General features: G+C 38.8%; 2 protein-coding genes and 1 long non-coding RNA gene across 9 annotated transcripts; 2 read left to right on the top strand and 1 right to left on the bottom strand.

The window, feature by feature from the left end:
- Positions 1 to 673: 673 nt before the first annotated feature.
- lmo3 (LIM domain only 3) lies at positions 674 to 43,016 on the bottom strand. 6 transcript variants are annotated; one of them, XM_079869745.1, is made up of 5 exons: positions 38,009 to 38,479; positions 35,069 to 35,292; positions 34,403 to 34,616; positions 10,033 to 10,158; positions 674 to 2,201 (listed from the first exon to the last, which is right to left on the bottom strand). In XM_079869745.1, exons 2-5 carry the CDS (start codon positions 35,094 to 35,096, stop codon positions 2,096 to 2,098), a joined length of 474 nt encoding a protein of 157 aa, XP_079725871.1. In that variant the 5' UTR covers positions 35,097 to 35,292; positions 38,009 to 38,479; the 3' UTR covers positions 674 to 2,095. The 6 variants fall into 6 exon arrangements, with proteins under 6 accessions (XP_079725871.1, XP_079725872.1, XP_079725873.1 ...); XM_079869746.1 differs by lacking the exon at positions 38,009 to 38,479 and adding an exon at positions 39,163 to 39,582 and having other exon boundaries at positions 679 to 2,201; XM_079869747.1 differs by lacking the exons at positions 35,069 to 35,292; positions 38,009 to 38,479 and adding an exon at positions 42,073 to 43,016 and having other exon boundaries at positions 679 to 2,201.
- LOC307157797 (uncharacterized protein) lies at positions 34,594 to 101,322 on the top strand. Of its 2 annotated transcripts, XM_079869750.1 has the most exons (6): positions 37,360 to 37,444; positions 41,881 to 41,958; positions 59,746 to 59,819; positions 59,912 to 60,002; positions 75,982 to 76,089; positions 79,003 to 79,206. In XM_079869750.1, the coding sequence occupies exons 1-5, from the start codon at positions 37,423 to 37,425 to the stop codon at positions 76,068 to 76,070; spliced, it is 354 nt and encodes a 117-aa protein (XP_079725876.1). In that variant the 5' UTR covers positions 37,360 to 37,422; the 3' UTR covers positions 76,071 to 76,089; positions 79,003 to 79,206. The 2 variants fall into 2 exon arrangements, 1 of the variants encoding a protein (XP_079725876.1); XR_013821076.1 differs by lacking the exons at positions 37,360 to 37,444; positions 59,746 to 59,819; positions 59,912 to 60,002; positions 79,003 to 79,206 and adding exons at positions 34,594 to 34,649; positions 101,236 to 101,322.
- A 2,502-nt stretch (positions 101,323 to 103,824) lies between these two features.
- On the top strand, positions 103,825 to 104,521 carry LOC307156954. Its single transcript, XR_013820843.1, has 3 exons — positions 103,825 to 103,901; positions 104,183 to 104,289; positions 104,378 to 104,521. It is a non-coding gene; the product is annotated as an uncharacterized lncRNA (long non-coding RNA).
- Positions 104,522 to 117,245: the final 12,724 nt, after the last annotated feature.

The raw sequence follows: 117,245 nt of genomic DNA on the forward strand, positions 1-117,245 counted from the left end.
GTGGATAGGCTAATGGAGTAGAGACCTGAAGGTTCACCACTGGCTGTTCGGCATCTACAGTTGTGCCCTTGAGAGAGGCACTTAACCCAAATTGCTTCAGTAAACACTCCGTCTTAGAAATGACAGTGTATGCAAACTGGCCCACTGAAAGAGAGAGATGGCATCCTCTAAAAATGGCATTCTCGTTTTCCGTAGGTTTTGGTGCACCATGACATTTTTAATGGCACAAATGCACCATGCTTTTTTTTTTTTTTTTGTGAGAGAACTAGATATATTTGGTAAACCATTAATATTTGATGAATAATATGTCTGCATACAGTACTCTCCTTAAAATGGGGATTTTTTTTTTAACAGTTCCATCTTACTGGCTGCATCCAACAATTAAAATCAGTTAATAACAATATAATTTGGACAATTTCAGTTTAACCATTCAATCCTATTATCCAAGTTATATAAATAAATACAAATCAAACAAATATTTTTCTTTAATTACTTTTAATAAAATATGTACTGTATATATTTAAATGTAATTAAATGTTTTAATAAAAAATTTTGGCAAAAACTAAAAAAAAAATCTTTACTTAAGCGCTTCACGTTCTATTTTGTACCATTTGTGGAAAGTGCCAAATGCTTTTTGTGAAAAAACAAAAGACACAAAGAAAGCCACCACACAGTGCTAACACAATAAAACTGTATTACATTTGTGCTTAAAATGATTACAGTACAGTATGTACACGTCCTAAAAATAAACATCTCATGCTGAATAACACATAAAAAGAAAATCCATATACAATAGCAAGCAAAAAGGATTTTTTTTTTTTAAATATGTACAACCACCATATACAAATTAAGTTTGTCTTCATATTTTCTCTAGACTATGCCCTCGGTTTCCAAAGGTAATCATAGCCCATAAAAAGATTATCAACATTGTAGGCTTCAGTAGTGATCTGCGCTTGAGTGTCGCCTTGAATCGATAGTAAACAAACAAACATCCTCCGACCAGGTATTCACGTGCTCCTAAATTATGCGACCTGATTATGTTTAAAGAGGATTATGTCAGCTGATGGGCCGCACAAAAAAATACGATGTGACGTTCGTCATGTCTGGAGGAGATGCTTGGTGACTAAGCTGTCTTTCAGTTCAAGTATAAACATGTCAGTGGACAGAGCCTTGAATTACGCGCAATGATGAAAAGCCTATTAAATAAATACAGTGAAGACAGTAACAAACCCATCGTTTCCCAACCCACAAAACCACATTACATATGTGCCAAAACCAAATGTTCCTAGAGTTCGCATTTTGAGGTATAAAACAGGGTAATTTTTTTTTTCAAAATGTCACTAATGAAAGTTGAAGATGTCGAAGCCCAAAGATTGGTAGTAAAGCGAACACCGTGTTTTAACCAGGTGCGATTTTGTGAAGCTTTCGCCAAGCTGTCCTAAACAGCCAGGACATTTAGTTTATATCTGTGCCATTGTGCTCGGTAGCACTGTGAAACCTCATTGGTTCCCAGACCTGTACGCTTAAACATCAAATTTCTTCTGATTGGCTGATTGTGTTTATTCCAAATAGCTTGTCGCTGGTTAAGACGCAATGTAAACGAAAAATAAATTGTAATTGAAAGGACAGTGAGGAAACTCATTCAACCTGAGTAATTATGTTGACATGGCTCCTTTTCTTCTCGCAAACTTGTTCGCCAATAAATACAGATTTTTTACATATATTTTTAAACTATGTGGTCTTCACCCTGTAAAGCAATTGAAATGGCATCATTGTGTTTCGGACAGAGGTCTTGCAGTGGATTGTATGTTTGTGTTCACAAAAGTCGGGCCATTGAGACATTGAGCCGTCAGGCAGCGTCATTATAACAGAACCACAGTCTTGGTCCGTCTTCAAATGCTCTCCCACATACAAAAAAACGTCTCTATGGCTAATCTGTACAGTACACCATCCCTTATTTGGGCTCTTCGTATATACAATGTGATGGGGACATGGGCTGGAGAGGACACTAGTGCTTTTGTGTCTGATTGTATGTCCCCTTCAGGTCCTCTCGCAGCTCTTTCCCCAACTGCAAACGGCGGGGTAGTGGAGGTGGTCAGCGGACCTGCGGCGCATAACCCTCCTTCATCAGTCCTTCTTCGTAGTCTGTCTGGCACAGGATCATGTTGTTCTTCAGGAAGAACTTGTCTCCGACGCAGAACCTGCATGGAGGCGAGAAACAGAAACATGGTGTTTACGTAACTCGAAAGGGACGCAGAAGGACTCATTACTAGCAAAAGTTGCAGGCTTCCCCACAGAGCCGCATTCCGCCCCCTCAAATATTAGCGTACGTTATCCTGCGGACACATCGGCTGGTCTGGAAAGAGTATCTCCAGAGTGCACCTAGCATCTTCTCTACCTGCAGCTGTTTCATAAATATACCCCACAGACGGAGTGCAGGCTTTAGCACTGCCTGATGGGCCGCTGTCTCACTTGACCTTTTGGAAAGAAGATTATGTTGGTCAGGCAGAAGAGAGAGACAAAGAAGGCGGCAGAGGGAACGAGAGCGAGAGCGAGTAGCTCTGTGTGTTTAGCCGTCCTGAGGGCCGCTTATCTTGCTCACAGCGAGAGTTCGACAAGGTCGGAGTGCCAACGAACGCTCGTGTCTACTGGCCAGTGTTGCCTACAGAACCCTCCTGCCTGTGGACGAGGAGGAATACAATGCGTTTGAGTGTCTTCTGGTACCATTTTAATGATTAAAAGTTTGTATTGGGAATGCAACGTTTGGTGAACATTAGACGCTGTATTAAAGGAATTGTAAGAGGGGTTCATTACAAGTCGGCATGAAATGTAAAATCGATTTTCTAAATGAACGTTATTGATCTTATTGTGAATGATTCATCTATGCATGCTTTATTTTTTTTAATTAGTTTTGAGTGTCATGACTCGAGAGACTTCTCCAATCATTTTGTCTGCATAAACCCCACCCATTTCTTACAAACATCTGCAAGCTCTGATTCATATCTGCCTCCTACTAATCAACAACGAGTGGACTGAACCAAGTTCCCACCCTACTTATTTTTTTCAATAATCGATAATTCACTCAGATGAACTTGACGTTATAAATATATGGAAGAAAGGATCTGTTGCTACTTCCATTCGCGGCTTTAAGCTTGAAGCTTTGAGGCATAACTGTTAGTTACCAGATAAAATAATTTTGGCTCGTCCCTCGTTTTCTTTAAAGAAAAAAGAAGCAAAGATCAAGGTTACAGTGATGCACTAACCATGAAAGTGAATGGGGACATTTTTGAAGGCTTTTAAAGCAGAAATGTGAAGCTCATTTTATAAAGGCAAATATTCTGTTAAAATGCGTGTATTATTTGAGCTGTTAAATAATTTTTACAGTCATTTTAGGTTCTACATGGTCATGGAATCAAAGTTAGTAGTTAGTAAACAGGTTAGTAGCGATTTCTTTTCACACTAAAATCATATTGTTTATATGTTATTGTACACCATTAAAACTGTGAATTTTAACATTTACGAATTGTCCCTATTTACTTCCGTTGTTAACCCAGATTTTTTTTTTTTTTAGAGGTAATCAGAATTATGCCACAAGTGAGGCTCTTAACTTGTGTTGAACCCGCAATATTCCTTGAAACCAGATCTGAGAGCCATTACTCTTTCCGCCATTGTTGAATATAATGAGCGAGCGCCAGGTTACTTTGTAAACGGCTCCCTCCCTCCCTTGCATGCACTCCGGAAAACTTTTTTTTATTCGTTATGCATGGCAGTGTCAAGCAGGAAGGTGCAGCCATTAGTTTGGACCAAGTATCAACAAGTAATATCCATTAATCGTGCTTGTTGACACGGTGATTAACACAAAGCAGAGGTGTGCTTAATGTAATGGTGTCATTCACTCCAATAAAAACGTCCTGTTTAAATGACACATTCTTGCCAGGAATCCATTAGTGTCTGTCTTCTCTGACATCCTGGCCCTCTCCACCTCCTCTTCTGAGCACCTCCATCTCGCTCGTTCGTTCTCTCGCTTTCTCGACTAATAGGATCTCTCTGTGTTTATTTACAGCCTGTGTTTTCTGTTCCCTCTTAGCCTCGTCGCCGCCCCGTTTCGCAGCGCCAAATTGTTTCTGCTTGGTGAAATGTCAACAGCGTTTGTGACATCTGTGTGCCAATTATGACGAGGATATTGCAGTCAGCCCATCAGAGGTAGCGGTAATAAATGCCCTTGTGCTGCCCTCCGTTTTTCTACTCGTGCAGTCATTACCGATCGCCACATGTTTCCGAGCACCTACATTACCCTTAGCTTGATGCGCCCCCCTCGCCCTCCCCTTTCAATCTCTCCTCCCAGATGAGTTCAACTTCAGATTGCTTTAATTGCTTTTTAGTATTTCCCATCAAGTGGAGGAGAAAAAAGTAAATGCATTTGATATAGTGTTTGCTCAGGTATGACCGTAAATTCTGGGCTTTTTATGTGTTTTCTAAGGCTGTCATTTTAACACATTAATTAAGCGTGATTTAATTATAAAGAAAATAACGTGATGAAAGCATGAACACGGTTACCTCCCCCCGACCTATATGCAAATTATGCATTTTAAGATATTATTTTAAATCATTTTTGGTAAAATGTGCCTACCCTTTATGACAAGGTTCAATTTGTTAGCTTTAGTTAGGCTAACAAATCATTAAGGATCATGAACTAACAATGAAAAATACTTTTACTGCATTTATTAAAATTGGTTGAATTCTACACGTACATTTTTAACATTTCAAGTGAATGAACATGAATTTGACATTAACCTACATTAATAAATGCTGTAAAAACATGATTTGTTATTAGTTCATGATACTTAATGCATTAACTAATGTTAACAAATTTAACCTCATTATAAAGAAAAAAACCTCATTTTTTCCCTACCATCAGATCCATTTAAGTACCACCTTAATATTTGTGTAAATTTTGCATCCCATATTTTGTAATTTTGTAGCTGACCACATGCAAAATAGTGCGAATGGCCCTTTAATTTGCATCAGATTGAAAAACTAAACTGAAAAAATGTCTTTTGAATGTTTTTGTCTGCCAAAATAATGATTTTCATAAACTGATTATTCATTATAAGTTGTTACTGTTAACATTGAGAAAATAAATTATTATTAAAAGAAAGTCGTTGAATGCTCTTAATTTTCTCAACAAATATTTATATTTGCAATTAAATGCAATTTGATTTGATGAACTAAATCAATTAAATTAATAACATTTCAATTGATTGACAGAGCTAGTTAGTTTTTTTTATCAACAATATCTTTACATTCTCCCCATCTTTCCCTTATATTCTCTTTCCTTCATTTCTACATCATTCCCTCCCTCCGCCTCTCTTCTTTTCCTCAGGTGTGACAGTAATGATGAATATGTCTATTGAGACCCATCTTGTTAAAGAAAAGATGGCTTCCAAGGCAGTGGACTTAATGATGTATGGCTTCGTCAGCTATTTGCCTCTGAGGTCTGTGTTAACTAGAGTAGTAACATTCCTCTTCTGTGAAATAACATGCTGGAGCTGAGTGGAGGAGAGAGGACTTGAAAGAGTGAGGGAAAAGGGAGAGGAAATGAATCACAGAGGGAGGTCTATGGATGGAGAAAAAGAACGTCTACGTCATTGGATGTGAACAAGACATTATCCGACAGAATAGAGTGGATTTGCCGCAGTGTCTGCAATGCAACCACATGGTTTCTTCTAACGACTGATGGCAAGAACTGAGGTTTGCAGATATCTCTGAGGGGATGAGACTGTTGTCTGTGGTGTCGTTTAGTTACTGCAGTCCCAGAGCACGTGCAGCCCAATTTGGCTCAGCCTTTTCAGACTTTCCGTCAAGGACGGTGACCCGTGCCGGTGAACTCCCTGCCCTGCTGCCCAGGCCTCGGCCTTCTCCCAATCCCATGGGGCCTCGGAGCGCCGCGTCCCGGGCTCATCACCGGGAACTGGGACTCCTGAGGCTGGCTGATGAGGTCTGAGCGGACGACAGGCTCATCGATTAGCTGTCCCTTCAGGGCTGATCTGTGGCTAACGGCCGGCTAGAGTCTCGAAACCACACAAACACACTGCGTTCGCGCTCACCGCTGTGACTGTCACCCCAATCCCTGTTAACCAAGCTGAGGATATATCCTCAAGCCAGGTGAGCAGATTCATATCCTACCCATGAATAATCATGCCAGATTAAGTCCGGCTGCATGGGATGATGGCATACTCTATGGATGACACTCAGTGTCAGTGATTGGAAGTGTTGTTATTGTTAACTAAAACTGTTAACAACAAATTTTGTTAATTCCATTCCAAAATATAATAGAAATATTATCAGGTGGAAAAACAAACTAAATATAAATGTTGTTTGATAGGCAGACTCAAAACACTGACTCGTTCAGTGAAGGGGGGCGTAATGATTCAACTGATGAATCAAAATTAGAATCAAATTTTCTTGTGTTTTAATTAGTGTTTGAAGGCAAGAAAAGCCAAGCAGTCATATGCTTAAAAAGAGAGAGATTTGAACAGAAAATATGAGATGTGCATGGAAGTGAAGAAGAATAACTTGTTCACTTAAAAGATTCATTACAATATTATATGGAAGTTTCTGGTTTTCAGAGGTGTTATATGTGAGCCAGACAGACATAGTTCAGCACTCTCTTTGTGGAAATCAAGCTAATCACGGGCAGTATTTAATGGTGCTTTTGTGTGGCCTGACTAATGAAACGACTCTGTAGGAGATGATGGCCTTGCTGATGTGTGTGGGGAAAAGGAGGGGTGGCCCAGCTGTATTAAAAGCTTGATTGTAATCATTTAAGCATCAAACGCTAATGTCGGGACATTTCTTATCCTCATGGAGGAGCATAATTATACGGCGTGACCTCTACTGACCCGTTAGCCTGCTCCCAGCATCAGAATGCCTGTCCCACGTCACTGATGGCGAAGAGAGCATTTTGTAAGATGGATTAGATGGCTCTTTTAAAGGCCATGGCCTCTTTAATATTGTTTGAGGAGGGAAAATGAGAAGGGAGAGAGCAGGGTGGGATGTATATGAAAGTAGACAGAAAGGGGATAGATGAAAAAGATGAAAATGGAAAAGCTAAATGCAAGGCAATCGACGAAACAAAACACCCCTTTTTAAAGAAGGGGGGGGGGGGCGAGGCATTCTCATTCTTGAGAGCATTTAATTGGACACAAATATCAGGGCCATAAAACTCTTTTTGATTTCCTTGAACTATGAAAATTAGTACTTTTACCTCTGATTTATTCATCATTTTCATTCAAGCACTAAGAGCATAGAACAAAAACCAATGGGAAAATTGAAATCAGGCCCAATTGGCTAGTCAAAACAATAATGTGCCGTGCGATTCTCTAAAGGATCTCCTTCCATCAACGTCTCGCTGTTTGTGTTGATGTTTATCAAAGAGCATCACTGGACTGAGCCTGTACTCGGGTAATGTGCCGAGCTGTCACAATGACGGACGCATCATGAAAAGCCCTGCCGTCCTTTTCTCTTTTGGAGGAGTCCATCAAAATTTGCGAGGCTTTCTCGAAAGGCACTGACAGAACAACAAAGTGTCTGAGACATGTCGGGTGGCGGGTGTCTGTGGAGATAATGTCTCGTCAGCTTGTTGACAAATGAATTTTCTCTCGGTCAAATGGGGGGTATTTGCATATCAGGCTGTTGATGCGGTGCTCTCAGACTGTAGGAGATCTGATGCAGGTAGTTCTTTCTGATCTGTGTAAATTAAATTCTTGTGTTTGGTCAGGATAAAAAGAAGTTTAAGTGGTTTGTATATGTACAGTGGAAAACATGATACAGGATTCTTTGACGGAAAAAGTGCATAATTTTTTTGATACAGAAAACTTCTGTAACATTATAAATGTATTTACAGTCACTTTAATGCGCCCTTGCAGAATAAAATGATTATACTTCTTTTTTTCTTTTTTTTTTTAATCATACTGACCCCAAACTTACAACGGAATTATAATTATAAATATTTTTTGTGTAATGCAATACATTTTTAAGCATGGAGTAAGTATCCAAATACTTTTTAATGTTTGTTGTGAAGGACACCTATGCAGGCTACATCTATCTCTCCAGCAAAACATCCAATAGTGTGAATAAACTGACAGGAAATTCAGGTTCCGGTCTGAAATATGGGCAATTAGCACCAGCTCCATGCTATAAATCTTGTGGTGAACACCAGTGAAATTGTGATGGGCGAACGAAAGATGCATAGAGGCCTCATCAGAGCGTGCAAAGCAGACTGACACAGATTTTATTAAACAGTTGATCGGCTGGCCTAATGTAAAAAGAAAGATTTGCCTGGCTCTAAATGGGCTGTAATGCCAGGCAAGCGGGTGGACCTGTCTGTGGCTCTGCTGATGAAGATTAGCTGACTTCTTAGATTAGGTGAGCGTGGTTCGTGCAGTCAACTGAAGTGGCAAGACAATAACCCGGTGTTAATTGAGCGTAACCGGATCCTGCAATTGGCCCCCACTTGTGTGTACTTCTCTCTGGCACCTGTGTGTTTGTATGAAGCAGGTATCTAATGAACAGCCCATGCATGAGTTTTTTTTCTTTATTTGACCACATTCTAAGACAAATGGCCTCTTTTTCTTAGAGTGAATGAAGACAAACAACACAATTTGCCCAAAGTAATGAAGAAAACTGCAGCCCACAGAATATTTAAGTGTTATATTGCTGTCTGTTTTTGATGTTGAACCACAGCAACAAGCAATTTATTTTGACATAAAAAGATAATTTAAAATTATTCTTGTTTTAACATCCATAGGACAATTACTGTAAAAACATGATGTGTAGCATATGATGGACCTCAACACAAAGGGTATAATATATGATATATATATATATATAGGGAAATATTCAAGATTAGGGGCAACAGAACGTAAAAAAAAAAAATACATGTAACCACGTAACACCTACAAAGAAATAAATGCAATAAAATTAAATGTAGTAGAAAAGCCTTAAGGTAGTTCAGATAAAGGCCAAATTCATTTTTACTTGTGGTAACCTCTTTCTTTTTGAGCCTAAAATGATGTATCAAAGCTGTGGTTGCAGTTCAGTGGTTAAACCATCCAAACTGTCTAAAGCAGGGTTCACCATTCTCAGTCCTGGAGGGCCGCTGTCCTGCAGAGTTTAGCTCCAACCCCAATTAAACACACCTGAACCAGCTAATCAAGGTCTCACTAGGCATACTAGAAACTTTCAAACAGGTGTGTTAGAGCTGGTTGGAGCTAAACTCTGCAGGACAGCGGCCCTCCAGGACCGAGATTGGTGAACCCTGGTCTAAAGTCATCAGTTCAAACCCCAGAAGAGGCGATTTGTGATTTTTGAGGGTTATTTTGTTACTGATCATCACTACCCTTGAGCAAGGCATGAAGAGATGTACTATGAGCTACTTTGGATACAAAAGTGTCTTATGCCAGTTTTTGTGGTAGGGTGATAGTTACATAAATGGGCTTGTGGTTCAGAGGTTGTTGTTTAGAATCACTATAAATTGCATCTGATGGGGGTTTAATATGTCAATTCAACTGTGCTAGCAATCGGAAGGTTGCCAGTTCAGACCCCTGAAGAATGTTTCATGGGCTGGAGAGTTTTTTGTCTATATCACTGTTTTGCCCTTGAGCAATGTACTTCTTGCTCCAGGGAGACGGTACCTGTGGTAAACATATTGATGTAATTTGGATAAGAAAACATCTGCCCAAACCATCTTTCAGTGGTAGAGTGGTGGGTTTTTAACCGAAGGTCATTTTTCAAACCCCAGTAGTCTTGATTCATGAACCAGAGAGTTGCTGGGATTCCCTATCGCCATTGTGCCCTTGAGCAAGACATGATAGTGGGGTTAAGCGGGACCGTCCTTGTAGTAAATGTACTGTAAGATGATTTGGATTCAAGACAAACTTTGAGTTTTAAGGGGCTTAACACATCTGCAAAGAGATACATACATTTAAGTACTGTGAAATGTTTAAGAAAACTGAATATAAATGAACTAACCTCTGGTTGCACAGCTGGCAGGCAAAGCAGTCCAGGTGATAGACGTTCTCCTTGGCTCTCATGACCATCTCAAATGCTGGGATGAGTTTACTGCAAGCCGCACAGTTCCCTGTCACACCGAACAACCTGACAGATTGAAAAAGATGTAAAGTTTTAGGGTCAGAATCATTTGATCAACCATATCAATGCTCAGATTGAAATGGGATTGTAAAGAGTGATTTATAAATAAATCACTCGGTTGATTTTAGTTATTCAAAAACATACAGAGCAACCAGTGTAGTTGGATTCACAAACAAATGACTCATGAACCGATTTGTTTTATTGAATTAAAAACATAAAAGCAGTCATTAACAAACAAATGACTCAAACTATAGCTTTCCTGTAGCTCAAACAGTAGACCGTTGGCGTTTGCAACGCCAAGGTCATGGGTTCGGTTCCCGGGGAAAGCAAGAACTGATAAGAATGTAAATGTGTACCTTGAAATGCAATGTAAGTTGCTTTGGATAAAAGCGTCTGCCAAATGCATAAATGTAAATGTCAAACTCTTTAATGAATCATCCAAAAAGACAAACCTTTTATTCTCTTTCCTGGGAGTTTATATAATACTTTTACAAATTATTAGTGTTCACACAAGAGATTTGAACTTAGTATTAACTGGGCCACGTTCACACAGCAACAGAATATGGTTGTCAGAACCTCTGTGTGAACGGAACCGGACTGGACAACTAGTTGTCGCATCATACAAAGCGAGAGAGCCGCTCTGCACTGCACAAACGTGTGTCTACCTTGTGTTGCGGGTTTTCATGTGTGGTTTACTGTAACTTACAGCGACAGAGATATGAACTGTGTGTCATCTGAAGGGTTAGAAGCAGTCACTGTTCTCCACCGGAGCTGCTTGTCAGTTTCGTGTTCTACGCTCGACTCAAATGTTGCGCTCTCCACCCAGATATAAAAACTGCTGTCGGTTAATAAAGATTTGACAGATGAACTCCTTGACTCGATTGGACTCTTGTTGTGCCAAAAGTTATAAGACTTTTCAGTTTTATGGACATTGCAAACTTTAATATTACTGGTCATTGTCCTGGTAAGAGAATACAGGCTTGACTCCCGTTGCACGTTCATACAGACACTACTGTAAGTTGCTGTGTGAACTGGATATTTCGAGACTCACACCTGAGTCTAAGTACATGCGGTTGTCAATCCCAAAAAATTACAGTGTGAATGTAGTAAAAAGTGTTTGTGGTGATTTAATATATCTGCAACTTTTTGCTGTACATTTTTTAAATTAATATTTTTTGTCACCACGTTAGAAGGTTCACCTTGTAATTCATGGCATTAGCTGAAAAACTTATTTCATTTGAATACATATGAAATTGACATTATAGCTGAAATGTGCCCAGTTGAACAAAGTGAATCGAGCTGAATCAAGAGCTTGTGAATAGAAATGGAAAACTGTATCGATACCAAGTCCTACTCCAATTTTCCCATTTCCGATGATGGCGCCTTTTATGATATTTTGGCTTGAAAAAGACTTTGCAATGGATAAAAGCACAAAAGCAGAGTGTGATGTGACCATCATGGAGATGGCCGGGCCGGGTGAGGTTAACGCCACAGAGCGGCTGCCCAGGGATGAGCCTATTATCTTCTTGCCTGCTCGCGGGACATTACGGAGAGGATTCATTAGGGATTCATGGCTGTTACTCTACTGCGACCTAGACCGAGTAAAGGGGGGTAGGGGGAAAAGAAATATCTGATAACGAAATCATATAACAAAATAACCTATTAGGCGGACTTCTTCAGGCACTTTTAGCCGTCGTTGTTAAAATGATAAAACTGCATGCCACTCTCCGGCTCTGTAAGAGATCGCAATCTGATAAATGATCTTGGGGCCTGGGATATGCAGGGTTGTTTATTAACCTTCAGAAACTATGTTTCCCACAGGCAAATAAAAAAGAGCTGAGCAGATAGATTGTACTCTCATGAATACCTACAAAATTAAGGGCTACTGTGAACGCACCTTGAGACGATGAAGGATATCTCCAATAGCATTCCAGGTAAGAGGAGAAAGGAAACGAGACTTCGTCCTGTGGATTGGTGCCGATTTAATTAAAGGAATTATGTCTTTCCCTTTGAGCTGTCTAAATATAGACACGTTCATGTTATCACGTCTCCACTATTTTCAAAAAAGTGCATAGCCAGAAGGCCTGCGCTTGAAACCGATGAAATGATGAGGCATATTTTTTCCACTCCCATCTTGCAATTAAATATATCATAGATCTGCACGTAAATAGAAAAAGGATGATAGATTCACTGTGTTCAACTCACTTATATAAAAAAAAATGTTTATGCCGCATGTATTTAATGCATGTTCTGGAAAGAAAAGATGCACTAATGAATGTGCTGGATTTCAGCTGATGAATGATAGATGATATCCATATGAAAAAATGATGCTTGAAGGTCTTTTTGTCATCAGGTTGAATCAAACCAGTATTAGGTTTGCCACTCTAGCAAGCTGTGAGCTCAAAACGTCTCATCTTGTGCAATTTTAAAGTAACCAATACCTTTCCTGGAATAGGACAGTCATGCCTTTTTGCTTTGAGAATTTGAGGTATGTGCTTTGCAAATACACTAGGCATTGAGTGAAAACGGGTGCTCTCACCTGAGAATCTGGCTGTGTAATACATGCGCTGCACAGAGAAATCAATAGGTGTTTTTATTTAAAGAACCAACTGTATTTTTTTTTTCTATAAAATGGATTGTAATCCATCAGAAAGTAGCTGAGAGTATCTTGACATACAATGGGGGATTTGCTTTCTTCCTTTTGACTGCTGTTTTTAGCTATTCTCTTGTTTTAAAAATGACATGCGTACCCTTGGCTCATATTTACATTCACATACTCCTTTATTTTTAAGTTTCTAATTGAGTTAGATCATGTGAAAAGGGAGACTCTTGAGTTTTGGTGAAAGTGAACTTTTCTTTGGAATATAAATGCTGGATCAGATAAAACAGTAGATTAAAAATGTTTGAAGTTCATCTCTATTTACAGCGTTTGTGGCATAATGTTTATTAGCAAAGAACATTTAACTGACTAAAAAAACAGCATGTATTTGTAGATATTTTTTGTAACATTATGCATATATTTACAGTAACTTTTTAATAATTTAATCCATCCTTTCTGAATAAAAGTATTAATTTTTGAATGGCAGTGTAGATAAATAATATACCTATTATGTTCTCTAGATATTGGTCGACCAATAGTGAAGAACTTCCATAGAATTATAATTACAATTTTTTAAAAATAATTTACAAAATTATAAAGACCCACTGCTCTCAATATTTGGGAACTGTGCGGTAACCATCCCTCTGTACAGGAGACTCTCAGAGAGCTCTGTTTCTCAGCCCAACAGGAAAAGGGGAGGGGCGGTAAGACGGATGAAGCCCTACCTGCCACTTGTCTTTCACCGGTCTGCCAGTTTGATGCCACAGACGCTAATGGCTCTCAAGGGAGGCGGCAAATTAAGCGTGCTTGGCTTGTAATGAATTCAGAGGTGCATGTTCTCTAAATGCAGTCTGTAAGAGAAGGAACTGAGTGTCCAGAGACAAATGCAGACCGGCCTTCCCATTTATGTTCTGTAGGGTGAAGAAAACGTACCATGGTTCAACTGAGTTTATCGCTCAGTCCAGTTTTCCATCAATGGTCAGTGGCTGTGTAATATTTTAATAGTATTATGGAGGAAATCAAACTCACTTGGACATAAATGCTTACAAAATAGCATTTATATTTTATTTCATAAGAGGCAGCTTGAAATTAAAATTCATAGCGGCTCTGGATTCATAAGTTAAAAGAGAATGCGCAATCAGTACCACCTGATTGGACACAAAAGGTGTTGGAGGTGCACAGCGGCTTTTCACAGTTGAATGGCACCTATTTGATGAGAGGAAAACAGACACCAATTAAATTATTCCACAAGGCTTTATCCTAGTGGTCGCAGCAGCGAGGCTCAAGCGTGCAGCTTTACTGTAATCATTAGACAGTGCCCCAATGGAAAATGCATGAGCGATGTCACCTCAATATCCTCATCCAGCTACACAAAATCCTTGTAAATTACTCTCTATCAAACGAGACCCCTCTGGGACTCTAATATGCAAGTGATTCAAATAACACAAAGAAATGAGACGCACTGATATGGTCCAAACTATGCCATTTTGGGAGAAGTCCATTTCCATGGAGAAGATAATTACATTTTTCATGAAATTTCTAACTATTAAGTAATTACTTCTGTAAGTAATGATCCAGTGCAATCAGGGTTATGATCAATTCACAATTGAATTAGTATTATTAAATTCCAAATCAGTTTCATTTGAATTGAACATGAATTAAGGTAGCAAACATGATGCAGCACTGAAATTCGAGTTTTAACTGTTTTGAATACCTGCGATGTACGAAATGCCACCTATAGAAATTTGTATTTAGTTTAATACATTAACTTTTGAGGGCCAGTGTGGAAGAACACTTAATGTTAGGAAATACATTGCCTGTGTTGAATCTACAATTCAGTAAATTACGCTTCCTGCCAATTCAATTCAAATTTAATTCAACTTCCTGTCGGGTGTGGCCAATCCAGTTCAATTCAAATCCACACTCTTGAATTGAAACAGAGCTCAAATTCTGTACAACCCCGGTAGATAATGTTTTTAATGAAATATATTATGGAGAAAATATAGCTTTTTTTTTTTTTACTAGGGTTCCTGGCTCAGAGTCTGGGCAGGGGGTCCCGGAGCCTGTAAAGATTGAAAAAAAAAGTAAATGGGATTTTGAACAAAGCAAAGCATAATGTTTATCTTAAACGTCAGGCCTGTATTATTTTCGCTTCATTTGTTTGGGTATTTTCTGAACATCAAGGGCAACAAATAAAGCATTGCTTTTTCCTTTCTGCACCTTTTTTCAGGGAAAAGAGAAAGCATGATAACGCCACCACCTCCAGAAGCATTTGAAATTCTGACAGTGGCTCCCTCTCTCCATCTTGCTCCTCTCTCCCGCCGCCACCCCCGCGACTTCAATCGCTCTGGCCTCAGCGTGCATTCATCAGCTGCCGAATTAGAATTTGTTTCCTCACAAACCATTGATCATCGGCCTATTACCAGGCAAATGACAGTTAATTACCCACTACATTAACCACCGGGACCCGGGGACCGGCCGCCTGTGCCATCAGTCACAGTGATGAATGTGGCAAGTTCAGTAATGCGCGGCCGTTCTCGCGTCCGCCTGCCACGCTGAGAGCAACCCCTGGATCTCACTTCTCGGCACCCAGGGAAAATCTATGGCAATCTGCATAATTACAGGCTCAGGGTTAATAACAGACAAATGATTTGTTGCGTCTCGAGCAGCAGGCTCTCTTGCTGCTACCGTGAGGCGCTGTGTCTGCGGTTAGCATCGGCGCTAACTTTTAACGTCAATGTTTGGGGTGCTGTGAGTTAAAAAAAAGTTAGATTAATCTTGAAATATTGATGCTCATGTTACTGATGTTGTCGAGATGATTGATCCTCACGTAAAAATTTCGACTGTAAGTGTTTTGGATCCTGAGTTAAAAACTTGATAGTGATTTTATTATTTATTAGCATAAAATGTATGCATATCATTAGCGTCTATGTGGAAAAAAACCTGCCCGACAGTAAAAAGAAGCATACTTCAGTTATTTCGCTACATAAGCTAAATGTTACTTTTTAATAGGAAAATTGATTTTATAATATAACTTTTAAAAATTGCTTAATTATTGCAGTTTTCTGTCCTATGTTGATATTTCCTATTGAATCAAAGTTTTTTTGGGCCTTTTTTGTTGTTGTTGTTGTTGTTGTTGTTATTTTTAAAAAGCCAATGGGCTTCAGTTTTGTCAAAGTCATGATTTTCTACTTGCTTGTCAATTTTAGTTGTGTTTAGGAGAAGGGACATTCTCATTTTAGACAGCATTTGATTGGACAGAAATCTGCGTGGTACAGGATGAGTCATCTGTCATTTTGCCGTATTTTCCCGATAGAGAATTTAGAGTTTTGTTCTGCTAAAAAAATTTTTTGACAGCATTTAGAAGTACACTAGCATTTACAGTAGATAACCTCAAAAGCTAGTACACATGGACTAAGGGCCCTTTCACACCTACCTTGTTTGGTCCGGATTATCTGACTTTTCAGTTTGATCCGAATCAAAATTACAGGTGTGAAACCTCCCCCGGACCACGGTCCGGACCAAACAGATGAAATTTGGTCAGACGAAAAGAGGTAGTCTCGGTCCGGATCAAACTGAACAAAGGTTTGGTTCGTTTCTAGTGTGAAAGCATTTTCTGTATGGTTCGGACTTTCAGACCATTTACAGGAAGTCTCAGTGGTTCTCGCAGGATTGCTTGCAGTCTTCTCCTCCTTTCCTGCCGGCGACGATAAAATGTTTGCACAACGAGGATGTTCATTTGGCGAATTTGAACTAGACTCGAGTATAGTTGGTGCTGCAGGTAGAAATGGCGTAATAATAACAGTATAGTGGCAACGATATGCGTCTGTTCATTCATTCTTGTCAAAGTTACCCGCCGAATTGACAACACGCTGATGTCAGACGCACGTCCGTTTACAAACCAATCAATGTCGAGATGCAGCCCACATAGATGATGACAACAGGACGCAAGTATGTCATGTAAAGTTCTTTAGTGTGCTCGCGTAAATGCAATGTGAATTCAAACCAAAACTTACTGAATGTATAAAATCTATCAAAACATGAACTTTGGTTCGGACCTTGGTGCAGACTTTCAGGTGTGAAAACGCCCTAAAAGGCTGAAACACCAATTTAGATTTAAAGTGGTCTTTAAATGATTGATCATGCACTATAATTATTGTTAATAAAGGTAAAACTAAAAAAAGAACCTGATAATCTGCAGATTAGACCAATTTAATTATGATTTTTAAAGGTAAATAGTTGTCATTACCCATTTTATCCTCAGAAATCACCAAATCACCTAAAGGTATTGGTTTTGATAGTATTTGGATTGAAAAGAAAAGATGCCTGACCAGTTAGAACGAGTTGGCAGATGCTATCAGACGTGTACTTTCTTCAATCTAGCGCCTACACGTGTGATTTTCGAAGATTAAACAACTCTTGGGGCAAAATTATTTCAATTACAGCGGGCGTGACCTGGGAATTGTCTGTGGGATAAGATTTTCCTCCTTGAGTGCCCTGACTTTGCCTGGCTGCTGGCTCAATCAGTTCTAATCTGCACCTGGACTCTGATATCCTAATGATGAATTATGGGCCTCTTAGCTTTCCACTGCAGGGCAGATAGAACAGCTCTCCACTGACCTGTCAGCTCGCTTAGGCTGAGGCAGAGACCCACGATAATTGCCCAGAAAGACCATGTGCGTGTTTAAAACTCATGAGCATCACATGAACATCCTTCACTCATTAGGCCCTTCACTCTCTTCCTCTCTCTCTCTTCTCGGTAAAAGCACAGTGAAGACAGCTTTTACAACCCGGGCGTGAGATCGAGCACAGAAATTCTTCCTGAAAGTAAAGGGTAATTGTTTTCTGACATCGAAAGTTACTGCCTCAACAGGGTAATTACTGTAAACAGCCTTCTAAGAAGACAACAACTTGAGGAATTGACTTGAAAAACTGCTATTATGAGATAATAACGTAGATGTTCTTATCAGGAGATAAAACACAGACTTTAATGGACTCCAGAAAAACAATGGCAGTCAAATATTTTCACGCATCTGTGTATTCAATAAACAACCAAGATGAAAGGTGCGAAACCTCTTTCAAGTGAAAATCACAGTGAAACCAAAATAATTATGCCCTCACCACACAAAAAGCATCCAAAAGCATTGGAGCGCTTTTCAGCAAGAAAATCTGGCAGGGGTGTGCGGGGATTCGGAGGGGTATTTTGAAGAGGGGTGTAATGAAAGTTTTCAACCCCCGCAGGGCCCAGATGTGCACTTTGATAGGCACTTCTCGGTGCCAACCCACCTGCAGTTGCAAGCTGGGCACCGGGGTGTGCCACGCTAGCCCTGCAATTATCTGCACCAAACATGCTCAGTCCCACGAGTCATTGCTCTTCACAGCTAATTAAGCTAATCTCAACTGGAGGGGACCATCCAAAAACATAATGTGTCCAGGCGAATGATCACAAAAGCGTTTAGCGCGAATGGAAATGCCAGCGTTGTGAGCTTTACGTTCCTCAATGCAAACAAAATGGCGGCTGATGCAGAGACTGCATTCACAGAGTCAATGTTTGGAATTGTATTTGCTAACAGGTGTAAATCTTGAATTGTCTTGTTCATACAACAGCAGTCAGATGCTCATCGAATACGAATAAATCTATATGAAGGAATAACTGAAGTCAAGCACCTGTTCTATTCTTGCGATATCCGTGAAAAATGATAGAGAATAAATGATGAAGATGCCAAAAAAACAGCGAAATTTGCAATTGACAAATTTATCAAATCTTAAATTATCATACTAAAAAAATATAAAAGTTATTTTAAAAAATGTTAAGCTTCTGTCATTCTGGCTAAACAATCCTCTCTGATTTACTTGACAATTTCAGGCAGTTATTTTTGTTTTATAACAAAACTGTGAGTGAACTTTTGTATTTAGCACTTTAAACCAGGGCTGACAACCTTATTCTGCTGCTTTGTTGATCGAGAAAAGGGTTCCTGAAAGAGCGTCCTACAGTTGTTTATGGCATTGCAGAGTAAATGTGTTGAGCTGTCGCGTTAGGGCATTGTGTAGGTGTCGGCAAATGGATCATTCTAAAGGTCTAACTTCATAGAAAAATGTTGGAAAGATGCATGGCAGCATATGTGGCCTTTGGTGAAGGATAGTTATGGCTACATGAAATGCTTCAGAGCATACATCACCTAGGAGTGAATGTCACTTTTAGAGCGTGAGCTACTTTTCGATACTAAAATTCATAATCTACTTGAGAGATGGTGACTTTTGCTCTTAAGAAGTTAAAAGGTCTGTCAAAAAAATAAGTGTTTGTTGTCTGTTCTTCTATTTTTTGCACAACTCGTATTCTGCCAAAGATTGAAAAGAGGGAGAAAACAATACCGTCCAACCCCTGACCCCACAGCTGAATCCCTGACCTTCCCAACAGGACAATTTAGCACGGAAGAAAAATAGAAGATTAAGTATTTGCACCTCTACTTCAAATTCGATCAATGGTGATTACAAGTGCCCATTTTGACCTCTCTGCGATTTCAGGTTACATGTGAAAAGCCCAATTTAATTACAGGAAGTCAAGAACACACACATTTGCAAGAATGGAGCATTATTGGCCACGTAATTGCCAGACATGTGAAGTGAATTGTATTGAGGAGAGGTTAATGGTGGCAAAGCTTTTTTCCAAGCACAACATAGCAATTACAGGACGCCTTCAGAGCTTTTAACATCTCCACGCCATCTCATTTAACACAAAATAGAGGCGAGAGGGGACTCTGGATTTCTTTGTTCTGTAGCTTTATCTGTTAATTTATTTCCTGAGGACGCAAGACTTAAACCATCTGTTCCTGAGATGAAAATTTGTTCACAATATGGAGGCCTCCTGCTTAGAGCCGCTGTTTGAAATGTCACAAGACACGAGAAACTGTGAGAATGGGAGAATGAGATGAAAGAAAAATCATCTTGTGCCTTATTAAAGGATCATAATCATTCGTTTGAGGCCAGAAACTGGACACTGTCAGAAGTACACAAGGTTGTATTTAAAGTTTGCATAAAACAGAAGTTGTGATCCTTTTTCTCCCCTATAGTTTTGTATATCTGAGTGAAACAGCTTCTTGAATGAGAAAAAAATATAGGGTGGGACTTGATTTTGTCGAGAATTGATTGGATCGTTGTGGTTTGCTTTTGGAGTGATCTCATGTGAGTGACAGGTTGTTTCAGGGATTTTGATTAAAGATTACGAGGGCACATGAATTAAAAAAAAAAAAAGATGTGCACAGATAAATCATTTATAATAAATACGGTAATATGATATTTAGTCCTAATAAAGCTGGTAGCCTATCATGTACTGTATGCAGTGCATATGTTTATGATTGCAGGATATTTGATGCCAGCTATGTCTAAAATTTCTGTTTATTTATATTTTTAATTAATGGAATCCGTTTAGATCTTTATAGTCATTTTGCAAAATAATGTTTTTTTGGTACATTTTTCCTGCATGCATTGCAAGCTTCAAGACTGTCAGTACAATTGAAGCAACAAATGCTTTTTGTGCATTTTCAAGGGTTCTTTTTTTGTACTGTACAAAGTTTACGGAATTTTAATAGATTTTTTGTTGTAGATGAAGGATGGACAATGGATTCGTTTTTGTTTGTTTTTTTTTCCAACTTACTTTCAGAGAAATTTAATTTAATTAAAGTAACAAAGCAAATTTCCTAAATATATAACTGAACAATTAAGGATTTAAAATCAGTGATGTGTAAATCTGAAAAATCGGATTTTTAACTAAGTAGAGTTTTGACTGTAGGAAACGGGTAAACCAACAGCGTCATATTGTTGTAGCTCTAGATTTGCAGATTTCATCTGTGGAAAGGTCTTCAAAACCATCCTGATTAATTTTCCTTTCCTTTCTTTAACTGAAAAAGATAATTAAGAAATATTTAATGTAGGATTTTAATTAGACAGAATCCTGAATGCCGCCCCACATTGAGCTTGAGGGGTGTTTTTGTGGGCCCAATGATTGAAATGTTTTAATCACTGATAAAATAGATTGGATGTATTTTTTTCTCTCTCAGGAATTCCCACTGGCAGTTAAAATGAAAACCACCTTGATATTATTCAGAGTAAAGTAATTAGTCGAATGAAGATAAAGCCAAATGAACTCTTGATCAATACATTAACCGGCACCCCTCTCTCTCCACCCACCTCAATGTTTTCAAAATCAAATTAATTATACGCACTCCTCTCAGTATCAAAACCCTCTGTCGCTTTGTGCCAGGGACATATGGGTATCAGAGTAATGCGTTACGGACAGCAGCACCTACACTTCCCGCGGTGTGATGATTCTTTTTTATGCAGATTTGTGGTAGAGAGAAGCGAATCAGTGCAAATGATCTTGCTATCCAAGCCTGACAATGGAGAGGTCTCTAATGAACAGACCAAGAGCAGACTGCTTTTTTAAAATGAGAGCTTACAAAGGCCATGGGTCTGATCAAATCCAAATAGCTGGAATGAATAGTGTGCAGGGATGACACAGTAACTTTGATTGCAGGGAAGATGCTTAGCTATTTTACGACAGCATGCTTTGCCAGTTATGTTCTCTTTTTTTTGTCCGTGTTAATGTATCATCTCACTTTAGAATACAATGTTAGTTCTTGTGACCCTGCTTATACTTAATTGGTCAGTGCTATACAGCAACAACACCAGCAACAAAAAAAAGTTTTGTTCTGTCTCTGTCTTTGCATTTAAATAGCCAGCCGTGATAGCGTTTAGCATGCAATATGCACAGCAATATGCACAGAGTGCTAATCACAGTACAACAGTTTAACACACTCCATAAAGGAACAAACCAGTGTGTACGATTGATCAGGATGTACATGGCTAATGCAGAGGAGCTAGGCTGAGAAAACACAGGGCCTGTGAAGTGCACAGACACCAGGACTTTGACGCAAACGCTAATGCAGACTTGAGGTGATGATACATGGGGCAACTTTTTGCTTGGGCACTTTCCCATTGAGAATGGGCAACAAATTTCTATCTGGATAATTTAGATCGTTCGTGGGCCCTGTGTCTCACCTGGTTGCCCTTTGATGGCAACATTGCCCGGCAACATTGCTCAAAAAGCTGTCCTGTGTATCATCATGCAGATTCAGCACAATCAATGTGGTGGTGACAGCGCTGAATACATATTTGCTTTTTTCTTTTCTCTCTCCCTCTCTTTTTACACGTTGAGCAATCCTATGTGTGTAAGCTCAGATTTACATGTAGTGAATAGGCTGGTTGTGATTTTAGAAATGCATTGATTATATCAGTATTATAAGGAAGGAAGAGAGATAAAGAGATAAGGTAAAAAGGTGAGGAAAGAAAGAAAAAAAAGAAAGTCATAATATGTAAGAAAACAAAATTGAAGATCTAATCATCTTTGTAATAAGAACATTCAAGTCAAGTGAGGTGGATATCATCTCTAGAGCATTAAATGTTGAAATAGAGTTACACAGGAAGTATCCGACACATTTACATGAGCTCTTGTCAGATAATTTAATAAAGTTGTTCATTCTTTTGGTGAGATGGACTTGTTTGTGGATGTGTCCGGTTCAAGGGCAAACTTGAGCGCCTCATTTGCATTCTTCTCTTTCTTTTGGCTCTCTCATGAATAAAGTAGGGCGTTAAAACGGCTGCATTTACATCTCATTTTACACAAGCACAGTTGAGCAACTAGGTCTGACTGGTCTCACCCACACCATTAACATAAAGAAAAATATACTTTATTTACAACTTAAATATAGGGGGGAACGCAGCATTTTGTTTATAGTCAGAATACTCAAACAATTTTGAGACGAGAAAGCATTTAAAGTCTTGCAAGCAGTGCTCTTTAGCGAATGCATCTGTGTTTACCAATACCGAAAAAATTGTGTGCCTTCTGCACTTTTCAGTCAGGCTACGCTTTGGTCTGCTGCTCTCGATAGAAGCATGTGTATTGATGTAACATCCACAGCAAAATAAGCCTGACCATGTGATCATATGAGATATTTTGGCAGATGCTGTGTGCCTGGAGCTGAGGGGCTGAGGTGAGGAGCATCCAGCAGCGTCTCACAGTTCCGCTAGGCAGCACACTAATTGAGAAGTCGCTCAGGGGTTGAGCACAGGGGGCTCGCTGCACTGTGCTCCCTATCCAAATCAAGCCCCTGTAAGTGGGGCTGACATGGACCAATCACCATCTGGAGGTTCCTCCACTAAACCCCCACCACCTCCAGACTACCATGAAAGGATCTTCTGTTATCTTCCCCCTTCTTCATCTCCATAAAAGGCTCATTACTAAGGTGCTGCAATTGAGGGTCTGAGGCCAAGCATGTACTCACGAACTGCAGTGTAACTCTCGGTGAGTGGAGTTGACTGCCTTGTGTAGGTCCGTAGAGCTGCCAGTCACACATAGACGAAGATAGTGATGTATTCCAGAGTGAGCTTTGTTATGTGAGGGTAACACATACATAGCATTGCAGAGCCCTAAAGCAAGCATTTCAGAGAAGGTCAGAGGTTTGAGTTGGGGCTGGGGTGCTTTGTTCTGTTTGGTTGTTAAACTTGCATGTGAAAGAGACAGCCGTTGATGCTCCAGTTAGATACTAAGAGGCATTGTGGTCTCTTGAAAACTGCAAACTTATCACAGTAAAAAGGACTCATGCCATCAGCGGCTTTTCAGACTAAGGGTGTAAGCATAGCAGACAGGTCTGGAGAGAGGGAACTTGCCTGGACCAATGACCCACCAAGCTGTACTAAATAATTGGATGTTCAGAAAGTGCGAATGCAAGGAGTGAGAACGCCTTAAACAATAAGCCTGAGATCTTCCATTTTAGCCCTTGGTGTGTTTCTCAGCCAAACAGCAGGGATTTTTTTAAAGAGCTTGCGGATTTACAGACTACGACACATGCACTTGAAGAGAAAACCGTAAACTGGGGGTGTAGGTTTTATGAGATTGTGATGCAGCCCAAATCGGGTTTACACCTAATGGCAAAGGGCTAGCCAAAATAACTTTTTTTGTGCTTGCGTCTGATCCTACAACATCATGGTTGTCTTTGTTACTCTGCACAATACGCTATGAATAGTTTAAAAGCTACCAGGCCATGCAAGATAATGCTTCAGAAGAGTAGGGTTTATTTATTCGGCCTTACTCTCAGGGCAGGGAATCCATTCCTGTCTTGTTTGCTGGATTGGGTCTGTTGCTTTATCACAGGTAAAAGAGGAGTTGGTTTCGGAGGGATTGTTCTAGGAGGTTGGAGAATGAGCTGCAAGGTTTACAAATGGCTGTGTCGTGAGCCAAGATGGCGGATGGCTTCCAAGCTCGCAACCCAGAAACAAAAGCCGATCAGTGTCTGCCAAAGCTCTGGGGGCAGCAGAGGGGCTTGCATATCTCGGCGTGTCAAGCGACAAGGCTGGTTATCACACTCTCACATGCCGGCAGAGAAGAGATGCCAGCCAAGGATGCAGTGGCACCACATCCCCGACCACAGCTGTGCCAGGCAAGGCAATGCTGCTTCTTGTATAAGAACACTGAATTTCAAATTAAAATTGAAAATTAGAAAGAAAAACATGCTTGACAGTTACAGAACATACAGACCTATTAAAGTCTTCACAAATCTCTCGCTTACTAATGCTCAGTCAGGCCTCCCTAAAATGATATACTTGATCTTCAATATTTTCCCCCCAACAGCAGATATAATATGTGGCCGATATTCTTCAGCCGCACCTCTGCCTAATCTTTAAATCCAAGCGGATCATGGACTCACTAGAAGCAGAGAAGAGCTCAAATGAGGTAATATATGCATGGAAATGACCTATGGCAATCCTCACAAAGAGGGGGCTGAGAAAGGTCAAATAGCCTCAAAACTGTGCTCAAGTTTAATTAAAAAGACAAAGAGGAGCGGTAAGTTCCATACGCTCTGCCCAGATTATGGCTTCTCGCTTAGGAGAGCCAGGGCCTGGGTTCTTTGAGGAAGCTCCCGGACTTCTTCCCAGAAGGCCTTGCGCCATTTTCCCCGTTCCTTTGATGTCAATATAGAGCATTTATCAAGGGCATAAAGGTTAATCTCTGAGGAGTAAGGATATCAAATGGTTGGGAGCAGAGGAAAAAGAAATCCACATAAATGTCTGCTGTAGAAAGTTAAGTTCAGGGTACAGGAGTGATCGCCCCATTGAGTCCAGTCAGCAGGTGCAGGATTTAATTTTGGCATTAAGCGACGGCTACAGTTTCTGAAAATTAATGTAATGACAAGAGTGCTGGGAAAAATGAAGCGCCCATATGGTCATAATGCCTGTGGAGGCTTTTTCGACAACGAGATGTATCACGACAACTATTTTGGGAAAGTCATCTCATCAAAAATGAAGCCTCACAAGGTAATAGTTGACTCAAGCTTAATATAACCTCGTTCAACGGCTTTAGGGACTCAAACAGACAAGGGAATAATGAGGGTAAGAACATATTTAGGTGCGTACGCACCTATTCATCCAGTGGAAACTTAACATTAAAACCTTTACTTTCAATGTCACTATACATTATTGAGGCCTATTGTCATTGATGCATGTACACAATGTCATGAATGTCTTGGCAGCCTTGCTTTCTACTGTGTTAAAATCTGTGGGTATACACAAAGAAAAAGCAAAAAAACAAACAGAAGAAGTCAATACAGCAGAATACGCTGAAAGGTACTATGAGCAGCAAAAAAACAGTTCCTCCAGCGTTACTATAACAGATAATGTCACACCCAGCAGGTAGTCGTGTTTTAGAGCATGTGTTCCTAAGCTAGCAAGGTGTTTTTCCACAGCCGACAATTTTAACTGTAGCAATCCTACACGGTATCACCTGCTACCGTCAGGCATCATGAATACAAAATGATGGCTTTCTGCAAACAGAGTATTTCAAAGCCATTTGTCTAATGCTTTGTGATTGTCCATCTTTTGCACGACTGTCCGGCCAATTTCACTCTTGGGACAAAGTAAACACATTAATTTGGCAGGTGCAAGCTGAGATATACAGTAGTACAACAACTCTAATAAAAACTCCAGTGAAGCGAAACACATTAAAATAAAATTACATTTAGAGGTATAAAGCAATACAATGAGGCAAATGATGGACATTTAACTTCAGTGAAAAAGGCTCTCGCTTTCGTTGTTTCGTGGGGAAACGGTGGCAGTCCAAGGCAATAAATCCACAGGGGTTCCTATGGGGCTCTGGACCAAATCAAACCCATCTGAAGCCCCTGGGTGGCCCTTTACTATCAGCAAGCAGGGTCAAAGTTGACAGTTAATCTAGCCTTGGCCTCATGGAGTCTGTCTACTCGTGGCACAGTTGAAGCCATCCAACATTTTGCATGCCATAAATCCACAAAACAAATAGGACTTGAAAAACAGTCATCCCTCTTTCCCCTCCTTCCTCTCTCGGCTTATTACAAGGTTCCCATACGCTGGCTCAAGAGTGCAGCATCGCCTGGAAAAGGTAGGGCGGATTAGGTCTTTATAGTCCTCTCCCAGATTAGATGGAAATCATAACACAGACCAGTGCACTGAACTCTGACCCCTCCAAAACCAATTTCATTTGAAGAGATTGGAGTGATGTAGCTGGATGTCTATGTGGTACAGTGGAGAAAATTAAAGCAGGATTTGTAATGCATTCAAAGTGAGAGTGCACGGGAGAGGAGGTGAGCACAAATAAATTGCTGTCACTACCCTCCCACACACATCTCCGGCACCCTGTTTCAGTTATAACATTCATTTTAATGGAAACTTGTTGGATTAGAGGTGGTGTGTAGGGAGATTGGAGGAACACTTATTTGGAATTGCTCTGACCACAGGAATGGAACTATGCAGAGAACAACAAAAGCCGCTATTTTTAAAAGAGAGATTCAGTGCAAAGACAAAAAATTGTTCAGAGCCAAGTTAATTTTATACATGCCTTGAGCTGTAGACTAATATATTGTGCCTCAGTGTAGGAAGTGAATACAGTAATAAAACAATTTACAAAATTTGTTTAAAGGGATTGCTCACAAATACTAAACATGTATTATATTCTTTCAAATCATTTTTAAAAATATTTAATAATTTATAGTATTATATTATAGTAATAGTTATATTATTAAATTGTATTATATAGGCACAGTTGAGTAAATGGTAATACATTTGAATTATTTGTTTTCAATACAACAAATCTATAATAAATAAAAAATGTATAAATGATTATAATTTTATAAATAATTAAAAATGTACATTATATTATTAACGTTGTATAGGCACAGTAAATTTAAATTAATACATTTTTTGTTTAAGTAGATGGTATATATTTTTATGTTATTTTATACTATAATAAATATAATTACATTTTATAAATTATTATAATTTTTAAACTTCTTTATATTATATTATATTATATTGTATTGCATTACATTACATTACATTACATTACATTACATTACATTATATTATATTATATTATAAAAAGTAAATCATGGATTTTCCTATTCTTTATTTTATTTATTTATTTATTTTTAAAGTTTAGGCCACAGAATCTGGTGGGACGACAGGGGAAAATGTGACTGGAGGTGGAAGTGGGGAGTGAGACATTCAAACACTCTGTCTTTGCCCTGTCCTGTTCTAATAGATAGCTTCGTGCTCTGGCAAAAGGTATGCTTAACAGTGCCAGGTGGTGACATCTTAATTTTTCACGGCTGGAAACATGGCCGTGCCCTACTCCCCAATCGCTCCCATGCATTATTCCTGCCTTAAGCACTCATCCTCTGGGGAAGCAGGGAGGGGGGGGTGGGGTATTGTTTTACAAGGCGCCCAGCTGCGGCCTAGTTGCCTTGCCCTGGGTTCTTTTCAAGGAGTTGTCGTGGGTGACCCCCTCTGGCTGACAGTTATTAATAATAACGCACAGTGGGGAATAGTTCACCTTGTGGCGGTGGAGCGGCCGTTGCTGTTTAGAGGCTCGCTGTGCAGCCTCCAGGGGCACGAATCATACAGGACGCTACGGGGAATCAAATAAACAAACAGTGGGCAAGCGCGTAAAAACGGTAAAATTCGTACCTTTTAAACTTTTTTGGGGGTCATTATTGTAGCTGTTGCGGTAGATTTATAGCTTGTGCTATGTTATATTAGCTTGTATATAGCTTGTACTTTGTTATAATACTTTTCACGAACTCTCGGTGGCTACATAGGTGTTTGAAAACTACATTTTATATTTGAATTTGCATTTATCTCATCAGTGCGGCTTAATTTGAAAGTGTCCCAAATTCAGGAGCAAATGATAAAGAAATAATACACCAGTCGGAGCATTCAATCTTCAAGAAAAATGCAAAAGCATTAAACCTTAAGTTTCTGTTCATTGTAATTGGATGTAAAAAGGCAACTTGACCGTTCTTCATAATTTCTCCTCGTGTTCCACAGATGAAGGAACATCATACAAGTTTAAAACAACACGCAAATGATTCATTTTTAGGTGAACAAATGTACTACTGAGTTAAAATGAAAACCTGGCTTGCATGAAAACTGGTCATCACAAGGTTTCATTTGCGGTATCAAAGCAGAAAGAAACACAAGACGGTGAGGGGCTGTCTAATGAGACGGGGGGGATAAGGAGGTAAAGTGTCCAGAGCCGCAACACCATTAAAACCTTCACCAGGAAGAAGCCCTTTTGTACACGCTGAGTGCTCTGTTGTAACGAGTGCCGTTGAGACTGAGCGCTATCCGCTGCTGTGAGAGACGGCACACCCGCTGAATCCACACCTCAAGTGCCTGTGATCCCGCAACACTAAAGCCCACTCCTATTGGAGCCCATCTCTTTGAGGATTTACCTCCTTAAAGTCATCAGAGTTCATAAGGCCAAAATGAAGGTTGGATAAATCAAACTCTCCAGTGAGCTATGGTTTGGACATTAAATAAATACTTTCGGAAAGTTGATGTCTAAAACTTTTTTAACCAACACTTTGCTAATTGTTTTTAATTATTATGGATGTTGTGACCAGTCACAGTACCTAAATTATACATTTTCCCTTAGACATTAATTAAAAATGTAATGCTGATTTAAAAAAAAAAAAAGGTTAATGCACATATTATGCATCAACTTCCCACATACTAGAGATTTAGACAATTGTTTTGTTGGCTAATTATACTGTGTTGTACAAATAAAGATGGAAAAAAAAAAATCATGCACAAGACTTTAAAACTAATTAATACATTATGTTTCACAACACAAGGCTGTAATTATAAATGACAATAATACTTTCTTTTCTTTCATTTAATACTTTAATACTAGTCTTTCATTAGCTTTAAGAAAAAGCCATTGTTTAAAAGACAGGAAAGGGAAAAAACAATTACAGCACAGGTGCACCCACAGAAAACAGCTTTATGCAGGGTGCAGAGTGTTTTCAAAAGCAGACCTTGCAAACACGTCCCCCAGGGCCTAGAAATTTGTCAGCTAGAGATGGCGCTGCCAACAAAAGTAACACAGGATGCTCATAAAGATTCTTAATGTTTTAAAACCAAACAACATGCGTTTGAAGTGTTGTGTAGCATTGTAATCGCACTGAAACATCTCAACGTGAATGGTAAATTGTTCTTCTGTCAACTGTTTTGTTTTATGTGTCATTAAAGGATTTTATTTAATAGTCTTTATTCAAAGAGCATATTTCACCTCAGTTTTATGGCAGTCATTTTGCTGTAGACTAGAAATGGTCTGGGCACGGATTGTATCTCAAAACAATATTTATAATATTAAACTGAAAAATATACTTGCTGATAGTAAAGTGTCTCACCATCTCACTATGTAGGTACATAAACATTAACATTACTTCAAATATTATCAGTTTATCCTAATTTTTAAACTTAGCTTTCAAAGCATACTCTAAATTTAAAGTTGGTAAATTAAAGATAATTAAAAACTAAAAGTAAACAATTCCATTGAAGCCATTTAAACTCTCCGATCATTTATTTTTCAGAGTACTATTTACTGGGTTAGGTATTAAACTTGACAACAAATGCCCCTAAAATACACTAATCTATACAGTACGAGTCAAAAGAGTGACAAACAGCAGAACTGAACTAGATATTTCTTTACAAAAATTTAAAATGCTTCTGCAACTTTTTTGTTTCATTTACACTTACCACCCAAACAAGCTTTTTAACTAAAATTAGGCTAATCCGAACTCAAGTCAGAATTTTTTTTTTTAACCAAATGAACAATGCAATTCATATCAAAGTTCGTATGAGACAGAGGTCCGTCTGTTTGTCTCTCTCTAGTGTGTGTGTATGACAAAAACCAGCAATGTGCCATTTTATCATGGTACTGTACATGGCTACTGGTGTAAAAGTTCCTGGAAAAGCTTGAGTATTTTGACAACAGCGAAACCATTGTCACGTTAGTAACACCTCAATATCGATTCTGCCAGTAAAACACAAAGTAAAATGCTAGAAATGCTCTGTTTTAGCACTCTGTGTTTGCTATAACCGAAGTCCTGCTTAAAGCCCTTCAGAGACCGAGAGCACTGCTCTGTTTGTGAACATCTGCACTGGTCATTAGAACGAGAGATGGCCTCAATCTTTCAGCTAGCTTCAAAACAACTGAAGAAAACACAAGACAAACTACACCGGGCTGCACTGCGCTAGTCCCGCCGGAGAGACCAGGCTAACCTTTGACAGACAACACAGCAACGACTTTGTTACTTTAGTGTCATGTCAGCTAACAATAAATGTGTTTATATTTGAGAATTATTGCTCTTATCAGCTGAGGGCGTAAACTAGAGCACAGGAGAACTAGAGAACTTCTGAACCAAGAAGTTATGCATCTGTGACCTTTTCAAAATTACAAGGAGAGTGTTAGCAGGTTAGCCGAGGGAAAAAAAAATGAGTATTGCACACCTGCACAGCATCCAAAACATAGATTAAACTAAAATAGCTGATTGGACACAGTTTGTGTTGAGGTTCACATACTGCGATTTTTCAAATAATTTGTCTCTGTCTCCTTAGGTGGTGACTCTTTGGACTTGCTCAATGGCACAAACCCAAGTATGATGCTTCTTATGTTTTCAAGGGCGATAGTAGCCGAACATCACTTTGCATGGATGCGGAGAGCAACGACTGCATCCAAGGTACACCATTTTTTCTTTTATAAAGTATGTAAGCCACCTGCAGTTTTTAATCCAACTACTTTATCTTGGCAAACTGTCGTTTAAAATGTACATCCTGAAATCATCATTTCATGATCAAACAACAAAGTAATTATATCTTTATCTGTAAGTGTGCAACCAAAATGAATCATTCTGTTCAGCATAAGTTCCTGACTTTAAAGATTGCTCTCATTTTGTTGACCTACAGATAAACATATAGCACATACATAAATGCATACAATCTACACGTGACTCCAGATGCAAATACTGTATGAAAAAGTGAAAGATACATTTTTATGGTTCATTTCCAAAAGTTTACACAGCACAAGGTAGATGCGGACCACAGAGTGGTTCCTGAATGAGGGGCGAGAGGGGAAAAAAATACAAGTTATTACAACCAAACCATGCTTTACATGTTGGTTATCTTTCACCGATAGCCAGCTTTCCATAACGGTAATAAATCCAGTCATGTTGACTGGTCTGTGAGTTTGCTTGCATTTACAATCTTAGTAAAACCACTGTAGAGGAAAATTGAAGTTGGATTTAAAAAAAATGAATGAATAGATAGATAAATAAATAAGTGGTCACCCAGCGCTGTCTTTAAAATGGATGCCTGAAATTTACAGTTTTCCATTAACTGATGCCTAACAGCTTCCCTCTCCCTGCTTGCATCATGGGCTTTCCTGTCTGTAACTACTTTCTGACAGGGTTCATTTCTGCCCGTTTCTCAACTTAAATGTGTCCGTCGCTTTTTTGTCTGTGCCTTTTAACTTTATCTCTCCCCGTTATAAAAATGTAACCGCATCAGCATAAACACTGGCACGGCAGTTATTACTTTTATCATCAATGGAGATGTCCGCACGGTATCAAAAGAATCATTTGTTGTTGATATGACAGGCCTATACCATTTACCCATATTTTGAGAGCAACACGAGCATAGAGTCGGACACGATAATGCTTTCCATCAATAATTACCTTCTTGATGCTTTGAATATGAATCGAATGATATTCTATCCCCAGACCAAAACGATTTCAGCCTCTCCCTTCGACTACAAAAAAATCCCACATCATATTTGATAATACGTACTAAGGGAGACAGGTCCGGGAAGGCATAAATCTTTTTTTTCTTTTTTTTCTTATTTAATTTGTTTTTGTGTGTGTTGCGATAGGGATTATTATTTCTCAGCTGGTGGGATCACATCGCTCATGGTTGTAGACCCCTGAAGAATTCTATTAACCCTGGTTATGTCAGCCTTAATAACATGCCACACTGCTAAACAGGACTGGATTGATTCTGTGCAGACGTGGGGGTGGGGAATCTTGTATAATAAATCCAAGCATAATTTACTTGGAATAAGAACGAGCAAAATAGAACACAGAACAAAGAGGAAGGGATTAAGTCTATCTCTTATCTCGTCGGCACTAACTTAGGAAAATAAATAAGGAAACGATCCAATCGAGGGGAGTACGTTGGAGCGCTCTGTAGAACTGCCGATTGATTGGCTCGTCAATGAAGGCTGCTTTTCTTTTGTTGTGTTGCAGATGTGATTTGAGGAACTGGGACCGTGCCACACTCGCCCCTAATTTGCTGCTGGCGAGGAGACGGCGAGCTGGAGATGCTGGAAGACCACTCATGTGATAGCCAGAGTCAAATCAATTCAGTCACCTTGAACTTTGAAGATGAAAGAATCACATGGGCGCAGTTGGCCTCTCTCCTCCCTCGCTATCGGTGAGGTGTGTTGTCAAATTATTAAGAGAGATATTACAGAACATACACATGCACAAGAACCTTATCAGGTGCATCTATTTCAAACCGTCACCTCAACGCTAAGACTGATCTACACGTCTCCTAATGACACATATGGAGCCATCTATCTCGTCGCCGTTGTTGTTTGAGGCACAAACTTGTGAGCGTCGTCGTGAATAAAGATGCAGTTTAGCAGGGCACAGTCAATGAGGCTTACTGCAAGATGGTAATCTCAGCCTGCCTCTGGCCCTCTGGCGATGCTTTACAGTCGCGTTTCCCCAAAGCCTGCTTGTGTACCGCGCCTAATGGAGACTCTCTCATCGCCCATGCCAAAATTAAATGAACTGTGCCATTTCAAAGCGCCTCCTGCCTACTGTAGCTTCTAGCACGCTCACAAAGCTGTGACTCCCTGGAGCGTCCCGTTGAGCATTTACATCACTTTATATACATACAGTAGCACACACGTGTACGCGAGTTTACTAACATGAGCGTGTGTAACTATTAGGTAGAGACACTAAGTGAGAACAAAATGCTGCTTTGTAGACCTACAGTACAGCTGCATGAGTTAATTTTTTATTTTTTTTAAATACTGCAAAATGAACAACGTAATAATGGTGTGGTAGCTAAATGATTTGAATGCATTCATTCCTAAAGTTTAAGGAGATGCAGAGAATATCCTGTCATTGTCTTAGGTTAAGTGTGAGCACTTGTGACATATATGTAGTGTAAACAAGTAGTAGCAATGCCAATGTGAGATGAAAAAATATATATATAATTTGAAAAAAATATATTCATATTATGTATTAATATTAATAATGATACATTTAAAATAATGACAGTAATTAAAAAAAAACTATTTGTAAGTTGCGTGTGGCCAATCAAAGGTAAAATACCACAAACCTCTTCAGTCATGTAAAGTCAATGAAAGACAAGCTATCAGATTATTAGATTTCAATTTGATTGTCATGAATTCTGGAGGATGCTTTTTGTAGAATATTACTATTTTCTGGTCACTTTGAGAAGTTTGGGTGATGCTTTCTTTGCACATAGAATGTGTCATTATTTTCTGGCTTTAAATATATTGAAAATAATTGAAATTGATTTGATTGCTTCAAAAGTTAACTGCATATCATATTTTTCCTATATATCTTACACCCCTACAAGAAAGTAGCTTATGCACTCTTTCCTTTTTACTCATTAGGAAAGAATGACCAGACACTAAAGATGTTAGAGTCTATGTTTATCTGTTGGCCAAATATTTATAAACTAGAAGACTTGTTGCTTTAAAACTAATACATGTTGGGGACATTAGATAGAGAAAAGTATGGAATTGAGAGGTTGGGTTTCTAAGAGAAACCTTCCATCAGTGGACAAAGGTAAGCTGATTGAACAAGAACCAGGGTGGTCTTTTGCTAAACAATGTCCTTCTATCAAGCCTCAGTGTGTTGATTGAATCCAACAAGTGAATCCATTGAAAACTCACAGAAATGGGAGCAGTTTATAGGCTCATAAAGATCCCCTTTGAGCTCCTTTTCTATTATGAAGAGCAAAGGATATCTAACAGCATGGGAGAACTCTGGGCGTTAAGGGCGGCCATTAAAGCCAGTGTTAACAGCAATATGGCTTTTTGTGGCACTTGCTTTGTTTGGAATTTGACATAAGGCCCTGAGAGGTCTCTTTTGAATGTGGTACAGATTCAGCTGTTTTCAGTGACATTTTGTGCGTGTAGTGTCTAGAGTGCGTGTTATGATACAAATATTGAGATTTTCCTCTTACCGTAGGTAGTCCCTCCGACAGAGGATGAGGTTGGCTTTGGTGTACAGCGTGGAGCCCACCTCTCCAAGACGGCAGTCGCAGCAGGCGCACTTCAGGCAGTCTTCGTGCCAGTACTTGTCCAGGGCCTTCAGCAGGTAGCGGTCCTTGATTTTCCGGTTGCAGCCGGCACAGCCCTTTGGCTTGGTGTCCGGCTGGACGGAGAGCATTTGTATACCTGCGGAGAAAGACAACAAGGGGCGACACGAAGGTGAGAACATGGTTCCTGGTTACTTTTGAAGGTAAAATCATGTGCTCTGCATTTCAGTCAAGAGATGAACACACACTTTTTAGTCAACAATAACAAGAAGCCAATGTAGCTAACATCCTCCTCTCCCCCCTCTTTAGGGGAGGGGCCAAAGCTTGCCCCCAGAGCAGGCATTGTGTAGCCCTTTACAGGGCGTGAAAGGGCTTTGTTGGGTAGAGAGGGAACAATGTGGGCTCATGCTGAAGGCCTGTAATTAGTATTCTCCTTCCATACAGAGGGAAGTAAGCTGTACCCCACTCCCCCCACACCACCACTCCAGGCCCTCTTTTTGTCCTGGCCCAAAAAGTTTCTGTCCTACATTTTTACAAGTATGTTTGATTCTGAACCGTTGTCCTGCCACGGAGACGGTCCCCATTTCTCACCTTGTGCAGGAGAAGCTGTCAGAGCCATAGATTCCACCTAATGTATATGCTGCTCTTGGAGGGGGGTGAGAGCGCGAGCAGTGAGAAATTGCGAACTTTGAGTGAGAGGGTCACCGAGAGATTTCTCAGCTGTGGTAAATTGAGTGTCTCTGTCTGAATTGAGGACCTCCCTCGGGATAGTTATAATGCGCTCTTCGCCGCGATGCGTTGTCCGGGCAATCTCGCTGAAATACATTCATAGAGGAATATGAGATTAAAAAGCCTTGTTTGGAATTCATGAATCTCTCTTGACAAGTAAAGTTTGTGAAACATTTGGTGTAACATTTTAGGGTGTTTTTGGTAGATTTCCCAAAAATGAAATTTCTGACATCATTTACTCACCCTCATGTCATTACAAACTTGTTTGATAGCTTCATGGAATAGATAAAACCTACGCAATGAACGTGAATCAAGGCTTTCAATCCCTAACATCATCTTTTGCGTTCTGCAGAAGAAAGAAAGTCATATGGGTTTGGAATGACACGAGGGTGAGTACATGTTGAAATTTATTTTTGGATGCATGTCAACACATTTGGAGACCATTAAGACTCTGCCCTGCCTAACAGAGAGAGAGTTTGCCGCTCTCCTTTTTTTCTTTTTTTTTTTTTTTACATGTGGCCTTGACGATAATTACTTTCAAAAATGATTTGCCAAAAGCGTGGCAGTTGGCCCTCATAGAAAATAAACAAGACAGTGCACCAATTAGTAAGACTGAGGACAGGTGTGAAATTGTTTCAATTCAACTGAGCATTACAATGCAGGGAAAGGAACAGCAGGTAGCCGATCCCTCTAGGGTCATAATTATAGCCTAGAGCAAATATCTGATGCAGTACCATAGGCTTAGACTGTGAACAACTTCTTTCTGCTGTAGGACCATGCTCGTTAAGATGTAGGAACATTCAATGAAAATGAGGCAAGGGATAATGATGATTCCTTCGACATCGCTGGTGTTTTTATGTTGCTTTATTTTGAGTTTATTCAAAGGAGAGGGCTTGATGAGGGGAAAACAGCAAGGAGGCACATCAGACAGGTAGCACGGCCACGCTGTTTGTCCCATTGTGTTTAAGCTGTTGAGCTTTTAATTGGCTGGATTGGATTGTAAGAGGAGCACACGGCTGATTTCCTCTGCTATGCATCCTTGTTCTGTCCCACTCATCCGCACCGTCCCTGGTTAACACAACAAAGTCACCGCCTCTCATTACCAAGCCAAAGAAGTTAGTTTCAACTCCCCTCTGTCCACAATCATGGTTGGTCCCAAATGAATCGATTGTGAGACAAACTAACTAACCCTTCTATTCAAAAGCCTGGATGTCCAATTTCATTTTATCTAATGGGAGTGTGGGATGTTCGGGGCCTCATTGATTTTCCTATATCAAACGGTGAACAAAAGATTCATCTAACACACTGGAATTGGGCCTAGGTAGCCATTTTAAAAAATGCAGTAACCAAATTAATTTTCCACCGATGCAGAACAGTGAACAAAACTACTTTGATAGTGCACTAATGTTCTATCCCCAACGTAACCGATTCCTGAACGCATGACTCTTATGGACCGGTTCTTTTTAGTGAATTGGAATCATACATCGTGACCAGTGTAGTTCGATTCCTTGCCGAATGTCTGTTATGAGTCGGTTCTTTTTAGTGACTCAAAAATTTAGTCTATAGGGCGACCAGCATAGCCCCAACCCGGAACGAATGACTCTTATGAGTCGGTTCTTTTTAGTGAATCAAAATCATGCAGCGCAACCAGTGTAGTCCGAGTCCTAAATGACTCTTATGAGCCGGTTCTTTTAGCGATTCTAACACACTTTTGAATCAGTACGAGCTGTTACTGAAATGATCCTGACGCTTGATTGAACAGCAATTATTACTTTCGTCATGTTCGACTCGAAATGAACCAAGCTGTTACTGTGGTATGTGTAAGGCTCGTGAGACTTAAAACATTGTTTTTACTGACTGAATGTCATGTAGGCTACAGATACGCATTATGAGTTATTGTGGTAGGCTATGGCTATTTCATAAAAACAAAAACAAAAATCAATAGCCTACTTAATGAAATGTCACCACATGCCGCTTCTGAGAAGTCTATGAAAAGTGTAGCCTGTGTAAACCCATCTTTTGGAAGAACTGAAATAAATGTATTTTATTTGTTATATCGGTCTGCTGAAATCTGAAACTCGTGGTTTGGCAATAGATTGCTAAGGGCAGTAAATGCAAAACGAATCGCAGTTCCTTACGAAATATTTCTTCCTCAAGAGTAGGCTACACAAAGAATCATTAATGGAACCGTTAAGGATTCGGAATCGTTACGCGCAATGGACTTCGCAACTAAAATCGGTAAATGCTCATCCCTTATAGGTGTGGGACATGAGTGTCTTTTTTTGTCTTTGCTCGCTCACTCAGAGCTTTCATTATGTCCCGTTCGCATAGTGATACGATGCTCTTTGTGCGCTTCACTGTTCGCAGATACTGAAGGGGAAATTTCAGGCTAGACTTGGCAAACACCGAGAGCAAAGTACCAATTTGATTTCACATCACAGCTGCGCGAGCCGGAGATGCTGACATTTCACCCTCTTATCAGTTTAATTACTGTTGCCATGGCAGCGTAGTGCACGGAAAAGGCCAATAAGATTTGCAGCTTGCAAAATGACGAAATGAAACCGTTAACGTGTTAGACACAATGATACGAAACGGCACACCATATTAACGCTATACAATTGTTTAAGCAAACCACGAAAATTCACACACGGGGAAAATGACGAAAATGCCTGGCTTCGGTAAAATGCAGCTGTATGGGGTTAGACAAAACTGCTGCAATACGCATAGAAACATCCCAACTACTCAGCCACACATTTAAACACATCACACTCACGTTGATATAATGCAAAACAGAGCTCTTACCGAAACTTTTCTCCCTTTTCTGCATTGGTTGACCCGCTTCGGCTCCCAGAAACACCATGCAACAAGACGAGGCGCGAGCCAAAGATGCGCGTGAAGTGAGCAGCTGTATGCGCGCGAGGGTGCTTCGCTTTTGTTACAAGTAACAATCCACCTCGCTTCGCCAGAAAAGAGTGAAAACGTCGAAAACACCAATCAACAAAACACGGGAGGGGAGAAAAAAAGAAAGAGCGAGCCGCTATCGCTCAGCGCCACACGCTGTTAAGACTCCGTTTGTCACAACAGTGCTCGACTATGAAATTAGATCGACCAGCAGCCGTGGCGAGGCAAGTGGCGGCGAACAAATGACAGCGGATGACAAAGGCATATGCTTTACCCCTTCGCGCGCGCCGTAATCTTATAATCCTATCGTGCCTCTCGCTATTCGCCTATTTCAGTGCGCGTACAGTAAAAGGCACGAAGTTGAATGTAAACAAGGGACAACAAACAGGAACTCGCATTGCCTATGCTAAAACGAAATCATATTTTGTCCAGCATTTACGAACTACATTTGTTCAGAAGCATGCAATATTTTTTTAGACTGTAAACACGAATTCAGCCTTGACTACATTACCAACACCTTTTCAAATGCTTTCAAGCTTTAAAAAGAGCACTGAACCCCCCGACTTAGTCGTTATTTTTAATTTACAAACTTTAATGCAAATAAAGTGCGTAGCCTACATTAAAATGCTTATAATGCTCATGCACATCCTATACGTATATGCTATATATCCAGTGCTGTCTTATTGAGTTAATACTGTCTATCTATTGTTTGTCATTTATATTTGATAAATTGCAGATAGCTTTGATGTATGTTAAGCGTTGCAATGTAGTAAAAGAAACATCATTTCTTTTTGTCCATTGCTCTACAATGTGCAAAAATGACAACACACCTAACTTCGACTTTGCTGGATCAGTTTATCTGAAATAATTTGAATCACATGCGCAAATGATCCGATGCATCTACGTGAGGCACACACTGCATTTTGTATTAAACACCAAATACCACTTAAAGCAACCTCGGCTGATTAGGCAATTAGTTTCGCAGTGTATGTGTAGGAGCAAAAGAATGAGAACAAGTCCGTTCGGAAAAGACAATTAATGCACAACACACTCACCTTCTTGACCAAGTTATGCAGAAGGTTAACTTAGGATAGAGCACCGACTCCAACTCAATATTCCTCGGAGCAAAAGTTCACGAATCTGACATTGCACCGCGGATAAGAGTGATCTTCAGGTTGTAAATAATGAGGTCCACATGGATCATCTACGAGTAGTTGTTCGCACCAAAAGCTACAGGTGTTCTCGCGCGAGCCGTCATATATTGAGTATTCTGAGAAAGCTCACAACAACTTGCCCATCAGTGAGTGAGGAACGAGCAATAGTGAAGCCTAGCTTTATTATCTTCAAACCCAATCCCTCACCAGTGAGACATTACACGAGGAGGAAAAGGTCATTCGGTTATTACAGACAGCCGGAGTAACGGAGCGCGCGCTCGCTAACACAAACTTAATGCTCACCTCTCTGAGACGCGCGCGCAAACATGCTATGAGCTCTGTTCTACACGTTTACACGCTCTCTCTCTCTCTTTGTTTTAGAAGCTCGGCAACAAATTCGCAGTGCTAGTGTTTTATAGCAGAACCGGTCTAATTCATAAAACACATAAATTAATGTATGCATAGACGTGTCTGTCATTTTAACGACAGCTTTTTGTGCACGCGCAACTGTTTAACTAGTAGCCTAATTGTCTGCCTCTAAATGCAGGCAAATACACTATATGTAAGAACCTTAAGTTTCACAAATTACTTTTTATTCTGATTCTTTAGGAAACCATCTGATGCTTTAAAGGAACCAGAAGCCAGTATGCTGCTGACATGAAGAACCTATAATTTAATTAAAAAAACTTTTCAATAAAAAAAAATCATATAAATAAATCAAGAATCCTTTAAAACAAAAATGGTTCTTGATAATGACAAACATGTATTTTACTGATCACAAAGAGATGCAGTAAACCACCAAGGAACATTTAATTTTGAAAGTGTAGGAAAAATGTAGACTATATTACAATTATGACATTGGACTTGCACCCCGCTGAGCACGCCAGGTGCAGGTCAGTTTTCAAATCCAGGGATATTTTTGGTCTTATATGAAATCAACACACCTAATTCATTCAATATTTAAGTGATTAATTTCATAATTGTTTATAGGCTATGTTGGTTCAGACCATATTTATTCAGAGCTGTCTTGATTGATTTTGAAAAACAATTGATGTAATCTAAAGCAGTGCCCTTTTTTCTCCTATTTATCCTTAAAGTCCCATCAGTAAGTACACCTTTACTTGCACCAAACCATAAATGTGTTATTCTGATTCATGGTGGATATCATTTAGCATCAAAGTCTCATAAAAAACAAACAATACTGTTGGTGTAACACAGACACACCAAGTAGTGCCTTATAAAACTTGTACTCATTACGCACATTATTTAGTTTTCTGTCATTAAGCCAAAATCTTTCCAGCTTTGTCATATCAGCTTTCCGACAGATTTAATCACTAATCACACATTTAAAAATACCCTTTTTAGTTAAAAAAAAGAAAAGAAAAAAAAATCTGATGACTTGAATAAGCCTAACGATATCTTGCACTTTGTGTGTGATCTCTTGTCTGAAAGTGTTAAGTGTTTGTCTGCCTCCACTTATAGGCCCAAATCAAGCTGTATTACCCCAGGCCAAACAATGAACATTTTCCCTTATTGAACTTTCATGCTATGTGATCACTGTGCACCTGCAAGATCAAAGTCCATGAATATCTGGACAAAATTTTTAGCTGTGTATGTAGGTGAGAGAGAGCGCACGCAATACATTTCGCTGTTTTTCACAGTTGCTTTTTCAGCCTGTGTTTCTAAAGCTATTCCTCGCCCATTGGTTACACCTGTTCACTCTAATTAGCACTGCTTGATGCCCATGTTACCGAGGTAGGATGAATCACAGGCCTTCAGTGCCACCTACCCTCCCTCCCCACACACATACACACGCAGAGAGAGAGAGAAAAGGAAACATAATCACACTCTCACTGTAGAGTTTATTTTCTGTCATGGCCAAAAAGAAGTCATTTATCGTCAGCCCAGTTTGGAAGTGACTAAACTGAGAATGTGGAGACAGAGAACTGATGGTAACAGAGCTGAGTAGTGGTAAGATTGTGGGCCCATGCCAATCACTCTCTGCCTAAAATACAGCAGTAATGAGATGGGTCATAAAATGCTCCTCGCTTCCATTATGAGTGATGAGATGCATTAAAGCTGACAGGGTATTACCTGCCAGTAATTAGGTTTTGTCATGGATTGAATTATTTCAAAGCGGGCTATCTTGGTAATCATGCAATTTGCGGGGGAGACGGTTTAAGCTGAGTAAAAGGGAGCGAGTGTGTGTGTGTGTGTGTGTGTGTGTGTGAGAGTGAGAGAGAGAGTGAGAGAGAGAGAGAGAGAGAGAGAGAGAGAGTGAGAGAGAGAGAGAGAGAGAGAGAGAGAGAGTAGGGGACGCTGTAACCCCTTCTTCTTACTCTACCCTCCCGCCACCACTTCATCTCACGCATTATCACGTCAATTATTCACCGAAGATATCTGAATTATTGGGGGTGATGAGCTAGAGAGTGCCATCATCAGACTGTGCCGCGCGAGGTGAACACAGCCGTCCGTCACGTTACGTGACGCTCGCGCGGAACAGTCCAGCCCGCGTGGAGGGAAGCGCGCGCAGTCTTGACGAACGGACGTCGTTAAAATGAAGAGCAGCTTATTATTTCACCTCACTCTCCCCTCTTTCTCTCTCTCTTTCACACACAGACTTGCAATATAACGTCAGCAAAGAGAGGGATATCCGACAGACGACCACCCCACTTCATCCGAGCACGAGGAATGCAGGTTCGTTTTTGTGGTAGAAATGAAAGCGGGAGTTTAATTACAGGGCTTCACAAGGGAGGAAAATCTTTCTCGGGGAGGATTGGAGTAAAAAAATATATTTCCTGGTACTCTTACCCTGGTTTAAGCCTCCTTTGAGCATCTCCAGCGACCATTCATTTCACGGAAGCTTCAACTTAATCCCAGTTTTAAACCGCTGCTAGTAACGTACAGAGAATCTAATGCTCTCGCGCACCCACCACAGCCACTCACAATGTAATAGACGCAACCTACTCTAACTCTTCGCTTCCTTATTGAGGAGAGAAAACAAAGTAGTTGGAAATTATCCCCAGATCCTTTATCCTAACAACCTTAATTAGAACAAAAGATCATCACCAATTAGTTCCGGTTTAGGGTCAAATTAAAACACTGCACGAATAAAGAGCTTCCAAGCTGCTTAATGATGCTGCAGATCAGACTATGTTTTGAAGAGGAAAAAATCTGATTGAAAGATACTGTACCGAGGAAAAGTTGCCGATTAAGACGAGATGGTAGTTCAAATATAGCCGGTTCCCTTGTCAAGTTCCAGACGAGCGGGTTAAAAACGTGCAGCCCGCCTCAGTGCAACTCCTCCTCGCTCCCGCACTAAAAAGACTCCCCTCCTTCTCCCCACGACGGCTGTTTCTTCGCTCGTGGTCTCGTTCCCTCCCTGGCAGCAAAGCAAAACAGACCTGAGCCGGCCCGCACGTCTCCTCGCCTATTTAAGCACCTTCACCAGGTCCCTAGTTAGCAGCACACTCCAGCTCATCCAAGAAGCTGACAAGCACCGTTAGGGAAGGCAGCGCATGTTGCTCTAATGGACCTCATTAAGTTCTACTTACAGATGTTCTCTTAACATAATTGATCTGCAGCGAGTTGAGAGGACGGCAACCTATTCCCTAGCCCCCAATTATGGCCCGGTAATTAGATCCCCAACCTCCAGTTCTCCACATTCACCCTTCTAACATTCCGAAATATCAAAGTATCTCTTTCTCTCAAAGCAAACCTTCCTGCCTCCCCCACCACCTAACCTTCGTGTCTCCACCTCCTTTGCTCCCTCCCCTCCCTAAGACTCCATTCCTCTGACAGTATTGACAGTCAGATCTGCTAACCTTTGTAGTGAAGCCAGACTTAGTAGTGCACTCACTCCAATTGACAGAGCTCAGTCTAGCTTTTTTCCCCTCTCGTTTTTTGCTCTCTCTCTCTCTCTCTCTCTCTCTCTCTCTCTCTCTCTCTCTCTGGTTCTCCTTTTCTCTCCCTGCTGAAATACCCAGGGAAAGAGTGAAGGATGAAGCCTGAGACGCATATGGAGGGGGGAGACGGATGGATAAAAAACAAGTTTGCACTTTTTGATAAAAGGTTGTAATGATAATATCTGTCAGGGGAGGATCTCTTTTTTTGCACAATGCCTTTTTATCTTTAATAATTCCACTGATGGTGAATGCGAGTGTAGAAGGGAGAGGCAGGTGGTGTGAACTGTGAGCAGAGATGGTGCAGCGTTTATAATGCCAATCAGAGCCACTCCCTCCACCCGCTTAATTATCCGCCGTGCTAAAGCACAGAGCACTTTAGGGAAATGAGAATGTCATGCTTACGCACTTAAAAGAGGAGACTGTTTTGTCACACAGAGAGAGGAGGAAGCAGGGCTGGGTGCGCCTGGTGCCAATCATCTGTGTAAATTTTTCTACATCATGTACAGTTCGTGATGTGAACTTGACATGACCGCGTTGGAAGCGGAGCTTTGCGAGAGCGCAAACATGGCAATAATACGTGATTTTTGTTTTCTTTTGATGCCTTACAGGTGTTTGATTAATGTTCAAAGAGGTCCAGTCTGTAAATTTACTTCCATAACTTGAACTGTTTCAAGAGCCGATATAATGCATAAGCAATGTGCATTTTATTGCTGGAATGATTAGGCTATGCACATTCTTTGATTATAGGAAGTATTCATTCAAAGTGTGGTCACTTTAGTGAAACTTTGAGGGCAAAGTAGATCCATTGTACATTGTCAATAGGCTAGCGATGCATGAAGCACCACTTACTCAGAGTTCACTTTCAAACCAAGCATCTTAATATTGGTAAATGCGGAGAATTCACTTGTTAAAAGTTCAGCCAACCCGAATCCAAATAAAAAAAATCCAGTCAGTATCATTGATTAGACTAACACAGCACATGACCTTTTGTGTATCATTTTGGCTTATTTACTCCCAAATGTAGTGTCCAGTTTTTCCTGTAGACTTCTATATGTCTCTTCTCTACAATTATCCTGTTTTCTGTTACTGGTTGATATATTGATTTCCCCCACTTCAAACTGAAACAAGATTCAACGAAAAATTCAGTTTCTGTGACAGTACAAAGCACATGCATGTTTAATAAAGCAAGCACTGTTCAGTTATAATTGGTTGTTTTTTGCTAAACAACTGGCCTCTACATTCTAAAACCGCATTGTTTCAGACTGTATATCAGAAGCAGGGTTTCATAACCCAGACTTAAAAGTGGTGGTAACCAAATTTCAAATTTACAAGAGTAAAACTTAGCTTTACCCAGGGTTTAAAAATTGGTTATATAAAGAGAGATGATCTTGATCGGATGGAACCAATCAGGGTTTTTTAGTATGCATTGCCTGCAGTTGTAATATAGCATGTATTAACGTCCAGGCTCCTTGCCATTTGTTGTTTTATATCCTTCTTTTTAGTGGCTTAGCTGTTGCCCCATTGAGATTGTAAAGCGTGCACCTTTATATTCATCCAGCACATCTCATCATCTTTTCCAAGCTAAGTTACCCACACTATACTTCCACAATCTAGTAAGCACCCCCTGACTCTGGTACAGATTTACCCTCAATCTAATTCCACATACTTTCCTAGAGTTCTCTGCTCCCAGTGGACACAAAGGGACACATGTGACTTTTCACTAATGACCACAAGAGCCTCTCCTTAAAGAGATACCCAATAATTGCTTCAGATAGGTGACCCTCAAACTAGGGTCAAGGGATGTCTAGTTTTTAATGACAACTTTCGTACTCCCAACCTCACTTTCTCTGCCCTGTAGACCAATTTTAGTTTTTGGCCGAGAGACAACTAAAGCGAAAAATAGAGACTCCTTAGCAAAGTCTGAAGAATCACCTTTAGTAATGGGCCTAAGAGGACCCCTTTGAAGTTAAAGAATACCCAAACCATGAGATACTGTCGCAGTGGGAATCAATGGAGATTACTTAATTCAACCAGCAATTAATTTGTTAAGGCCAGTCTGAGAGCTAGAATATCCAACTGCAACATGACTCCATTGCAGAAGGAGGGTGTTCCTGGACTGCCTGAAGGCTGGTTGGAAGTAGGTATGCAGTGAGATCAGATCATTTTAAGGTGCAACTATACCTTTCACATTCAGGATGATTTTATGGACTTTGAGGTGCCTGCCTTACTGATTTTTGATGGGGGGGGGGTGGATGCATACATTTTCAGACAAAATAAACCCTTAAATTAATTAATTAATCCATATATAATTGCTTTGAGATACATAAAATATTTGCAGCTAATAAAGTGCTTTGTTTTTATATATAAAGTTGTAAAGCAATTGGATTTTTTGCATCAAACAAAAATTATTGCACTGTTTCAGTTAAAGGTGCATTGTGTAATATTTAGGAGGATCTGTTGACAGAAATACAATATCATATACATAACTATGTATAGAGATCCTATTTTCAGTGGTGTATAAAGACTTAATGAACCGTTATGTTTTTTACCTTAGAATGAGCCATTTCTATCTACATACACCGCGGGTCCCCTTACATTGAAATGCGCCGACATGAAATGTTTCTACAGTAGCCCTAAACGGACAAACGCGTTTCGTTACTATGTTGTTCTTCGTGCAAGGAAGCTAGCTACAGTCAGCGAATAAAACACTGACACAAGGATGAACAAGTAACAATAATTTTCGTAATATCGTTTTACTGAATAATAAAGTAAACCTAATTTCTTAATGTATCTTTGTAAAGAAACCTCATTGCTTAACTGGCTACTCTCTGCTGTCTCAGACGACGACATCTTTTCCTGTTGGCCACCGTAACTTTTGTTGGTTGCAATTCGCAACCTCACCACTAGATGCAGCTAAAAATCACACACTGCACCTTTAAGCAAAGTATGCTACATTTTTTACACGTTATGCTACAAGTTGCTGCAAGTTATTTGTTAGGGTTTGTTCATTTTTAAATTGAACTTTGTATGTGTATGTTTTAACCCTTGTATGGTGTTCAGGTTTGTAGGACCTGTTTTCATTTTTTATCAAGAGAAAAATGATACGATTAATTATTTCTTCAAACTCAGACTCATTGGCCTTGGCTCATTTTCTGTGAAGAATATATATCTGAACACATTTTCAATGACCACACACTGTACACCCCACACACACATTTATATTACACACAGGATGTTCGGGTCCACTGGACCCGGGGCTAATAAAAGTGTGGAAATTGTAGGTCCTGTGTACCTTTACTCTGTCCTCCTCCTGTCAGGGCCCCGTTATAGTGAGTGAGTGAGAGAGAGAGAGAGAGAGAGAGAGAGAGAGAGAGAGAGAGAGAGAGAGAGTGAGTGAGTGTGTGTGTGTTGCGTGAGTGTGTGCGTGCGTGTGAAAGTGTGAGAGAGTGTGAGTGCAAGAGTGAGTTTTGTTTCTACCCCTGCCGTTCCCGCACAGGGTTGCAATTCTTAAATGTGGTCTAACAAAGGTAAAGAGAAAATATTAACCATATATGCAGTTTATATTGCTTGTAATTGGGATGAAGTAAACATCTGTTGAGTATTTTAACATAAAATTGAATTAAAATCCCAAACATGCAGTGGGTCCACCAGACCCACGAACACTGGCTGAATAACAAAAATATGAACACCACACAAGGGTTAAAAAGACCAGTTGCCTGCCCTTGCACAGAATGGGCTTTAGTTATTTCATAAGAATCCAAGTAACATAGAAGCCACAATTTGACACTTGAGCTTCTGGAGTTTTGGAGGTCACTTTTATGCTTTCCAATTAAATCTTCCGTCACAATGGAGCCTTTACACTCAATAAACCAGTCAGTGCCTTTTGAGTGTTAGGCCGACACAAACATTTTTAAAAGCCATTGAATAATATTTCTACAAGCCTTTAATGGTAACCTTGAGCAATACTGGTACCTGCTACATAATATCTATTGATTCTATCCAGCATGATTTCCTTGAGTAGCTTGGTTGAAATGACTTGTGTGTTTGGAACTACGCATTTCAAACAGACTGCTGTATACCTCTGCGGCAATCAATCAGCCTTAATCCAAAACCAATTTACTTCGCCTGAAGAGGAAAATATCTTTTAATCTCTTGCCGACAATCCCTGATTGCAGTGCTGAGCATCAGTTGACAGTAAAATGGAGGCTTGCTTGTGATGGAACCTTTAGTTTATGTACTACACAAAACAGTCTTTAACAAGACTTTTTATATTCACACTATAGCAAAGAGTGGCCATGAGTTGCAGTATAAATATATTTTCATTCTATTCAGAAAAAGTGCAGTTATTGGTGTATATGTGTTAGGGTCAGTTTTTTTATGCAGTCCAAGGTTTATCTTTGAAAACTCATAAATAAATATATATATAGATATTTCATTTTGAGCACAACCACTAGTGCAAAATGAACAAAACTACATTTGTTTCATCTCCTACTCAGTCAAATCCATTAAACATTTGTGGACAACAACTAACTATTAATCCACTTTGTCTGGGCGTCCTTTTTTGTCACAGACCTACATTTAAAATTGCAATCTCTTAAAAAATATATCAACTAGCACCAAGCCATCTGTCATGTATAAAGTTCATGTATCCGATGTCTATTGAGAGGGTAGATCGATATATGTTTAATTTTTTAAATCTTACTACAACTAAAAGCTTACTTTAACTATTGAGTGCGCTTAACCTCACCTTCTGTTTCCTTGTGATTGTGACACAGCAGTTACTGCCATGACTGTTTTCGTTTACTGACAGTAAACTGTCAAAATCTTCATGTATGCATGACAATAGGTAGCTTGTCAAATAAAATTAGTTGTTGTATCAAAGCCCACAATAGCACAAAACAGAGGCTACAGTGCAGTTTGTCCCTTTTTTGACAAAGTGTCTTAATCACATATGCTTTGTCTTGATTGTAAATAAAATGAGGGGGAAAAAAATGCAAGCAACTTTGTCTTGCTGAAGAATGACTCCAGAGGCCCAGGAACAAAACCAGACACCTCGTTGTGAAGTTTTGGTGTTGCTGATGCTGTTTTAGAGGCTGGGGGGTTGATCTCAGAGTCTGTCAGCCAGTTAGATGAGGCTCTGATTTTCATCTGCATGTATATCTGGGAGCACTAATTGGCAAGATGAAGCAATGATTGATGTCACTGATGTTCTCCTGCGCTCTTGCTGCAATTTTCCCACCCACACGCGTCAGTCAGTGTAATGACATGGTGTTGCTACCGTAAAAGTTGCCCTTTTACATTGATCTGAGATCAGCGCTGTGCCATTTCTTAAAATAATTAATCCTGCGATTGGAGGAGGGGGAGATAAACCTTGATCAGCACACGTGAGGCAATGACACGACGATACCATCCTCCATCTGCTTTGACGTTGTACAGTCTCTCCCTTTATTCGAAACATTGAAGGACATCACCTCTCTGTTCAGTGACATTAGCCTCTAGCTCATTCTCTTCCCCACTGCTAATTGACTCAAAAACACACAAGGTGAGGTCCGCGGGATGAACTAAAGCGTGCACAGACGGGCCTTATAATAGCCTCATTACAGAAATGAGATGGAATATAGTGCAGAAGCTTTGGTGAGCTTTTCAAAACATACTTATCATGAAATTAATTTTCTGCACATCAATAGGTGGCATTCTAAGCACCAACACTTCTGTTGTTTGAATGAGAAGCATTAACCTTCACTTCAGCAAGAACTACGAATCCAAAGTTCCAAAACTCATAGGCTTTAAACACGAGAGAGATAGTCAAAGCATTACACTTATTTCCATGCTATTTAGTGTTGTCAAGGTAAGGCCATGTGAGTAAGATTGAAAGGAAAATCAGCTGAAGTGGCTTTTATATGTCATTATTTGACTATTATTTTGGACCACTATGGCGAATCTCTCTCGTACAGCCTTGACTAAGCTTGCAACCTATTTTCTAATATGTAAGTTGGAGGAGTATAAAGGAGTTAAAGACGATTGTCTCCGCTTTGCTATGATCGATCCTTGGAGAACAACGTTCCATCATGCAGAGGGGGGCTTGAGCTGGAGACGACAGCTAATTAAGATGGCTAATCGCCACATTTCACAGTGGCTAGAGCAACTGTCACTCTTTACGATCCACTCGATGGCTGTTACACAAGCGCGTGACATCATTAAACTGCGCCAAATATCCACCGAAGGTCCAGAGTCAAGTCATGTGTGTGAATGTGTACTTCCCTGGAATGCAGTATGCAGAAGTGCTAACGCAGTATTCCATAATCCCACGGGAGGTGAGGAACCATCAGATCCAAAGTGATAAAAAAGGTGACTCTTATCATCATTATCCTGTGCAGACCCTAGTACGGAAGGCAAAGGATATTATAAACATCCGGCAGACTCGCATGACGCACCCGTTCCCCCCTTTTTTAGAATTTGGTTTCTTATGTCACAACCCCTGTGAGCTTGATGGGAATATGTTCTGGCATAAAGCTGCAAATTAGGTGTGTAGTTCAAGCTTCTTTTGGTGGTTCAAAGCCACCCAGGATTGAGGCTTTTTTCCCTGATTCATATGGTACACAGCGACAAAAACGGGGTTGATGTACAAGCAAACTGAGAATCTTTACATCTCACTCCTGTCTCTACGTCTCTCGCTCTTTCCCTTTTTTCATTTATTTCCGTGTTTTTGTGTAGGAACGTGCGAGTCCCCTCCTTCATGTTTTAATTGGCCGCTCTCTTTGCATGTCAGGGGACCCGGTGGAATAGTTACTAATCCTCCAGCGTCGATCAGACCGGATCCCGTTCTCAGGAGGGCGCAGGAAGGCGTTTCAAACTCCCTCCTCTCGCATCGCGCCCCATTGTAGTTCAGATTGCTCTGACGCCATCTTCACAGTATCCCAATCTAAGGTGCACCTTCTTCAAATGTGCTGAATTATCACATGTAAAAACAAGTGGAGTGAATGTATCTTTGGTTCTGTCAAGTAATGCAAAGACTTTAATGGCAGATGAACAGAAAGAAACACCAAAAACAGAACAGTACAGAAAGAAACACCAAAAACAGAACAGTAGTTTAGTCTAGTGAGACTGTACAGCCCAGGTAGTTCAAGGCCCATTATTTTCCAATATGAGGCTGTCTGTCTTTGCTGAGACTCTTTCGCCATGATAGGAGAAGCAATATTGAAAATGGAAGTGGATGCGCAACTGAGCTGAGGCATTGGGCCCACCAAATTGAAGGCAGGAGACAGAGGCCTATGAGCCTGCGTCTCATCAAATGGCTCATGAGGCCTTGCATTTTTTTTTTTTTTACTAAAGCGATTTGCGCATCCTCTGTGCGGAGATGAACACCACCCTGGCTAAGCCCTGACGAGTGCTTATAAGAGAAAACTGTTTGGGAGTGATTTCCCATCTGGATTCAGCTCGGATAAGCAGTTTTAAATTGCAGTAGGACTTATACCATTGACTACATTACTGAGTCCGCCAGGCCACGATATTGCATCACTTGCTCATTGTCTGATCTCAGAATACAGCTAAGGTTAAAAAAAAAAATAAGGCTGCCAAGAAACGGATGTACCTATTTCAAAGGAGTACAAAAGTATATCACAAACTCGCGGTTCTTGTGGGTGAGGTTAGAGCAGAGGTTGTCTATATTTGGTAGATTGAAACATTCAATGAAAGTGGCATAATCATAAAAGATCTGATTGATCTTCTTACTTTGGGAATGTCATGTATTGAAGGCACTGCAATGTTCTTTCAGTTTTTGGTTCTTTCATATCTTGCAGAATGAGTGATATTCTCAAATGCGGTCATGAGGGAGGGAGAAAGAGACGTTTATGATCAGCTAGGGACTAAGTGTTCTTTCTGGCAATGTTTTAAAAGTCGAGTGTCGATCTGTTGAGATTCTGAATGTGTTGTAAAAAGGAAAAGCTCCTGGAACTCACAACATGCCAAATGAGCTTTTGTTTCACTCCTCGAATCATAGTCCCTCACATTTTTGTAAAAAAATCTATTTGTAAATATTCAAAACATGTTTTACATTGAAAACATTTTTTTTTTTTCAATCTAATTTGATTTATTTTCATATTATTACTTTCTTTCTGCTAGGCCTTATGGGTTTGGTACTTCTGCAGACACTGTAGTGACCTTAACTGACAGATCTCTGTATTCATCCTCAGAGGATAGTGCTGTTGAATGTGTAGCTAAAATGAAATATGTTTAAATAAATAAACAAATAAATAATCAATCAACCCTGAAAAAATTCCAAGAAAATACTCCAACTCCAAAACTTGGCACAGTGATTACAGCAAAATCTTGTGTAATGGTTAACAGTAGAGAGCTGTACAGTATAATGTATAGAATTATGCATTTTTATGTATTTTTATCTTGTGCATTGTTCACAGCTATTTTTGGTGGTTATCAACCGCAATTGTTTATATTAAGAATTTATATCAATATATTTTACACAAAATGGATGGCATAGTGTGTATTGTATATACTTCAGAAAAAAAATGTTCTCATGAATGGAGCATTTGCCCTAGAATTGCCCCCTGCAGAGGGGCTTTTTTATTTGATATTTTTAGCTCCTTAATACAATGTTATAAACAATATAATCTAAAATCTGAAAGATATTTAAAATGTATCCATTGCAAGAGTTTCCCCTCTGGTGTGTAAACATAACTGGAGTCAGAACTGGCCATAGACTTGGGACATCCAACGTATTAATGCCTTTGTACAGTAGAAGACATATGATAGGCGTCTTTGAGTTCTTCAATCTCCATTTTGATGTGAAGGCCTGGCCCACTGTAAAGGCAATGCTGCTGACTCAGTTCCCTCCTTTTCAAGATTGTTTTTCTTTTTAGCTATTGCAATGTTCTGTTAAAAACTGAGTGATTCAAACCTGTGCTTCTGAATACTGAAAACTGAGTTGACATCAGGGTACATCGAGTGCTTGTTTGTGGGTCTCCAGTCTGTTTCCATGAAATGAGTTCCATCCTTCTCCTCCACTTCCTTGTGTCCTTCAGTCAAATGCATTCTCCTCCAAACACGGCATAATCTTCCTGTTTGTGAGGGCAATGCTCAACTCCAAAAAGGGGTCGCCTCAAAATAATTGCTTCAAATAAATGAGCTCTTAAAGGTCCATTAGCCCAGCCTCTTCCTCAGCTAATAGCATTCAGTGATATCAAAGATTGCTGGAAGGGGCCTTGCCACAGAACAGATGGGACCTTCCTCTCCTAGCTGTAAATGAGAATTCTGAAAGGATCCCAGGCCTTCATCATTACCTGGGCCTCCTGATAAAAAGAAATCTAAACCTCTCCGATTATGTCACGCTTCACAAAAAGTAAATGCCCTTCACATGGTTCAGTCAATCGTTTTAGTGCATTTAGGTGTAATTGCATGCACAAGTGGTTGGAGGGGGAGGGGTGGACTAGAACTGTGTCTATGAGAGCACAGGTGAAAGTTCTGCGATCACATTCAAAGAGATGCAAATTCTTTCATCGTTCACTTGTCGCTCTGTCTTAAATTAAAAAAAAAAGTACAAATACATTTTTCCATACACTTACAAAGAACTGGTGTGGAGCTTCCAAGCTTTAAAAAGGATACCAAAGCACCATAAATGTATCAAATAGGTTGTATTTGTTTTTTAATTTGTTATTTAATTGACATTAATTAACACTGAATATATATATATATGGAAAATGTATATAATTATATATTTCATTTTTCATTTATAATTTAATTTACATAAATTAATGTAATATTTATATTTATATGATATAAGTAATTTAATGTAACAATGACGATTCTTGAACAAATTGTTCTTTGATCTGAATAATTTATTCACAAATCAGACTCATCCGGTTCTTGAATTCAATGGTCTGGCTATTTAACAGGCCTCTGGAGTTATCAGTGAATGATGAAATGGTTACATTTTAGTCTAAGAAATATATTTTTTAGGATTTTGTGTCCATTTTGAAATTACTATTCATTGCTTTAGAAAGAAAGTCTTTTGAGTGTGGAATGACATGAGGCTGAGTAAATAATGACAAAATGTTCATTAAAGGAATAGTTCACTTAAAAATGAAAATTCTGTCATCATTTACTCGCCCTCAAGTTGTTTCAAACCTGTATGAGTTTCTTTCTTCTGCTGAGAACAAAAGAAGGTATTTTGAAGAATGTCGGTAATCAGACAGTTGATGGACCCCACTGACTTCCATAGTAGGAAAAAAAAAATACAATGGAAGTCATTGGGGCCCATAAACTGTTTGGTTACCGACTTTCTTCAAAATATCTTCTTTTGTGTTCAGCAGAAGAAAGAAATTCAAGAAGTTTGAAACAACTTTAGGGCGAATAAATGATGACAGAATTTTCATTTTTAAGTAAACTATTCCTTTAAGTGAACTACCCCTTTAACAAGTTTTTGTTTGCAAATGTACTTTTACAGGATAGATATAAAATACAGAACATAAGGTAAAACCTTAAAAAATCCATTCCTTTCCTGAGAGGATGTAATTTATTACACCTCTGACAGATTTGGATCACTTTAGAACAGAACTAGGGGGAAAAAATCTTTCTTGTGAGGGAATGCATTTTTCATTTGCCACATTTGTGTTGCATTTATAAATGCAACAGTGTCATTAGCATGTTCAAGCAGATGTCAGACTGGTAGAACATCACTCAGCCTCTCAAGTGACCAATAAATTCCTCTGGGCTTCTTCTCCCTAATCAGAATTTAATCTGTTAGCTGCCTCCTCCTCCCTCTTAGGTGAGTTATGTTTTTTGGGGTGGTGTATTGGTCTCCAGGGGTCAACACCCACTTTTCCTTCCGGTAACCAATCTGGTTCTGATCTAAATATCCTGAGGCTCTCTGTCATCTTCATCTCAGTCCTCCTGTAGTAATAGCACATTAATTTGGGCCCAAAATATTTCACAACGTGTCCTCAGACAGATACCAAGCAGCAGTTTGTTGGCAACAGGGCCAAAATGCATTGGAATGAGAAATGTGACGTGCACGAGAGAGACATATATAAAATTTGCTTTTAATGAGAAAAACAAATAGCATTTCAAGAGAGCATCACAAGAGAGCAGAGGTGGGATGACAGCAGCGTGTGTGGCTGCAAGCATGTGTGTTTGTGGTGATGGGAGGGGTAATGATTTTTGAGAATTTCCCAGGGTGTAGTTAGAGAGGCAACAGAAGGCGGCCCTGGCAGAGTTCTCGCCTTCGATTATGTATACTCTTTTATTCAATCATTGCATCTCTCTGCGCCTGACATTTGGTCAATAGTGCAATCTTCTAGTGATCAGAAAACGGCAGACAGCCCACCACACAGAATTCCATTAGTTTTGCTTTCAGTGGATGCACTTGAACAAGATAGAATATAGCGACACATGGATTTATTCTGTTTTCTCACTTATTGAATAGTGAACATCATATAAACCAGATTTTTTTTAATTGTTACTTCTTATTCTTTCTCTATCTTTTCATCAGTTCATCCATCTATCTATCTATCTATCTATCTATCTATCTATCTATCTATCTATCTATCTATCTATGTCTATCATTCCATCCATCCATCAGTGTGTCTATCCGTCCGTCCGTCCGTCTATAATTCCATCCATCCATCCATCCATGCATCTGTGTGTCTGTCTATCATTCCATCCATTCATTATCCATCCATCCGTGTGTCTGTCTATCATTCCATCCATTCATTATCCATCCATCCGTGTGTCTGTCTATCATTCTATTGATCCATCTGTGTGTCTGTCTATCGTTCCATTCATCCATCTGTCTGTGTGTCTGTCTATCGTTCCATTCATCCATCTGTCTGTGTGTCTGTCTATCATTTCATCCATCATCCATCATTCCATCATCCATTCATCTGTGTGTCTGTCTATCGTTCCATCCATCCATCCATCCATCCATCCATCCATCCATCCATCCATCCATCTGTCTATCCGTCAGAACATGTCTATCCTTCTGCCCAAATCCATCTATCCATCTGTGTGTCTGTCTATCGTTCCATCCATCCATCCATCATCCATCCATCCTCGTGTCTGTCTAACGTTTCATTGATCCATCTGTGTGTCTGTCTCGTTCCATCCATCCATCCATCCATCCATCATCCATCCATCCTCGTGTCTGTCTAACGTTTCATCGATCCATCTGTGTGTCTGTCTCGTTCCATCCATCCATCCATCCATCCATCCATCCATCCATCCATCCATCCATCCATCCATCCATCCATCCATCCATCCATCCATCCATCCATCCATCCATCCATCCATCCATCCATCCATCCATCCATCTATCATTCCATCCATCCATCTGTCCGTGTGTCTGTCTATCTTTCCATCCATCCATCTGTCCATGTGTCTGTCTATCATTTCATCTATCCATCCATCCATCCATCCATCATCCATTCATCCATCCATCTGTGTGTCTGTCTATCCTTCTACCCACATTCATCCATCCATCCAAACTGTAAATCATTGAGCAATCAGCAAAAAAAAAAATAAAAAAAATAATTGTATACAGAAAGCAAATAAATGTGTACAAAAGGCTACACAGGACAAAAAAGCTTAACAAAACCCCCTGACTAAAGCCTAAAATGAGAGACACAATCATGTCATTAAATAAGCTCCTATGGCATTTAAAGGAGATATGAAGTGCTTTCATTAAAAAGCAGCCCATGGTGGAGGGTTTTATTAAGATTCCATACATCCTTTCCAATTCAAGCACTATGACAGCCTTGATTCAAATGAGGCCACCTTGAAGCATCTCACGCACAAAGCAGCGAAAATAGAGGTGAAAGTAGTTTTCAGTTACAACATATGTCGGTAGGATGGAGGTCATGTTTTAACCGTCATTTATTGAGCCCCTCTGTAGCAGCTTACAAAACCATTCCTCACTGCATCTGCGAGAGTTTTTGTTGCATTGCTATTAGTGGCTCCCATATTGCGCCTTTGACCTTCTGAATAGAATCCAGATATTCGCTACAGGTTTGATGACAGTGGTGGTTTGCAGGGAGTAAGTGATTATTTTTGACATTTTTAATAATTAACTGCCGTCTGTCCCTTTCTCTCTCTTCTCTGCATCGCTCCGGCCAGTGCTCAGGAGACAGCCAATGAGTCTTAACAGATTGTCACTGTGTGAATATTTAAAGGAAAAAAACATGAATAAATAAATGCCCCACAGCTACTGTAAACGGCTTGCGAACTTCGACAACAAAAAAGTACTGTGATGTAAAAATGCTCTTTAGCGCTGTTCTAGACATTAAATACTGAAATGAGAATGAGATCATCATATTTTGTGCAATCTGCCATTGGATGTTAAAACATTGTAATTGCATTTATTGCATTTGCTCTTTCTATATTTCTTCCTATATCTTTTAAATGAAAAAGTTGTGAAAACACAGATACACTGTAGTGTTATGGACTGCTTTTATGGTGTCTTTTTGTCATTTTTGGAGTTAGACAGCCCTATTTACTTTAATTTTATGGGCAATTTTCCCTTTAGTGTACCTCAGAAGAAAGAAAATAATACAGATTAGGAGCGACATGTGGGTGATCAAATGATGTCAGAATTTTCATTTTTGGTTAAACAGTCCCTGTAACATTTACACCTCTCTAATGTGCTATTTGACTTTTGAATGAATGGTATCTCGTTTGTGTCCATTGGAATCTGAGAACAAATTTCAGCGAGGCACAAGACATGGCCATGCACCTTGACTCTGAATTAACTGGCATTTACTGGTTACACAGAACATACATGCTTAATATTATAACATCTAGTTCTCACTCAAACGGTTTAACCTTTATATTTTAAGCTTACACTGCCATTCACAGACACATGCATGCAGGCACATATAGAATTACATCGGAAATCCCATCCAATCAGATTTGTTCCTAGCAGTGGGAACATCCTCTTCAGTGTCCTCTAAGACTGATGGCAAGTTTGATCAGTCCTGGGGTCAAAAGTCAACAGGGTAAACCTTCCTGAGCGGTTGACTACGAATACAATGTATTTCGTTGGTTTGTGTCTCATCTACCAATAATTCGCTGCTCACAGATAGGGATAAAAGTTTTAATCTACTGTATAATCATAATCCCTCTAGGAGGCCTGCAGGGAAATATAAGCCCTAGTTACAATAAGAGAACCGCTGACACCCGAATTCTTTTATCATCTCATTTCAAAGTTGTGGAAACTTAACTTTACGTCAAACAAAGAGCGAGCATGAGTCAGATTCAAGCTTCATAAAAGAAGCGCACTGCTACCTATGAAAACAGACCTAGCTTTGATGGTTCACCAAGGCCCTTGTGCATTATCATCCATATTAAACTATAACCCAGTGGCACTTATTTTCCTGACACAATCTCGCTGGTCAATCAATAATGCATCCCAGAGTTCAATTCGAAATGGATGGATATGCTTCATCCTGCACATAATATTGCGGGCAATCTTACAGCGCAGTCGTTGGTGGAGATAGAATTACTGGGCGCTAATCAGATGCTAAAGAGCGAGCGGCGTCTGTTCGTGTGCATGGAAGATGGCTTAATATTAGAGGGAACATTAATGGAAGAGGAAAGGTAAGCAAATATCTGGCGAGATACCTGCTATCAAGCAGTTAAACAATTTCCGAACAGCCCGCATGTCAATAATGCGACTGCCCTCAGCAGTTAGGAAAGTTCTGCTTTATTGCCGATTTACATAGAAATTGCCTTATTTTAGACTCGATAGGCTTTTTTTTTTTAGTGCATTATCTGCTACTCTGTCTTATCTATAAGATGGCGAGGTTCTGATTAGAATTATACACAATCAGGGCTGGAGAGCGCCTTTAGACTGTGAAGCATACTGAAGTTGTCATAGGGTTCAGTTCTACTATTAAGAATTCTGCATCTATGATTTTTCTAATTAAAATGCAAGGTGATATTGGTGAAAAAATCAGAGCAGCAAAGTGCATCGAGTGCAAAAATAGTGATGTATAAAGAAAGCTTGGCCGCATTGCTGTAGAAATGATTATTGATAAGATTTGTTTTGCTCCCTTAGTGTTAAAGTGTTTGCACACAAGTCCATAAGAGTAATTATTATTTCAGGAGAACAAATATCACCCCTTGGGCTCCAATTATTTTCATGCATTGTCTCCCTTAGCTTCTGACTAGGTCTGGTTGTTTTGCCTTTGTTCTTTATTTATTTTTTATCCATCTTTTGTATTTTTGTTCTTTTTCTTGGAGGGTTTGCGCTGTACAACTTTAACCCTTTGTGTTGTTGCAAGTGGAATCGTTTTTCTAGCATGCTGTGAATTCCTATCCACTTATTAATGTTTGATAAGCTGTCTAATCTCATAAAAGAGTGACAAATACCCGAACATATTGAATCACCAAGGGCCGCAACTGTGGATCCCAAATGCACATGATGCTGAATAACATCTGAGCAGCTATCAGTGTATTAAACAAGATGAGTAGACCATAGTTTCACACTAGATATGATTCAGTGAACGCTATAGTCAGCTCCTTTTGGTGCAATTGATATTTTATATTTATTTTGTATCTAATAAAAGAATGCAGTCTCTTGTATTGTTACAATGTCGGTAGTATGTGTAAATGACCAATGTTTACTCGTTCTCCGACTTTTGACAGGGCTTTCGTAAAAACTACCGATTATACTTCAACTTTAAGAGATGCGCAGATCTTCCATCTTTATTTTCCTTCGTGTTGTCCTGTAGCAGATCCGCCATCGTACAGGCATTGGCTATGCAAAAATCATCATTGTCAAAGGCAACTTAAAGTTTACACCAACTAATTGGCAGCAACATAAAAGGGGAATTGAAAAATGACAGAAGACACCCTGCCTCCAACCCCCCTTTTGAAATTTGTCAAAATGTTTTCTCTTATAACGGGAAAACAAAGCATTCGCTCGTTAACGATGAAAGAGTTGCCTAAGTCCCCTGTTGATTGACGATCACTGAGATGTATGACACCTCTCAACTTGTCATGGAGGAGTTATTTGTACTCGGCTGCGATCCGTTCTGTGAGGAGAGACCAGATGTCCCGTCTTAATTAGGCCTGCAGTGATGTTTTTAATGACTTCTACCCCATTACGGGCAGAGCGTGCGCTAGTGAGAACGAGAGAGGAGTCTCAAATCTTCCTCCCTGTCACCCTCATCTGAATGCGTGCGAGCTCCAGCAAATGTGCTGCTTTTTGTCGAATTGCGGTGTGTGATTTGAGAGATGCTAAAACCCTCTGAAGAGCCGGGGAGGAACTTTGGGGGGTTGGAGGGAGAGAAGTCAATGGAGAACAAATGCAACTTTTCCGCCTAATCTCCTCTCTGAATTGTTTTTGTATTGCATGCTTCATTTATATCTATGAGGGTGCACATTGTGTAATATATTTAATTAATGGTGTCTGTTATGGGAAACTAGGCCAGACTAGTTGATGGGAGATGTCTAGTGCACAAAGACTGATATAAAACACTCATACGGAACTTAGTTATGCACTCCCGAAAGGTTTATGCACTATTCTACTGTTTTATTTCACCTCGGATCTCTAATTCTGATTCCCCTCTAGACGACCACGAAGAAAAGGAATTGTCTCGTACCCGGATTTGCCGTTCGCACTTGGAGATTCATGACGGCCCGCCGGTACATGGAGTATTAGAGCTCTCACTTACAATGCACAGATCAAATATGAATTTGGCCTATATTAAATTATATCCCTTCTTCTGATGTGTCAGTGCGGTACATTTGGAGAATGGCGCAGAAGACTGTTCGGAGGGCTGAGGGTGGCATTACCTGCGTGCGAATCACCTCAAGGTAGAATCAAAAGTAAGTTTCTGAATAAATGTAATTGCTTTGCCATAATGAGGGTATAAAATGTTATTAATATTTTAGAACAAGTCCTATTTTTCATTTCTGAAAACCACTACGGGGCTCCTTTTCAAAGGGTTTCAGTCAAAACCCAATGGGAGATTCAATTGACTTTAATCTTGCATTCGTTTGAAAATTTGAGCCCATTAGTTAACTTTGCCTTTTCTGTGCAGTTTTCATTGCATTTCAATGAAGCCGCTTTCCTATGGTGTTAAAATACTAATAGTTGCTTCAAATAGTAAATGAGGAAAGGATATAGAGAATGAGAGAAAGTGGGGAAGAGAAGAGTTGATGACCTAAAATATTTATATAAAACATCTGTGTTTTTATGGAGGTTGGAATAATAATAAAAAAAGATCCAATACACAGCTACAGGGTACAGGAATCAAATATTTATATGCTTTAGTGAATAATTTGGGGATTGAGATGCAACTATTAAGCATTCTACACTGAGTGCAGTAAGCTGACAACATATCAATTGTGGCCAGGTGCACCAGCTAATTGGTGAAATGCATTGTGGTTGCTGGCAGGGGAAAGTCAGGGGACCGGCCGTAATCAAATAAAGGGAAGGCCTGAATAATTCTTTTTGAAGTTCTATGGACCTCATGAGCACAACACGACTCTAATTGCAAACGCTCGGCACGTACCCACCCTCTGAATTTGTGAAGATCCTCCTCCCCCCCCCCCCCCCCCCCCACACCTGCTCAACCCACTGGGGACCAACAATATGAAGGAACCGTATTTAAACCAGTTAATTTTGACTCGTTTCAACTAATTTTGATTCGCTAGTGACCAACTCTCCAAAGAACAATCTCAGAAAGTGCCAGTGCTTCATCGCATCTCCACCATTAACCATTTTCTCAACACCTTTCCTTATAAATCACGTAGGATGATTAAAAAGCGAGCAAAATAAGCCTTATGAAATGCTAATGCATAAAAAGCACTTTTCAACATTTATTTGACATCTCTACCTTGAGGCTGACCACCAGCCCCCCCTTAAGGGTCAGCATTTTCAATCCTGGCTGCTCAGCTTTGAATAAATAAATTGTGTCATTATGCTTTTCATCGTCTGATAAACAGCTCTTTTTCGCACTCAGAATCTCCATTAAAGAAAAGTAGGTCAAGAGCAGAGGCTTTAAACGGCAAGCCAATATACTTCTCCTCTCCTTACTTCTCTCTTTAAAAAACCTGCAGACTAGCAAACCACCCCAGTGGTTTATCTCAGTCCTAACTCAGCACTTGCACCAGTTAAATACAAGTGCACATCAAAGGATGCATCCTGATCAGGTTATTTTGGGTAAAGTTGTGGGTATTGTTGGTTGCAATGCAGCACATGCAATACAAGGCATTAGGTAATGCTATAAATTTAAAGGATAGTTATTTTGTGTTATGATCCTTTGAATCTATAAAAAATGCATGTGATCTAATTAGAATTCACTTACTTCACAATTCTCTGGAATACTTTAATTTGATTGGTTGACTGTGTAATTTTGCAATCAGTTTTGTGTGTGTGTGTGTGTGTGTGTGTGTGTGTGTGTGTGTGTGTGTGTGTGTGTGTGTGTGTGTGTGTGTGTGTGTGTGTGTGTGTGTGTGTGTGTGTGTGTGTGTGTGTTGTCAGATTCCCAGCTCCATGTCACTCCATGCTCCGTGTTCTTATGTAATAAAATATTTAGATTAAAGGGATAGTTTGCCAAAAAATGAAAATTTTGTCATCATTTACTCTCATGTCTCCATCCCTCTTGTTGTTCCAAACCCCTAAGACTTTCGTTCATCTTCGGAACAGAAATGAAGATCGTTTTAATAAAGTTTGAGCAATTTCTGTCCCTTGGTTGGCAGCTACACAACTACCATTTTGATGCTTCAAAAAGTTCATAAAGAGATCGTAAAACTAATCCATATGAATCGAGCGGTTTTGTCCAAATTTTCTGAAGAGACACGATCACGTCATATGATGAACAGACTGAATTTAGGCTTTTTATTCACATATACTGTAAACATTGATCAGCGAACATAAACAGAAACTCAACCGAACCTGCTTGACACTCGAGAACAAACCTCATTGGTTCTTGCGGAAGCTCAAACGTGCTGCGTAACACGAGAACAATCCTCATTGGTTCATGCACGTCAAGCGAACATGCTTCAGCTTCCATTTACCACAACTGATGTGTGCGTTGATTAATGTTTATATGTGAACAAAAGCCTAAATTAAATCTGTTCAGCGTATAAAGTGATCGTGTCTCTTCAGAAAATTGGCACTAAACCAATCAGTTCATATGGATTTGATTTACGATCTCTTTATTAACTTTTTGAAGCGTCAAAGTGGTAGTTGCGTAGCTGTCAATGGAGGGACAGAAAGCTGTCAGATTTCCTCAAGATCTTCATTTATGTTCTGAAGATGAATGAAAGTCTTACGGGGGTTTGGAATGACATGAGGATGAGTAAATTATGACATAATTTTCATTTTGGGTAAACTAACCCTTTAAAAAAGAAAATATACTAAATATTACATAATAGGCCAAAAAGCTGGTTTCTTAAAGGGACACTCCACCCATTTGCATTAAGCTTTGCATTGTTAGAAACCCAGTTATACTATTGAATGGTCGTGCAACACTCTCTCATTTTCCCCTGAGACGGGAGAAATCCGTTATTTACCTCTTACACTTCCTACTACAATGACGCAAAAATCGTCATTTTGCGTCATTGTCGGAGGAAGTGTAAGAGGGGGGGATTTCTGTTGAGACTACAAGCACTAGTTCCTCATCTTTCCCAGGGGGCGGGAGGGAGCTCACGCTACAGACCTATTACAGATCAGTGGGTGGGACTTTACTCTCTGAAACTGAAAGCAATATCCTCCATCTTGTTTGAAGCTAAGCTAACAGACGCTGTGGAGACAGATGTAAAGTTATGACAATAGCGGAGGAGAGTACTCAATATGATATAGAAGAAGATGATTTCGGAAGTCTGATGCTTGAATCAGGTGTTTGTGGCTACCTTTACAAGCCGCATTATAGCGAAGAGCAGCCGAGGCAGAAGACCTGCCTGCCGCGGACGAGGAGCCCGGACTGGCTCGAGTTAGGGCGGACTGGTGGCGCCGGTGATCTCCCTATGCAACTACGAACCGCTACGAACACAGAGATAGAGTCCGTCTGCAGCAAAGAATATCAACGATGACAATTTCTCCTGGACGAAATCTCTGAATCAGACGAGGACACGGACGTTTGTGTTGAGAACTATCCTAGTTTCGCACCGCATATGTTCTGACTGAACATCCAGGTACCATGCAATAATTCACCTTTTCGAAAGAAATACAAACGAGGAGTAATGCACTAATGAGTTCGCCAACTAACTAACTAGACATTTTGTGTGAATGTGAAATGAATTTCAAGCTCTGGTGGTAGCTAGCCTTGTAGACGGAAGAGTGATTTCTCTTATAGAGCTGGTAAGTCCCGCCCATCCGTAAAACCCCAAGTGGACCTCTAGGTTGAAAAATCGTCAATGCAAGTGAATGGGAGAAAATAATTATTTTCTGATCCCGTTTAAATTGTGCCATGAATGTGAACATATGTTGTATGTGAATTTTTTATATAATGTTTCATGTTACGAGTTTGACCGTATATTGTACGATTCTTTGGCTAGCAGTTGTGGAAAAGAAATAACGAGAAAGACTACATGTCGCCTATGTGACGTCACCCCATAACACATTTCCCTCCACTTGTCAAATCACGATGCTAATGCTGCGATAATCTATGGAGACAGATCGAGATGCCTGTGTGTTTTGTACCCAAATGTCACCATTCAAACCAAATGGGCTGTTCTTTCTTCAGATTCGCGTCGAAAGCAGCGAAGAGTTGTAGTCCACAAAGTGCTCTCACACAAAGTCTAACCGTATCAAACTTCTACCAGCTAAATTGTAGCATTCTTTACACGAAACATTATATTAAAAATTCACAGACAACATATGTTCACATTCATGGCAAAATTCAAACGGGACCAGAAAATAATTATTTTCTCCCATTCACTTGCATTGACGATTTTTCAACCTAGAGGTCCAGCGGGGTTAGCGGAGGGGGCGGGACTTACCAGCTCTATAGGCAGATATGCGCTTTCTGGATTAGTGGGAGTGGCTTTCGGAGCTGTGCAATGTGGTGCATTGTGGGAGTTGTTGTCTTTCATACAAATGCGTCCTTAAGTTATTTTTTGTCTTTCCTCGGTCACAAAGGCACCAAATTCAAAATTTATTTTACATTTCGACTACATATATGACCCACTTTAAATAAAAAACAATGTTCAAATGGGTGGAATGCCCCTTTAATAAAAATAAACCCTTTTGGAACCGCCCCAAAAAATGGGTTTTAGGGATGCACTGATATAGAATATTTTATTTTATTTTTTCAAATATATTAAAAGTTAAATACTCAAATCAGTTGAATTAACTAAAACTAAAACCATAAAAACCACTCTGTTACTTGAAATAAACGTGATCTGAAATAAAATAAAATATTAAAATGTAAAACTTATTTTATTTCAGCTAGTTGTCAAAACAACATTTATCATTTTTATTCAGTTTGATGTACTAAAATAATTAAAACTGAAATAAAAATTTATATATTTTTTTTTAATTGTGACAAACAAGAATGACAAAATCAATAAAGATTACTAAATTTTTAATTAAATTAAAATAAAAGCAGAAATTTATATTAAAAATATATTTAAAAAAATAGTATATCGATACTAAAATAATACTGGTGGATTTAGGCATCACATTATTATAATGTACAGTACAAAAAATGGATTTTAATGTAATATTTGCTAAAGAATTATGTTACTAGAATATTATTGTTTTAACAGATTTACAGATTATGTAAGCATTAGATGAAGGCCAAGGTGATGCGCAGTTATAAACATCCAATATAGTACAATACCGTGAAATTATAAAATCTGTAAATCAGTTTATAACTCAAAGGAGTTTATTTTTCTGTAATGACCATCTGAATGTTCATTCCTATAAACCTAAAGAACTGTCAAGAGCAGGTTTATATAAACAATGTACATCACTTTAAATAAGAAATATCGTCATGATTTTAGGTTTGTTTACACCACCTCGTGTAATCAGTGGAAAGCCAGTGTTCTGTGTCTGTCAGCACAGTGTGTATAATGGGGCATCAAAGCAGCCAAATCAACAAACAAATGCCTGTTTGCAGGATTGAGAGGATGAGACTGATAGGACAGGAGACCCATCCTGCCCTGGTGAGTGTCTCAGACAGTCTGAGCTTAGGCCTGCCTTTGCCCATCTGTCGTGAACCCTGGCCAGCACAGGAGGGGGTGGGGGGTGGGGTGCTCACCAGGACAGCAGTCGTCCAATCACGTGCCCATGAAGCGCCTTGTGTTGATCCTAATACTTTTCAAATCATGCTTCTTAGGACCGCCCTACTTCACCCAAATTGGAAGAAAGCTCAAGTTGTGCTTCATTTTGTGTAATGCACTGTCATGAAGCAAGACCCTGAACTGATTTAGCTGGTAAACAACCTGTTAACCTTGCTTTGCAGCAGCATATGGCCCGTTTCTACGCAACAAGATGTCATAATCATCTTACATATCGAGAGTCCGGCATCATACGCAGTATTTTCATCTCTCGTCAGCATCCTTGGCAGAACAGCAACATGTGAGGAATCCAATATCTCAAAAGCGAGAATGATAGGGTATAAATCTCCTCCGGAAACCACTTTCAATGGGCGTAAACATGGAGAAAAGTGCATTTTCCTCAGATCTAGCTATATATGCGTTTAAATAACACCCCAGTTTGTTGCTGTGTGTATCCAGGGAGTATAGTAGTCTTCATAGGCGTTAAGGCAGGCCTCAGGGAGACGAAGATGAGGGTATGTTAGACCAGAGTTACTGCGTGGGGTCCATATCAAAACCCGGCCATCGCACCGCTATCCCTGTCTGCATCCAATTTCAGCATGAACGCTTCCTGTTAAACCCCCATCAAACAGACACACGGCAGCACAAAGGAAAACCTCATCTCCACGGGAAACTAATCCGCCGGTGTGCGCTGTAAGCCTGTCAGGTTTTTTTTTTTTTTTTTTTTTTTGAAAGAAGTCATCACTCATTTTTGCCAAAGATTAAAAGTATGGCTAAATTGAGAAAATCCGCTTAGGAATTTTTCTGAATTTAAATTTGGACTGGGAAGTGAGGAGGCTTCTCAGAGAGGTGCGGAACAGAAAAGGTGTGTAAGGTGAGATAAATTAGAACATGTAGACAACATATTTGTTTCCGGCCTTCCTACTCTCTATATATTTCTATCTGTGTCGTTCTAAATCTTTCTTTGAATGCAGAACAACTGAAGCGGGTGAGTGCGGCATTTCCATAGCTACCTCAAAATCGCCCTTGCTGATTGGCAATTCGAGCAAAGGAGACATGCATCTGAAATGAGTTCTCCGTCACTTTAATTGCATCGCCATCGGCAACAAGGTGTTTCTGTAGGAGGGAATGACAATTGCTTGCCAGCAGAAAGGGGGGCTGGTCAATACCACTTTCATATTTACTGTGCAACATTCCCTAGATATTTTATTCACCTCAAGGTAAGTTGGCATTAACTTTGAAATCATTATAGGCATATTCAAAATAGCTATTTAAAAAAAAAGTGTGTGTGTTTAAAAACGTTTATGTTAGATGCGATTAATCGCAATTAATCGATTTGACACTTTTTTTAAATATTTTCAGTTTAAATTTTAGTCATTTTTCTATGGGCTTTTGTCTTTTTTATCAGTTTTTGTTTTATACAAAAATTTACGAACAGTTTTAATTTTTTTTTTTTTTTAGTTATAGGTTTGTTTCAATAGTACTTGGTCATTTCAAAATTGTCCTTTAGCTAATGTTTTTCGTCAAATATTTATATTTTGTTTTATTTCAGCTTTATTTCAATTAACTTCCTTTCATTTCATTCTGGCTCAAAGGTGTAGTTTTATCCTATATAATGTGGAGGGGAAAAGTGGGTTAATTTAATTGGTTAATTTCCATAAAGAGTGTAAACACTGTTAAGGTCCCTTCAAGGCAAGTCAGTTTACTTGTCGGCGATCTTGGAAGTTTTCCCCAGGCCGCGATTTTCTATGTAGACAACAGGCATTCAAATAAAGAATATATCTACTTAAGTGATGGAAAAAAATACATCTCAAAAACTATTTGAGGCATCATAATTTATAATTTTTAGCTTGACTTTTTTCAGGCTGGTCCAGCTAATGCAAAAATAACACGCAACATGTCTATCAAAAAAGCTCTTTGAACTGAAACGCAGGACTTTGTTCTGCCGCCATTCATTCCAATGTCTCTGTCTCCTCCTTATGCATCCAAAATCACATACTGCATTTCCTTACCTCTCGTTAATAAAGTATGTTTTATGAGTATGCATGTAGTATGAATGCAGTCGTACTACTACATCTGCCATATTGCCATTGTCATGTGACTTTCCACGTCAGTTGCCTCACAGTTTCCTGCCATTATTGAAAAGACACTTAATTTTCAGGAATATTATCGAATTGACTGCACACACTGATGAGAACAAAACTTAAACTGAATTGAGATTGAGATTTCTGCAGAGCTGCCTTAAAGCTGATATAACTTTGTTTTATAACTGATGAATTTTGCAACATCAACACTGCCATTGAACTGAATTGAATCTAACAGGAGCTGAATAGATGTCTTCTGTAGAGCTGCTAAAATGAATTGAACTAATTTCATAATTGATTAACTTTATTGAACTGAACTGAATCAACACTGAACTGATTTGAGCTAATGACACTATTATCTTCTATAGAGCTGCTTATAGATGAATTTAACTGAACTAGTTTTATAATTGATTAACTTCACACAGTTATTGAACTGAATCAACACTGAACTGACTTGAGCTCAATAATGACACTTGTCTTCTATAGAGCTGCTTATAGATGAATTGAACTGAACTAATTTCATAACTGATGAACTTTACACATTTATTGAACTGAATCAACACTGAACTGATTTGAGCTGAATAATGACACTATTGTCTTCTATAGAGTTGCTTTACAGCAAAATTTGAATTTGTCTGATATTTAGTGAAGTTTGTTATATTGATCGTTATTTTGCTGTTTGTATGAAGCGCTATATAAATGGTGACTTGTCTCGACTTGAACATGAAACCTGTTGAAAAACAGTCATTTTTGCGATTCCGCTCGGTGCCACTAACGATGCATAATTTCAAAAGTGCAGCACCAGCGCTCCATGATCTTGTATATAAACTTCAGAGAGGCAGCAAAGGTAGAAGGATGTTGTAAAGAGAGTAGCCGAGCTTTATGTGTGCAGAAAGAGGAGCTAATCAGCGCAGAGCGCTCGGCCTATCACTCTCTCCTCTCCCATTGTTACTGGCCTCGCTGGCCTGTGCTGAGCTTCTTAGTTGGTAATTATGTCAGCTCCAGCCTAAATGATTTATTATTTATTTTGCCAGACTGCAGCCTGAGAGACAGCTGCCCCTGGAGTGGTCATTAATGTGCTATCTGGCCGGGCAGGGCGTAGCTCCTATGATCCTGACCCAATCTCAGATCCTAATCCAAGGAGGAAGGAGGCTGCAGGCCAGGATTTGGCGGCCCAGCTATCTCACTCTCTATAATTGATAGGTTCTAGGCGATTATACGCTTCACGTGATTAAGATCTATAACGATGTATTGATCGGACTGCACTGGGATTCGACCAGGGGGTGTGAGACATCCACGACTACCCGCTCCGCCCTCCTTCCCCTCCAACCGATGGTTTGACATTTCGATATCTGACATTAGATAAAAGCACGCGAGTGTGTATCTGTACGTGTGTGTCTTTTCCTCCCCGTACGGCGAACCTGCAGATGAAAGGGACGAATGTTGTTTGAGTTTATGAGTACATACATATTTACAGTGTGCGCGCGGAAACATGCACATCTATCAATCCGGGGATCAGAAGAGGAGCTGGATTGGATTTTGAAGGTTAGGCTGAGAAGCCTGTGGGTGGGTGATTATTAATTATGATAGCTGTAGACTCAGATTTTATCCTGCAGTCGGAGACCTGTGGGACATCAGCTGAGCCGGGTTGGCTGACACTGAGACAATCAGGAACAGGATGATGTGGCACTTGATGGGAACGCAGTGGGGGAAAAAAGTGCCACTTTCATCTAAGACATCAGGAATGATTTGTAGTTCTAATACAGCATAAAAGTGTTTTTTTAGAGCAGAAACTCAGGTTATTGGCAAAATCTTATATTTGAAGCTGCTGCTTGCTAAGCTACAAGCTAATCAAGGAGTTAAAATATGGCTGAGCTACACTTTAAAACTCAAGTTATGCAAAAATTAGCTATATACGTTGAAGCTATTTAACTTTTAGGATCTGAAATCAGGGTGACGGCATCTATGTCAAAAAGTATAAACGGAAGCATTTAACTAAATATGTCACCTGTAAAAAAGTGATGCAAGGACATAAATGGTTTGAAGAATCGTTTATTTGATTGGCGCATCTTATCAGTGAATTGTTTGTTTGCGTGAATCATTTGAATGATCTGATTCACTAAAAATGAATTGGACTTGCAAAAATGAGATAATGGAGCATTTAAAAAAGTATGATTTATTTTATGTGTTCTTTAAGCCTAAACCATTTATCATCGCTAAACTTTTTTCAATTACTACCAATCAATAATAATAGTTAATTTAGTAGCCTTGCTACTTTTGTTTTAATTATCTAGCTACTCCTCAAATGGACTACTTCATAAAGTAATTGTGAAATATGACATTTTTGTCTAGTGAAAAGTCAACATGTAACTGAATGTGTCGTTGCCCAACATTTTATTTAAATATGTTTTAATAAGTTAATTGATAAATTAATATTCACCAATAAATATAATTAATAAAATTAGTTATAAAATTATAAACGGCAGCATTTAAATAAATATTTCACTTAAATGGTTAGAATAATCGCTTGTTCAGTTGGAGAATCTTTTATTTGATCAGTGAATCGTTTGTTTTCATGAATCATGTGAACAAACTGACACACTAAAATGATTCCTCCCACTATTAAAAAGCGCATACATGATGTGACCAAAAATTCAGCAATGTACTGTGTTTTCTTAATCGCTAAACTGTTCAAACTAAAAGCAGCTTGTAATTAAAGTGAATAAAGTTAATTTAGTAGCATTGCTACTTTTGTTTTAATTAGCCACTCCCTAAATTGAGAAATCATTTCTCAATGATATGTAAAACATTTTTGTCAAATGAAAAGATTCAGGAAAAATCAAATGTACGTATAACTGTAAATGACTTGCCAATTACCCAAAGCTCAATCTTTTGATGAGCTAAGCTCAGTTCAAGATGGAGCTTTTCAACTGACTCTTTGGCTATCAACAAGCTTCCCTGCTGTCGATTTACCATGCGAGAATCCATCCCTCTTGGTAATAAACAGAGTGCAGAAGGGAAACAGAGCGAGAGTGGGGAAATTAAAGAAAAGCAGACAGAAGCATTTCTAGCTCATTCCTGCATTATGGCGCATTTCCATTTTTTTTGCCTCAGCCTTAATCTCCATTGAATGACTGTCATCGCCCTCCGGCGGTAATTAGGAACGGACTCTGGACAACAACAGACAAGTCGGCCTAGCTTGTCTCAAGCAGCAAATTACCTTTAGCTTATGGTAAGCAATATTCCGTGCCAGGCAACTTTTACTGCTGATTAGCAATTAGCCCAAACTACCGGCAGCCGAAGAGCTAATGTTTAATTTGGTCTGCTAATGATAGACTCCCATCTAGTGAGCGCAAGCTGGGAGAGCGAACTCAGGGGAGGGGGCTGGGTGTAGAAACGTATGGATTTCTTCTTAATTCCTTTTCATTTACAACCTGACAGGCCCGCAGGTAGTAAGGAAATTTCTTAGCGATTAGTAATGGCTGCCCCCTCAAAGTGGCGAATGAATGTTAATGCTTCTCTTCAAGGCCTTCGCCCGAAAAATACACACTCCTGAGGCCAAGTAATAGTGTTTTCTTTCACAAGCACAAAATTGCATTAAAAAAAAGGTGACGGTGAAGAAATTAGGTGCGCAGCGTGACCAAAAGAACATGGACGAATCCTGCTAATTGCTAAAAGGTGCATAAAATCATGCATTCAACTGCTTAGACAAACATTTCAGATCCTAAAGAAATTTAAACCTGGAGTGAAACAGCTCGACCTGGACTGCACTAAAACCAAACCTGAAACCTTTTGGGATGAATTGGAACCGCTAATGCTAGTCATACCCCATATCAAAGGTACACAAGTGAGAACTCTCGTTGGCTGCTAAATACCTTGTTTTCCGTAAAGAGGCTGTGTGTTTGTTTGCAAACATGAGCAAGTGGTGTCAGCGGGGGCTTCAAAGCATCCCTTAAGACCCTGCTAATCATTCTCATGTAACCGAGCACACACTTGTGGGCTGGACCCGCCAAATCAGGTGGACTAGCTACAGCACTCACTCAAGGCAAGTTCAGCGTAGATGCTTGTTAAGAATGTGCAATGGTTACCGTGGGAATTATCCCATCCCTCGAGGCTAGGGAGTTCTCTGCGCTAATGAACGGCAAGGATGAGGCTCGTTATCCTCCTCTGTCTGTCTGATATTCAGCCACAGTGTCTCATCTCACACGCGCCTCTCTAGTAAAGATGGAGGAAAGTTGGTGGATTTCGCTCTCACGTGGACCGGCGCTTCGAGATATATCCCCTGTGGTATACGGTTAGACTGAGATGATATTTCTCAATCTATCTATCTATCTATCTATCTATCTATCTGTCTATCTGTCTGTCTGTCTGTCTGTCTGTCTCATCCATCCATCCATCCATCCATCCATCCATCCATCCATCCATCCATCCATCCATCCATCCATCCATCCATCCATCCATCCATCCATCCATCCATCCATCCATCCATCCATCCATCCATCCATCCATCCATCCATCCATCCATCCAAAATATTTTCCAAATAAAACATTCTAATTCACTCTGGCAATTTTAAATATAAATTGCAAAAATAACACAATCTTCAAAAGCCTGGTTTTTAATTGTGAAGACAGATAATTTCTTGATAATATCACCCTCAATATTTTTTTCATACAGTGTAAATGTGTCTTTAGACACCAAAATGATGCCCGCCTACATATTTTAGGAAAGGTCCTCTTCAAAAAGTTTGAAAACCCCTTATGAGCGAACTGTACAATGAAACAAATTTTTTGTGTCTTATGAATTAAATATTGAAAGACCTACTGGTTTGTAGTAATTAGAGGTTGAGTAAATGATGATGTTTGATAGTTAAAAATAAGGATAAATGACATGAAGTTATTCTGGAATTAATAAATGGCAATCCTAGATTTGAGAAGCAAGTTTAAAAAAGAATAAAATAAAGTAGAAACACGGCAAACACAATCCTTCCCTTAGGGAGTGATGTTGTAAACTTCAGGTGCTTCATGCAGAGTTTGAAAAGAGAACAGGTTGTCCACGTTGACCAGTGTTGCATGTTGTTAGTTTGTTTACTTTTTGTTATTTCTTTCTAATTCTTCTTCCTCCCTTTCTTGTTCTTTTCATCAGACACAACCGAGATACAGGCAAGGTGTGGTTTTACTGCTTGGCAAGTTCAAAAGCAAAGGGATGTTTTCCTTTTCCTTTCCAAAGTCCACAAACCCAACTTTTTCAAATCTGTGTTTCTGATTTGTGCAAGCTCTTGGGAATGATGACAGCGGTGGAAAAGAAAAGGGGCCTGTTGAATCGAGTGGTGGGAGAGGTAGAGAGGGGCAGAGAGAGACTGAGGATTGAGAAGGAGAAAAAGAAAGGGAAAGAGAGAAAGCACTAGAACATGGAACTCTCTCACTCATCCTCTCTCTCTCTCTCTCTCTCTCTCTCTCTCTCTCTCTCTTTCATACACACACACACACACACACACACACAAAAACACAAAAAAGACTGACAGGCTGGAGCTTCAAAGCTTTAGCTTCTCTCTATCCTTCCTCTGGTGTGGAATTTCAATGCAGTAATTCATTTTTCATTGGGGGGTTGGGGAGGGCGAGGAGGTTGGGGCAGGAGGAGTGTGTATTCTTTCAATGATCCACTTCTGTTCCTCTTATAGTGCTGATGTGTTTTAGTAAACTATATGAACACAAATACAGCCATGCATACTGTAATCTGCAGCTAGTTTCCGCCACTCATTCAAAAATGTGACAAAGAAACCGTGATTTTGTTCATATTCGTTTGGCACAGAGAAAAAAACTTTAGGTTTCCTAGACTTTTACATTAAGATTAAAAGTTGTTAGAAATGCATGAGTGGCAACAGAATTTGTACAGTATGTAAGATGTGTCATGTTGTAGTTTGTTTGAGTTAATGGGCACCAATTTTATTTTATTTTAACAATCATTTAGCATTTTGCGGAAGTTTATTTTGAACCCTTCATCATAACCTGTACAAACATTTCATTTTACCATGAAAGTTTGTACTGTTAACATTAGTGCATTAGGTATCATGCACTGACAATAAACAATACTTTTACAACATTTATTAATTAAAAATTATATTTAAAAATTAAAATAAACAAACAACAGTGTATTACCATTAACCTAAAATAATGAATGGTATAAAAATTAACTCATTTTCATTAACTAATTTTAACACATTTAACCCTATAATGATACTTAATTTGGTGTAGAAACAATGGTAACACTTCAATAAAAGCCTTTACGTATAATTCATTAATAATGTACATTATAATAATGCTTTGTATCTTTTAAGAAATAATTGTAACCAAAGTTAAAATGCATTATAATATTTGCTGAATATATCTGAAATTGGTTGTTTGTCATGTTTTTTAATGCATTGTACTTTCTAAATGTGTGTTCAAGATAAGTATTATAATGTACTATAACTTTACGATTATTCATAAGTTCCATACAGTGCATTATAAGGTGCATTTACAAGGCATAATTAATGCGTTAGTAAGTAAAGTGATACCACGACGATTTTCACAAGATTACAAGAAATGGCAAGTAACACATTGAATTAACATGAAATTTTTAAGTATGTAAAACATTCTCCGATAATCTTAGTTTAACAACTTCGAAAAATATTTTTTACAATGTAGCTGAAAAATCCTCCAACAAACTTCTTAATCCTCCAGCTTGTGTCAGGCTGAAATCTCACTCTTAAACTTTTTTTTTTACAAAATGTAACCATCTCCATCACCCGGTTGGTGGCTGGCCATAGACACCTTTGAGCCACCATTATTTTATCTTAGCGTACTTAAAGGTCTGTAGGATCCACAAGCCTTTGAGGGTAAGTGGTGCCTCTAGTGGCACATCAAGGAGGTGAGAGGAGGCGAAGAGGTCAATGCTCAGGGGTACCTCGGCTATCTCGACCTCGTCCTGGGGTGCTGCCCATGAGGGACGTGTCAGCATGTTGCGCCTCTGATAAGGAAAGGTCAATCTGCTACCATCATCCCATGGCCCAAGGCCCGCTGAAAATACCAGAAGAGAAGTCAAAGAGCCGCAATGCATCTTATAATATCAAGTTTTCCTTTCTTCAGGCCCCAACAACGAAACCTCAAACCGTTTCCTCATATATTCCTTCAGCAAAATGCATCATTTTAAGATTCCCCTCCTTGAAGGGCACAATCACGCATAGGCTTCTTCTTTTCCAGCCCCCACCCCCCACCCCACCCCCGAACCATCTCACTCTGTTATTTCTGATTAGCTGTAAACGAGCAAATATTTTCCCAGTGTTCGCCAGGTTAGATCCCCATTTAATTAAACTGGCTCATTATGTCGCTCTCTGATTAGTGGAGGGGAATCAATTATTCAATTCACAAACATGGGCCGCAGGAGCTGGAGGTGCACAAAGAGCTGCTCATTTAATTCCAAGGACACTAATTAGCTACAAAGCAAAGCTGCAACTTTCCGTCTCTCTCCATCCCCCCCCCCCCCACCCTGCTTCCTCAATTACCGCAAACGTAGGACACTGGGTGTGAGGGGCGGGGAGGAGGGCTGAAGCAGACGAGAAGAGGAGAGCATGATGGGAAACGTAGGTGGGGCGGGTCAAAGCGTTCCTTATTTGGCAGGATTCCTGTCTTGTTAGCGGGGTCGAGATGTTGCGGACGGCAGTGTTATTTGCTGATATGTAGATCGGAGGGAGAGCTAAGCATCCAGGAAACGACCCGAGGGATTTCCAGCAGCTTCAAACTCAAAGGCCTGCCACTTTTGTTCTCCGCAATCAAACGGCAGGCAATTATCCGAATTATTGACAGCAGATTTCTCATTTCAACTGCAAATTAAGGCTATCAATAAAGCTTTCTGATGCAAAAGTGACTAATTAACCAACGGAGTGGAGCTCTGAAGCTGCGTTGTAAAAAGAAGAAAAAAACTCCAGTCGGTAGCACGTAGTGGAAACACAGGGGAACTAATTAGTTTAATTATCAAAACAGCTAATTAAAATTACACAGTTGCCTAATTAGTTCTGTGCTTCTTGCTGTCTCTCTCTCTCTCTCCCTGTCTCTCTTATTTCCTCTTTGCCCTCTCACTCTTTAATTGACAGGTTTAAGTTAAATATAAAACAGTAGGAGAGAGAGAGGAAAAAGACGAAGAGAAAACACGTATGGTGGGGTACCGAGAGTTTAACGCATTATCTCGGATGATGCCGTCTGCTCAAGTGGCAGCTATACGGAGCTGCAAAATAAATGAATTTCATCCAAGCAATCCTACTAAATTCTCTTTGATGTGAATACATTTATCCTCCTCTTGTTATCCTGACTAAAAACAAAATGAGATAAAACTTGCCATTCTGTAAAAGACAAATTTAAAGTCAACAAAATTAGAGTTTCGTCATAGCTTTCATCTATATGCTAATCTACTCCTAAACGTTGACTAAATTCACTATATATTTATTTTTCTCTTTCAGGAAGATGCAGCAGTGATGACTCATCCTGCACTACACAGAATTTTGTCCAATCAGATGCTCTCTTGAGGGAGAATGCCCCTCCCCACTAATACCAAATGCCAGCGACTAGTAAGTAGTAAATCATGGCAGTGATGTGGCTATTTAAAAAACAGAGCTGATCCGTTCAATATGTCCCGTCCAAAATTCCTGTTCCAACAGGAAATATGTCTACACAGTAAACATGAAATGGCTTGACATGTGCCGTTTTAAGTCAACATGACTTAAAATGGACAGGTTTCAGTTTTATTTGCTGTATTGTTGATGATTTAAAAATATTGGTTCTTCAAAACATAATAGCCTTCTCCGCCTCTGAATGGATTAAATCCAAGCTTTCTGTTCGAAAATATTTTACATTACAAAAGTAAAATGGGGTAACACTTTATTTTACAGTGTCCTTGTTACATGTTACATGTACTTACCATAGTAATAACAGTAAATTATGCATAATTACATGCAACTAACCCTAAACCAAATCCTAATCCTACCCTAACCCTATGTAGTTGCTTAATGTTACTCAGTACTTAAATATATGATTACACTGTAACAATGACACCTTAAAATAAAGTGTAACCAAATGGATTACTTGTAACTACCATTTCATTTTGAGTGAGAAGTCTATTTTGAGATGGAAAGTGGAGCATAAATACTGGTAATAAATAGGAGAATGAAAGCAAAAGTGGCCATTTCCTTTCTGTTTGCATTTGTGTGGATGTGTGAACAACATAATGACTGATATACATGATGGACATCACAATTTACAATCCAGTGTACTGCAGGTGAAAAATGTAACTGCTGAAAATTCTTGATGCAACCATCCTTGATTGTCTTTTCCCAAACAGCAAACATGATGGTAGAAGAAAGGCAAAACTAAGATATGTTTGTAAGTAAACTTTATTTCAATGGTTCACTTAAGACATTTTACTAACTAAGTAACTTTGCAACTACATGCCAACTTATTCTACTCACCCGAACCCTAACCTAACAGTCTACTACAGTCTACTGATACTCTAATGAGAGTTAGTTGACATGTAGTTGACTTAACTTGTAGATATTAAAATGTCTAAAGTGGACCATTGAAAGAAAGTGTAACCTGTTTGGGTATAAAAACATGTTGAGGGGTTTGCATCATGATAAAAAGCACCAGTGGCAGGCCCCTTTCATTGTTTGGGGTGTCTCTGTGTATCAGATCGGCCTCTGAACATGCAAATGGACCGGAGGGCCCGTCTTCCCACCTGGCTCCTTTTGGCCATGCTGGTATTTTTAGCAACGCTAATCAGGCAGCTTATTATTTCTCGAGTTCACAGAAACTTTGAACTCCAGACTCCCTCTGCCTAAAAGATTCATGAAGGCCGCGGCATCGGGGGACCTGCTTAAGTTTGCAGTGGGGTCAGAGATCGACGTTATCCCTTCGGCAAGCGCAGAAAAACAAATTGCATATGTTAAGGGCATGTCTGGTACATAGTGTATTGTTCAATTCACAGTTTCTTTTCCCAGTGTCTGTCTTACACCTTAAGCTAGTTTTTAGGCTATACAGGCTTTACAGAGCTAACAAAACATTTCTGTAAATAAGGGTAATATGACGACCCCCAAAACGTCTGTATTGGGCTATTTGGTTGACCTACAAAATCTTGAGTCAACCGATAGTTATATAAACATATTGAGTAACTGTTTATACCACATAGAACAGATACAGGTTTTACCTCAATGACATTTTTCAAATTATTTATGTATTATAGCATTTATTAATATTTTGAATTAGCTATTTTTATATTTCCAGTTTTCATTGTATTTTTTATTAGTTTGTTTATTATTTTAGCTCTAATTAATTTTTATTTCACTTTTAGTCATTTTAGTACTTTAACTTTATTTTAGTTAGTTGCCAAAGCAACATAATTTTGAAGTTGAAGTTATATAAAGTTGAAGTTTTCCATCCAATTTTTATATTGTATTTTATTTCAGCTTTAATTTGAATAGTTTTAGCTGACAATAGCAATACAGATTTGGTCAGAAGATAAATGAAAACCAATGACGTTTAATCATGTCATTGACGTCCAACCGGATGTGTACAAAGGTGACGTATTTGATTTCTAAAGTTACAGCGGAGGGTTTTCAGTAAATAGTCATTTAAATTTTCATCTGTTTCTCACACATCCTTAGCGTATGATTTCAGAAGACACATCCACACACAAATATATTCCCTTTTATGTTTATTTTTCCTTTCATTTTTGAAATCATTATGAACTGTTGTTGGAAATGAGCTGAAAATGAATCAAAATATTTTCGTTTGTGTTCCACAGATTAAATATCATCATACGGGTCTGAAATACCATGCAGGTGAATAAATAATGACAGATTTTTAGATTTTAGATTTCTGTGTGAACCATTCCTTTATAATAATTACGCTAATTTCCATTCTGTTGTCATTTGTAAGAAACTCTGAAGTGAATTCTTTAGCGCACTTGTAAACCAAGGGGACTTTATTAGAGCGTGAGTGAATATGAAAGGTGTTCCAAAGTGAAGGCGTTTGTGTATAAAATGCAATCTCGGTCCGGTCAGCCAGCAGGGGGATGCATGTAGATTGCAGGGTGAATTGCCTGCAAAGCTGCTGTCCGATTTGAATTGTCAATGCGTCGCCGTTCCATTTGACTCATACAGAGACCACTTTGGCTCAGATAGTGCAAAGACAGATTCCATCAGGTCCTTATCTGTTACAACCTGCATTGCTTGCAATTGGATTCAATAGCGGCCAATAATAGAGTTATTTTTTTAAACATTAGGATACCTGTTTTTTTTTTGCACTGGTCAGCAGCAGGGTGTGTAGGGATGAGAAAAAGGATATAAAAGGGAACCTTATTCTACCTTGTTTTTTTCCCCACCTCCTGCTGTCCGATGCCATGAATAGTGTATTATTCCGATCATTTTTCTGACTTTCAGGAAGAAAAAGTAATTTTATCTGGTAAAGGATATATTTTTTTCTTTCAGCCAGCCCATCCCAAGAGTGGTGTGCATTGTGCCGAGCTGAAGAAATCTCATCACTGTATTGATACATCACAAAAGCCAAGCGCAATCATCGTCTGTGAGAGATCCTCTGAGACCAATTTAGGACCCCACAGACTTTGACCATAACATTTAAATCAGCAAAACGGACTAATTTAGTGTTGGCTATGATAGTTCTGAATACAATTATTGCACCCTCAACATGGCAGAATTCATTAAAATAGCCATATAACTGATATCAGTGTTAGTCCAATTTTTCTATAATTTCCTCACTCTAAAATAATTGGACCTAGATCTCGTTTTAAGGCCATGGGAGAACTTTGATGGGACTCATTTGCTATAAGGGTGTCTTTTTCAAACAAGACATTAATTAAGTGAGAATATCTGTTCTGCAATACTCTGCCTTATATTTCTTTGACAGCTTTTAAGGAATTAAAGGAACAGTTCACTCAAAGAAAAAAGTAATTATTTATTCACCTTAATGACGTTCTGGACCAACCTATATAACTTTTATTTCTTCCGTGGTACAAAAAGTGCATATTTTGAAGACTCATGCAGCTTTTTTACTATACAACATATGATAGCTTTGTTTGAGGAACTGGCTGATATTGAAGTCATTATTCCCTGCTAATCTTCTTCTCCAGTGAGCTGATAACTCAAGATTCACTGTGACTGAATCATTAGTCGACACACTGAGTCAGGAGGTTGAACTTCATGTTTTGGAATTTATTCTCATTATATAATGGGCCCTATCATACACATGGCGCAATGTGTGTTTTGCTAGTTTCAGCCCGACGCAGTTATCATTTTAACGTCCTGCGCCGCGTTGTTTAAATAGCAAAACTAGCTTTAACCTCGCGCATGAGCAGATCTGTTTCCTCGCTAGTGAAGTGTTCAGTTTTTCTGCTTGTAAATTCCGCCATGTAAATAGCGAATCTGCCATGGCGCGAACGCAACTGGCTTTTAAAGGGAATGGGAGATGAGACTCTGATTGGTTCATTGCATGTTACGCCCAAAATACACCCATTACTCATTAAGAGAATAGGAACAACCCTTTTAGACCATGCACTGTGCGCGCTGTCCATTTTTCCCATCGTTAAAGCTACACTGTGTAGGATTTTCTCCCATCTAGCGGTGAAATTGTATATGACTACCAACTGAATATTATTTGCTAGCCCCTCCCATTCCGAGGGCGTTTTAACTCCTACGGTGGCCGTATTATTTCAAATCTGCCGGCAGTCGCGAGTAATCTCCCCCTCGCTTTTATCACGGTGCCACTGAGTGTAAAAACACGAAAGGCAAAGCTTGAATTTCCAGGTATGTCCCTCTTTGGCTAATGTATTTTCAAGATGGAGGCGAAACATGGCTTCCGCCATTCGAGCGACTTGCTCACATGTATTCTAAATGGCAGATTCTACGCTTACGAGAATATTTGATTAGTTGGTAGAAGTAATTACACATTAATGAGCACATATAATTTTGAAAGAACAAAGTGTTTTTTGCTAAGAATCAACTTAAAAAATTACACAGTGTAGCTTTAAACTAGCAAAAGTGGATTCGGACATGCTCTAAGTGCACTTGCGCCGTGCGCTTTATACCATGCACTTAGATCGTTAAAATAGGACCCTATGACTTTAATGTTATAATTCTATGACATCATTCTTGTAATTGGACTTTTTGTCTCAAAATGTCATTCTCATTGTTTTTTTTTCTCCTTCAAATATTACTACTTTAATCTCATGGTGCTACAACGTTATTCCTGTAATGTTGACTCTTTTCACAAAATATTACTCCTTCAATGTCATATTGCCACAATTTTTCTCAAAATATATTATCTTATATTCAAAGTATTACTAGTTTAATGTCAGTATGCTTAACTTAATTTAATTTTAACATAATTTCTCAGTGTTAATTCTTTAATGTTAATATTTGACTTTATTCACGTCAAAGTTCGGTAAAAGTTATGACTTTATTCTCAAAATTTCAAAGTTTCAATATGGCTATTCTTGTAATTTTGACTTTTGTTCTCAAAGTATTACTACTTTAATGTTAATATTTGGCTTTATTCTAAAAGTCCTATTTCAAAGCCGCTTTATTCTCAAAATGTAGAATTGAAAAGAAATGGTCAAAATTATATTTCATTGTAAAAGAGCTGTGTGGTAATTATTTTTAAAAAATCAACTGGAAAATTCCATGGGTTTGGAAAAATAAATAAAAACAGAACTGTCGTCTTTCAGTGAATTATTCCTTCAAAATTGGACATTAAAATCTATTTTTGAGGTTTCCCATGCGTATTCCCTTGAGTAAATGTAATATGAAGTTCTCCAAACATATCATTATGAGTCGTAGTGGTACTATTCCCAGTTTCTTAGCGTGCTAAGAAACGATAAAAGCAAGTCTCAATTTGCCTTCATGTTAAAAGTTCAAGTCAAATATTCATCCTTTGCCTGAATCACATTACGTTTTTTTTGTCCTCTAGAGTCGAGCGTGTTGGTATCAAGTCAAACAATGTGTGCATCTGCTCAAAGAGTCAGAATAAGATGGGTGAAACTCTTTAAGAAAAGCCTTTTTTGATTGCTTCAGATGCAGACGTTCGTCTCTTGGAACAGAACAGAGCTGTCACAAACTCCATCTTATTTACATTTTCTTTTTTTCCCACCCCACACACACACGCCGCACTGTTCCAGAAACGCAAAAGGGAAGGAGCCCAAAAAAAGAGTGTCTTTCAATGCCAAGGTGCCAGGGCCTTCTTTTTAAGCCGTAAATGTTCTGACGCAGGAGAAGAGAAGGCGATAATGAGAGCTGAGCTCCTTTCCAAGACATCCGTATTGTTTTAATTGTTCGAGCCACATAACGGAAGAGAAGCGAAAGTCTCTGAGCTGCAGCGCCAACATTTAAAAAAAGAACAAACCTGGCTTTTTCCAATGCGTTGGAGCAATTATGTACAAACCCTGTAATTATGCATATCTTTTTGAAACATGTAAAGCTGTATGGAAATGAGTCTGGGCCGATTTAACTCCACACCACGCACCCCCCACCAGCAGCACATTGTTTGATATTTCAGAGAGTTTTGGAGAAGTAATGGGGACTTTAAGTCAAGGTTTTGCGCGAGAGTATGTGAACGTGGGTGTGAGCGCGCTGAGCTAAAAGGGGAAGCTTTAGGCCGTTTATTGCGGGGAAACGGTGAGAAATTGCTACAAAAACACACCCTGTGTGAAACTCCTTCCCTTCCTCCTGCCTCGTTGTCGCTTCCCCTCCTCCTTCGCGCGTGAGGTCCCACCCTTAATTAAGCCTGCTGGGGTTTAAAAGTGTTGAATCTCGTTTAAAGACCATCTCAGCACATTTAGAGGACCGTGCGGGTGCACGCGCTCACATGGTAATCAGGCCATCCGCTGGTATTTGAGTGGAAATCTTATTTTCAGACAGATCCCCCCCCCCCACACACACACACACACACATACACAAAAACACACTTGTTTTCCCAGTGATTTCTGAAAAGATGCGGCGTGTCTGGAGATGAGAAAGCCGGACCGATTGTTCCCGGCTGTAAGTGAGAATATCTCTGCTCAGCACCTCTGTTTCGTGCAATTACCACTTGTTAATCCTTTCAGAAAGAAATTCAATTACTTTTATCAAGGTTATTTCATACATGATAGACAGAGCTGATGCGAGGGTGCAATGAAAGCGGTGCGTTTTGTGTTTCTGGCCAAATAATTGAGCTACGCTTGCTCTTCCAGGAGAATGGTCTTCCCAGAACCACGACAAAGCGACTTGTAACAGCTCTATGAACAACCAATAATGGGGACATTATTCTGGTTCACCGGGAGCTAAGCACCTGTTACTGCTCTTCAACGAAGAACCAACACTGACATTTAAAATGTTCATTTTCAACATTGATAACAGCTTATTGGCAGGAGTCTGTGCCGGTAAACCGACCAAGGCTCTTTAAATGCACGCAAAGTGGCGAGATTAAAATCAAATAGGTGTTTAGGTTTTCTTCCTCCGCCGTTTTTTCATTCCCTTCTTTTTCTGCTTGACTTATCTGCATTCGTTCCTCTAGACCCTCTCTCAGGAAGAGCAGTGGAATCTGGGTTGCTCCCCCCCCCCCCTCCCTTCCGCACCAATTACCCCTGGATGGATTTTTTTTGGAGTGAAGCCGGATAATTGTGTAATTATCTGGGTGAAATAGGAAGTCTAATGTGTTAAAGTGGGATTTTTTTTTAAGCCAGTGGTGTAGAAGGAGTATGGCAGGACCAACCTGCCAGAGAGGTGGACGCTCAACCAAATTGATAAGTGAAGAGATAAGTCCCACTTGGCTGAAGTATAGTATGACCACCAATTCCACTTTGGAGAAGGCAGAGAGACCCAGAAATTGATTTGATTTTTTCTTTTTTTTTTTTTTGAGTGGAATAAATCAACATAGGCGAATCAAGTGGCATTCAAGTGTTTGGGGGTCCAATTATTGTTTTATTAGTATTATTGTTTTGTACATGTACATAGAATATTAATAAAATAATACCGGTGCCAGATAGGTGTCCCACTGACTTTAATAAAGGGCAAAGATCAATGATGATTGGTCAACAGGCCCTAAACACATCATTTTGGGTCCCGCCCAGACAATGTGCTTCACTGGGAGTCAATTATGAGAGCATCATGAACTCTTTTTGAATTGGAAAAAGCATCTGATTAGTTTATTGGACATTGGGATTTCAATCAGTGTATTTTTGTCCCAATATGATGATTGGAAAAGGTTTTAAATGGGTGAAACAAACAGCTAGTAATGAAGTTGATGATGCACATGAGGCGCATGATTCATAAAGTAATATCCTTGCATCAGTTGTGCATTAAACTGTGGAACCTGACTCGGTTTTACTTTATTGTGTACATTAAATGGTGATCACCTTAAATATCCAAATCGGAGTAATATACTGTAGCAATAACATTCAGATTATCCTCTTGGCTCCACTGCCTTTGATGCCATGTTTTAATCAATGAATAAAATGAACTAACTACTGGAATTCCAAGGTGGTCTGTTCCCATTTAACTTGCACAATATTACATTGACCCTAAACCGCTTTTCTTCACACGTGATTTCACATTGGCAGATCTCAGATCTTTGCTCCAAGACAAAGCTGCTGGTAAACAGCAACTTGTGAAAATGAGGGTTTGGAGGGAAGAGAAACAACACAATGAAAATTCAGGGGAAAAGCAACATGAGATATGTTGTCTCCTTCAGCGGTTGTTAGGAAATAAATTGCTTTTGAAAGTAGAAATGTTTACCTCAATTGAGAGACGTTTTATGCCCTTGACAGGAAATTATTTCACAGCTTCTCTTGCGGTTGCTCTTTCCAATGGTCATGTTTTCTTAACCTTACAAAATAACTTGGCCTCTACATTCACCTCGAGTATAAACACTTATTCTGTGTTTTGAGGCCTCTCTCAACGGGTACCTTAACTAATTTCTTTCTTCTATGGAGAAACTGCCGCGATAGAATGGATGGAAAAGAGGCGTGCTGCTATTCTGACTACTCCCCATATTTGCCCTTTGTGTTGAGTATGTAGCAAGTGGCAGAAAGGAAATCGAATGTAGAATTGCACTGACAGTCAAAAATTGAACTTTTTTTTGCTCTTTAAATTTGTATTAAAAGTATGCACCTTGCTCACATAATATTGCAGTTGTTGTTAGCAAAACAAATCATATGAACTGTACAATTGAGAGTAAAATTTGTTTATGGCTGTTAATGTAGGCAGGGTTGGCCCATTGTTGGCTTCCAGACAATTTAGAACTTATCACTTCAATTTAATTGAGTATGTGGCAGAACTTTGGGAACAGACGGAGCATATAAAATGAAATCTGAAGGTACATCAGAATGGCCATTCTGTGTTAGTCTGCAGCTAATGATCAATTTTCGGAACATGTTTTCATCTGAATACCATTTGAAGAGTTTTGCAAACTTGAACAAACAGATTGTGACAATAATGACAATCATTACAGTCACTATACGTATGCATGCATGTATGCATGTATACCTGTATGTATACATGTATACAGTACCTGTATGTATGCATGTATGTATGCATGTACAGTATACCTGTATGTATGCATGTATATGCTGCCGATTTAAAAAATGAACTAATTGATCGCATATTTTTCTGTATTTTCTGCGATTAATCCCACTTAACATAAAATGTATTATATTAATTAGAAATTAATATAGAAACAACACAAAGACAGTGTATTTTAAATAATTGAAAGGAATCTTCATGTACAATGAATGAAGGCCAGTGTCACAGATGCCAGACTACTACTGATGTCTTGATGAATATACTGTTTTGATGAATATAGTTATGACACCAACATTTTTCATACCAGTCAAATTTTTCCATACTCTATTCCAATTTGTATACCACAACCAACAAGAACTACTATGTCAAGTTCAAACATTTTAAAAGACAAGTAAACAGTCAGTAATAAAGTAATAAAGAACAAATTACAAAAATAAATTGCAAAAATAAATATAATAGAACAAAGATACAAATAAAATTGTCAATGCTTTCAGGTAGATTTTCAGTTAGGTCTAACAGTAGTATTTAAGTAAGAAATACTACAGGTATTGAAAACAGTAATCAAATGTAAAATAACTCTGCATAGTCTTCACTGCATGAGTTAAAAACAGATTAATACTTATTATAGCTACAAAAAATATTCAGTCAAGAGCCAAGAATTTTGTTGCTTGATTATAATTAATGACAGACTGCAGAAGGATTATTATGCTGTCACCTGACGCACATCCAATTTTCTCTTTACGTTAATTTCAAACTTTTCAATTTTGAAAACAATTTTGTGTGGTTTTGTCTGTTCAAACACTATAGGACGCAAAAGAGAACCCAATGCATTACTGGCATGCTTGTTTCGGGTCAGTGCCTCTTCACAGACAGCGCACCATGCTGAATTGAGTTATATTTTGCTTCTTACACACGAATGGTTTAAAAGCACTTGAATGAATGATTGGCTGATCATAGGATAGGCTTTCATGCATACTATCTTCAGTCAGCCACTTTCTCTCACTTCGCAAAGCTGTTGAATGTTGAACCCATATAGCATGATCATATACTTTAACGCTAGGGCCCTGTGTACAGCTGACCCTCTTTCGGTCCTCACTGTAGCAATGAGCTGTAAAAGCATGCTAAACAGATAATATATACACTCACCTAAAGGATTATTAGGAACACCATACTAATACTGTGTTTGACCTCCTTTCGCCTTCAGAACTGCCTTAATTCTACGTGGCATTGATTCAACAAGGTGCTGAAAGCATTCTTTAGAAATGTTGGCCCATATTGATAGGATAGCATCTTGCAGTTGATGGAGATTTGTGGGATGCACATCCAGGGCACGAAGCTCCCGTTCCACCACATCCCAAAGATGCTCTATTGGGTTGAGATCTGGTGACTGTGGGGGCCATTTTAGTACAGTGAACTCATTGTCATGTTCAAGAAACCAATTTGAAATGATTCGAGCTTTGTGACATGGTGCATTATCCTGCTGGAAGTAGCCATCAGAGGATGGGTACATGGTGGTCATAAAGGGATGGACATGGTCAGAAACAATGCTCAGGTAGGCCGTGGCATTTAAACGATGCCCAATTGGCACTAAGGGGCCTAAAGTGTGCCAAGAAAACATCCCCCACACCATTACACCACCAGCCTGCACAGTGGTAACAAGGCATGATGGATCCATGTTCTCATTCTGTTTACGCCAAATTCTGACTCTACCATCTGAATGTCTTCAACTGTCCAATTTTGGTGAGCTCGTGCAAATTGTAGCCTCTTTTTCCTATTTGTAGTGGAGATGAGTGGTACCCGGTGGGGTCTTCTGCTGTTGTAGCCCATCCGCCTCAAGGTTGTGCGTGTTGTGGCTTCACAAATGCTTTGCTGCATACCTCGGTTGTAACGAGTGGTTATTTCAGTCAAAGTTGCTCTTCTATCAGCTTGAATCAGTCGGCCCATTCCCCTCTGACCTCTAGCATCAACAAGGCATTTTCGCCCACAGGACTGCCACATACTGGATGTTTTTCCCTTTTCACACCATTCTTTGTAAACCCTAGAAATGGTTTTGCATGAAAATCCCAGTAACTGAGCATTTGTGAAATACTCAGACCGGCCCGTCTGGCACCAACAACCATGCCACGCTCAAAATTGCTTAAATCACCTTTCTTTCCCATTCTGACATTCAGTTTGGAGTTCAGGAGATTGTCTTGACCAGGACCACACCCCTAAATACATTGAAGCAACTGCCATGTGATTGGTTGATTAGATAATTGCATTAATGAGAAATTGAACAGGTGTTCCTAATAATCCTTTAGGTGAGTGTATAGCCTATCAGTGAATTATTCACTCAACTGATTTGTTCAAAAACACTGATCCATTTAGTGAACGTGACTGTCTTCATGATTTGTTCAGGAGCAAAATATTTATTTTAGTAACTAAACAAGTGACTGCCTTTATTAGCAAGTCAATGAATCATTTGCTCAGCTGATTCATTTAGAAATTCAGATTCTTTCAGAAACGCCATTAGTACTGAATGTTGTTCCGAGTTTTACAGCAGTTACTACACTGGCTTTGGTTTACTTTCTGCAGTATTTAGGCAACTGTCAATGTTGTGTCTAAAATGCAAGTTACTCAACATTAACTTAATGAATGACACATTTGTGAATGCCACATAGTGGAACAGATCATCCATGTAGATTGCATCACTTGTATTTGCTTTTGATGTGACACTTGCGTCCGATGTTATTGACCTTTGTTTTTGTATATTCTTTTCTTGTAATACTGCTGTAATGGTTCTCATATTGTACATCTGACTTGTTATGAAAGGCACAGGCAAAATGCTTTTCTGTCAAATGTTGATAGTTCAAAATTAATAAATGAGTCACACCTGGGAATCGAGGTTTCATCAAATTTCACTTAAAGAGGCAACATCTATTAGCACCTCACACTTTAGCAGGCAGAATTTTAAACAAACAACGTGCTCCATTAAACAAGTTAATGCTTTTACGGTTCAAACATTCAATTTTACTGCGTATACCAGCGCAACCTCTTTTGAGAGCGATGGCACCATAGTTTATCGAGCACCTCTCAACCACAAACACAGGTAAACAAAAACACAATGGCACTCCAACCAAAGGGCCCTGTGTACAGCTGACCCTCTCTTGGTCCTCACTGTAGCATGTTCTGTTTACAATGAGCCGTAAAAGCAACAAATGATGCTAAATTGGGCACAAATGGATCTGGATTGTACTAAAAAGTTGAATGTGGACCTCTTACACTATAGTGCTGCTGCCATTACAGCAACAGGGAGACAAAGTTAACAAAGTCTGACATTTTAATTTAATTTAAAAATTTAAAATAACATACTTCAAATATTTCAATAGTGGTCTCAAACCTTTGGACCTCTTAGTGTTTTACTGTGATCTTACGTTTAATGCACCTGAAACAAAATTCCCAACTTTAAAACTTGGAATCTAGATTAATGCCACTGCAAAGCACCTTTTGACAACATCACCAATAATGTTGATTGAATAGTGATGATGACTGTCATAAAGGCTACGGTTGTCTGATCAAGTTACTGCATTCCAACTAACGACGACAACTGCAGGGAAAAAAAGAATTGACGATAGCTAATTAGCAAATCCATAATGTTTCCCTCCTTTTAAGCATCTCCCTCGAGGGTGTTTTGAATCATTATGCAAATGATGTTGTCAAATGTCAATTAGTGCAGGAAGAAACTCTCATGATTTATTATTTTCAAGAGTACTTTTGCAGAGGGAAACTTCTCCCACTAGTCATCAAAGGAAATGAAAGATGAGATATATGTGTGGGACGAGCGCATGCACGCGAGTGTCTCTCTCACACACTGCGGGGAGCGAAAACCTTCATTTGTAGGCAAAGGACAAGGGAACGCTTAAGTGGTCCACTCGGGGGCCGCACCAAACAGACCTTTGACATACGCCATTGTTTCAATTGGCAAGGGTTTAAACACAAGGACTCTACATTTTCGGCTTTTTTTAATTCGTTGCAGATGTTGCAATTAATGTCACAGACAAAAGATACTTTTTTGATGTGCCGTAATTACGAACAAGGACATAAACGCATCAGGAGAGCTTCTGTTTGACAGTTGAAGGATCCTCTTAATTTTTGTGTTTTTTGTTCCCTGACGTGTTTCGTTGGCTTGACAAGAGTTTCGCTTCCAAAACTATTCACGGCCCCTGGTGAAGGGCATTTCTTAGCAGCAGTGCAATTACCTAATAAATCAACCAATAAAAGACAATGTCAGGTGTCAATTAGGTTTTATAATTGAATAATTATTGGGTAAAGAGAGTCAAGGTAGGGTGATTAAGGCAGTGGTTCGCCAAATGTCAAAAAGCAATTGAAATGAATTACACAACTCTAAAACGACTCCCACGATTAGCTAGCAATAAAGCCTTGCTCCGTTTACTTTGTTTAGCAAAGCTTTCCTCTTTGGTTTTTCTCCCTGAACTCTTGCACTTTCTCTGCTCAGTCTCATCACTCAAAGGCTCTGGCTTTTGCAAAGTGGAGTTTAAAGGTTTCATTGCAATGCCTTAATTAACCAAGGCGTCTGTGCCCATAAACAGAGTTAAAGACTACATTATTATTGAGGAATACGGTCAGTTCATTTTGTAATGCACCTGCAACCATTTTAGTGCTATGATTCGCAATATTGTGACAACACATGGGCTTGATCTACTGTAAAATGCATGTTATAGATCGCCCTAATTGAGGGCTGCTTGGAGATTATCTGAAAAAAGTACAGGGCTTCTTTTTCAAAACCCAATTAGAGATCACATCAGGGTTGTTAGGTGAATTATTTATTCATTATCCAGAGGTGCATTTAATGGGGCAAACTCATTTAGATGCTCATTATCAATCTTGGCAACAGATCATATTATTTGGACGTTTTGATCTTTCTGAAGCACAACCGTGTACAGAATGAAGGTGGAGCTCTATGAAAAAACACCAACAACATGCCAGATCCTGCCTTTGATTAAACATTGAGGATTGGCCTCTTGCAGAGAACAGAGTCATTGACGGTTCAGCAGACTTTCTTTGGACTTGGCTCCAGGGGCGTGGCTACATGTGGGCAGTATATATATATATATATATATATATATATATGTGTGTGTGTATATATATATATATATATATATATATATATATATATATATATATATATATATATATATATATATATATATATGTATGTATGTATGTATATATGTATATGTATAAAAAATATGTGTGTGTGTATTCACAGTTTAAAAGTTTACATTGACAGTTTAAAAATGACATTATAGACAACTAATCGTACTCCAACTTCAGATTTGTACCGAAAAAGAAAATACACCACAAAAGGAAACTTTAAAATTGGGGTTATGAGTGGATTTTGATTGGCAGCATATGCTAAACATCAAGGTTGGAATTAATAAGAACATGCTGATTCATGTTTGTCATAGATCTGTTAAGTCTAGAGGGATAGGGTCCATGCATAAACCGTGTCCCATTTTGATAAGAAGTACAAGAACAGAATGAATATATAAATGAGAGGTTTGCTTTCCAGACGCGCGTCTTCATGGGTAATCTAGCTATATTTTCTTCATATTTGCATAACAAGGCATTACAATGTCACTTTTAAGAGCTTACCCACATGCATGTGTTAAAAGTTTTACATGAAACATAAAATGCTCAAAGTAAGATATTTCTAAGTGGTGTCTCTGAGAGAGTTAGCACTACTTTTAGTGATATTCAGGACTAGATTGGCTACGTGTATGCTGTCATCTTAGTCTGTTATTCCTCTATATCTGTAAATAAGCATAATTATACGACTGTGATCAATTTTCATTCGAAAAACTATGGTAATGTGAAAATGAAATTTTCATAGAATTAATTATGCTACAGGTGAAGAGTAAAGTATACAAAATGTGAATAATATTTTTTTGTGATTGTGATTTTTTGCTTGTGGTAGTTGGTTTACACAACCCATTTTAGTTTCATAATTTGATGCATTTCCAATTTAAACTGGACGGTTAACATAAGGCTTGATTTTATTCACCAGGAATCTGAAAGTTTTAAACTTTTTGATTTTGATCTTGATTTTGATCACATGCTTTCAAGGTGACTAGTGCACTATATTCCAATTCTTCTGAAGCCATTTGATAGCTTTGTGTAATAAACACAAATAACTCATCTGCTGCAGCTCTCAAATCAACTATGGTGACTTATAGTGAAATGTGGTGATTAGTTCACACCGCACCGACAATCGCAGACAAACGCAGAAAACCACCAGATTACAGCATGTCACAGACATTGCATGACCTGACAAGTGCTGATTCAACATTTTCAATAGGTGAATACCAGCTTCGAGAGACGCAGACAGGAGTAACACACTGATCCGACAAAACCCAAGGAAGTGTCTGTTTCCGTCTGTCAGTACACTGTGAACTGGCCTTATGTTGACTTGTATCTAGGAAGTTTAACTGTCGTCCATGAGATGAAGAATACCAACTCTAACTATAACCAATTAAACCAAACTAGATCTTTATTACTGTATGTCTTTCATTTCACTGAAAAACTTTTCAAGATAGCTTTTAATGAGAGCTCCTCTCTTCCTCCTTTCCATTCGGTGTGTGCCGTTAGTGAGCTCTATCAAGTGGTATAAATCTTTAATTTTCGAGATCAGCATTAATGGCCGAAACAGCCTAAGATCTCGGCTCGGCTTCTGCCTTTCATCCTCTCCGCTGGTGGAATTCCGCAGGGGGCTGCGCTCAATCGTTTGCTCCCCTAAGTACACAAAATTAGCTGCTTATCTGTTGATCTCCGTACATGATCCCTATGAAATCCTTTCTGTGTGTCCAAGGCTACAGCCTTCACAAGAGCCTGTAGGACCCTCCTTGGACTCTGTTTCTCTTGTGCTCGTCCTCTCTCTCGCTCTCTCACTCTATTTCGCTTTCGTGGCCCACAGAGGGGAAACTAAGCCTAATTAAATTGCTCTCAAAGACAATGAGGACCAGGCTTCTACCTCTTATGCCTCCCCTGTCACTTCCAGGGGCTTCAGGCAGACCTTAAGCCCTGGTCTTTTACCAAGCTGCTTGGAGGGATTTCACAAAAATTGAATTGTCATTCACATCCGTTTGCCTTAGCGTAATACATTCCGATGCCAGTAAACGGGTGTGCGGAATGTGCTAGAGAAAGTTAGAGGCTTCCGGGTAGTTTACGGCTGAGTTAAGTTGTTTGCTACATCTTTGAGGTCCGGTTCAATACCATTCCAGATCTTTCGGAGCCCCATCCCAGCATCTGCTCTTCCACAAATGGGCTCCTTAATCTCGCAGTATTTGGCCCCGTTAATGAGCGCCGGCTGTGGAATTAAGCTTTCCTCTGCCCGTTAATGCTGTCTGCGAGAGCCCGAGAGTGACTGTAGGCCTCGTTAGTGCTGCTTGCTCACTATTGATTGTGCCGGGCCACTAGGGGCTCCCTACCTGCAGTTGACTTTGTACTTCTCCAGGAGTTGTAAGGGCCTGCCGAACAACAGGGACTACGCACATCTCAAACAAGGTCTATGAAAAGCCTATCAATTAGGCTTTGAAGGTCAAGCAAACTCTCTCTGTGCCTCCTTCTGCAGTTCTGTCTTTTTCTTTCTCACTCTCTCTCTCTCTCTCTCTCTCTCTCTCTCTCTCTCGCTCTCCCCTGGCTTGACTTGCTCATCTTGAGCTGGCACTATCTCCAATGCTCTCTCACTTGCATCGCTCTCTCCAAAATACATCTGAAGACTCCATTCAATTAAATATCTCTCGGCTCCAGCTGCTCCCTAAGTGAAAGGTCAAGCAAGTCCAGGAGGCTAAAAGAGAAAGGCTTGGCTTCTTCTGAAAGCTCCCCTCCCTTATTCCCTCCACCTCCCAACAAAGCCTCCCCCAAGCCTGGGCTCTCTCTTAATGATCCCCACTGGTCAATCCCTAACTAGCGATGACAGTTCCCCCCAGAAGCACCACTGTGGATGGGAGCCGATCGATCAGTTGGAGCGAAAAAAATACACATAATGATAACCCGCAGACATAATGTCAAGCCCTTGTGCTGTCCCAATTGGTTGACATTCAGGTGGATAGAGGGGAGGGCCAAGTGCCGAGACATCAAAAGAGAGGTGCAGCGGTGCGCTTCTCTACGCCAAGTGAGGTCTGTTAACCCCTCTCTCGCATGACCTCTAATTACCCGAGAAGTGCCCTGAGGGAGTGTAAATGGGATGGCCATCAACTTGGAGTGACCCGCATGCCGTCGCCTTCAAAACAAACACCAGTAATACTCATTACTAGAGCAGTAATCCAGCTATACAGGTCTAGTAACAGGGTGGACTTTGTCCTTTTGTGAAGTGGTAACCATTTAGTGGTTCGCAAACTTTTCAGGCCTAGTAACACCTCTGACTAAATGAGATGATACTAGTTCCACCAAGTCAAAACCGTCTTCCCCAGGGGTTGAATTGGTCTGCTTGTCACTCCAATTCATCCATACTATGCTCCAGAGCAGTGTTTGATCCAAAAAGTGCTATATATAGGCTACTGTAAGTAAATTTGAAGTGAACTGAAATCTATATGAAAATCCATAGCATTTTATTGTGTTATATTTTATTATATATTTTCATTTTATACTTTTACACTTATACTATACTTTTACTATACTTTATACTTACACCTAGTTTTGTTCACCCTATTTGCAAAATGTATTTCTCTCTTTTCAGAAAATCTTCTTGAACACATGCTTACGGACTTTGACTGTATTACAATATTATTATTATTTTCATATTGTTATTACTGCTAAAACAATGTCTTTAAAACTGAGCATCTAATATGTTTTAAGAGCAAACCGAATATCTGTCATTCACCTCAGTTTTTGCTCATGTCTTTCAGCATGCAGACTGTGATCAGTGTATAAAGCTCAAAACCTTACCCATTTCTATCTGGCATTGTGGAAGAACGTTATGCATTAGAGCAGGGCAATTTAGCTCTGGTCCAGAAAGGGCAGTGTCATGTAAAGTTTAGCTCTAACTCTAATTAAACATGCCAGCCTATAATTTTCAAGAAATTTTAAAGGCCTTGACTAGCTCATTCAGGTGTGTTTGATTGCAGTTGGAGATCAACTCCTTTCAGGAGTCAAACAAAGACGTTTAGAGTCATAAGAAATACTACAATTATATAAATATTTCAACTACAATAACACATGGAAAAACAAAACTGCATGCATTTTTTAGTATGGAAAACATTGTCATGTCACATACCGCTGCTGTTACCACATTTTGAAAATCACAGATCTTGAAATAGTTAGGGTGACGTTTCTTTGATTGCCTCTAAAAACAAGGTATTAAATTGCACTTCTTAATCCAAAGCTGAATAATGACGTACATAGCATGAGTGAATGTCTTCATGTTCACCTCAGAGGGAAAGACTGCCTTTTCACATTCAAACTTTGAAAACAAATGGCTCCAGTGGGACCAGGCATCCGTACGGGTTCGTCTTACCGTGCGATGCTTTGGCAATCTATTTCCCCCTTTAATTGCGAGCAGACAAGTGGAACCATACATCTGCTCTATGCCGCTCAACCCAATACATAAGCGCCATTGATCAGTCTGGCTTAAAAAGTGGTGCCACTTTCCAATCCCTCACTGAAAGCAGGGGAGGCACTATCAGAGGAGTTGATATGATACACCAACTCCTGCCTGCCACCCCCTCTCCATTTCAGATTAAATTCAGGGTGTCTCATTTTGGATGGGCGGCGGACAGACGGCCTGACTCCAGCACTAGATGAGAAAGTGTTGGGCTGGGCCACCACCACCCCCCTGCCCCGAAGTCCCATCAATAGCCACTGGAATGGCAGCCAAGCCACTGTAACACAGGACGCCTGTCGCTTGTATGCTGATTAGAACAGAGCAGAGGGAGAGAAAGTGGCAAGGAGACTCTTGATCAGTACCTGTCTCTGTCTCTCTTATTCTGTCTGTCTCTCTCTAGCTCTCTAAACGCTAGGACAGACTGGTGGGTGATCGTATTTCCAATCCTATCAATACTATCTTACCTCGGTCCCTGCTTCCCCCAGTGGTTTCATAACCTTGTGGTACACGGCGTCCCCTTAATTAGCGCCATTGTCTCTAGACAAATGAAAGTGGCTATTTTTTAATGACAGTGATTTAAATGGATTGCTACCCAAAAGTGTGAATTCTGTGATCATTTTCTCAACCTCATGTCATTCCAAACTCATATTTTATTATTGCCTAACAGGATGCACAAAACCTAAAAAGGACATAGTCGCATCAAATTTGGCAACATAACACTCAGCTAACAACAAACCTTATTGGTTATCGCACACCAAACATCATGACATTTGAGTTTTGTTTTGCCATATTTGATTTAGCTTTATGTCCTTTTTTTTTAGTTTTAAATGTTGAAATGTTACTGTAGAACTTTCATACAGTAATATGGACTAAAACAGAACAGAAATCATCAGTGTTGGGAAAAGTTACTTTTAAAACTAATGCATTACAATATTTCGTTACTCCCTAAAAAAAGTGACTAATTGCATTACTTTTTATGGAAAGTAATGCGTTATGTTACTTTTGCCTTACTTTTTCACATCTGGGCTTGATTGATTGTTTTTTAATAACAATTATTTTTTTTCTGTTTTTGGCAAATGTAAAGGCCCTTTTACACCAAAGGTGAAATGAATAAGCCTCAGACTGAAGGAAATAAAAAATCATGCCTCTACAGTAGAGGGTGCAAAAGTAATTCCTTACTTTACTACAGTAGTTACTTGGAAAAAGTAATCTGATTACGTAACTCGTGTTACTTGTAATGCGTTACGCCCAACACTGGAAATCATTCAGATTTGCAATGACACAAGGGTGATTAAATGATGCCAGAACTTTAATTTTTGAGTGAAACTCTTTAATTGCACTTTTTAAATGTATTTGCCTCAAATCTGAAGTTGTAGGTCTTCAGACATTGCTTCAAATATTAGTTCTGCTCACAAGAGAACCAGTTCTGACTCTCTTCCAACGCTGTGACAGATTTGTTGTCAGTTGCATTTTCCACCTTAGGCAAGTGTCAACCAACATATTAAAGTTAAAAAATATTGAAGTAGAGGGGCTCGTTTATTTTCCTAAATTCATCTCGTGCAGGAAAATAAATGGAGCATGACAAGTTAAGGCCATCGGATATTAAGTACATAATGATTGTGATATTCAGCTTGTATCAGTTACAGTAAACTGCAAAAGTGCTGTGTAAGTTATGACAAAAATCGGATTCCTCAATCAATCTTCTTTGTCCCTCATCGATCCGAGGGTCATACTTTCCCTTGTGTCAAAAACAAAACAAATGTTGCAGTGCTCTATGATTTCTCATTAAGTCCATGTCTCCAATGGTCTCCAATGGTCTGCAGACACTCCCACAAATCAATAGCTCGGGGTCTCTATGAATTGCTATTGTGATGATGAGGAATTGATCTTTCCTCTTATGGGAATGTTTTATGTGACAGAGAGACTGGTCACATATTCAAATATCACAAGCAGCACATGATTTCAGTAAACACCGAATCTATTACTGGATTTAAATTTCCCATGTCCTATGGAGAAAAAGAAATGGTATACTTTTGTAGAAGTGTATCAATTTACTGAATAGGTCAGCTACTGTTACTGAAGCAATCGAAACTCATTGCTTGCTCAGTATTGCATGGTTTTCATGTTATGAGTAATTTCAGTCCAATCCAACTCGGGAAAGTTCAGACCAGCTAGTGTATTACAAGCCTGTGACAAACTTCCACCAACCGTCAAACTTAAGAAACCGAAATGGCGTATTTCCAGGATTTCTACAGGTGCAGCACTCAAAGTCAGACATTTCCTTTGGCTCGACACTCTTCGCTTGATTTCTGAAAAAGTCCCTGCTTGCTCCCTTTGATTGAACTCAATGGGATTACAACAGAGTTAATCGCTTCTGGGTTTGTCCACTTATTACCATGTGAACTCCCCCTCGGCGCCCCATTGTTTTCCGCCCTTCCATAAAGATTACCTTGAGCGTGGTTTGGAATTGCTCTATTGTCTCCGTCAGAGTGTGGGAGCTTAATGAAAGCGGAGTGGCAGACTTCACAATGGAGACGGCTGCCGTGGTGAGAGGTGGCCGTATGCTCATTAATGAAAGCTCCGCGACTGTCTTTAAAAATAGAATTGCTGGTTGGCCTCAGATTGAGCTATTAGGGACTTGTGATTGTATGTAAAGCCCCCCCTCCATCCTCAAACATACCCTCAAACACCTACCAGCAGGAAACGGAGAAAAAGGCACCACAGGCCACCTGCAAAGTAACCCAAATGAGGGAGCTAGACTTTTTATTTGTGTCTACTTTACAGTAGATGAGTAGCTAATTGCTTCTATTATACTGTGAAATTAGAATGGTTTAACATTGTAAATGGTCACACAGTTGCTACTTGTTACAAAAGACATTTTTCAAGTTAACTTAATATAGTATTTTTGTTTAATGCATATTGTAATTTTAGATATTTCTGCATGTACATGACAAAAATCATATTAATCATATTCATATTAATCATATTCATAAATCTAGTAATGTTTATTCATAGAACGTTTGTACAAGAACGCAACAGCTTCACAAAAACGTGCCGAGACAATGGGCGACAAAAGACTACTGAAACACGGTGGTATAAATACTGTACACAGGGAAATTAGGGGCTAATGAGGAACAGGTGTGAACAATGAATCACTATGAAAACTAATGAGGATACCTAGAAATATACAAGGAAACTACAGAAACAATAAAAATAGGAACTAAACACAGGAAGTGAACCTCTGGAACAAGAGGAACAGAAAATACACTTCACAATAAAAGTCCATATGACAAAACCAAGGAACATATAATACAAAAATCAGTGAAAACTCTCGCTATAATCAGTGAAGCTGAATGATTATCTAATTTACATAATTTCTACACCTTGTTGATTATAGTAAGAGCATTCACATTGAACAAAGTGTAATGTAAATTGAAACGTTTGACACAACAGTACATCCACATAGAATGCTGTAAAATACATCTTTTACAATGCGTTTTTTTTGTTTTTGTTTTGGCTTTAGTTAAGCAGCCCTACTGGACTTTGAGATTGACAGTCACTGTTGAAGATCATTGATATAAATAATTGCACAAGGTAATGTTAATAATATTGCTTGAACCGGACGCATCAGTTGAAAACAGTGATACATATGGGATCACTTTAAGCTAGTAAACTGGTTCACTATGAGGTGAGTGTCCTCCAAAAATGAAAGGTCAGTCAGTTTAAGTGCGGCATAATGAGACATTCCAACATGCAACTTTTGAAAAGGTGTTCATTAACTAGAGCGTTTTTAATGCAGCCCCTTGAGTAAGCCCATGAAGTAAAAAGGTCTTTGTTTATTGATGATGTGTTATTTTCACCATCATAATGAAAGCATACTTGTGAAGAGAAGACCCTTAAAATAAGAATATTTTAAATTACTTTTATTTTAAAATCAAACATTACAGTTGATTTCCCTACTGGCCATTGAGATCATGGAGACAATAAAGCTTAGTGGCAGACAGTGTTGGGTGTAACGCGTTACAAAGTAACGCGTTACTGTAATAATATTACTTTTTTCAAGTAACGAGTAAAGTAAGGGATTACAATTGCAAAAACAGTAATTAGATTACTGTTACTTCCCCGTAAGCAGGCTGCGTTACTGCGTTATACTGCGAGACTGTCTCGCGACGTGAGCCGTGACTCGTGAGTGACAATGACATGAGCGCCGCGAAGTCAGTGGTAAACACTATGGCAAGCGATCGCGTTCAAAAGTCTTTAAACGAAACGCGTTAATTTTGAGGCGTCAACACGCACCGTTTGTCCGTGTTCAGACGTCATGTTTATTCATGAACGATGTCGTAATGGTAAACTGTATGCACGTGCAAACATCAGACGTTATATTTGTTCATGAGGGATAATGCATTGGTACGTTGTGAGTGATGTCAGTCTTATGTCATGATTTGTCATGCCTTTTAAAGTTATTCGTTTAACGTTCTTTCCCAAGGTAGAAAAGTCAACAGCTCTTAGAATGGGTCTTTTATTTTAGCAAACTGCCAAAAAACCTTTTCAGACTGTGTGCAGCTGAACCAAGAAAAGTTTAAGATTGCATGGAGCTGAAAAGCATGAATGGCAGAAGAAAAAGACTGCAATTAAAATAACAAAACAAGAGAAAATTATTTTAATGCAAGCAATAAAAAACTGCACACATCAGCTGTGGAATAAAAGAAAAGAAATGCATGATCAACTAGATTAAGGCATACTCCTCTCTGTCCACCACCCCCAAAGGTTTCACAAAGTTATTCTTGCCACTGTAACTTATGGCTTCCTAAAGACAGGTTTATGGGTAAATAAATGAATAATAATAAAAAATATATACCAGGGCTCAACATTTAAGCCTTTTCATTTGTCCTTCGGTCGGTCATTCACTTGTCCGAGTAAAAACATTTGTTAGAACAGGAAAAAAATGTGATTTTTTTTTATGTGTGTTGTAAATATAATTTATTCTGAATCAGTATTCTCATCAGTTCAGTCAGCTTTAACATATATAAATGTATATATTTATGATATTTTAACCTTTATAAAGGGCATTTTTCCCTAATCGTTTGCCTCATCTTTCATTTAAAATTCTTAAATTTGATCAATAAATTACAATAGAATAATAAGATGCTAAAGGGCTGTTACCAATCAAAGCATTTAATAATGTAATGAGATTATTTAAAATATTTTTTGAATATACAAATAAGAAATATTATTTATGCATAGAAATATTTATAAACCGCCAGTAGGAGGCGGCAGGCGACCATCTTAATGAGTGAATCATTGATGCAATGTGCATAAAGTTAAAATACCGAAACTAATAAAACAAATTTTAAAAAAGAATGTTTCATTTGATTCAATTTTAGATGATGGAATATGCAGAAAGAATAGAAGCAGAAAGGTCTATTGCTTTATAGCGTATTCATTTCGTGCATCATGTTTTTGAAAAGTAACTAGTAAAGTAACTAGTAAAGTAACTAATTACTTTTGAAAATAAGTAATCAGTAAAGTAACTGGATTACTTTCTTGGAGAAGTAATCAGTAATCAGTAACTAATTACTTTTTCCAAGTAACTTGACCAACACTGGTGGCAGACAGCGTCTCTGTACTATCTGCCATAGCAATAATACTTGAATTTATATATATATTTTATTTGTCTTTTTATTAATATTTAAGATGTTATTAATTGTATTTTAATAATTAATGTTTATATATATATCTAAACTGCTTAAATATTGTTAATTTATTTTTACTCATTTAAGAAATGCTACAGAAAATATGGCAGTCACTTATTGCTGAATAAATAAAACGAAAATAAGTAAAGCAATAAATGACAAATATAATTAATATTTAATGGTGTATATACAGCATATATATATCAGTCATAACAAAATTTTGTTATATTCTAATATATATATATATATATATATATATATATATATATATATATATATATATATATATATATATATATATTAGAATATAACAAATTTTTTTTATTAATGTGTCATTATTTTTACCATCATATTACCATCCATGGACTTTAATAATAAGATACTAATAAATATAAATATTTTCATACAAATTTAAATTGTGTGCTGTCTTTACGTATGCTTTAGAAAAAGACTTTCATAAAAATACGTAAATACAATTAATATTTAATTCAATTTAGTCCTGAATTTATTTTTGTATCTTTTCCTTTATTTATTATTTTCTGTATTTATTTGTATTATATTTTGCCTCTTTATGAGCAGCCAGACATTTGAATGAATTTATTATTTATTTATTTATTTTATCTAGACATTTTTTATCCAAAAAAAAAAAAAAAAGATAATTTTATTTGATCTTTATTCAAATAAAGTTTGAATTAAACTTTATTAAAAGTTGATTGTTGATACTGGTGCAAACCCCAAATCTGCCAAATCTTAGATCTATAAATGATAGCCATTGTGTCATAAACAGTCTGTGCAGGAGCTACTGAGAAGGTCAGGCTGTTGTTTTGAGTAATTAACCATCCAACAGTCTTTCAACAGGAACTGTCATCTGGGCTTTATGTTCAGTTCGCTTGAGGTGGAGGAAACCAGCCTGCTCTCCCAGTGAACCTCTCCTATACGTTCAGTGCCAAGAAAAGGTCAGGTTTACTTCTTGCTGAAACCTTTCGTGGTCTTTTTGCTTTGCCACCAGGAAGGGCGTTTGGTGAGGGACTGTCAAAACTGTTAGGGTCTTTGAAGAGAGAAAGGTGTGCAACCTTTAGTGTCCCTCGACTGAGGAGCGTTGCCCTCTGCACCCAAACATCACCTTAAAGGCCATATATTCTGTTTACTCCCCTGTATCCTTTAGTTCTTTCTCCCAGGGTTTAAAGAGCAGCTCTCTGACTTGAATAACTATCACCTCATTGAACTGGGAACTGTGTCGGGCTACAAGCTACATGTCAAAGGATAGTTTGAGGGGGTAATCAAAAACTTAATGAATGATCAAGAAAGCCATAATTTTGGTCTGCTTCTAAAGGAGCAGTGACAAATTCAACTCTTTAAAGATATTTAGCAGTCTATTTGGAAACATGACAGCTTGATATATTTCGGAAATGTCCTGTAACAAAGGATACTGGTTGTGATTTGGTGTGGCCTAACTGACATATAAATGTCACAAGAGTCCAAAAAGGAATCAGAGATGATGTGTAAATAATATTAATATTATGTATAATAATTAGAAGTGTTTTGCATGATTTTATCCACAAGTTTTTAATTTCCACAAGTTATTAATTACCATCAGCTGCCAGCGTATCGCCAAAACTCACTCAAATGGGACACGTTTAAAGCGATAGCCTCTTCACCATAAAACATGAATGAATATCCAGGGTGGCCTCAGCTTCGAACAATACCCCAGGCCAATGCCTTCGGCGAAACGTTTCTACGGTTCATTTCTGTACAACAACCCTCCAGCCAAGAGCCGTTCTCTTTTCAAGTGTGCAACACAAAGTGGAAATGTTGAATACAGAAAGGAAGGAGGACTGCACAACCACAGATATGTGAATCAAAGACATGTTGGCATCAGGGGAAGGGAATACACTCACCTTAATCAAGACAAGTAACCATATTTTATTTATCAGCTATTTATTATTGAGTATATATCATCCATAAAAAATTTACAGAGTATTGCCTGCTTCTTTCTTCGCCCTAAGTTAGGTCTCAGTGCACAATAGCTACAGGGTATTCTCGTAGTGGTTTTTTTTTTCTTCTTCTTTTTCTTTTCTTTTTTACAAGTATCACTGCTAACATTAACTCAAAACTTTTCTAAACTACCTCAGGAGTTTATGTTCCATAATTCTAACATAAATTCTTCAAGATTAAAAACAGGCCGTCATGCATTAGTGGCAGTTCTGGGACACTTGGTGTCCTGTGTGAGATAAAACATGACCAAAGAGAATTTTCTTATTTTTAAAGTCTTCTAGTACTGCTTTCTTCGTTAAGAGTGCAAGGGGACTCGGGTTCAAATTGTCTATTAAAAAAACCTATATAAATAGCCAAATAATGTTTAGATTATTTGTGTGTGTGTCTGTCTGAGATTTTAATGATCAAAGATTTTTGTTCCATTCATTCATTCATTCATTCATTCATTCATTCGTTCATTCATTCATTCATTCATTCATTCATTCATAATTTGGAAATTGCATTCTAAATCCAGTTGGCTGAATAATCCAAGGGGGCCCATGCCAATTTTGTTCAAATTAAATGTGATTTTCAGTACAATTAGCTATTAAATTGGCAAATGAAATCTTGACAGATGGTCAAGGTCTTCTCAATACAGCCTCATGCCATTCATTTTAAATAAGGTATGTACACATTGAAGTCAAATCACCCAAATTAACATTTTGATTTAAGTTTGTGTGTTCTAGGTCAAGTCAGTCTGACACTGACAGCATGCAAAGTCGACAAAGACCCCTTAAAAACTAGAGCAAATGAACAAACTGCTCAGTTGGCCAGCCAAGCTGTCTGAGAGACATTTTAATTAAAACTGTGACATTGTATCAAAAAAGCAGGAATCTAATCATGATGAAATAAGTATAATGTAATTATCACTCAGGTTATAAATAGCTTTAATTTTATGCTTTGCAAAAAAAAAAAAAAAAGCAGTTGGAATGGCACCCGTATGTTTACAGAACTTTGCGCCACCTTCAGTTAGTGCCAAGAGACAGAAGCCAGATCCAGTTTCTCCTCTACAGTCTCATGTCTGTCCATTCATCCATCAAACCTTTCTCACTCCCTTTCTCCAATGGAACAGCTCCTCTAGGGTGTCTAAGGCCTTGGCGGATGGGACTATAGGTTTCCTTGAGTGAGTAAATTTGTGTACATGTGATTTTATTTGTAATTTTAGTAAATGTCCAGTTGTTTTACTGCTAATTCAGGGTTTCTCTGAAAAATCTAATCTGGTTAGAATATACGAGATTGTGGAATTGTATTATATTTTTCACAACCCTTCTCCTACTTTATTTGAACTTTTGTTTGAATTAAAGAACTAAAGCTAAATTTACATTGCCTAGTTTATTATTTATTTTGACCTATTTGCCAACTTTCTATGTAAAATTACAGTTGGTGGTTCAAGTACTGCTGGTTTTACTTCCAATATATAAGGAATGATGTTCGCTAGGAAAGTCCCATCACAGACTACCCAGAATAATCACTTGTAGAAGAAGCTTCAGGTATGATCTTCATCTTAATTTTATTAAAGATGGATAGGTGGGTGGGTGGATGGATGGATGGATGGGTGGGTGGACGGGTGGATGGATGGATGGACGGGTGGATGGATGGATGGATGGATGGATGGATGGATGCATGGATGCATGGATGGATGCATGGATGGATAGCACTACTACCTGATGGTCTATGTGGCATTAGGTCACCCAGTACCATAAGAAACTTACGTCCTATGTTAATAATTGTAATTCAAACATTGATTTGAAAACGTATCCTACCCAAACAGTGCTTAAGAAGACACACAGAGGCACCACCTGCTCTAAATAGTGTAGACAAACTCTATTACCTTCCATTAAACACACCGAGGCAGATGGTTGAAGCCTCACACATCAGGTGAGAATGTTTGTCTGAGAAGCTCAAACGAATGCCTAAGCAGACCAAGAACAAGAACAAGAATTTCTGCGATTTGGCTGATTTACAGCAATCGCATGCCACCCAGACAAAACAAAGGAATAGCAGACTAACAGAGGAGTGTGAGAGGAAAGAGAACACAGGGCATTAATGACTGGCCTGCTGAAGAAGGAGAACAGGAGAAAGAAGAATTCCTGATGAGGAGTCACTAGTGGCACAGGTGCACGAGGTGAGAATAAGAACCGTACTGCGTCTAATGATCAGGAGGGATCCTTGAAGTGGTCCTTGGGGAACTGTACTACACATGGAAGAAGATTCATATAATGAAAGAAGCCGTGGTATTAGAACGAGGGGGAGATACAGTAGCGAAGGTATGGTTAGATCTTTGTGGAAGGGTTACCTGAAAGACAAGGTTTTGAAAGACGCCCATAAGCGCCGCCTTAATTTATATGCAAATATATTTCAGGCTAGTTTCCCTTTAAACCAATGAACCATATGGTAGAAATTTGTAAAGGCATAAAGGCCTGAGTTTGTTCAAATTCAGCTTTAAACTTTCGGTTTAAACTGTTACTTTATTTGAAGGGATTTCTGGGACGAATTCACTTAGTTTCACCACACTATTACAATGTGAAAAACTGCCTTTAATGATGTGTTATCAAAAATGTCTTACTTCTCATCTAAGTTGTAATTACAAATTTGTTACGTTCAAGTGTTTTTAGTCAGAAAGAATAGGAATCGTGGAGGTTCATTCTTGCCTATTTCTTGAGAAAATCTTATTAAAGCCAGTATGCATAGACGATTTTTAGCCAAAATGAGGTGAAGTAGTGCAGCAGTCTAATTAATTGTTATTCTTCTTGGCACAAACACATTTCTTTTCTAATTAAATTGCTTTATTATAAATTCCACCTTATTTAGCATCTAAGTTAATTTAATTGTGCACAACATGATCAGCATGATTAAACAAAGTGCAGATTTTTTCAAGAAATAAATGGCTTTGTAATATTTTTTTAGAAACGTAATAACTTGATGCCTTAGAAAATACTTTATTTTCAGTTGGCTTTGTTGTTTTGGTAGATAAAATCCAATTCCTCTCTACATTTCTTTCCCTCTGGTTCAATATCCAGTTTAGTTAAAGTAAAATGGTTGTGAGCGCCATTTCACTTTTACCATAATGCATGTCCACAGATTCTGTGTTGAATTACATTAGCACTACTATAAAGGAAGCATTGCCGAATGACCCATAAACCCAAATTAATGTCCAGGGAAAGTAAAGGGGTCATAATATTGAGCTCCCTCTCCCATTCTTTCCTTTTAGTGGACTAAATGGAAGAAAGTCTTCATTATAAGCGTCAAACATGTGTTAACCTTAAAGCATAAATGACCTCAGCCTATCAATAGAAGAGCTTGTATCTCATGTTGGGTCATGCACCATGTAGTCATAAAATAGGAGGATGAAATGGCCATTAGAAAGCCGTTTTATTGATGGAGTCTTTCTACTGCTAACTATTGTGTTACTTAGCGAAAAGGACTGAAGTTTTCATACAGCAGCGTCAACCTCTAAAGACTTATTTACTTGTGTTTTGTGTTCTGTCGGCTCCTCGTTTATTTGGTATTGATGCCGTCGCGTTAATTTCCTCTGCAGTGACATTCTGATAGGAGCAGAACAGATGGAAATACGGGATTGTCCCAGCAAAATTCATCATGAAAAATGCATCCGACACCTGTGTAATTTGCCTAATCATCTTTTCCTAATAAGCTCCCTCCATTAATTATGCACGACTTCCACAATGCAATCAAGATAAAAGTAAATCTGATGACTTAATACCCTTCAAAATAATTGGTTCAGCCAACCCCCCCTCCCCTCCCCAATCCCCCTTCCCACCATACTCCCCCTTTCCCATCATGCCCCATCTCTGGGACAGCTTCTCTTTTGATTCTCTTTCCTTTACCTCTCCTGGACATTAATTGGGATTAGGGATCGTAAAACACGTAGTCTGGAGTGTGCAGCGTGTCAGGATATGCATGACAGGAGTTAGGCCGGCAAGATGTCTGAGGGCAGGAAGTTCACCCGCTGTGGACTAAGGGATTCAAAAACAGTTTTCTCCACTTCCTTTAACCCACCCCCCACCTCCCGAGTCCTCCCCGTCTGCTCCGGCTCGCTGTCTCGTTGCAGTTAACAGATGCAGGTGCAGATGAACGTGCATCAGGAGGCAGCTGCGAGGGCCTGTCGGTGGGGCTTTGGAAACCTAATGAGAGTCAACCTTTGCGAACTTGCTGTCTTGCCGTGCGTCCCACCTGTCACTTTGTTACAGCCTGCGTGTGCCTTGAATTTAGCGGGCTAAATGAGCGGGAAAAGGAGGCTGGCATTGCCTCACGCTGAGGCTTAAATCTAAAGATGGGGTGCCAAGCGTTGATCCTAAGCAGAAAAGCTGGTAGAGTACAAATAAACAATATAGTCTGTTTAAACGGCACAATTCCGCTAACAGTTTGCACCACTTTTGCATACTATATTTCAGCGCAAAAACACTTTTTCACAAATCACCCACAGTTTAAGGGCCCTTGTGTGCACCAAACAAGCAGATCTGCTTTAAGGAGGAGGAGTTTCTGACACATGTACCAAACTGTGATGGGCAACATAGCTCCTATGACGAGAAAAAAACTGTTAGCTTGAGCATTCTGTCCTTTTTAGGGTCGGATTTGACATCACATCCTGTTTTTGGTTCAATTAGAAGTCTTTGGTCTGTGTTGCGTTCATATGTCAGTCAAATCGCAGCAAAGCACTCACCTTTTCAGGGGTCTCAGTCCACTTGTTTGGTGCGCACCAGGTTCACACTTATTCAAATGAACCGCACTAGCAGAGCAATCGCACCAGAGTTCGTTTTGATCAAACCAAACCTGCCAAGTGTGAAAACACCCTAAGATCCATCACAAAATATATACGTCACAATTTAGTTTTGTATAGGTTTGGTCTTAAAAATGAGCCAGTACTAAACGTATCGTTTTCTTTTTTGGTCCGGACGAAAAGAACCAAGATAACCGAACTAAGTGTGAACACACACCGTTGTGGTTGCAGTAAGTAAAGACCAAATGATAAAGAAGAGCTTTGCTAAATTCATTTCGAAAACAATGCAGACAACATAAACTTTGCTATTAGCTGCCACAAGTGAATTCTTCCCATAGCCTTTTAAAACCCTTTTCCAATTGTGTCATTATAGACAAATACGCATTTTGTGTGAATCCTGATCTCATGAATTTATAGTCTATGAGATCTCTGTCTTCAAGCGCATCTCAGACCTTTGGCTGGCAGCAAGTCTATTCTTTTCTGCGCTATTGCTAATCCATGGCAAAATTAAATCGCTGCTACTTTTAAGATATCTGAACAAAGCCCACAATTTCTGATACCCCAGTGTTCCACCTTTGATCAGCTGCCTTACTCCTGGCGAGAGGCTGTAGTTAATGGGAGTTAATGTTTCTCTCGGCCGCGCTACCCACGGAGTGCTGCGTTAAGCCCACATCAATGATGATTACAAGTGCGTTTGTGGAGGTGTGCTTTAGAGCAATAGTGCTCTTTGCATTGAACTGGCTGTAGCAGTATGGTGCTATCTTTTCATGTGCTCAGAGTTGCTTTGAAATGCACAGAATGGCCTGTGTTGTTTACGGTGATGTGCAGTTGCTAAACTAAAATTTTAAAGTGATATTTACTTAACTAAATTTTTCATTAACGTGATAACAGTTCATATTTTTTCACAGCTTTTCCAATAACATGCCTTTTTTTCAACAAGTAGCATACAAGGCTGTTTTGTTCAAGGATAGTTGCACACTTAGCTTTACTGCTAAGCTAACAGTAAAGCAAGCTGTTTTTAGCTTTTTCTTTACTATATATGTATTAACATATAGATGTAGCTAACTAATTATATTATAATTAGTTGGATTGTAGTTCAAATTATGAGAAGCTTGCAGCCTGAAAGCTACAGTTTCAAATTAGCTTCTGCAACACTGGATGCTTTCTTGCAATTATCCTGAGGCCAAGCGAGGTGACGTTATTTTTCTGTGGAAATCGATGTAGTTAAACAACAAAGACGTGTGTGCGGAGGAACTAAATGTTAACGCTGGTGCGTGAGACGTTGATTAAATGAAGAAAAGGGAAAAAATAGACCTGATCAATACTGAAAACAGAGCAAGTGACGAGATGCAAAAACGATACTGCATCGCAATTCGACTTGAGATAAGTGGCCGTAAGAGGCTTTCAAATTAACGTCTACATTTCGAGATATTAGCGAGTGAGATGCCACCCTCCACCTGCAACACCTCCATCCCACAATGCCTTGTTTTCCAGCCCAAACACTCGCACTGTAACACCTGCACAGAGGCATTGATGCACCGATGCACTGAGTAGCTGTTTATAGGAGCTTTTACATCATTAATTTGGAGACTGCTGAAGTGTTAATCAATGCCGCTGCCATAGTAACAGAACAAACAGCGAGTCCTGAATCCCCCGCTAATTGTGCTTTATTGTTTCAGACAGAGCCGGCAGAGCAAAGGGGACTTCAGTTTGACGTCTGCTCATAAAGACAATGTTCTCATTTTAGCCTGATGTCTCTCCATCAAACTTAGTCGGGGCGTTGTTTCCATTAACCACTAGCAACACCTCACCACCGGAGAATGTTTTAATCAATTATGGTCTGACTCACTCACAGCTTATACAGAGACACCAAGCGCATTTATGCCTTCCTTTTGAAACTCTCACCGTGAGTGCACTTGTCCCAGTTTGGATGTTAGATTTTAAGAATTGTACATGCATTAGGATAGCATACAGTATGTATAATCAGGTTAATCATGGCCAATTATGGTTTCAGATTAAGTGCAGTGAAGATTTGCGCATAGAATGCTCTGAAAGCTTTGTTTGTGTCTTCCACTTATGGCCATTATGTGAGCCGGTTGCTTTGAGGGAATATAAAAATTGCAAACCAGCTGTTAAAAAACGCGTCTTGGTTGAACTGCAAAGATCAATAGAAAGTTTTAATGGATTTTATGTGGGTAATGATAGAGGAGGTTAAAAGGCTAGGGCATGGGTTAATGGTACTATCAGGACATAGACCAAGTTAAGTGCAAAGGAAAGGTCTACCACCAGAGGTTAATTAACCTTTTTAAACCCCAAGGTGTCGGAACACACATACATATTGAATAGAAGCTGCCACAAAAAGTCTGTAGGTCACAGCAAATACATTTTGCAAGTTACAATTAAAACATCATCAGACCACTCCACATCTCGATTTAGGAGCCATTTATGAGGCGAAAACTCAGAAGGCAATTTATTACAGTCAAAAGCTATCTGAACAGAGGGCAGTGGGGTTACCAGATATATAATTTGAGGCAATGGCACATGGTGTAAAGAGACAGGAAGGCCAATGATGCAAGCCCATAAGCAGCCGCTCTTTATTTTTTACCTTTTCATTTGCACAAAGTTTAGTTAATGAAAGATTAGGGTGGGGGGAATCCTCCTACTGGTTAGCAGTTTATTCAGTTCCTTAAAATAAATATTGTATATTATGCACTATTAACATCCATTGATGATCAAACTGGTTTTTGCTGTTTTGGGGATGAAAAAAAAAAACTCTTTAATGGATTGTCTTTATATGCTGTCAATATGACAAAATGGTGTTACTTCATATTGATATTGTAGTTTTCATTATTTCATTTTTAATCATTTTGTTGTGTTTTTGTAATAGTTTTTGACAAGTTTTAGTTTATTTATTATAGCACTTCAGAATTATTTTAAGTTATTTTAGAACTTAAACTTGTTGCCTTGGTAACTAGCTGAATTAAGATATAAGATAATAAAATATATATATATATATATTATTTCAATAATGAAATTACTATTTTTGTTTTAGTTAATTAATGAAAATAACCCTGCCTCGTTTGCTTTTTAAATGCCTTTTCTTGGTCTTAATGTGAAAGATTCATTGCATGTTATTCCAAATACAACATATTTGTCTTCATAATTTTTTTATTAATTTTAAATGTTAATATTAAATTGTAACGTCCCCTCTGGACGATCAATTTCTATGGATAAAATGTTTTAAAATTATAGAAAGTTTTGCATTTTGTTTTCTTGTTGAATATTTGAGTATATTTGTGTTTACCTCGGAAATATGGCTCATTACGGAAATGTATATACAACAAGTCAGATGGAAAATTAACTTCTCAAGTTATCAATCCTTTGAACCTTCGCACAAGCATTAAAAAGTTATTGAGAACTCTCTGGTAAATATTTGTTTGATCTAAGAAATAAACCTTTCTCTGAAAAGCTTTAATTAGTTGGATTGCCTCAGAAGCTTTTTAATGATGTGAAGGCACAAGATGGTTACCGAAAGTTATTGCTCATGAGTTTCACTTACACTCCAGCATTAGTAACAAGAGGTAAAACATCCCCCGTGACCGAGAAGCACAAACCATGATAGACGTAAGACTGATTCGTGGTAAATAGCATATGGAGAACCCTGCTGGTGACTTCCACTGTGACTGATCAAAAACTTTCTACAATCCGGCGCACATATCCTTCCATTCCCTTAGTGACTGGTATCCCTGCCAGCGCCTCCATTTTGGAGTTTGGAGTTCCCCAAGGCCAGCTTGTCCCAAAGGGACCACAAGAAGGAGGCAAGTTTTTGCGCATTTCTTCCTTGCACGGATACTTTGCATCTAACACGGATGGTAGGTTGAAAGTGGGTGCGAAGAATCATGAAACTCATGAAGCTGATATTTCCCTATCCTCTCCCGCAGTATTCCCTTTTCCGTCCTTTCCCAAGAGCCTGTCAATCCACACCCAAAACAAAGACAACAAAGGAATCCCCACTGGAACCAGGCCATCCTCAGAAGCACAGCGTAGAAGATACTCTCAACGTCCATGATGTAATGAACGAGCAAGGTTTTCCCCCTCCCAAAAAACTCTTTGCTGCTTTCCTACTTCGCTCTTTTTTGGATATGCCTCCTTTTTTTTAACTTCATGGTGAACGTTTTTTCTGCATATTCAGTGTGAGCCCGGAGTTTGCGACTCGCACCCACTCTTCTGCGATGAGCGCTATTCCCAAGGTGCGCTCTTTCCAAGTAATTGCCCTGTTTTTCCGAATGCACTGGAACCGGTGCCACACTGATGCTGTGCTTTAATTTGTGGGTAAATAGGCTTTCTGCTGAGTTTAAAAGCACGGCACCCATTGGGGGAATTGGTTGTGGGGGGGATTCTGGAAGGTGAATCATTAGATGAAGGAGGCAACTTGTTTCTGGGCATGCATCGAGGAAGTTGAGCAAGTTGATAATACAGCAAACTCTAGCGCTGAGGATAACTGAGATGACCTCGCACATCACACGCTCATCGCGGTTCGCCTACTGAGTGCTACTGCCAATCAACAAAAACATCCTGAGCTGCTGGATTCTGGTAAACAGCTGAGCTGCTACAGGCAAAACTAACTCACCACGAATTAAGACGGCAGAGTCGAGCAGCATTAATGGGGATACAGATTATTCAAAAGCAACACATGCTGTTTTATTCAGGTTTTGGGGGAGTTCAGGGGATGCAGGCACATGCACATAAATTAAATATGCAAAAAGTACATATCCTACAAAAATATTTAAACAATTTAAGCATGTTTGTAGTGTTTCAGCTCTAGAAAATCATATATTTTTAATGTAATGTTTATCAAAAAACAAACAAACAAACAAAATTACAGTACCTTATTAATCCTAATAATTAGGATATACTTCATTATTATATTATTAATACATATACAATGTATGTAATATATTACTTTTATTTATTTTTTATTATTATATTAAAAAATATTTGTGGACTTACATTTGTTTTTACATGTAATATATTTACTTTAATTTGCCAAAGTACTACACTTCCCACACATGGGCAGTATTTTAATTACATGTATTTGAAATACGTATTTAATTACTTTTGGGTATTTTGTAATTTGTATTTTCATTAAAGGAGAACTCCGGTCAATTTTAACATTGAGCTCATTTTTTTGTACATTTGGAGTGCTGTCAATACAGAGAACAACGACAAAAATCGGTGTTGCCTACACCGTGTTATCCTCTTTTTAAAATTTGCACCCTGTTGACTTCAATGGGGCAAGTTTTAAACCTGCTTTTAGCCTCTTAACATCCTTGATGTGTCATTACAAGTGCACAGGTCATGTGAGTGATTCCTTTAGAGTGAACACGGTGAATCTGACTGCAGTAGATGTGAAAGATATGAATAAAAATGATGTTTATTCAGCCAGCGCACATACCTGTATTTACATCCTGTTTTCGGTCGAAGTCCATAGTAATCGATTGTCGAGTTCACGCGCATGATCATAGGTACTAAACCAATGCGCGTGAACTCGACAATCGATTAATAAATGAAATGTAATTTGTAATTAAATACTTTGAGAGACTGTAATTTGTATTTAAAATAGGCTACTTAAAATACTTATTTAAATATATAGTTTTATTTCGCATATATTAACTTTCATCACCAGGCTTAACAGGACCATAGACATATGAAATACGAATAGGACTACCATCAAAGTTTAAGAAAATCACGTGACGTGACTCATCCTATTGACCCTGTTCCAATTTCCGGGTTTCTCAGAAGTGGAAGGCGTCATAGTTGGGTAAACTTCTACAGCAGTGAATTAGAGACTACATTAAATATATTTTTTGTGTTCCCATCTGCTCAAATAACAAAAGAAAAACGGCACAACAGTGTTTTCACAAAGTTTTGTTGTATAATACAAATATATTGTTAGGCGTAATGGTCTTTTATTATGACAGTATGTGGCAACATGAAAGCGCATCTGCACAAAAATGAAATTATGATATCCTATACTCTTACGTGTATCTAACTCCACAGTTACTCTCGCACTTCAAAAGACTGTAAATTTTGTTTGTATATTTGTATTTTCAAATTACAAATTATTTGTATTTTATTTTCACAGCAATATTTTGTATTTTATTTAAATACATTTGATGAGTAAGTATGTGTAAGTATACTTTTTGATGTATTTGTGCCCATCTCTGACACGTCCCAGCCAAAAAACAATATAAAATAAAAATGAAAGAAATATTTGATTCTTCATGCTCCCTCCCAACCAATCTTTCACAGTCTGAGCCTGATGAATCTTGACATTGTCATCCTGAAATATGGCCATGATGTGCCTTTCTACATGGTTGTTTAAGAAATGAAAAGCTACACACTCCATCAATTAGGGTTAGAAGAGCTGATGCCAAACATATAATGCTAGAAACATAATAATCACTGCAATCATTTTTTTGGCTGGGCAGTGTATGTTGTTAAGGACTGTTAATTAAATGTCAAAAGAGTGATTGAAAATAGCAATGAAAAGAAGTTGTTACCAGTAAACTTTTACTTATACATTAAAGAAATAAAAGTGTTGGCTTGATAAACCCTTTACATATGAGTTAAACTAACCAGTGTGAGACTGTTTCTCAGAAGTTTGTCTTGAGAAGTCGCTAATAGGTTGTTTTTGACATTTCCAAGAGTCTATTTGCATTGTCAAGTCACACTTGAAGTTGGATGAATCTTAATAATTAAAACAGACATATTAGGAACAGAAGATTTCTAATAATATGTTCAAATGAAACAGGCGACATGAGCTCACCAGACCCTCTTTGCAGTTAATCACTTTGAAATAAAAGACAAAACATCTCCAGAGAATAAACCAATTATAACGAGATAAAAGGCAGCTAAAAATAAGGTTGCAATGAAAAGAATGTGATGCCTCTTGTTTGTTCACTATGACTTGCACTGCTGGAGCAGCTTTGACTCAAATGGGATCCCAGAGGTCTGGGTACTGGTTAAACACATGCAGTGACAACCCAAGCATAACTCGAAACATTCTCTCTGTCCCACAGGTAAAACGCGGCGTGGACATTTAGTGTCACACGAGTTTAACTTTAGATGCGTCTCCAGCGAAAGCGTGACAGCCGGCCCTCCGTGCACAGAGCAAACTTTTACGCTCTAATTTCCATTCCCAAAAGTGGACGCCTGAGAACAAATGCAACGGTGATGGACGTTCACAAATGACAAACACAACGCTACCTGGAGCGCACGCGTGCAAAACGTGAAAATTCAATAGGTGAGCCTCTCGACGTAATGCTTGATGGTTGAATGACAGCTTTCAAGAGAGTTAGTGTCCCCCATCGTCAATTAGGAGCAAACCTCATTGACACGCATAAAACCCTGGCATCCTGTGCTTGCGGTAATTGCAGGCATGACAGTTTATCATTATCCATGAAAACCGCTGGGTTTTGCAAGCGGCACTTTTTTTTTTTTTTTTCTTTTTTCAATTGTCCTCCTCGAATGGAGAGTCACTCCACTTTTTTTTGTGTCTATTTGTTTCCATGTGATTATTTTTTCCCCAGGGCCAAACAGTCATTTTACTTTAATGAGCTCACCATTTTCAAACATGCCGAAACGGCGACAAGTATGGAGAGTCGGGTTGCGGGGGCCGATTGAGAACTTTAATCAAGGCAACCAATAGGCAGTTACGACAAATTGCTTTTGAAAATCCTCTGCACTCTTTCAATTTGTTTGCCTTGTTAACCCCCTTCGATTCTCTGTTGATGTGTTTTCAGCTTTGTCCATGGCTTCATTTTCTTTTCAGCGCTTAATCTATCATTTTAAGCCAGAGTATGCACACTTTAAAGGTATGGTTTTAAGGTCAAATGAAAATGAAAGTTTAGGGTTGATTCAGATGATTTTGAAGCTTACATCCCAGACGCGTACCAGATGTGGGCCGACACTATGTTGCTGTCTGGGATGGCTTGTTTACGTATTTCCTCTCTTGAGTGGACTTATTAAAGGCCTCATTAAAAAATGAAATAAATTAAGTATTAGGGGGCGTGGTACTCTCATTATAGAGTGCATTTGATTGGACTGTAATTTGTAGTGCAAGATGAGTCATCCATATTTTGGTCTGTATTTTCGGTAACACTTTATTTTATGGTGACGTAGTTGCACGTTACTACATGTACTTACTATAATAGTAGTAATAGTAAATTATGCATAATTACAAGTAACTAAACCTAAACGAAGACCTAACCCTGTAACTCTATAGTACATGTAGTTTTTGTAGTACATAGTAATTAATATTATGCTCACTACTGTACAATGTGACTATCACCTTAAAATAAAGTGTAACCATTTTTTTCAGTTTGAGAGATACTGTAAATTTTAAATATAAATATAGTGAATTTGGTTTACGTTTAGGACTTAGCATGTTAGCATGGGCAATGTTAATCTCATCAATAAAATGAATGACAAAAAAGTAATTAAGTTTTTTTTATCATCAATAATGAAGACAAGAGGAAAAGGGCACATCAAGGTGAGAAAAAATCTAAAATATTGACCAAAATGTTAATAGAAAAAAATAACATAGTATGACATAGTAACATAGTATTAGCCATAGCAAAAAAAAAAAAAAAAAAAAAAATATATATATATTTTAGCATTATACTATTATAGTAATATTCTGAATGAGCTTTTATTTTATATTTTCAGTTTCCATATTATAAAATTAATATGGAAACTGAAAATATAAAATACAAGCTCATTCAATATATATATATATATATATATATATATATATATATATATATATATATATATATATATATATATAATATTATTTTTATTTTTATTTTTTTTCTGTTTATCTTTATTTCAGTTTTACATTAACAACATTTCAAATTTTAATATAAAAAAATCTTATTTTTTTTTAATATACTTTTAAATAATTTTGAGTAGTTTTAGTTAATGATGGCAACACTGGGTTGTTTTTATTAAACACTGATATATGTTTAAATTAATATTTAACATGTTTGAATGTCATTTACTAAAATTAGCCGTTTTAGTCCAAGTAAAAAAAATTAAACTAATAACGACTAAAACAAAAAATTGCAAATTGCATTTAGCTGACCTCCAAGTCAATAGATCTGGAGCAAAAGCCCCCAAACTGATTCCATGAGGTCTGTAATATCACTAGATAAACAGCCTGAAACAGCCTCTAATGCCCTCGGTGTATCACAAATCCCCGTAATTAAGACTAACGAGAACAATCATGTACTTCAGCAGCAAACAGTGTGTTCATGAAGCCACTTAACGTCCGGTCCCACAGCCGGCATCATTTGTTCAAAATCAAAAGTCCCTTTCCTTGCTCTTATCACAACTGTTAAATAAGGATATTGACCTGCAAATTCCTCAAAAGGCTTCGGCATCACGAGGCCCCGAACGCTATTTGCTGTGATGGGTCCGTGTTTGTTTTTGTCAAAGTGATTCGATATGTTTTGCAGTTGCAGCATAGTTTCTTATGACATCTCTAAGCTTAGGGTTACCTCTCTCTTTTGCTTCTGAATAATTCATGAACAGAAATCCAATACTATTGAGTTGGAGTGAGAGGGACTCAAAAAAAAAAAAAGTTGAATTACAAAACATTGCATTCTTTCATCTCGTGAAGTTTTGCGAGGAGCAAGGGTCAATTAAGAGTCCTCTGGCTACGGTGAGTATGAATAATGCACCACAGGGCTGAAAAACCTTGGGAGACTTGCTTTACTTGTGTAGATTATTGACGCTCCTACCGCTTTTTTCCCCCCTCCTCTCTCCTCAGGTGAAAAAGGACCCTTTGTCTATGGTGTCTCTGACTGTTCATGCCTCAATAGCCTGGAGGCAAAATGGGCCTAATTTGCACAGGTCTATTTTGGGGCCAATTATTATAATACCAAATGTTCTGGAAACACAATAAAATTGAAAACAATAAAGAGCAGAGCCGCCAATATTGTCATACATTTTACATTTTAATGAAGCTCTCATTAAAGATGTATTTTATCAGTTTGGCGATTCACATTGCTTCACCTTTTTCAGTCTTGTA

Source organism: Squalius cephalus, assembly GCF_949319135.1.
Source record: "Squalius cephalus genome assembly, chromosome: 4".
Lineage (NCBI taxonomy): Eukaryota > Metazoa > Chordata > Actinopteri > Cypriniformes > Leuciscidae > Squalius > Squalius cephalus.

What these genes read in the sequence shown, in the direction of transcription:
- lmo3 (XM_079869744.1), bottom strand. Translation starts at nt 38,066, where the DNA reads ATGGTGTTTCTGGGAGCCGAAGCGGGTCAACCAATGCAGAAAAGGGAG. An exon ending in GAAAAGGGAGAAAAGTTTCG is followed by an intron (nt 34,617 to 38,008) that starts GTAAGAGCTCTG and finishes CTTTCTCCGCAG; the next exon opens with GTATACAAATGCTCTCCGTC. An exon ending in TGCCAGCTGTGCAACCAGAG is followed by an intron (nt 2,202 to 10,032) that starts GTTAGTTCATTT and finishes GCCTCCATGCAG; the next exon opens with GTTCTGCGTCGGAGACAAGT.
- LOC307157797 (XM_079869750.1), top strand. Translation starts at nt 37,423, where the DNA reads ATGGACTTCGCAACTAAAATCG. An exon ending in GGACTTCGCAACTAAAATCG is followed by an intron (nt 37,445 to 41,880) that starts GTAAATGCTCAT and finishes TTTCACACACAG; the next exon opens with ACTTGCAATATAACGTCAGC. An exon ending in AGATTCATGACGGCCCGCCG is followed by an intron (nt 59,820 to 59,911) that starts GTACATGGAGTA and finishes CTGATGTGTCAG; the next exon opens with TGCGGTACATTTGGAGAATG.